Source organism: Pelobates fuscus, chromosome 11 (assembly GCF_036172605.1).
Source record: "Pelobates fuscus isolate aPelFus1 chromosome 11, aPelFus1.pri, whole genome shotgun sequence".
Taxonomy (NCBI): Eukaryota; Metazoa; Chordata; class Amphibia; order Anura; family Pelobatidae; genus Pelobates; species Pelobates fuscus.
Window position 1 is genome coordinate 20,941,450 of NC_086327.1, and position 120,801 is coordinate 21,062,250.

General features: G+C 40.5%; 3 protein-coding genes across 5 annotated transcripts; 1 reads left to right on the forward strand and 2 right to left on the reverse strand.

Annotated features, from left to right (window-relative positions):
* Positions 1-9,582: 9,582 nt before the first annotated feature.
* Positions 9,583-14,812, forward strand: LYPD3 (LY6/PLAUR domain containing 3). The gene is made up of 4 exons (XM_063435832.1): positions 9,583-9,713; positions 11,029-11,199; positions 13,239-13,385; positions 14,365-14,812. The coding sequence occupies exons 1-4, from the start codon at positions 9,617-9,619 to the stop codon at positions 14,787-14,789; spliced, it is 840 nt and encodes a 279-aa protein (XP_063291902.1). The 5' UTR covers positions 9,583-9,616; the 3' UTR covers positions 14,790-14,812.
* Positions 14,813-20,743: 5,931 nt separating this feature from the next.
* On the reverse strand, positions 20,744-69,113 carry PHLDB3 (pleckstrin homology like domain family B member 3). Of its 2 annotated transcripts, none has more exons than XM_063436881.1 (15): positions 68,879-69,113; positions 48,135-48,379; positions 42,807-42,935; positions 37,047-37,184; positions 36,529-36,657; positions 35,520-35,675; positions 35,186-35,296; positions 33,930-34,004; positions 33,649-33,739; positions 29,848-30,037; positions 27,965-28,043; positions 24,482-24,604; positions 23,920-24,133; positions 23,683-23,768; positions 20,744-23,145 (listed from the first exon to the last, which is right to left on the reverse strand). In XM_063436881.1, the coding sequence occupies exons 2-15, from the start codon at positions 48,357-48,359 to the stop codon at positions 23,011-23,013; spliced, it is 1,881 nt and encodes a 626-aa protein (XP_063292951.1). In that variant the 5' UTR covers positions 48,360-48,379; positions 68,879-69,113; the 3' UTR covers positions 20,744-23,010. The 2 variants fall into 2 exon arrangements, with proteins under 2 accessions (XP_063292951.1, XP_063292950.1); XM_063436880.1 differs by having other exon boundaries at positions 42,807-42,938.
* Positions 69,114-84,138: 15,025 nt separating this feature from the next.
* On the reverse strand, positions 84,139-103,306 carry ETHE1 (ETHE1 persulfide dioxygenase). Of its 2 annotated transcripts, XM_063437034.1 has the most exons (7): positions 103,173-103,305; positions 98,136-98,280; positions 93,655-93,803; positions 92,244-92,373; positions 90,665-90,754; positions 86,233-86,349; positions 84,139-84,290 (listed from the first exon to the last, which is right to left on the reverse strand). In XM_063437034.1, exons 1-7 carry the CDS (start codon positions 103,269-103,271, stop codon positions 84,247-84,249), a joined length of 774 nt encoding a protein of 257 aa, XP_063293104.1. In that variant the 5' UTR covers positions 103,272-103,305; the 3' UTR covers positions 84,139-84,246. The 2 variants fall into 2 exon arrangements, with proteins under 2 accessions (XP_063293104.1, XP_063293105.1); XM_063437035.1 differs by lacking the exons at positions 84,139-84,290; positions 86,233-86,349 and adding an exon at positions 90,468-90,497 and having other exon boundaries at positions 90,630-90,754; positions 103,173-103,306.
* Between the last annotated feature and the right edge of the window lie 17,495 nt (positions 103,307-120,801).

A 120,801-nucleotide genomic window follows, 5' to 3' on the forward strand; every position in this document is an offset into this window, starting at 1 on the left:
CTGCATCCATTACACAAACAAAGACAAAGCATCCACTATACACACTGCATCCACTACACAAACACATACTCTGCATCCACTGCACACACTGTATCCATTACACAAACACAGACACTGCACTAACTACACAGACACTCTGTCCATTGTACAAACACAGACACTGCATCCACCACAAACACCCTGCAATCACTTCACAGACACTGCATCAACTACACAGACACTGCATCCACTACACAGATACTGCATTCACTATGCACACTGAATCCACTACACATACTCTGCATCCACTACACAGATTCTGCATCCACTACACAAACACACACTATGCATACACTATATACACAATGCATCCACTACACACAATTCATCCTCTACACAAACACAGACAATGCATACACTACACACACTGCATACACTATACACACACACACACACTGCATACACTACACACACACACACTGCATGCATTATACGTACACACATACAATGCATTTACTACACACTCTTTATGCACTACAGCACAGGCACTACATCCACCACACAAACCCACACTCTGTATAGACTATACACACTAACTATGCATTCAATACACACACTGAATGCAATAAACACACTGTATCCCCTACAAAAACACAGAGACTACACACACTGCATACACTATACACACACACACTGCATACACTATACACACACACTGCATTCATTATACGTACACACATACAATGCATTTACTACACACTCTTTATGCATTACAGCACAGGCACTACATCCACCACACAAACACACACTCTGTATAGACTATACACACTAACTATGCATTCAATACACACACTGAATGCAATACACACACTGTATCCCTTACAAAAACACTACACACACTGCATAACATAATAAATGTGGACGTATTTTTGTGAGGGGGCAGCATTTAATCCGTGTACTCAGACAGCACAATGTTTTGGGCTGGCCCTGCCTATGTAACTATGTATTATATTATTGTGAGAAAAAAAATTATGGTGTCCTTTCTTGGAGATCTTCGAGGAAATTGATCAGTTCTAAAACTATGGGGAAAGGACAATTAAATGGTTAAAAGTAAGAGTCCTATGTCTGTGGGTTGAACCTCTGGAAGAGGAAAGGATGCTGCGGGGCAGATTTTGGTGTGAACCGCTCTTGTGAAGTTTGTGGCACCACCCTGAATTTCATCGAAGCTGATGATCAACAAGACAGGACCAGCAGATCACACCTTGAAGCTCACAGGGATAAGACTTGAATTATTCTCCTGGCATCCTGAAACGAGACTGTCTGAGGATGGAATACAAGTTGTACTGGAAATATTCATTATTGTCCATTATTTGTGCAGTCCTAATGCAAGGTGAGGAATTCTTTATTTTCACAGCCTGTTATAAATTATTATTTTCTATTATTAAGGGTTTTAATTCACCAAAATATTCTTCTCCACTAGACAACAAGTATCTGCAACAAAACAAGCTTTGCATAATCGGAGGGGAGTAGGGTCATGTTTAAATGAATAGCAGTGAATTGGAAACTACTTTGCAAAAATAAAATTGCCACGCTGATTCGATCTACAGTTGGAGAAAATGTCCATAATCGGCTATTTAAGTTGGTTTTCAATTCACAAAAAGTTAGTGTTTAGTAAAACCCACAGTCGAAAAGAACATAGTGGTGCAGTTTACCTAGAGAACTATTGAATCCAAAATCATGAATCATTAATGCCAAGAAGGCTCTGAGACGTAGGGAATATTTTTTTTAAATAGTTGCCTTGGACCAATTCTACAACTCCACTATCCTACCATCTCAGTTATCTGGTGTACATTTTTCTCTTTTACCAGTACGTAAACCCCATGCACGTGTTTTTTTCAGGGTCATTTAAGAAATATTGAGTTCTAGTAACCTAAAAATAAGTTTGCTTAAAAAAACTAACCTAAAAGAGTCACAATAGAATGTTCTCCAGATCAGGCTATGTGTTTTCTCCAAACTGACTGTTTTATTTGTTACAACCCACCACAACTCACTATTTAGTGGGGGGATTTAATTTGCGAATAATATGTAAATAATTGTATAAGTATGCATTAGAGTGATAAAATAAGACACGGTAATTTATGGAGTATTACTTTATTTATTTTTTTTAGAATGAAGGTAGTCTTTGATACGACGTGCATCTTAATATATTTCACGTCCAACAAAATATGTGGCTAGATGTGGTTTTAGTTAATTTTTGCTTTAAAAATAGGGCAGTCGGATAACACTTGGCTTCAAGATGGCGACTTTTACTACACGTCTTCCAAAGAACTGGAATTTTAAGGTTTTGACCCGGGGCAGTGATGACTACTAATGCGTCAGAAGAGTGGCTGTGCATTATGGGAAAAGTAGTTTGCAATCATCAGCAGAACCAATGCTGCTGCTACCTGCCAATACCGTCATGTATTCACATTCAGTATTCAGAGTTACTCCGTGACATCATTAGCCAGACATTGTTCACACCATTTAACAAGTTCCAGATTTTGCAGACAAGGCTTCCGAAGGAGCCTGAATTTGACCTGGACTTTGGCCGGACCAAAGGCTACCCAACAGCTGAAATTGGCATCTGGATTTTTAAAATCTGGGCCTGGATGTACCAAATCCAGCCCCGGCTTTTAAACATCCAAACTATTTGCAGGCATAGACCATGATAGCGTTATGATGTCATATTGATGCAAACCGAGGGTTTAATTCACTCAACAACTAATTGTAGTTGCAATATTGCCAAAATCCGCATGTTTGCCTAAATTAGCAATTTTGTCAATTAAATACAATTTGGTATTTGGTAAATAAACCCCTGAGACTTAAAGGATTGAGTTGTCTGCAAGGAAACATTTTTTTTTTTTTTTTGAAGCAGATAGATTTCATAGCCTGCCTTGCATTCCATAAAATGAGGAACTCTTCCTTCATAGAACTCACATTCAGAGAACCACGTTCGTTCATGATACGGTTCATACGACGGATCACAAAATAGTAGCCTGTTCCTTCCACATTCTTTACACAATTTAACCCAACAGGAACTGCAGAAAAACAGGCCACATGATGCAAAGAATGCTAGGAGTACTATATTTTTTATAGACTTTACTTCTTAGAGTCCAGTATCAAATTCAGTATCAAAATGAAATCTCCCAACTGTCTGGGTTTTGGCAAGATAGTAACAACACAAAACATTGTACATCCAACCCTGTACGTTCCCAGAAACCCCTGCTCCATACAAGTCTACAAGATGGTTAATTTCTGGTGAAGTCTAAGGACAATGCTGAACAATAAACCTCTGGGAACTCTCCATTAATTTGAAATAAGAAATAAACCAACACTTGAATATAGGAATACAAGTCCCATTTATATAACAATGGCAAGTGGACCATGTAGAGCAAGCATTTCAAACTCAAAGGCTAGCACGGGCCAAATAAACAAGGTTTATGTTAATGTGGGCCGAAAAAAGAAAAATGAAATTTTCATAGAAATTTAGGTTTGATTTGAAAAGTAAAGAATAAAAAAATAAAATACAGCATCCACTTCTACTAAACCCTAGCACCCTGCTCTCCTAAACCCCAGCCCCCCCCCTACTAAACCCCAGCCCCCCCACTACTAAACCCTAGTACCCTCCTCTACTAAACCCTGCCCCCTCTACTAAACCCTAGAACCCTCCACTACTAAGCCCCAGCCCCCCTCTACTAGACCTCAGTTCCCCTCTACTAAATCCCAGCCCCCCTTCTACAAAATCACAGTGCCCCTGTACTAAATCCCAGCCCCTCTTCTACTAAACCCCAGCCCCCCTCTACTAAACCCTAGCACCCTCCTCTACTAAACCCCAGCCCCCCCTCTACTAAATCCTAGCACCCTCCTCTACTAAACCCCAGCACCCCTCTACTAAACCCAAGCCCCCCTCTACTAAACCCTAGCACCCTCCTCTACTAAACCCAAGCCCCCCTCTACTAAACCCTAGCACCCCCTCTACTAAACCCTAGCACCCTCCACTACTAAACCCCAGCCCCCCTCTACTAAACCTCAGTTCCCCTCTACTAAACCCCAGCCCCCTTCTACACAATCCCAGTGCCCCCTGTACTAAATCCCAGCCACTCTTCTACTAAATCCCAGTCCTCCAACTATACTAAATCCCAGCCCCCCCTCTACTAAATCCCAGCAGGCCCCTCTATTAAACCCCTGCCCCTGTTTGAAAAATAAATAAAAACAATATTAGCCAACAAGCAGACTCCACTCACATTGCCGCTGCCAGTATATGACTCCGGAGTCCGGACTCTGGTATACTTACAATAGCGTCGTCCACACCCTGTGCCAAAGTGGATCCTCGCGCAACTCCTTGAAACCCTATGAAGGTGGAGCACGTTGACGTCACATCCGAATTGAATGTGGCCAGAGGCGTAACTAGAAACCATGGGTCCCCAGCATGAAAATTGCCCTGGGCCCACTCGTATGTCTCACCCCCCTAGCCCCTTAACCTCTCCATGTGTCTCATTCACACCACAGGGTTAGTGTGGCATGGTTGGGGGGTTGAGTATGACAGAATTGGAGCAGTTAATGAGATAGGGTAAGTGTGGCAGGGTGAAAGGGGATGAGTGTGGCAGGGTGAAAGGGGGCGAGGGTGACAGAGTGATGGAGAAAGAGTGTGACAGGACTCGGGGGTGAGTGGGACAGTGCGAGAGAAGGGGAGTGTAATGGGGTGAATATGACAGAGCGATGGGAGATGAGTATGGCATGGTTGAGTGACAGGATTGGTGGAGTTATTGTGAGTGTGGCAGAGTAAAGGCGGGTGACAGTGTATGTGGTGGGGTGACAGTTACACAGAGACACCCATGCATACACTGACACACATGCAGATATACAAACAAACACACACTGACATACATGCAGATACACACCAAATAACACATAAATATAAATACACGGACACACATGCTGATACACAGGCACACATACACCCACTGACACACATGCAAATGCAGACACACAAACTAACACAAAGATACATATGTACACATGCAGAAACACATGCAGATACACACACACTTAAGGACACACATTCAAATACACAGAATGACACTCATACAGATACAAACAGTGACACACATTCAGATACACAGGGCATACACAGATATACAGATACGCAGACATACAGATACACATGCAGACACACACACAGAGACACACATACATACATACAAACACACAAACACAGACACACACATACAGAGACATACATACATACAAAGACACACATACAGAGACATACACACATACATACAGAGACACACACATACATAGAGAGGCACACACACAATACATACAGAGACACACACACATACAGGGCCGCCATGACGGTTGTCCCGGGCCCCACGTGGCCTGCATGCTGTTGGGGCCTATCGGGTGGCCCACGCACTTAGGGCACCCCAATGGGGCCTATATCTTCAGGGGCCCAATCAGCGCTGCGGACGTGCAATAGTGCGACCGGGCCCCTTTAAAAAAATCTCAGCCTCAAAGTACTGTGACGGCCTCTTCCTCCTAGCTCCCTCCCCTCCATGCCACGCGGGAGGGAAGAAAGCCAGGCCGTGGGAGCCACGCTGACTCCCATCATCCACAGCCTTCCACCTGCAAACAAAGGTAAGCAAAATTAGCTGTATGTTAGTATGTATGTATGTTAGTATGTATGTATGTATGTGTGTGTATGTATGTGTGTGTATGTATGTATGTGTGTGTGTCAGTATGTATGTGTGTGTATGTATGTATGTGTGTCAGTATGTCAGTATGTATGTATGTGTGTGTATGTATGTATGTATGTCAGTATGTATATATGTATGTGTGTGTATGTATGTATGTATGTGTGTGTGTGTGTGTATGTATGTATATATGTGTGTCAGTATGTCAGTATGTCAGTATGTCAGTGTGTATGTGTGTATGTATGTGTCTGCAGGGCCGCCATCAGGGCATGACAACCGTGACAATTGTCACGGGCTCGGCGGCCCTGGGGGGACCGGCCGCCCGGGCCCCACGTGTATTAGCTTAACTGCCGCTGGTGCATCTGCACCGGGGCCCATACGCTGATGGGGCCCATCAGGTGGCCCAAGCATTTAGGGCCACCCAATGGGCCCTATTATCTTCAGGGGCCCGGTCAGCACTATAATAGCGCGACCGGGCCCCTTTAAAAAGAAAATGCAGCCGGAAAGCAAGTGCTGCTGGGAGGGAGTGACGTCCGGTCACTTCCTCCCTGTTTACTCCGTGCGGGGGAAGGAGAAGAGAAAGGCCGCAAGGAGAGGAAGCCGACGCACATCATCCCCAGCCACCCTCCTGCGACGAAATGGTAAGGAAGAGAGGAGGGTGGCTGAAAATGAGGTGTGTGTATGTATGCCAGTGTGCCAGTGTATATATGTGTGTATGCCAGTGTATGTATGCCAGTGTGTATGCCAGTGTATGTATGCCAGTTTGCCAGTGTATGTATGCCAGTGTGCCAGTGAATGCCAGTGTATGTATGTGTGTATGCCAGTGTATGCCAGTGTATGTATGCCAGTGTGCCAGTGTATGTATCTGTGTATGCCAGTGTATGTATGTGTGTATGCCAGTGTATGTATGTATGTATACCAGTGTATGTATGCCAGTGTGCCAGTGTATGTATGTGTGTATGCCAGTGTATGTATGCCAGTGTGACAGTGTATGTATGTGTGTATGCCAGTGTGCCAGTGTGCCAGTGTATGTATGTGTGTATGTATGCCAGTGTATGTATGCCAGTGTGCCAGTGTATGTATGCCAGTGTATGTATGCCAGTGTGCCAGTGTATGTATGCCAGTGTGCCAGTGTATGTATGTGTGTATGCCAGTGTATGTATGCCAGTGTGCCAGTGTATGTATGTGTGTATGCCAGTGTATGTATGTATGCCAGTGTGCCAGTGTATGTGTGTCAGTGAATGCCAGTGTATGTGTGCCAGTGTATGTATGTGTGTATGTCAGTGTGCCAGTGTAGGTATCTGCGTATGCCAGTGTATGTATGTGTGTATGCCAGTGTATGTATGTATGTATGCCAGCGTATGTATGTATGTATGCCAGTGTATGTATGTGTGTGTGCCAGTGTATGTATGTGTGTGTGCCAGTGTATGTATGTGTGTATGCCAGTGTATGTATGTGTGTATGCCAGTGTGCCAGTGTATGTATGTGTGTATGTCTGCATGTATATGTGTGTGTGTCTGTGTGTGTGTGTGTCAGTATCTCCCTATGCATGTGTGTATGTCTGTTTCAGTATTTGTATATGTTAGTGTGTGTGTATTCCTGTGGGCGGGATTTGGAGGCGGGCCCTGTGGGCGGGCTTGAAGGGGGGCCCAGACCTTGAGCTGTGTTAGGGGCCCCAAAATTTCTGATGGCGGCCCTGTGTGTCTGTATGTATGTAAGTATGTATGTCTGTGTGTGTAAGTCAGTATGTGTATGTATGCATGTTTGTCTGTCTGTGTGTATGTATCTCTATGTATTTCAAAATGTATGTATATGTTTGTGTCTGTCTGTTTATGTATGTATGTCAGTATGTGTGTGTGTGTGTGTGTATTTATGTCCTTATGCGTGTGTGTGCAGTGTGCATATAAATTCGTTCATATTGTTTCTTGTCCGGCCCCCAACAGTGTCTGAGGAACAGTGAACTGGCCCCCTGTTTAAAAAGTTCCCACTCTGACTCCCTTCTCTCCTTCCTCCCTTGCGGCGCTCTGTGTAAGCTGGGAGGAGTGACTGGGGCAGTCATTTTCTCCCAGCTCAGTCTGACATCATCACAGGGGGCCCGGTCATGCTATTAAAGCACTGCGCCGCTGACCGGGCCCCCTGGTAATACTTTGCCATCGGGTGGCCCTAACAGCATGGACCACCCGATGGGTCCCTGATCATGGTGGCGGGCAACCGGTTGCAGGGGTCCACAGGGCGGTAGGCACCTGCAAAGTGGGGAGAGCAGGTGCCAACTCTGCCTTAACAGTAAGCACTGTCCTGGGGACGCACCTAGGTGGGAAGCTGCCCATCATTTGGGCTCCCTGTTACACTCCATCTACTCGCGGCTCGCTGGGCTGCAAAGATATTTATTGTGGGCCGCGAGTTTGACATGCTTGGTGTAGAACATAAAAATAAACAGGATGTTCAGAACTGCCATTAGATCTATAGGGACCACCATGTGATGATTGCATTAAAAATAATGGACCCATTAGAGCTAAGGCTGTGTTTTAATATTACAAAAAAAAGTGCTTTAGGATTGTGAAGGTTATTTTTTACGTGATGATGACTATTTCACTGGCAATAGTTGAGGACACATAGACATCACCGTTTAGTAAATGAAAAATACTTATATATTGATATTTAAACCATGGAGACTGAATATGCCAATGGCATAGTAATAATTGGCGGATTTGCCATTTGCCCTATAGTGCCATCTCCTTGATAATATAGAGATTAATTTGGCACCAGTGAAGCTAAGCACCCTTCTGAAATATTTATTAAGGGGGGAATTGTTGCACATTAATTGCCCCCTCTGATTTATACTTTAATAGAGGGACAATTGCACAGGTCTACCCTGTTATAAACATAAAGTAGTAAGCAGTATGTTAGATTGGGGGGATCGATTCCCATGCCCCTTGATATATTATCCCCTCCTCAGTCTCCACCACATAAGGGGTATGAGAAAATAGGGAAAGCTATCTCATGCTGTATAGTCAAGAAACCAAACGATCCCTGGTTAAATTTATTTTGCGCTCACGTAAATGGCCATTGTACCAGTTTGTAGGGTAAAAACACCCACTAATTTTTATAGTTAATTTATATATTATTATTTAATTTTTTTTTAACTATTACCACTTTTTAATTTGTCTCTATTCAAGTCGCGACATCACATGTATCCGATCTGAGAGCTGGGTCGAAGTCAAGACTTCGTGGACCATATTTACGTTGACTTTCACACTGATAAAACGTTATGATTATTGTATTTATCGTGAAAAACTAGAGTAGTTTTGAGATAAAGAGCTAGTTTGAAAACTTAACGTCCATTTAGTGGACTTTAGTTTAAAAATATTTCATTTATAACGATGATAACGCTGATTGATTGCCATCCCTCCAGTGTGAGCTCCTTGGTGCCCTGAACATTGAACGGACAGTGGTTGGTCTGTTGGGAGTGTAGGCAGCACGCCACGCACATGTATATTTCTTTCAATCACATCATCAAGACAGGAAATAAAAACCCAAATATCTTTAAGACTAATACAGGGTGTCTTTACCATTATTTAAAGTAACCTGTACTAAAGTATCAATCAAAACTTGTTGTTTTTTTTTTTAAGTAGGCGGAAGGCTCACCATCCAATTGACCTATCACAAGTATACCAGAGTGCAGAAATTTGTCAGGCTTGTGTAGAAAAATAAAGAAATTAAAATCAAACAATATATATAACAAGACCTTCTGGGTCTCTGTATAGTTAATTACTGTGTAGTCTATGTGTTCTATGATTATATGAAAATGTGGGTGATGTCTGGAAGATCCTTGAAGTCTACTTTTACTTTTTTTTGTAGGGACGTGCGTTGTTGAGTCTTTGGAATGCTATTCCTGCCAGGGTATGGGTAATGGAAACTGCTCAGACGAAAACGTTGCAAAGGTCCTCTGCAGACCAGACCAGAATGTGTGCATCGAGACTGTCACGGCTTTGGAAACAAGTATGTGTGGGGTGGGGTGAAGGAGGTGAACAATGACACCTTCACGTTAATGGAGTGTGAACCTCGTGATTTGGCACTTACAGTGAGAAAATTTTTTAAAAAGTCTGTGGTATATCTTTATAGATCACCAGCCAGTGCATCAATACATAAAAGGGCAATACAATGCTTCTCGTAGAGGAGAACTGGGCACCTGATGGACATGCTCGCCAAAGAATGCTTTCCTATTGTGAGGGCTTCCGCTTGTGACCAAGTTTTTCTTGGTCCGTCCAGTGAAACCGCCTCTAGTGTCTTTAAGTGCAAAAGCCCCTGGAGGTGTGTCAATATCTGAAATACAGCAATGTTTTACCTTGATTGGTTAAATTGACAGGACAACTGCATCCAGACCATTTCATTGAGTAGTTGTATAATAGCTTAAAAGTATTTTAGGCATTATGTAAAGAATAAACATTGCCAAATAATATGGAGTCATGGGGTAAGCTAAATTACTCTTCGAAACACCATACTGCAGGAAAACATGCTTCATTCAGAAAATCGTTCGGTTTTTTTCGCTGGTGTATATGTAAAAACAGTTTGCAAAAGCTGCAGCTCTCTTGTCTACAGCCTTGGCTAGCCTTCCCCTTCTAGCTCCGCCCAGACTTTTGTGGCTCTCCAATCACAGGCTTCCCAATGCAGCTCCATGAGAATTCTTTTGTTCTGGGCGATTGTTGCCTTTTGAGTTTAGCTCCACTGAGCTAAACAACCATAAAGTAACAGGACTGTTTACCTGACTGACAGTCGGGGAGGTGGAGCAAGGCTAAAGTGTTTTAGGATGTGTGGTGTGTCTCTTTAAGCCCTGCTCTCAAACTCCAACAACTCTTTGGCAACAGTGGCTAGAGTATTCATCAGCCAAAATAAATATGAAAAAAAGCCACAACAAAAAAAAGTACCGTATCTGTGCACTATCAAAATCCCTATGCACATTTAAATAAGAGCAATCCACCTTGCTATTGTTAATGTAGAATTTACCTAAGTGGTTTGGCTTGATGGACCAGGTGTACTTGTCCCTTGACGGCCATTGCAGAGGTATTAAAAACATCCTGTTATTTTGATATAAAAAAGGGCTTAACAAGGAATTACCTTTTATAATTGTAATAGTCATTTACAATGAGCTTAAGTGGGTATGCCTAGAGTGTCCCATTAAGTGTAAAGAAAAACCCAACAACATATAGCCAGAGTTTGTTAAATAATTTAATTATAGTAAAAAAAGAAGAAACCATAAGAGATGGGCTTTAGATGCTGTTTGACACTATTTTCCAAACTTTCCCTTTTCCAACAGGTCACGACCAGTCCACGATGCTACAGAAAGGTTGTGGAACCGGCTTACCAGGAAGAGTAGATAAAGCCGAGTACTTCCATGGAGTGATAATGTACATAATGTTGATACAGTGTAACACCAGCCTCTGCAACACGGAACTGCACGCGAAGACCTATCTTCTATTACCCCCTGGTAATAACACATCCATAAACTCATGGAATTTCAATTCTAAGGCCAAAATAGCTGAAGTCAGCTTTCTTTCATGTTTGGCTACGTTGGTCTAATATTGAAATTCACTTTGGATTCTAACTTTAGTGAATAACCCTGAATATGTTGCCAAAAAAGCTAAGAGTTTGCAAACTCTACTCATACTAAACAGGTATTAGATACAAATATACTCTATGGACTAAAGTACTGGGACACCTGGCCATTACCCTAGCAGGGACTTTTATGATATTGCATTCTAAATTTGAAGCTATAGCAGCTTCCACTCTTCTGGTAAGACTTTCCACAAGATTTTGGAGTGCGCCTGTGCGAATCTTTGCCCATTCATCCAGTACAGCAGGGGTGGGGAAACTTCGGCTCTTCAGATGTTTTGGACTACATCTCCCTTGATGCTTTGCCAGCGTTATGGCTGTAAGAGCATTATGGGAGATGTAGTCCAAAACATCTGGAGGGCCGAAGTTTCCCGACCCCTGCAGCAGAGTATTTGTGAGATCAGGCACTGATGTTGGATGAGAAGGCATGGCTTGCAGTCTCCATTCCAGTTCATCCCAATGGTTTTCGATGGGGTTGAGGCCAGGGCTCTGTCAGGGCCAGTCAAGTTCTTCCACACCAAACCATGTCTTTATGGACCTTGTTTGTGTGCACTGGGGCACAGTCATGCTGGAATAGAAAAGGCTTTCCCAAAACTGTCCCCACAGCATTGTAAGTAAGGGGCCTAGCCAAACCCCTCAAAAACAGCCTCCTACCCTTATCCCTCCTCAACCAGTCTTTACAGTTGGTACAATGCAGTCAGGCAGGTAACGTTCTCTTGGCATCCAGTCAACTCAAACTGGCCCATCAGACTGCTAAACAGAGAAGTGGGATTCATCACTCCACAGAATACATTTCCATTGCTCCATAGTCCTGTAGCAGAGTGCTTTACACCACTCAACCCGACACTTGGCATTGTACTCGGTGATGTGAAGCTGGCATGCAAGTGCTTGGCTACAGAAACCCATTCCATGAAGCTTCTGAACTCCCATCACACAGTTTGTGTGCTGATATTAATGCTAGTGGAAGTTTGTAAATCTTCAGCTATGGAATCAGCAGAGTGTTGGCGACATTTATGCACCTCAGCACTTGGTGATCCCGATCTGTGACTTTACAAGATCTTCTACTTTGTGGCTGAGTTGCTGCTTTTCCTAAATGCTTCCACTTTCCAATAATACCACTTACATTTGTCCATGGAATATCTAGCAGGGATGAAATTTCACAAGCTGGCATCCTATCACAGTACCACGAATGAATTCACTGCTCTTCAGAACGACCCATTTCTTTCTCAAATGTTTGTTATTGCAGCCTGCATGGCTAGGTGCTTGATTTTATAAACCTATGGCAATAAGTCTGATTGAAACCTGCATTCAATAATTAGATATCCCAATAACTTTGTCCATATAGTGTATATCAAGAGCTCCTTCGGTGAGGAACAGGAAGTTATGTCCAAATATACAACCCCAAAGTTACAGGGGTTGAGGTTAGAGACAAATTGGTTTTAAGAAAGGATTTAAAAACTGAGAGAAGATAGATGATTAAATTAGTTAATGTGTGCTATGAGTCATAATTCCTTACTTCACCAAAATCTTTGAGGAAGTGTAGTTCCTTGACGTTATTAAAGAAATAATACGATTTTCTAGTTCATTATTGGTTATACAAAGCACGCTCTTCCAACCCACCCCTGACTCAATGACTCAACTCAATGATAATTGCCCATCACAGCCCACTTCCTACTGTTTTAGGGATTTAATTCTAAAGTCACAATGAGCCTAAACAAAAATAAACAAAAATAAACCCATTGTGAACTAGGAGTAGGTCATCCACTAATCTCTTTCTCTCATAATTAGTTGGAATACAGGGTAATCAATAAGGTAATCCATAAACTTCAGATCTATTGGTACCAGCTTACCAAGGGAGTACAGAATTTGCATTGTTACTTCTCTGATATATTTAATGTTATTATTCTGTTTCAGAAAATACAGGTCGTCAGCTTAACGAAATGGAATGTTACAGCTGTATTGGAAAAACTCCAGATCAATGTACGTCGTCCAATGCCCCTGTCAAACAATGCTTCCAGCCACTTCGTCACTGCTTCGATGGCAACGTCACAGTGACACAAGGTAAATATTGCTTTCCTCACTCCGAGCTATATCGAAGAATTCCAAATCAAGAATACAATGTTATTGTTTCCCAGCATTATATTAAATCTAATTTGTTTTATATCTAAAATATGCAGATTGGCAAAGAGGTGAATAAATTTAAAAAAAAATAACATATTTACTTTTAAACCAGTTTATACACAACTGGCAGAAATCTGTTGATAGATCCCAACCACATGTACAGTGTTATTTAATAAAGTGTAAATGGTTGGAAATTCAAATTGAACTGGAAGTGAACTTGACATTTTAGTCCAATGTAAGTCAGCTCATGTTATCATTTATCTAATGTGGCTTAAAATATGAATTAACCTTTAATTCCTGGCAGTTCACACTTTAGTTAATAGTCCTGATAAAGTTTGGTTTGTTTTTACCTTGACTTCTTATTGGGGTGCCGCTTCCTGCCTTTTTTCTGCAGTCAGTGGCAAGAGTTTAGGGTCTCTGCTGAGCCAAGCACTAGCTCGTTGGCTAAGAGCGTCAGCCAACGAGCTAAGTATTGCACTGTCATGCATAACTCAGACAGGGAGTTTCTGGAGCTCTGAAGATTGTAGTGGAGATGGGGAGCTGCTCCCGGGGACCCTAGGCAAGAAATCAAGCAGTTCTCAAGTAGCTTGACTACTTGTATGGGAGGAGAGGGCTGCATCAGTGCACTCCTGGTACCATAACCAATACAGCACTCTGTAAGATGCTAACAAGGTGCTAGGAGTGGGTGGGATAAATCTCTGTTACGGAGTTACTAAAGAAAATACTTCAAATATGAATAATAATAATGAAAAAATAAGTTGATCATTCACTTCCGCTAATGTTGCTACAAATGATAAAGTTTCACTTTTCAGTAGAAGTAGTTGCCACACCTTGACCTGGACACCTGCTGAGAAATTAACGTTGAGACAATCATCCTGCTATTCTTTGGAGATTAATTAATGTATCTCATTGTTTTTAGGAAATACCTCAGCTGTTATACCCATCAAGAGCTGCTCTGAAAGACATACCTGTGCCATGCGAACTCTAAAATTTGGTTCTTCAACGTTTGAGATTAAAGGTGCGTGCTGTATAGGAAACATTTGCAACAAGGACCTCTCAAACATGACCCAGTATGTGGAACTGCCACCTCTGGTACTGATACCTCCTTCTAATGAGCCACCAACTACTCCTGCCATACCTACCTGGGGGAGACCCACGAAGGAACAACCACACGCAAATGGAACCACTCAGACACTCAAAGAAGCTAACATTACGGTGGGCTCAGACACTACGTCTTTAAAAGCCGCCATTAAACATGAAGATGATCAACAACCAAGCAAAGCTTCCCAATCACAAATCTCTCTTTGGCTTGTCTTCTTAAACTTAGTTCTGTTCAAATTCTGATGTTTTGTCTAGCCCATGTACTTTTTATGAGGATAGGACATTTTGCTTTAAGGCATATGGAAAATATTGATCTTTTAAGATTTGATTTAGTCAATGACTACTTAAACAATATATAAATATTTTTTTGTTTCGGCAGACAGACGCAATTTTTGTACCAAGTACAGAAACCAGAATAAAAGTAATGACAAAAATAAATATTTAAGCATTTCTAAACTTTCCTCTATAATTTAATGTTCCCATAAAGTTGTTCCCTTTTCAATCTGTATTTTGTTTTTATTGCTTTATGATCTAAACCAAAATCTTGATGAAAATAACTTATCTTTTCCTTTGCTCCAGTGTTGCTATTCACTCAGCATGAAAAAAAAAAAATCTTTGCTTGCTTGGTCAATACTCAGTATCTTTGCATTCAGCTGAATGATTATAAAAAATCTGCTGTGTAATCCCCAAATGTTATATCGAAGCTCAAAATGCTCAAAATATAACGACCTGCATTTTAGCAACTTGGGGAGGGGGGTGAGGGAGAGAAGGTTCTGACCATTCAGAAGGGTATATTTTCACCCTGGAATACCATGCATAGTGCAGATGACTGATGTTAGCAAGGCAGCTGCACTGGGTTAAAATGTATAGCACTGCTGACTGGCGTTATTATGGCAACTGTACTTACTGCAGAGGCATTATGCTCGCATACAGACATGCTTTTAACATGTGATGCTTATTTCCCATAAAAAGTCACCAGATTTCTTACAAATTATTTGTATGCATAGTATTAGTTAATTTTATGTATTTCTGTTATATGCATCTACTGTCAAATATTCTCCTTGTATGCTATTATAGACATTGCAAAATAAGTGATACTATATACTATTTGAATAGTTTAACATCTTCAACTATTTCTGTAAATGCTAAACCAAAGAAAAATTTGTATTGTTTGGAATTACATTATTTAAATTTTTAAATTGTTAATGCTTCAGCATATATTTGATGGTCCATCTATTATGCCTAATATTGAAACAAAAAAAATATTTTTCAAACTTCACAACCAAAACTTAGAACCTTAAACCCCATGGCCTCCTCCATGATGTCCATTAGGTCTCCAGTGCTGTTTATAGAGCGTTCCATCTTTTTCATAGCAAATCATTGAATCGTTACTTTTCTCAAGTGGCCGCCGCGTCACGTGACCGGGTCTTACTTGAAAACGTTGCCGTTTTACACTACAAGATTAAGGGGACAGGACCACAGCACACAGACCTCTTCATTGAGAAAGTAGTAGCTAGTATTCCTTTAAGTAGCATTTAACTTATTCAAATCTCTCTGAAGAGAATACAATATAACACATATTTAGATGGGGACTGTAGAGTGACTCTATAAAGTATCATCAGTAAATTAAACTGCAATTTATTGAGCGTATCCCAGAGGTGACAATTGTTATGTGAAAGAATTTTGCTTTGGAATTTTACACTAATAAACAAATGCACACCTGAATCAAACATGAGCAAACTTAAAGCGCATTGTAGTGGTTATGGTGTCACAAGTGCCCTAGTGTTCCGCAACTGTAAGTAGTCGCTGTAGGAATGACTTATTACCTGGGGTCCACTGGGCTCCGTATTTCCCTCCACTAATACCAACAGAAAGCCTGAAGCTCTTAGTCTAAACTGGTGCAATGTAGTGGTTATGGTGCTTGGAGTGTAATTTAAATAGGTCAAACCATGCAGAAGCCTGTTATTTAAGCTATATGAAGTTATACATTTCCCATGTAGATTCATTTGTAGCAACACTAAGTTGAGATCCTACTAAAATTAGATCAGGATTCTCCAGGGAAAAGGATGCCAAGGCAGCAAGAAGCTGCTAGATTTAGCGACTCAAACGAAAAATGTGTAGCGTCCATGTATACTGTACCTTATTATATTGATTGGTTCCTTGTGCATTCTTTGAAATCAGACAATTGCCTCTCTGTTGACGTGAGTAAAGAACAATGCAAATGCCATTTCATCTTTGAATTTGCTTGCATAGCAAATAAATATTGAAACAGATGGGATATATCTGAAGAATGATGGGAGATGGACAGATAGGCAAACAGGTGATGTTGGGAGAGACAGATAGGTAAGCTAATCAATGGACAGACATGCAGGTGTAGTTATAAGTAGATAGATGATTGACAGATACTGTAAATAAAATTGAACTGTTACTGTTGAGTCTGAATAAAAGTTTCAAATTTCTTCACCATTTAATTGTCCTGTGATTGCTCTGCTTTTTAATCATATTGATTTGTGACTTTGTTCATGTATATTCGGTTTTGGCTTATTTGGATGTCTGTCATCTCCTTTAGTCTGGGTAACTAGGACTCTACCTTCCTGTATCTAGACGTATCTATTGGCTGCATCTCAATGAAGTGGGCTGAAACATTCTCAGCATCACATATTCAGAGAAGACCTACCTGGTATTTCTGTTCTGGACTGCCATTGTGGGATGGGATCTGCCAGATATGCAAATGATATAAGTTCCCATCATAACGGCTCACGAGATAAAATGTACAAATGATATACGTACACATATGTTGTGGTGATGGTCTCTATTCAATTGACCTCAGAGTAAAACAAACATAAAGAGTAATAGTGCAGCACAGTAGGTATGGTAGATGTGTGAATGATATCTTAAGTGAATGCACACTAACATTTACCAGAGCTAATTTAGCTGTTTTTTCCCCGTATTGGCGTCTTATCAGTCTCCAGTAGATGATATGTGGAGGAAATAAAAAGTGAATGCACACTAACATTTACCAGAGCTAACTTAGAGCTCAGCTGTTTTTTTTCCCGTTGACGGAACAATCCCCGTCTTAGGATATATATATTGGCGTCTTATCAGTCTCCAGTAGATGATATGTGGAGGAAATATAAAGAACCCAAATAGTCCAATATGTATTGATAAAAATATATAAAATAACAGTAAAAAATGGCTTACTCACATTTGCTAGAGCAAAACTTGCTCTTGTCAGTATGGCATAGGTGGTATAATCCCCACCAAGGAGTATGATGGCAACCAGGAGGTAAAGAAGTTGAGGACCAGAGTGATAGAAGTATTAAAATTATACTATTTAATAAACAAAAGAAATAAAATGCTGAATATAAATCTCCTTGGTGGAGATTATACCACCTATGCCATAATGACTAGATCAAGTTTTGCTCTAGCAAATGTGAGTAAGCCATTTTTTACTGTTATTTTATATATTTTTATCAATACATATTGCACTATTTGGGTTCTTTTTATTTCCTCCACATATCATCTACTGGAGACTGATAAGACGCCAATACGGGGAAAAAACAGCTAAATTAGCTCTGGTAAATGTTAGTGTGCATTCACTTAAGATATCATTCACACATCTACCATACCTACTGTGCTGCACTATTACTCTTTATGTTTGTTTTACTCTGAGGTCAATTGTATAGAGACCATCACCACAACATATGTGTACGCATATCATTTGTACTTATTATATCGCTTAGGGCACGGTTCCCTCTCCTTTTTTATTCACACTATTTTGTTACAAGGTTGGGAATCCTTGCATTGGTTACTGCTGCCCTTTTATTTTATTCACACAAATATAGTGAGCGCCTCATCTTCTTGTTTTTACACAAGATAAAATGCATTGCAGATCCAAATTTCTTTTACATTCTTTAATTTGATATCTCAAGCTGTGTCAGGCCCCCGTTCTGCCCCGCACTCACCTCTCGCTTCCAAAGTAGACTGCTCTCCCAGCTCAGTGTTACTGTTCTCCTGGTTAAGTCACGTTGTCCTTTTTGTTCCTGCTGATTACGTGTGGTCTTCCTGCTATCTGACCCTTGGCCTGCTATCCATTTATGAACCTGTGCTGCCCAACCTGACCTTTCTGTATCCTGAAAGGTCTCGTTTTCATCCTTGCCGGTTGCTTCTACTCAGCCTCCCACCGCATATCGGGCTCTGTCTACTAAACCCTTAGCAAGCTACCATTTATCCTCTCATAGTAGGGCCAAGATTAATGTGAAAGCCGCCCTTTCTTCTTTAATAGAAAAACAGCTAGACAGGACAGAACCAAGGGCGCTCCTTCTACCAGAACCCTTAATTAAAATAAGTGATGATGAAACAAAAAGAGAGAACAGGATGCGCTAAGACAACTGGCTCGTTTGGCCATTTTTTTTACGCTGTTCCATCCCCCCTTTTTTCTTCGTATTTACTACTGATGATGAAACACCTGCATTTCTGGTTTCATTTAGCTGAGCGTGCATTTCAGAGGCACTTTGCCAGTTTTGCCACCTTCAGAATAAAATTGAACTTGTTCTCTTGTTGTGAGATCGCACGTGGCATGGCTAGACTTGTTCGGTCCTGAGAAGTTACAAGTTCCTTCAAATCCTTTGAAGGTCTTGACCACATCAGTCACAGTCATTCCATTATTTGCGGTCACGCTAGTTAAAGGGACAATGCACTGCCCAAATGCAAAACAAAAATCGTTTTTTTAGCAGATATATAAAAAATGCTTGCATTTAGTTAGGCCTTTTTTTCCCTTTGAGATATATCTAAAACCAGCTTGTAAAATCTGCAGCCTTTCTATGGAGCCTTTGCAAGACCCTCCCTTTCTAACCCCACCCAGTCTTTCTGTGGCTGTCCAATCACAGACTTCCAAATGCAGCTCCATGAGAAGTCTTTGCAAGGCAGGTGCTCTGGGCAATTGCAGTCTCTCCAGTTTATCTCCACTGAGTTAAATAACCAGGAAGTAACAGGACTGGTTGTCTGACAGCTAGCCCCCAAGCTGATGTGATTTAGGGGTCTAGACTCTCCCTCTAATTCTGAGGACATATAACCTAGATATTTGTATTGAAGTCAAACTGGATGAGAAGGACATTTATAAATGATTTCATTAGTATTTTTTATTCAGCTTGGAGAGCAGCTGTAAACCCTTCCATAATGCTCTAGCAATCTCGGGGTTAATTTTTTTTTTGGTTTGCAAATGCTTCCTGTTCTCCTACCATGTGACAGACCACAGGACCCAACCAAATGTGTTAACTCAGCATGTAGAATATGTAAACGCTTGTAAGAGAGAGTGAACTGCAGAATTAAAACACATTGCACCCCTCACACTGCCTACAGAGAACATTGTAAATCATGTGGTGCATAACTAAACAGGGCAATCAACTTGGGCATCAGGCCTAGAGGCACCAGACTGGGATGATGGCAAAGTGTAATATATTTTGTCTCTACGGGATAAATAATATTTTTTTTCCCATTTAATGCAGAGCAGCTTAAAGTTCTAATATATTTATGTTTTCAATAAAAGTATTTGAATTGATTATGTTAAATCTGACTTAAAAAGAGGATTAATGTGGTGAAGATGGTGTAGGTACCCAACGTGGATTAGAGAAAGGCTACACAGTTTGGAAGATGACCAACAATTTACATTACAAAAAGGTTTGCTATGTACCTTTTCCACAAAATCTCTTCCACTCCAAGCTGAAACCCCTTCAGAAAATCAGCGTGCTATTGAGACTCTTGCTGACGACAGATGTCCATTAGGCATATAATTGATATTAGCCAGCCTAGAAATCTTGTCTTGAAATTGGCTAAAAGCGCCTCAGACCCCCAGCAGCAAAGGAGTTAAAGCAGCAGAGTTCAAATCTCATAGCAAAACATTGCACATACAGACTCCAGGCACCATAACCACTTCAAATCAGTGAAGTGGTCGTGGTGCTTGGAGTAACCCTTTAAATTTCTTAATTATCTACATCTTCTACATGTAGTTAACAGAGAAAGCAAAACAAAACAAGAAAACATTTAAGATTAGAACAAATACATTTATTTAAACTAAATAAATAAAATACAAAATTATTTTCACCCACCACCAATACAGATAAACATCCTCTCCCCCCCAAAAAAAATTACACATTTTACACACTTTTATAAATCAACATAAAATAAACATAAAATATGTACAAAATGGTTCTTATCTGTTCCTAAAACACAAGTCAACCACTTCTTTGCAAACGATGTTCTCTACCAAAAACAAGCAACTGTTAGCAATGCAGACCTTGAGGACCACAGATAGCATGATACTTTGCCCATAGACTACATCACCCGAGGATGCTCAGTTAGTGGACCACCGGTGCCAGGATTCTGTGATAATTAACCAGGATCCTTGACCCCTAGGGTAACTGGGAGGCGTGCTTCTACCCTTACACTCTAACCCTGGGATCTATTGGACGGAGCAGGGGGATTTTAGGCAGCGGACATATTGTATAAGAATGAAGACACAGGAGATTGTAGGTTTAAAGAATGTGTCACATACCTTTTCAATCAGAAACGGGTTACGAGTGAACTCACCGAAATTTATTAAAACTGAAATTATGGATAATTGTCAAATGCAAAGTTTAGGCCCAAGCAACTGAATTTAATTTTTTTTTTTTTCCCCAAAACAGATAATTTGCTAGCTCTGCCTACAAATTGACATTATTTTGATAATTCTACACAATACCCAGTTTACAGAATACGGTATATTAAACAAACCCAATAACCAGTGTATAAAGCTGTGAGATCAACATACAAATGGTATGTAAACAGACTGTTCGGAATATGAGGACTATAAACAAAAAAAATAAACATCATCAAGACTAGTAAACCAAATCGGAAATAGTCTGACTTTTATAAAATTCAAAAACTGGTTACACTTTAAAATAATTTAGTAATGGCTGCACAAATTCTATATTTACTTTAAGTGTTTAAGGCAGGGGTTCTGAATCCTGCATCGTTTGAGGTCCCTTGTCATGCAAGCAGGGTTATTCAATAAACTGGAATAATCAGGCATGCAAAGTGAATTTCAAATTCTAGGCCAAAGCAGCTGAACTGAAACATAATTGAACTGGAGAATGATTCGAGCTCAACTAGTCTACCCTAAAATTTGGAATCCCCTCTGAGTTCACTAATAACTTCTGACAAGTCTCACTTTAATATATAACCCCGTAAGAATACAAAACAATCCACATAAGCTTTGTCTAACGCATAGGCACATTTATTTAGGATGCATGTGTTAGGATGAATACACCCACCTTTATATAAGAGCACATAGAGGTTGGCCTAAAATTACACTTGAGGTTGAAAACAAGTCATACAGGTAACAGAAAACATTATGTAAATCATTAAATAGTCCTGCAGGCATAACACACTGTCAAAAGTTAAATTAAAAAGAAAATAAAGTATTGCACATAATATTTAACTTTCGTATAGGTTCCAAGAGATTCGTTTCTTCCATCAGTAAAGAGTCCAGGCCAATAATAAGCACATAATTGGATTTGTATATGATAAAAATCATGGCCGTTCTCTCAATACATCAGCAGTCTGACCTCTCGTTGATAACCCCAGGATTTCCCAAACTGCTGGTCACCGAAGTTATGATCCAAGTTTATTGCTCGACTGCCGGCATGTGCCATTACTGGGTACATATGTCTAGAATGTCCTTTTATCTTCAGGTTGCCAGACATTTAAAAAAAAAAAATTAGAACCAAATTCAACCTCTGCATAGTTATTAAAGTGTGATCCACACGTGATATATCTTGATCATGTAATAAGAAGAATGACTGTGGCCATGTCCACCCAGCCACGGTACCTTGCTGAAATCCTTTTATTAATTACAGTCTTGTAAATCCATGGCCTTTGCAAGTGTTCAAATAGCTATGTCAATGACCATTATCTACATTTATGGCCACTAAAAGATAGTATTCTACAATCCGGGCATCAGTAATTGATTTCTACACGTACATGTCGTACACCATTAACGCAATTCATGTTCCTTGTGGAGTACACAATTTGCACATAGAAGTAGGTTTTGGCATTAGCAGTCCAAAGCGATTTATAATCTTAATGACATTTTACACTTGTAAGTAGTATAATAGTGTATATTATTTAACCCTCTTTAAAACAAAAATTCCAGACCGAGAAAATGAGAATATGATGTAAATGTGGACGGTGTCTAAAAATATAAAAATATTTGCAATTACAAAATCTCACAGATCATCACATATTGTTGATAATGACGTAGCATCAATGTCCTTCGAGCACAACTTTTCTTCTCGATCTGCTCCATCACGAACGTAATCACTATTTGAAATCACAATTCTTTCTTGTCTTAAGTGATTTCATCCTTTCATTTCCTCTTCTTCTTGAAAACACCCTCTTGTCTCTAATTACATAATGAATTTGTCCATTAATATCGAGAGTTTTCCTCAGCCGCTGTTACCATAACATCCATCCAGATTCTCATGGCTTCTGGCGTTGGTGCAACCATGTAGAACAGACGTTCAAAGGTCTTCAAACAAAATGTCAGTTTCGGATGTGGGCTCTGGAAAAAACAAAGCATCACAAATTATTCTCTCTTAGGTAAACAACATAAGAGGTTTTGTTTCTAAAAATAAGCATTTCCATAAGTTCATATCCTTTCCCAGTAGACAAAGTTTGAAATGACAATCCACCGATTGTGAGAGATATGGTATGATGCATACAAACTTAAAATATAAATGAACATATTAGAGCAACTATATATATATATATATATATATATATATATATATATATATATATATATATGTGTGGGGTTTTATTTTCAATTTGAGAGATTTGTTAACTTAAAACACACTCTGTCGAAGAAAACTATAATAAGGCCGTAATCCTTGCAGCTCAGGTATGTCCTATTTTGGCCTATTTTGGCCCGCAGTTAAAGTTGTGCTACGTTTCTACATACACCTGCAATGTCACAAAGAAACTCCCTAAACCCTTAAAGCTTAAAATGCATTGGCACACTTCCATCATCACATATATGTCTCTATTCGTTTAAAACTTTAAAAAAAGTTTTTTAAAAGTTCTGGTAATTATTGTCTACCTTGAAAGCGCTCCTCAAGTGATCGTAATAAACTTCTTCAATAGCTTGGAAATATATCACCCCTTTTAGTTTCTGTTCTTCTTTATCTGTACAGAAAGATAAAAGAATATGATGGACTTAATACACATATATAACAGGATCCCACAACATACCAGTGGACATATCCTGCCTATATACAACATTGTGGAATTTAATATGGCTTAATAAAATAATCTTAATAATGATAAAGACAGATACCTGAATAATATGCCAAACGCCTCTTCTGTCTGTCAAATACAAACCAACGTTTCTTCCAGGTCTTTATGCGTCCTCCCATCTTCACCAGGTACCCTCGGCAGCACATGGCAGAGACCCTCACCTGTGGGCAGGTCTCTACGCTGTGACCCGAGGCTTCCAGATAAGCTCGGAGATCCAAAGGTGGCTTAGAACTAGAAGATGGGGGAACTTTAACCTGGGAATACATATAATAAATGTGATGAAATGATGGTGACGTTAGTTCAATAAATGTAAAGATACAAATGATATAACAGTAAACAGTATATTATGGTAAAATAATGCTTTGAAGGAGTTCAAGAGCTATTGTGATAATGAAACCTGTAATGAAATGGGTACAAATCCAACGTCTTATTTATTGCTATAACTATATGAATTAATGTTTGGTGTGTAATTAGCAAGCACTTCTAAATTCTGTATGAAAAGTGTGATAAACACCAATACTCCATATTTCATTATTTATCGCTACATAAAATCTTGGGTGGGTCCACGGCTGTAGTATAATGTATTACATATGTAAACGCACCTTGGTAGTCTCAGTCAGGACAGGTTGTACCACAGCTGGGGTAGCCACCGGCATTTCATCCTTCACAGTTTTTGGATTCATCTCCAAATGCTGTGTTATCTCTCTAGCGACCCTTTTCTCCTCCTAATATTATTGAAAAAAAATTTTTTAAAGCACAGAATTTATCAAATATATAAGCAAAGAAATAACCATGTCAGTAATATGTATTTATTCGGTGGTATCATACAAGGCCATACAATACCATTGTATATAAATAACCAAAAGTTTTTCAAATAGAAGTGTAAACTCCTGTGTGGGGGATAACCCCTTATAGTGGAATCACTAAATGAACCAGCAAAGTCAGGAGTTTGTTAGGGTTAGGTCAGGTCATCCCTAGCTTTAAGGAGTCCTTACAATAGATATCATTAAAAAAACTTAACGTTTAATACTAAATGCAAATAAAATAGTTTTTTTATTCAAGCACCCATCATACCAAAAATGTCACTGTGTGTAAATAATTAATCAATAAAAAAATAAAAAATAGAAAAAGTAGGCACTTCAATGCTCTATAAGTCTTGACAGTTGTGCCGGGTAGATGGAACAGAACGATGCTGTCCTCCACTGGTCAGACTGTATTGTGGTACCTTCTATTTGGCCTGTTGCAGCAAAAATAGTGAGCCCTTAGCTAAACAGTGAAATATGAGACAAGTGAAGTTAGAATGTACAAACAATTCACCTGTTATCACTTTTTGTGATGTTTCACTGTGAGTTGAGAGTTCCTAATGTTACCAATATTTCTCTTAGCACTTATGTCTGGGAGACTCTGGGTACTATATAGTTAATATGTATCAATGTTGAAAAAAGTTAAATGTTGTACTGGAACCATGTACACATGCTGTTGCAAAGTAGGACTCTTAGTTGGTGCTGTGAGAGTCAGCTGTTTCAGCAAGTACGTGGTATTTGCAGGGAAAGGGGGAATTGGGAGATCTGATTATATAGAGTCTAATAGCTTTCTGTAATCTAATTTCTTTTAGTGCCTTCGAGGGCACCCTTTATCCCCCCAAAAAACTGTTGATTGTAGTGTCTGAGCTAGAGTCTCTTATTTACCCCAATGCCAAATAATTTAATGTGCAATGAATGCCCGAGTAAATGTCCGAAGGCAATTGTAACTTAGAAGCCTCTGTTGTTCGTAAAGTGCCAGTGGAGACTCGGAATAGAGTGTAACAGGCTAAAAAGCGTAATAATCTGTAAAGTCTATCTGGAGTCAGTTTGCTAGAATAATTGATAGCTTCTATATTAGAGGAGTCTGATAGCTAACTCTGCGTTTTACAGGAACATTCAGCACCTAAAAGTTAGATAATCTGCAAAGTGTAGAAGAAGACAATTTTCTTAACTTCTATATTCGAGTAGTCTGGTTACTGACTCTGAGTGTTGCACAAAGACTGGAAGACTGACAGGATTATTTACTAAAATAGGAATTTAAAGTGAATTTAAACTGTTAGTCCAATATAACTCAACTGGAAGCATAACTGGCTTACAGAAGTTTTAAGTTCTCAATTTCCGGCCTCCCAACTGTCCCAATTTTGAAGAGACAGCCAAGATTTTTGGGTCTTGTCCCAACTTAGATTCTTAGTGTCCCGCTTTTGCAGACACCAGGGAACTGTTCCCAACAAATATAGGACAGTTAGATACGCGCGCGCTATGCTTAGGCCACTAGGACCCTGCAGGAAGTACTGAAACAGTGATTCACCATCATTTGCCCTCAGTGGGCCGGTCTGATTGATTGATTGACAGGCGGCCATTTATAGCCGTGCCCTGCTTATCTGGATGCTGGAATGGGAGGTATGCACTAAAGACGAGAGGAAGAGAAAGAGATAGTATCGAGACAGCAAACATGAGTGAAACAGAGACAGAAAGTAATAGAGATTGAAATAGAGATACAGACAGGGAGACACAGAGAGACAGTAATAGAGGGACACAAGAATGAGACAGAGATAAAGAGAGTGACACAAGGAGGAAAAAGAGAGAGACAGAGATAAAGGGTGAGAGAGAGAGAGACTGAAATAGAGACACAGGGGAGAGAGGCAGAGAGGGAGGGTTCTAGAGAGGCATGAGGCAGGGAGTTTGGGATACAGAGAACAGAAAGAGAGAGACACTGCGAGACAGATACAAAAACTGCAACACAAGGCGACAGAGACACAGAGAGAGACACAGAGACACAGAGAGAGAAGATAAATTACGACATATTAAAATAGATAAAAACTGAGTCAGGTATGGGATTGGTGGGGGACAGGGGATTTCGGGAAACGGACAAATAAATAGCCAAAATCAGTGAGATAGCTGTGAGGATAGGGTTCAACGTGAAAAGGAAAGTAGAAGAAAAGTAAATGTAAATTACCGGTTTAATTATTTGATTATCAATTGATTATCAATCCAAGTGTTGGGTACAGTGAAAGACCATAACTTGCTACCTTGTGGATCTTTTTTATCAAACTTTTCTATTCAGCCAGAAAGTTTCATTCCCCGTTCACATCGCCACAAGTCACAGTTTAGTAAATAAACCCTGATTGACAGCCCGACCAGCACATACAACAATGCAAACATGACCGATTCACACATCAAACACGCCATCACTGAGCAGTAACATGTACGGACAGGTGCTTCTCCCAACGCCAGACATGAACAGTGAGCTATTGTTTTACAATAATCCTTCCTATGTGAAATGCAATAAACAGAACATAGAGCCTGTCCAAACCTCCGCCTTCTGTTAGCAATCCCATCACAAGCTGGGAAACCTGTTCCTCCAGTCAGCAGGTTAGTGAATCATGCATGGGGACGGAGTCACAATGTATTCAGCAACTGTTACACCTGACAGTTACAGTATACAGAGAAAAATGTCCAGGAAACCCATGGCACAGTGTCCTGCTAAAGGACTGTATAAGGTCTGTATCTCCCCCGATAGATGGAGAGCTATAGCTGACCTGCAGATCCAGATTGTGGTCGGGCTCCCTGAGAAAATAAACTTCTTCCAGCCCTGGGTGACTTGTCAGAAGAAAGGAGAAGGGCTGGTGTGACGATCATGTGACACGCAGTGGGGAAGGCGGTGTGTTGGTTTAGCATTGCATATTGTATCAGCTGAGACAGCGTGGGGTGTATGTGTGTGACTAGCAGAGCTGCATATATAATGGGAGAGTCACTAGAGGAGTGTGTGTACCAGCAAAACTAGGTTTCATTTACTGTAATTCACAGCAGCTACGGATTATGGCTCCATGCATCAAGTGTCGAACACAAGGATAGTCAGAATCTCCTTTTGTTTTTTGCAAAACTGGCAGCCTGGCTCAACAGTTACTAAAATGTTATTTACTAAATTCATTGAAGCTTTATTTTTTTTTAAGATTTTTTGCAAGTATCATATCTTGAAAAAACTCAAGCAGAAATTACAACAGAAATGCATGTAAAAAAAAAAAAAAAGTTTAAATAAAACATTTGAATGCGTGTACTCACCCTGGCCTTTAGAAGGCGCTCTTTCTCTGCCATGGCCTCCCGCAACTGGCGTTCAATCTCAGCTATTTTAGGCATGGATCTTGGAAATATAAAACAAATTTGCAATTGAGTAATATTCCCATTGAAACTGTTCTAATTACTATAACAGTTCAGATATTTAATATAGTCTTAAGTAATATATATGCTATTCTACAACTACCTGACAAAGGTATTTTACTAAACTAACAAAAAAGTTTTTAAAAATGTTTAAAGGGACACGCTGGGCACCAATACAACTATAATGCATTTCATAGTTTTTGGCTGTATTTTATGCATGTACAAATCTTAATATTTTTTGCAAAAAAAAAATAATGTTTTGCAGAATGCTGCCCCTAAGGCCTGCCTTATTAGACATGCCCTCTCTCTCCAGAAAAACAAAACTTCCTTAATAGTGTACATACACCACTCAAGCCATTGACAGCACTGACTGGGCTAGAAACCAAACAGTCGGTCATTAACATGTTAATAATTATTTAAAAATGGATTAAAAACCAGCCCATTAGTCTGTAAACCAGTAATAGTCTATTAATTTAGTTGGCACGAACAGCTGACATTAATGTGTTAACAAACTCAAGGCACATGCACTTGTTAGTGGTTTATAATACAGTGGTACATGTAAGATATGCATCATTTCATTCTGTTCTCGTTCTAGCCACAAACGGAAGCCAGCAGATTGAAAGCAAAACACTAACAGCATGTGTGTCTCTTTAAAAAAAAAAAAATATAGACCATCTTTACGAAACTTAAATGAATGTGGGCACCCCTGTACCCTAGGAATTAAGAATTTTAGGACTTCGGTATTCCATAATACCGGCAATACCGTAGAAAATAACCAATATTTTGTGAGCAAAGAATTGTGCGCACACCTCTGGCACTCAATGGGTTACATATTTTAGCGCTATGGGTTCAACACAGAGCTGGAAGATATATTCAAAAAGTCCTGTACTACTTATTGTTTCCTTTTAACTCTTAAAATTGTGTTCTATTCCACCTCCCTCCTTATACTATCACTACTTAATTGCTAACTATTATCTCCAGGGTTTTTGTTTTTTTTGAAGTTGGTATGGTCATGTAATTTTATGACTTTTTGTTAATTGTTTGTTTAGCTAGTGTTACTACTTTCACTGATAATCTTGTAAATTTATGTTCATGGTTTATGACTTTCACCTATCTGATCCTTCATATCTTTTTATCCCAAATGTTCTCTCCTCTGGTTTGTCATCTCTAATTAATTACCTCAATATCCCCATGTCTCACCACCCACAATAGTGTGTTTATTTCCTTTTTTTTTTTTTCTTCTAACCCAAGACCTTATATTTCAGACTGGGCCCCTTAAAACAGCATTAACACCCAGCACTCCCAAGCAACCAAGTCCTGCAGAATCTTCTAAGCAGAGGTATTATCTACTAGACGACTACGAGAGGTTAATGGACAATCTGTTAACCAGCAAATAGGAAGGTTCTGGGATACCCAGTAGATAGCAACCCACAAGTCACTGGGAGGTAATAAAACCCATTCTGAGTATCCGCACAATTTGACAATTTCTTCCCTCTGAATTGTAAAGATTAGGGCAGGAGTAGGCAACCTTTGGCACACCAGATGTGCCCCTGATGCTTTGCCAGCATTGTGGCTGTACAAGCACTATGGAAGATGTAGTCCACAACACCTGAAATGCCAAAGGTTGCCTACCCCTGGATTAGAGCAGTTTGCTGGTTGAGTTAAACTCATATGATTCTCAGGTAACATCTGTCTTACAGTGATAGGAGTGGAGGGCGAACAGTCACAGGTCATCATGTTTTTCCAAATAATTTATTAAAGAAGCAGAGATCCTAATTTATAATTACCCATTGGTCAGTGAAGATTTGGGGGGACAATTTGGGGTTTTCGCTTCGTTTGATGTTCTCCTCTCTTCCCCTTGGATATTACGGCTGCGAGCGCTCTGAAGACTGGGGCTGAGAGACAGGCCGATTTTACCAGCCGTGCTTTGAGAGGACACGGCAAGATTTAACGCAAGACCAACGCTCTGCAAACATGCTGTGGAAAAAAAGAAAAGACCTATTTAAATATTTTCAAAATTTCTGCAGGTATTTTTTAGTTTTTTTGCTGCTATAGTTTCTTATAGGTATGGTAAGTGATGGCTTTTATAATTGGCACAGCAGGAGTGAATTTATACTGTAAGGTCAAAATCGTAAAACAAAAGAAAGAAAAATCCTTGCAGCCTTTCACATTTACCACTATCTGCAGAACTGAAATTTCGCACACTGCCAGGATATAAACCGATTTTAAGATTACGAATATTTTTTCTGCTCAAAAAAGCTACATCTGTTAGTGGCAAAATAATAAGCTGCTTAATCATTTACAGGGTTAATTCCTAAACTGAGTGAAGCATTAGGGGACTGGAATTTTTACAGTTTAACTATTTTGAACTTAACAACTTTAGCTTAATGAATCAGTTTTGGTATATAGATCAGACCCCTCCAGCCTCACTGCTCACTTATCTGCCATTTACTTTGTTCATTAACCCTAGTCACACCTCCCTGCATGTACCTTGCACAACCTTCCTAAACACTTCCTGTAAAGAGTCATCTAAAGTTTATCATTTCTTTATTGCAAATTCTGTTTAATTTAGATTTTCTTATCCCCTGCTATGTTAATAGCTTGGTAGACCCTGCAAGAGCCTCCTGTATGTGATTAATGTTCAATTTACAGACAAAGAGATAACATTGTTAAATTACATCTGATTGAAAGTGAAACCAGTTTTTTTCATGCAGGCTGTGTCAGTCATAGCCAGGGGAGGTGTGGCAAGGGCTGCATAAACAGAAACAAAGTGATTTAACTCCTAAATGACAGTGAATTGAGCAGTGAAACCTGAGAAGCATGATCTATACACTAAAACTGCTTCATTAAAGGAACACTATAGTCACCTAAATTACTTTAGCTAAATAAAGCAGTTTTAGTGTATAGATCATAGGAGTTAAATCACTTTGTTTCTGTTTATGCAGCCCTAGCCACACCTCCCCAGGCTATGATTGACAGAGCCTGCATGAAAAAATACAACTGGTTTCACTTTCAAACAGATGTAATTTACCTTAAATAATTGTATCTCAATCTCTAAATTGAACTTTAATCACATACAGGAGGCTCTTGCAGGGTCTAGCAAGCTATTAACATAGCAGGGGATAAGAAAATCTTAATTAAACAGAACTTGCAATTAAGAAAGCCTAAATAGGGCTCTCTTTACAGGAAGTGTTTATGGAAGGCTGTGCAAGTCACATGCAGGGAGGTGTGACTAGGGTTCATAAACAAAGGGATTTAACTCCTAAATGGCAGAGGATTGAGCAGTGAGGCTGCAGGGGCATGTTCTATACACCAAAACTGCTTCATTAAGCTAAAGTTGTTCAGGTGACTATAGTGTCCCTTTAAGCTAAAGTTGTTCAGGTGACTATAGTGTCCCTTTAAGCTAAAGTTGTTCAGGTGACTATAGTGTCCCTTTAAGCTAAAGTTGTTCAGGTGACTATAGTGTCCCTTTAAGCTAAAGTTGTTTAGGTGACTATAGTGTTCCTTTAAATTTAAAATTTTCTTTGAATTCCATCAATTTCCACTTCAGTGAATAACCCTGACAATATTTAAAATCTGAATAGTTAAACTAGTTCAGAAGTTTATAATTGTTTAGAGCTATATTTTAACCAAACTACTATCGAATTACTTATCAAAAGACTTAAGACCTTACAAAGATATAACACATCTTACAACTCATGGTGGCTAAATGCAGATTCTCGGATGTTATAGAGCTACATATCCCATGATGCTATGTCAACCTTGAGTGGTACAAAATCATTTTTCATTTTCTATATTTTCAACGGTACTACTCCCTGTTCAAAGTCTGTACAATTGTCAGTTTAGTGAATATACCCTTAAATCATTATTATTATTTTTTATTTGTTTTTTGATTAGAATCAGAAACTAAAAAAAAAAAGAATGCACAAGATCCCTAGTAAATCGATAGTCTCCCCACCCCCATAACAATTTTATGTATAAACAAGAGTCTTTATTTTACAAAAAGTGCAGATTTTTTTTTTTTATTTTTTTTTTTTAAATGTACTTTTATAAAGTAACCTGGTTATACCCCTCTGGCTGTCGATCACATGATAATTCCTGTTACTTGTTTGATTAACTCAAGAAGCAGCAATTGATCAGATCACCTGCCTTACAAAGGCTTCTCATTGAGCTGCATTGGGAAGTCTGTGATTGGACAGCCACAGAAAGTCTGGGCGGTGTTAGAAGGGGAGGGCTTGCAATGGCCACATACAAGAGAACTGCAGATTTGGTCAGTTTTTACATATACCCACAGTAAAAAAAAAAAGCATGTTTTCATTCTAACAGTGATTTTTATTTTTGAGGGATTTGGGCAGTGGAGTGTCTCTTTAACACTAACTTAGTCAGCTGTCACTAGTGATTGGCTGCGGTGACACAGATGTCAGAGAGTAAATGGAGGTCAGTGTAAAACGACATGCATCTGCAAAGCTACTAGTCATTTTTAGTAGAATCATTATTTCAAATAAAGAGAGAGTCCCAGTGAAACTGTCAGCCCTGTACTGAAATAATTACTGTGATAAGTGATGCATGTAGAAAGCACCAGGTGCTCCACAGTATTATAGAACAGGTCTGCCATAAACGGTGGGAAACCCCAGACCTTATGTTAGTAACTAAGATACTCATTGTGATGAAGCAGTATTTGTGTATCGATCATGACCTTTCAGTCTCACTGCTTAATTCACTTCCATTAAAGAGTTAAATCACTTTTGTTTCTGTTTATACACTCCTAGCTACACCTCCCCGGCTGCGACTGACAAAGCTTACATGAAAAAAAATGGTTTTATTTTCAATCAGATGTTAACTGGCTTTAGAAGTTCTTACTCTCCTGCTCTGCAAGTTGAACTTTAATCACACACAGGAGGTTCCTACACGCTCTAGTATGCTGCTGAAAGAGCAGGTGAGAAGAAATTCTAAATTAAACACACTGTGCAATAAGGGGAACATAAACATTTTTTTTTTTTTTAAAGGAGTTATTTAGGAAGGCAATGTTAGTCACACACAGGAATGTGTGCCTAGGGCTGCATAGACAAAGTGATTAAATATCAGAGAATTGAGCAGTAAGACTGCCGGGGCATGATCTATACACCAAAACTGCTTAATTAAGCTAAAGTTGTTTTGGTGCTTATAGTATCCCTTTAAAAAGATGACCATGGCACCATCTGCAAAATGTATCCAAAATACCAGAGATGGAAAATATCTCTTTAATAATAATAATATTATTATTTTAAGTTTTAGCTTTATAGACAATATGCATGGTGTATTCATGAATCTATCTGCTCATACCGTGCCAAGTACCGAGTTCCACTATTTTCCCAGTGTAGCCTTGGCCTATAAATTGTGGTAGCAGAAGGAGTCCATGGCAGAGATTTAGACCCAAGATTCAGGTAAGCAGATCTTTTAAATTTATAAATATAAACATATACATTTGTATGCAATTTGGAATCCCAAAGTATCGATTACTTTTTATAGTTTGCCAATTTATAATTAATATTTGTAGATGGCAGGTCCACCTTGAAAGGAAGTACTCTCTGAGCACATTGGTCACTTACTGCTGCTGTGAATAGAAACTGGACGGTCGGTAGGCCGGACAAACTGGGCATTTCCTCGTCTTCGTGGCAAGCTGGAGGTTCTCTGGAGTCCCTGGTGGATGGAAAAATATAAGACAAGTTGAGCATGGACCCCAAAACAAGACAACGGAAATAAATGGGAGACGTACAGTCTTAATGTAAAATATCCAATGTCTGAGGGCAGGGAAAGTGAGTGAAATTTGTTTAATCGACCACTAGGTGTCAGAAGATGACAGATGACTGAGGTCTAGTTTCAGTCTTACCTTTCTCAGAGGGCTTTCCACCTTTTCCTTTTGATCAGTGTCTTTGGTTCCAAGTGCCAGCAATCGATTCTTCTCCTAGTGTACAAAACACATGGTCACTGACATGATATATGAGAGCAATATTAACTAAAGTATTTAACATTATACAAGAGGGATAGATATTATACACATATAACCATATATAAGATTAGCCTATCTCTAAGCTGGTAAAGCTATCAACCACGGCCACTGGGCAGTCTTTTAGTTCGTCCCGGCATCAAAAAAATATTATTATATTTAAGTAAGTGCCCCTCATAACGTGTGTATAGACAGCGTTTCTGCCAATGATCTCTATGACCCCAATATTTTGTGCCAATCAAATTAAAGTGACTATAAAAGGCGAAACGCTAAGGATATTTCTAGGTAGTGTAAACCCATTAAACCCTGCGTTCGGTCCCTATGCCCGGTGGAGCCTGACGGGGCTCTGGATTTTTCTGTTTGTGTTTTACAGGTTTTGCTAAATATTTGTTGAATTGTGACGCAAAACATTTTCTACTTAAAACTGTTAGAGAGAGAATGTTCACATAGTTGTTTATAGGAAATTGCTTTCAGTACTTGGCTCCATAGCTCTCAAGTTCTAGTTCTGACTGTCTACATAACCAGGAGAAGAGATTATATACAGGTATGTCTTTCGGGAATACAGCACACCACGTAGCTCATCATGCCTCCATACAGCACACTGCATGGATCATCATCCCTCCATACAGCACACTGCATAGATCATCATCCCTCCATACAGCACACTGCATAGATCATCATCGCTCCATACAGCACACTGCATAGATCATCATCCCTCCATACAGCACACTGCATAGATCATCATCCCTCCATACAGCACACTACATAGATCATCCCTCCATACAGCACACTACATAGATCATGCTTCCATACAGCACACTGCACAGATCATCATCCCTCCATACAGCACAGTGCCCAGCTCTCCAGCTCTCTGCAATGAGCAGTGCCCAGCACACCATCTTTCCATATAGTATACGGCTTATCTCGCCATCAGACTAAGCCTTTGCCCAGTATAATGCCTAGCCCATCTGCTCATCTGGGCTGTAGCCATTATAGTGCCCAGCTCACTGTCAGATCAGGTCTGTACCCAGTACAGTGTCCACCTCACCGTCACATCCTGCCTGTACCCACTATAGTGCCTATCTCATTCTACCCATTATTTCCATACAGGATCATAAAAGACAAATCTAAACAAATACCTGATTTAGAGACTGAAAGACTTGGGCATTTTGCTCACGAAGCTTTTGTCTCTCTGCCACGGCTTGCTCCTCCGCGCCCTTTATCTGTTCTTCTAGGCGCAAAACTTTGTCCTAGGGGGGAAAAAAGGGGGTTAATTTAAAGGCTGATTTGGCACACAGTCCCTACTAGTTTAAATCAGCATTAAGTTCCAATTTATGGCTCATTTCTACATTGTTAAGATAAGACTTTTAAATAAACATCTGCACCAAGGGGCACAGAGATTTCTCCTGAGGCTGTAGAATGCACAATAAATACATACAATGTACACAAATGTCTGGTGGTGATACCACTTACCTTCCTTCGGTTAAGCTCATTTTGTTGCTTGGATATGTTTTGTGAGATCTGTCTGTATGCAGCTTCGTGTTCCTCCTCTCGGCCACTCTCTGTCTCCAGCTGCTGGAACTCCAGGTCCTCAAAAGATTTCACAGCTAATTCCGTAGACTCAGTCATCTGCAATTAACACAGACGCTTTCATCTAAGAATCAACGACCAGTAAACAAAACATAACATGCACTGCCTATCAACAGTGTGAGAGTTACAAACATAAGAACCCAATGTGGTAGCACACTTCACCACCGCAATAACTATCAAAGAATATACCACAGTGACAGTGTCTGGGTTACACACCATTCTAACCATCTATCAAAAAAATGGTAGCAAAGGTAACTGGGCACTCTCCACCACCTTGGAGAGAATGAAGCATCTAAACATGATAGCTGAACAACCTCCAAACACCACGCAGGATAATGGACACAATATAATGTCACCCTCCATTATCTACTGGAAAATCTGATTGATTGACCCAATACATATGTTTCACCAAATATGGAAAAGACATAGATGGAAAAGTGACACCTGGGTCTCCTCATTCTTCTTCTACAAGACAACCGAGCAGTGAACCAAACACCTGGGCACCCTTCCAAGCACGGAGTATATTCAATGCCTAAAAATCTAACTTTGTTCACAGAAGGATCACAGGCATGTAGACCTAAGACCTTCAGGAATCACATGATCTATGTGAGAATCAAAGTTCAACAACCGAGCATCAACTACCTTATAAATAGTAAGCACTTTAATCGGGCAAGTAAGAGACATTCCTAAAAGTAAAACCCTTCTATAAAAGGTCATAACTTAGTATCGTATCCTTTAATTAATAATGAAAAGTATAATAAAATTAATCACACAGTCTTAAACATCTATAAACTCTAATGGAAGTAGAAGCTGTCATCTCCTGAGTCAACAGAAGGACCACAAGTTATCCATTGGTATAAAATCCTAATCAGCCCACCCTACTTCTGCTCACCTCCTGTATCTGCTTCCGTAGTTGTTCCCGTAAACTCTCTGGTTGTTTGTCCAGCTGCGCACGACACTCTGCGATCTTCTTCTCAAGATCCCGCACTTTCTTCTTCTCATCATGCAACCGTAGCTTATCCTGTGGTGTAACAAAACGCAAGTAAGCCGCTGCTCTCACAGCAATGAGCGAAGACTCTAATCTGTGGCTCAGTCTGTATTTTCAACAAAGCAGTTTAATAAGAGATGTTTGTCCAGCAAAACAAAAGCCGGCAACCCATAGATGTGAAGTTCAAGAATTCCTAAAAGGTGAATCCACTGTGCTGAGACTACCAAACAGAACTAATGAGCAAAAGGTATCGTTCTTTACAGCTGTGAATCGAGTATTAAATAAGGGACCAATATCTGTACTCAAATAACACAGGACAGGTCTTTGAGATGATAATTATTCTGATAAGCAGATATAAAAGATGCATTCATTCAGGTGATGACAGAAGATGTTCTGTGTAAATAGGTGTGCCCAAATATTACCTTTTCTTTTTCTTCCTGCCACCTCCCCTCCGTCTGTCTCAATTGCTCATGTAAAGACTGTATCAGTGCCTCATCCTGTTCCATCTTCTTCCTTTCGGTCCTCAGCTCTCCTTCCAGCAAAGCCACCTCCATTTCCACCTGCAATAAACAGAAAGAGAGACTTTGTGAGAAATAAGCACCTCCCACGAGGAACTCTCCTATCCCCAGGGATAATATCCCTCCTAAATGGGAAAAACTGGGAGGAGCAGAAATGAAAGGGAAAAAGCTAACTTTGAAAAAATGTTTCTGGCTTTCCAATACATTTCTGTCCTGAAAATAAAAACAATTATAATAGTGAATACCGATACAGATCATACCTCTAAGACTGTCTTAGCCTAATGGGAGTAGTAGTCTACGTGACGTGAAATGCTTGCCCTTAAATCAAAGGGACAAGGACTATTTTTTAACATATTACTGCTATTTGTGATATATTTTGGTGTTTGGTCAGAAAATCCCTACAAATAAATAAATAAATAAATAAATAAATACATCATTGAAAACGCACACTAAAAATCCCCAAAATGAGAGAAATGCCTCCAAACTTCTACGGAAATCCAATTACACTATGAAGACAGCTTACAAGCAGAGCCCAAAATTGCAATAAAGGTTTGGGTTTTTTTTCTTGCTTCCTGTCAAAAAACAGCAAAATAGAGATCACAATTTCTATGCTTGGCGTGATCATAAGGAAAAATAACTTTGAATAGTTGAAAAACAAGTCAGGAGTTTCACAATGTGCAGACTAGATGTGTAAATTACATTCTATGTACTGTCAGACTACGTAGATTCTCAGCAATCAGGAGCGGCGAGGTAATTAGTCTTCCAGACGACAAAGATGGACCAGCAAAGAAAGCCAGTGCCGTTTCTAAAGGATGTGACGAGCGATGTAAAAAAGGGATTTGGCCAAACGACAGACCTTGCACTGACCTCTAGTGCACCATTCTTCTGCTTTTGACCGTGGTTGCTTTGTGCCTGTGAATGTTCCTCAGACACCGTGCTTCTAAACTTGACATTGCTCAAGAAAACAAGTGTCCTGTTGTATCAGTTAATCTATTGTTTCAGTGTCAATACTCCCAGACTGCGGTGCACACCTGTTCAGCCACAGAATATAAACAGTGGACAAGTTCTGTACGGGCTGGCGGAGCAAATAGTGACATTGACAGACGGGTTCTTTTAAGGAATAAGGAAATATCTCTGCGGTTCTTTTCAAATATTTTTTATTAAAGGTTTTATATTTTTACATCAATATATGCAGTCCTTTTATATTGAATACACACAAGACAACATTGTATATGAAGATCTATACAAAAAGAGTACAAACTAAACAAAAAAAATTGTTTATACTAACAGAACAGCATTCAATAGAATACATTTTGTTCTGCAACATATTATGAAAGTTTGATTTGGAAAACCGGAACATCTATTTTTATTTTTTGAGCAACAAAAGTTATATTTGAACTAATTTGAATAAGTCCTAGGGGTGCGATCTCTATACCTGCTTCTATAATTCTGCTGATAAGCCTCAGGCAAGTAATTGGTATGTATATCGAGAGCAAGATTGTTTGACTTTTTGTACACAAACAAAAATATAAACAAACCACATGAATTTGTTGGTTTAATTCAGGGGGGGAAATAAGGGGGGTTTAAGCATTAGCAAACCCACTAAACATTTTTCTGGTTGCTGCGCCCGTGTGCGGCATAGTAGCATTTCCATTGGTGATTAAGAAGACAAGCAGACTTACCTTTAAAGGTTGGGGGGCAGGGGGGAGTGCAGAATTCCTGGACATTTTATTCGTGACCATAAATGAACATAGGATTTAGAACACCATAGCATCTGAGTTACACAAACTAGTTCCTAAACGCATTTATTGTGATTTAAAGACACATTACTGTGAGAGTTTTATTGCTGTGATGCTCCACGATAAACTCAGAAACCCCAAAAATGTCAGGGACCTTAAGATATAAAGACAGGAAAGTGAGATATTTGGGCTCAAAATACAACTAAACAGGAAAAAACTGGGAGGTATGGGCATAATGTGTATATAGGGCAGAATTTCATACATGCTCAAGTATGACACCGTTGTTTATTGGGGTGCAGGTTTGTTTTTGGGTTCTGAATTCTAGAAATATGGCCTGCTAAAAAATTATAGCCCAACCTAAAATATGAGCTGTTTTTGCTTACTTTCACCACCATTTCTTTAACCCCTTAAGGACACATGACATGTGTGACATGTCATGATTCCCTTTTATTCCAGAAGTTTGGTCCTTAAGGGGTTAAACTTCTTCCAAATTGCCTTTACCAATTGTGAGGTGTTCACGCAGTTTCTACCATTGTGGCTGTGAACTACAATTCTTATCACATGCATGTAATCAGTTGGGTAGCATGGGAGTTGTAGTCCGCAGCACCTGTAAGGCCATAAAAGTGTCATCTCATGTTCTCTTCTACATTCCATAAATGGAAAAGTTTACGTTTTCTTAGCAGGGGTGGCTGAGGATATAAGCCCCTTGGCCATTTTTATGAATCGTAAAAATCCCAACTCCTGTTTTGAATTAGATATATATTCCCAGACTACACTGTGCCATCCCAACCCCCCCTGTCAGGTTTCGGTTCCTCCTATAAATGAGAATAGTCTGGAAATACTGGTTTGTCAGGGTGCGGGGGAGTCAAGGATAGTGACGCTACCGCAGTTTGTTGGGGGAGGGGTTTTGAAGTATGATGGATGGTTTGGGAATGAAACCAAAAGAGCAGACGTTCTGGGGAAAACTGTACATATTGAACAAGATTAACAATCAGGTGGTTAGCGCTAAACACTGGCAAAGGTGTGACACGCAGAAAATATAGGGTAGAAAAAGATCCTACTGTGGTCGTTTTGGTAACCTCTACTTAATATGTATCAAGCAGTTAGCATTGGGTTTTCTCAGAAAATATGAGAAATGATTTTAGTAAAATTCTGGTGGTCTACAGCTCACAAAGAATTAGAATTCTGCAGCCCACTCAGGAAAGGGATTTGGTGATCACTTGGAAAATGAAATCCAGCCAGAAAAGCATAGGTACAGAGAGCACTATCCGAAATTAAATGCTAAAGTTAGCTAGATATTTTTATTGTGCTTTTAATAAAATTTTATTTAAAAAATATAAATGAATAAAAAATTGTAAAACGTGCGTATTTATTCAGTGCATATTTCGTTTTTCAATAAAAAAGTTACAGGCAGTGCTACAAGACGTTTTATATACACTATCTGATGACAATGATAATTTAATAGGAGGTGAGTGAGCTTTCCTGAAAGGTAGTGTGTGTTACGAGAGGTGTGGCGGGTCCAAGAACGCAGAGTGCTCAGGGAATGTGGTTTAAAGAGGTATTCAGAGGTGGAGCGAATATAAAAGTAATTTATTTTGTTTTTGTTTTTCTTCAGAGAAGTGGTTAAAAACTTGGCAAAGTAAAACACAGACATTAACATACCCCCAACACTGGCGTTAAAAGCAGCAGCGTCCTGAGCAGGGGGGGATGTGACTGCATCCGAGGGACCCAGAGTATAGAGCGAGCACATCTTGCACTGCGCTTTTTGAAAACAGTTCCCGGGTGTCCCCAAAAGCAGAACACCAGTGAACAAAGTTGGGATGGTGGAACAGGACACGAAAATTGGGACTGTTCCCGAACTCTGGAAGGTTGAGAGGCATGCATTAGCAAGTTTAGCTGAATTAACGTATCACAAATTAATAAAAAAGTAAAAAGCTTTTCCATTTTTTGAAATTTTTGTATTGCATTGCAACGATATCACAAGCAGGTAAAGACATGTCATGGTAAAATAGAAGATTAGTGTCAACAAGATTATGCCATACATGTCAAGATTTTTGCACAATTTTTAATTATCTCATGTTAAACGAACAGCTTAAATATATCAGAAGAAAACAAGCAAAACCACTGGAGCTGGAGTTAAGGGCAGCATGATAAAATGCCTAGAATCACTCAAGAAAGCATATCCTTCACGGTGCACAATGAGTCCTCTCATTGGGCCATTATTATGTAAAAGTCATCCGACTTCTAGGATCGCAAACCACTACTTCTAATTACGGAGTCAGCATTGAAGAGGGTGACACAAGAGACAACGTAAGGATTGGCGGAGGCCTGTGGCCCAGGTAAGTTCCCGTAACACATGATCGATGCGCATAAAGCCTAACTGGTGGCCCGGAATTAGGGAAGTCCATTGGTCCAGCATTGCCCCAAAATCTCGAGCAGATGTCAAAGCCACTGAGCAGAGAGTCCACATGTAAAAGTCTCTGGCCCACTTTTGGCGAGGTAACAGTCACCACCTTGGATCAGTTTGTAGCAGTTAGCAGGCCAGCCGATCAACCTGTGACAGAAACTATTGAAGCTGCTCCGGACAGGGAAACCAGAATTATCCCCACCGGTCCACAGGGGTGGAAAACCAGCTCTAGTTGAAGTCACAAGACAATTCAGGAGGGTAACAGCCTCTCCAGCTCCTTCAGATCAAAACAATAAGCATAAGGGAAACTTACAAAAAACACTGCCAATCCAAGCCAAAAATAAAAAAAATAAAAAATAAAAATGTATAACAAGTAGCGTTTTGTGGAAATTGTATAGAATGTAGATCGAATAATTCCTCAGTAGCTTTTTCTTTGCTGCCCCATGACCCACCCGAAGAAGATGGTTGCATCCGCAGTGGACAGGTTTAGTTGGGTAAAACTCACTTCCTGCTGGTGGGAGACACTCCCCCTACTCCCGGCCACGGGACCTCCAGCGGTGACGTCACCATTGGGGGTCTTTACGAATTCTGCAAGTCCACAGACATTGACAGTGCTGTTTTGAGGGAAATGCTGAGTCAACTCGAGTATAGCCTAACTTAATTTAATGAGGGTGATCTCTTTAGCTGACGTCTCTAGGTAGGAACTGACTTGTCTTGTGCAGAACTTGTCCAAACAAGAGAACATGTAAAGATCTCACCACAGTCAGCATCATTCCAGCTACACCAAGGGGCGTATTCACTAAATACCAATTTGTAGTCAATTGAAAGCTCTTTTGCAACAATTGGGACAAAATTGTTTTTCTAGTTTAGCTCTATTCACTTCCTAGATTCTGCAGTTTGGTTTCCAATGCAGTAAAATATGATGTTTAGTAAATAACCCCCTTCGTAACTAACCAGAGACTCACTTTCTGAGTTCACTCATTGGGAACGAATTCTAAAAATATTCATAAACAACCCTCTGATTGTTATTGCCTGTATTTCCTCAATAAACACAATATTTTGTCGGATTTGTTTAGTAAGATTATCAGAATGACAATCGTTACAATCTATCCAAACATACACAATTAAGTCATGCACTCAAACTCCCACTACTCCTGGGCGGCAGCAATGACCATAATACACATCAGCCCCAATACATACAATAAAAAAACAAAGAAAAAAAAGATTATATTGTATCCTTTCAGTGCCAGAGGAATGAGCTATGCCTTCCTTCCAGTAAACGTTTTGTGTGTGTGTATGTGGGGGGAGGGGGGGGGGGGGGGGGGGGGGAGTTCTGCTAATTCAAAAAATAAGAAAAAGTTACCTTTCCCTAGTTAATATCTTTAAGAAAGGTGGCACAAGCAACTTAATTAAATTAAAAAAAAAAAAAAAGGTTTTAAAAAATGATTTAGATTACTGTACAATCCTCTGGCACTTACAAGGTTAACGGTGTTAGCGTGACCAAAAGGTGCAGGTTACCTCAATAGTGAGCTCACGCCGCTGTAGCTGCAGCTCTCTGATTTCCTGCTCCAGCTGTGAAATCCGACCTATAACTTTCATCTGCTCAATTTCGAGCTGCATCTGGACCGGAATCCTGACCACATCTTCCTGCTGGTGGGAGACAGAGAATGTAAACGCCATCCGTTAAACACAACATCGAATTCATCATAAGAACCCCGAACGGTCGTGAATTGAAAAATCTATATAGTCATAGTTTGGCCATCGCTGCCCACTTTGACCAATTTGTTTTTCAATCAACTACAATTCAGAGTTTAGCGAATAAACCCCTGCTATTATTATTATATCAAAGTTGACAGTAATAATTTCATTCCAAATCAGGCAGAGGGTCTAATCGGCTCACCGGATATGTAAAACATGAAGCGTGCCAACTAAATGTAGAACCAAAAATGTATAGGAAGCGGTCTAAGCAGAAGAGAGAGCAATGCAGTCTATTCAAGTGCACTGACAATTAAAGCAATTGCACTTTTTTAACAAGATGTTTAAAGGACATAAAGATACACTGTATGTTAGTCACATTGTGTAGGTTCGGTCACAGACATTTGAACGGGTAAGCCCTTTAAATTAATTTCTTTAATTTCTTGCCTCCATAAACCTACCCCGTACCCCCCATCTTGCAGTTTCTTTAATAACATCAATTAATTAACAGCAAGTATTTAAAGGGAAATTCAGTCTAGCGGTAGCGTTCGACTGTACGAATACTAAACTACATTTACAAAAGCTCAGTTGTGCGCATATAGTCCTTCGGCAGAGTAATTTAAAGGTAGGTACGTCTGGCTTTTAACCCTGCAAGTGAAAACATTGGCATTCTGCAGGATTTAAATGCCTCCAGTGGCGGTCTATCAGGCACATTAGACCATGCGCACTAGCCTCCTTAATGCTTTCCTATAGATCAGCATTACTAGCAGAGATCACTGATCTCCATCTCAGCCAAGAAGGCTTGACGGCAGCTTCTATTCCAACACTACGACAAGTCCTCCCTATAGGTGGGGGTCAGGGACCTAAACGACCAAGAGGGCACAACAGCATTCGGAACACACATTTTTATTCCTACCCCTATAATGTTCCATTTATAGATATCCCCCCAAACTGCGTTAGAAAGATACTTTAAAAAAGTATCATGATTAGCTGTGTAACCTCGTCTGAACACAGTTCACTGCAAAAGCCACAAAAATTAGGGATTTTCTGAAAATTTAGGAACCTCACGTGCAAGTATTATTTTTTACTTTTTTTAAGTAAAGGATGCATGAGCTACACAATGTACTTAAAAAAAATCTGATGGGTCATCTGAAGGCTGGAAGTGACAATTTCTTTCTGGTATACCATTTAAACCAAAATAAAGGATTGCAAAAAATAAATCAAAGACTGCAAAAATATAAAAACGTGTATCTTTAGTAAGATGTATTCGTTATGCTCAGCTGTGACAAGTTATTCCCAATATTAGTTTAATGTCCCAGGTCACAAGACACGTGTTTCCTTTTTAGAATTTATGATTGCAATACATAGTTTATTAAACATTTCACAAGAATCAGGAACTCCACTGATTCAGGGCTAAGGAACTGAAAATGACCTGTAAAATGTTTTATCATGTGGCGCGGCCATTTCTTTAAAAGTCATCTTAAAGACCTAACGAACGATATCACAATCTAGTTCAATCCTGGCACAGACAAGGCATATTTTGCAAATGAGTAAAAGAAAAAGAAACCTTGTTTGATCTCTTCTATTCTCGGTATCTATTCTCTATGCCGATTGCTGGGTGCAAAGACAGAGCTCATAGCAATGACAGACAGAACAAAGATGGAGAGGTGTGGATTGATATATTTAACCCCTTAAGGACCAAACTTCTGGAATAAAAGGGAATCATGACATGTCACACATGTCGTGTGTCCTTAAGGGGTTAAAGGAACACTATAGTCACCTAAATTACTTTAGCTAAATAAAGAAGTTTTAGTGTATAGATCATTCCCCTGCAATTTCACTGCTCAATTCACTGTCATTTAGGAGTTAAATCACTTTGTTTCTGTTTATGCAGCCCTAGCCACACCTCCCCTGGCTATGATTGACAGAGCCTGCATGGAAAAAAAAAAACTGGTTCCACATTCAAACAGATGTAATTTACCTTAAATAATTGTATCTCAATCTCTAAATTGAACTTTAATCACATACAGGAGGGTCTAGCAAGCTATTAACATAGCAGGGGATAAGAAAATCTTAATTAAACAGAACTTGCAATAAAGAAAGCCTAAATAGGGCTCTCTTTACAGGAAGTGTTTATGGAAGGCTGTGCAAGTCACATGCAGGGAGGTGTGACTAGGGTTCATAAACAAAGGGATTTAACTCCTAAATGGCAGAGGATTGAGCAGTGAGGCTGCAGGGGCATGTTCTATACACCACAACTGCTTCATTAAGCTAAAGTTGTTCAGGTGACTATCGTGTCCCTTTAATTATTACACACCTCCCAAATACATATTGTTTTAAATATAGGGAATAATTAAATGTAATATTAAAAATCCTAAGAAGTAACAGTCTGCCCCCCTTTATGTGTAAATTGTTTGGTAAAAGTGCTAATTTTAAAATATCGTATCCCTAGAAAACAGTGTATCTGACAAACCTGCTCCCAGCAGCCATGATGGGAAATAAACAAGGAGAATGTGTTGGTATACGCATTTACTTTAATCTATACATTTCTCCAGCACAATATATAGATTTAAAGTTATACACACCCACACTTCCCAATATTTCAAATGGACAAATATAGACACTTTAATTGTATGGGTGTAGGTGAGGGTGTGGCCAGGGCCAGGGCTCTTATGAGACATTTTAGGTGACAATGTATGCAACTGATTTAAACAGACTAATTTCTAAACACATTTATTGTAGTTTAAAGACACATTACTGGGAGTATTATTGCTGTGGAGCTCTGTTATACACGCAGACACATTACTGGGAGTATTATTGCTGTGGAGCTCTGTTATACACGCAGACACATTACTGGGAGTATTATTGCTGTGGAGCTCTGTTATACACTCAGACACATTACTGGGAGTATTATTGCTGTGGGGCTCTGTTACACACTCAGACACATTACTGGGAGTATTATTGCTGTGGGGCTCTGTTATACACAGACACATTACTGGGAGTATTATTACTGTGGGGCTCTGTTATACACGCAGACACATTACTGGGAGTATTATTGCTGTGGAGCTCTGTTATACACTCAGACCAATTACTGGGAGTATTATTGCTGGGGAGCTCCGTGTTATACACGCAGACACATTACTGTAAGTATTATTGCTGTGGAGCTCTGTTATACACTCAGACCCATTACTGGGAGTATTATTGCTGTGGAGCTCTGTTATACACTCAGACCCATTACTGGGAGTATTATTGCTGTGGAGCTCTGTTATACACGCAGACACATTACTGTAAGTATTATTGCTGGGGAGCTCCGTTATACACGCAGACACACCAACAAAATTAAACTTCTAGAAAAGAGGGATATTGGGGTAGAAAAGAGGGACCTGGGGATTCAGATCCAAAATAGGGACTGTCGCTCCTAAGTAGGGACACTTGAGAGGTATGCCTACCTGAATATGATAATTTATAGATGGCACGTTTAACTTTAATATAATGCTTCATGAACAGCTTACAGAAGAAGATCAAAATAATAAATGTCATACATAAAACAGACTTTATTAGCTCTACCAACTATGCCCATTGCATGTTCCCTGTCCCATTTAATAATTATTTGTTCATAATTAATATGTTGGAAAATAAAGTCTATGCTGAATACAATGTACTCTGTAAAACCTTACACCTTCCCCCCTTCCCCCCCCACCCCAAGGCCTCAGATTATCGAAAAGTGACTCACTGACACTTTGTCATATGTCACACGGGAATGTAAGATTAAATTTATGGTGACAACATTTTTTCCAGTTGCTTCCCTTGCTCATCATGTAACAAATAATTACTGGTCTTTTTTAATCAGAACAATAGAAAAACATTTTAAGGATCTATACACTAAGAAGTAATTTTTTTGGAATCCCAATATATATTTTTCATTTTGATTTATTTATTTATTTAAAATAAAAAGTTAATGTGTCAGCAACTCACCACAAATCATGTTTTGAAATCTGGCGTTTCAATTCTTATTAAAACAGTAACACTTTTATCAAATGTATTTGTCAGAAAATTAGAATCAATGTATTCTGCGTAAACAAATAATAACCTGGAGCTAACTGGGTTCGGCAATACAAAATATATCCCATATCTTTTTATCTCTCTCGCTATCCCCCATATTGTAACGCTCTCTCACTAGCCCAGAGACAAACTGGCCAGTATCCAGTAGTGTGACTACAAGTCCTAATATATCCAGAACGATCCATTCCAGTCACTTCTGTCCACGTAGAAACCTCTCTGTGTCGCCAGTCACCATCACCAGGAGTTTCAGACGAACACTCTATGTAGGAACCAGAAAGTATAGGCGCTCACTATATGGTGAAACAGGCTGCGGTATTTTAAGGCGCAGTATACGCTATTTTTTATCTACTCTATGTAGGACCCTGTACTACTCCTATGTCCAAGTCACCCTGTGCCCATTGTAGGTGCAGGGTGTGTGTAATGTATGTTCTTATTGTTATATGTTTTGTCTGCCCTCGTGCCCTGCTGATGCTTGCTACCAACTAGGTGGATTTGGCTGTGGAGCATCTATGGCGCCATCTGTTGTTAGCAACTGTTGTGTGCACTACCTGAATAGCAAGACTTCGCAATTCACATATTTAGGTAGATTTGCATATTGCTAATTCTGCAGGCAGGAGAGATATGTTGTGTTAAAGGATCACTATCAGCTTTATGTAACAACATATGGGCTACTCCCAAGTAAAATAAAAAATATTGTATGTTAGTTCATTTTGGAACGTGTGTCCTGCGTGGATATTTAGGGTTCCCAGTAACAGAGTCTTCTGACCCGTTGGCTGGCTACACAATGCCTCTAGCCCTAGAACAAATCAAAGTACCTTTGTAATTGTAAAGGCAATAGAAATCACATTACAGGCAGAGGTAGATACCTGCCCGGAAGGAGAGCTGCAGCCTGGTCGGGTGGAAAAGCTCCAGAAGGACCCCAATCAAGCTGCCGCGACTAGGGCAGAAGCGCTTCAGGTTTCCCGGTTCCCAACCCAAATGAGGTACCCAGCCGGGTCACATTCTCCTATGGCTTATCAGTATACTAAGGAAAGTTTACATCATTTTGTGAAAAACTTAAGACAAACACTGACACACAGAAGGACTTACCTGAGCGCGGGCACTCTCTGTGCTGCTGGTCTCTTCTTCATCTGTGCTATCTGTGGTCCTTCCACCCTCTGAGGATAAGGAATCCCCCTCTAGCTCCTCACATGGGGGCTCCCACCCACTATCCTCTTCTATTTTCTTCTCAGGAGACATTGACCTAGTAGATGGGTCCAGGCAAACACGAAGTTCTAACTGACCCAAAAGGGATCCTGGGCGAGCGACAACCATGGGTTACCACGTCATGCAGTCTGTGGAGACACAGGAGAGAAATTTCATTATTAATATTTGAATATCAGTACCAGAGCATCAACATGTTCAAAAGCGCTTTGCAGTCGGTATACTACACACATAAATAGAAACAAAAAAGCGAGAAGAATAAATAACCGGGACTAATACATGCTATATGTTGCATTAATATAGAGGCAGAGCAATACTATACATCGAATTATTAAAATGGGCTAAACCATGCTACACAATGCTTTAATACAATGGGCTGATCAATGCTGTATAGTCGGAAAACCAATAAAAGTTTAATGCATTCATTAGGTTTTGGCCTCATACAAATGCCATATTTTTTTTGAATTTGCAAATCGTTTTTACGTAAAATAAATAAATTTTTTGCATAATGCTGCCCCCTCAGTCTGCCTCCTTAGCCACGCCCCCTCATTCCATAAAAAACATTTCCTTATCAGTGTACGTACACAGCTCAGCCACTGACAGCGCTGAATGGTCTGAACTACAAAGCAACCTACATAAGGAGGGGACACCCAGGAAAGGCATATTGTAAGGATATCAGCTTCTCTGACTGTCTGCAGCCAGGTTGTAAATTAAAAGCAGCTCACTCAGTGCCGTTAGATGTATGGATCTAGTTTTTGCACAGTGATTTAAATAAAATGTATGCACACAGCTCAAACTCTAATTTGTTGGGTTTTGTTTTTTTTAGAAAAGGCAGTGTTTACATTGGTGACCAACACCACCTCTATTGGCTGTCACTCTGCCACTAGAGGTACTAGAGCGTTTGCATGCTCTGCACAGAAATGCTTGACGCTCCCCATAGAAATCCATTGGCTCAATGCATCTCTGCGAGGATTTGCTGATTGGTCTCAGTGTGGCAAATGACATGCATGCACACTAGCCCCTCAATTCATCTCCGTAGGGAAACCTGGATTGGCCCCAATCATCAGTAATGGTGATCTCGTGGCCGCAGCGAGACAGACACAGCGGTGAAATAAAGGTAAACAAATAATTTTGCATACTTCTGTGGGAGCCTGACATTTGAATAGGTGTTTGCATTCCTGACCCTGTAGTGTCCTTTAATATAGGTATCTGGCTAAGTCAGAAAGCATGTCGGAGAGAGGGAGAGAGAGAAAACGCGTGTCGGAGAGAGGGAGAAAGCGACTGGGAGAGGGAGAGAGAGAACACGTGTGGGAGAGGGAGAGAGAGTGTGTGTGTGCGCGCGAAATACAAAGAACATGATATGGGTATCATTACCTTTTCAAGCTTTGCCAATCCACAACTTGTTAACACTCAAACAACACACAGAAACACCCAGCACTAGCAGCAGCCATACACTCATACATTTGGTGGTATTTTTGCTTTCTTGGCACATTTATGCATGAAATGGTTTATTTGTGTTCTCTTGGGTAACGACAGCAGTGATTCAGCAGTCTGCAACAAAATTCCCACGGATGCAAACGGGATTTTCTGTCTTGGCTGGTATCATCACACGTAACTCAAGAAATCCCTCTAGAAAGAAAGGAGGGGAGTCCAGAGTGTGTGTGTGTGTCTGTCTGTGTGTGTCTGTGGTTCCCTCGCACTGCCGCAAAAGCTTGGGACTTCCCATTGAGTCGGGCCTTTGCTTTCTCTGGAACTCTGTCTGAACCTATCTGTTCCTCTTTTGGGCTCCATTTCATCAGACATGAATAAATTATATATAGAAAAAAAACACGCAATAGCAGAGTATCAGGTTAATGAAATGTAGTGTAGAGCAGGTGTACTTTTAACATAAAGCGGCACTGTCACCGTCTGGGGACTTTGCAGAATTCACCAAAACACCCAACATTTCTAGTGCTGGGGGACAAGTTAAGAGGAGTTCTACCTACCGGTTACCTACCTACGTCTACACACTAAGCAAGCACCAGGTCTTAGTTTTACCACTAACTAGCCTAGCCATACATTCTAAACCGTTGTAATCAATGAAAGGCAGCAACAGTCTTTGTAAATTCTAGAGTTCCAATACATCGGACTAGAATGGCCAGTTGGTGTCAGTTCTTTCAGACAAGGGAGGTTTCACTGTTGTTCTCCATGAACACATAAGTTACAGTCAACTAAAAACTCATACTTCTAGCATGTTCACAGCAAGGTCCTTTAGGTTTACACATTGAAGGGACAATGAAGCCACCCAAAGTTCTTTATCTCAGTGAAGTAGTCTTGGTGCCGTGGTCCTGTTATTTTTACCCCATAATGACAAACTCTGCCGTTTTTAGGGTTAAACACACCTTTAGTGTCTGTCTTCCAGACAACCACTAGTTTGTCAATGAGACGAGGAAGCCATCCTCCTCATTGATGTAGTGGGAGGCGAAGAGATGCTTCTCTTCTCTGAAAAAAGGGAATTAAAAAGTTATGAGGTTTTTTTTATCATTTTCTTTTTGGTGGTTTTACCCGGGAGGTCCTGAATCTAAGGGACAGGGGCATTATAACACTAGGAATACAGGTTTGTATTCAAAATTTGACTCTACAGGTTTGAATTTCAAACAGTGACACACTGAAATCCAAAACTGCAAAACAGAGTCTAAAATATCGAGTTGCACCTGTAGTGGATTTGGAATTTTTGTTTTGTTTCAGTTTTGCAATATATATTTTAATCTGCTAGAATTCAAAGTTTAGTGAATAATCAACAACGCGTTTTATCACTACGATGGAAAAAGAACAATGTGTGTTTACGGAGACATTGTGTCAGACTAAACAATGCATTGCATACAATACGCTAACAAGCTTCATCATGAAATATTTAGAATTTATACCCCCCGTGGCTTCGCCTGTGTTTACAGTGGCACAACAGCTGCATAATGAGTACAATTTCACCATCAATGTCAGCATTAAATAAAATTACAATGAGATTAGGTAAACGACTCTGTTGATATTGCCTGGAGACGTTTTGTTCGCAAGTCACAAAACAGTTCGAGGGTTTTTTTACTAAAAAACTCTTAATAGCTGACAAATAAGATACAAATGGTTAATTTTAGGGCAAAAACTGTTGATCTGGAACATTCCCATTTTAATCGATTAGCAATTCACTATTTAGTGAATAGACTTCAAATGGGGGACAGCTTACCTCCTGCCGTTAATTTCAGGTTATTCGCTAACTAAAATTGTAGCAAATGTGGTCATTGAAATTTTACATTTGCTACAATTGTTTAGTGAATAATCTCAAACGTGTGTGAAAACTTTGTACACATTTTAATAATTAAAAAATTGATCAGAGCCTAAGGATTTGCATTAAAAGTAGAAAGTTTTAAGACGTTGGGTCACTGCAGAAAATGTGATGGAGACATTCACTCATTTGCATATACAACACAGCATTCTGGGAGACCTATGGAAATGCTGACTTTCCAAGCTGGTGTATAAGAGGCAGATAATTCAGGAAGTGGTAATGGGTCTGAAAATGATTTAATTCTAACCTAGGGGATGTCACCAGGGGACTCGTGGCACTTATAAGTAGAATGCTGTAGCATTTATGGTGCTTAGATAGCCCCTTTAAAGACTCAAAATATGGGAGTAATCTGGAGATTTACAACTCTCTGTAGTGGTTATGGTTCCAGGACTGCCATATTGAACAGTCTGACTTCTTACCTAGGGTCCGCCACTACCATTGCCAGTGAGCCAAAAGTTCCTAGATTGAAAGACTAAAAGAAGTAACTGCATAGGGATTTCTGGCTCTTTTATAAATTGCTTTTTGTGAGAAGGAATAGTTTTCTCATTGTGCTCTGTGCTGACTCCAGTGCTGTAATGCAATAAGCCAGTAAATCTCTCCATAGGATCCCAGCCGCGCAGTCATAAAAACAGCATTATTTATTTTAAACCTTACTGCTCCAGTAAACGCCTGTGTATGCTGCCTGTTTAATGAGCACTTAATGATGCGTTGCCTTTGCTTTAAAGAAATGTTATACATCATTATTACTAAATGGCATTGGAGATGGGGGTAGCATAAGGGGGTAGGGGAAGATAGTAAATGGCTCATTGCCAGAGCAGACAGTATTTTTTAATTGCTTGTGTCATTCAATATGCAAGCTGTAGGAGCACAAGGCCATTACATCCAAGGGAGCTCTAACTACTAATTTTACAAGCACTCTGAACACCTTATAAAATATAAAGAATGATGTCTGTCACGCTCCAAGCACTCGCCACTGGTTGGCTAATCTACTATATATAAGTGGGGCATTTGGAAATTTGAGACAGAAAAAAAAAAAAAAAGCTTGGCAATGGGTAGCATAAATGTTATTTCAAATATCGCTGTTAAAAAGCAGCAGTGTTTTAATTATGCTCCATTCATATGATCTCAGAGTCAGTAAACCACCAAAAAAAAACAAAAAAAAACTTCTAATGTAATGTTATGATTAAGGGGTTGTAGGGTTGTTGTAACTTAGGGTGCTTGGCGTCAGTGTTAAGGGGGACATGACTGACATAGCAAGTTCTCAGCCATCTACGTGGAGATACCAGAGCATGGAGGGCACGACTCAAATCTCGCGCTCTGAATCCTGAGGATGAGATTAAAAAGTTATCCTCTACTTTTGTGGACAAATATATAACATTTTCTAATTTAATGGCATTGCATGAAAAGTGCTGGTCTGTAGTATGTAGCAGTCAGATGCTGTGCAAATAAAAACAAACGTATCAAGACAAGTTCCTGTCTGGCAATACTTTTCATGGAAGTGTTGTGTGACCCGGAGAACATGATCACACTGGCAACCCCAGGAAATGCAAGGGTTTCGGTATTTTTTTAAATTTATTTTTTATGAAATGGTACATTAGAAACATGCTTTTTAGACAGAATTCCTCTTTAAGAGCATTCTACACAGCAATAAAGATTTTATTGGCTGAAAGCGTTGACAGCGATAAGAAGCTTGTTCAGCAAGATGGAATCAAGTTAACTTGTGCACTGCCAGAGTTACACAAAAACAACCACACGTTGATTTACTTCCAGAACCATTGAGACTTCAATAGTGCAAATTCACTGTCAGCAATGACGGAATAAAAAATGAGCTGGAAACTAATAAACGTCTCCCGTGTCTGAGGCTGGGAGTGAGAGGCATTGTTTGTTCTCACTTTGGGTGGAACAGGTATACATTTTCTGGGTCAAACAATGCCATTATTTAATTCTGCGCCTGCCCCAACCTGTGCCTGTCCTCACAGCTGCATGTTTGCTATAGAAAAGTACAAACAATCTAGAATGTAAGCTCCTTTGAGCAGGGCCCTCAACACAATCTGTTCCAGTGCATGTAGCTTGCCTTGTTGCAAACACATGTCTGTTAGTCCACCTATTGTACAGCGCTATGGAATTTGTTGGCTCCTTATACATAATAAAATGCATGCACTTACAGTCAAACAGCTTCTTGCAAGAATGGCACAGGTATGATTACTTTATTCTAGGGCAGAAACCTCCGAGATTGACCATTCCAGCTCTGGTTGACGGTTTCCCATAATGCTCAGCTGGTGTAATGGCCAACGTTAGCCAGCACTGATCTAGCGTGGCCACATGTCACAGGATGCTCAGTCAGTCTCATGGTCACAGTCATGCAGCACTGATTTGGAGTAGTCACGTGTCCTCAATGAAATTTAGGGAGAGTTAGTAAAATTTAACAAGGGGATGATATAGCGGCAGGAGACATCTGGATTTTTAGCACTTGTAAACTAACCATATCCTTAAAGAAACACTGTCACTTTTCAAGTGCCGGCATTTTTTTTGCAACGACCTCGTAACAGGTGCTAGATAATCTCCAGTTCCTGGCCCATGAAGCTTGTAGGAGACATCTCAACGTTCTACTCTCACGCATGCAGAAGAACGTGAAACGTAGGACGTGTGGAAGTCTACCACTGATGTACACACGCAGTGAGATGCCATACTGTCAGAGATGGGACATGGAAAAGCAAGTGAGAAATCACCAAAGCTCAGCCCTTTTCCATATTTTTGCCATTAACCCAATGTAAATATAAAAACAAATAAGGCACTCAAGCACCCACACTGATCATGTCTGGCCAGTGGAGGAGGAGAGAAGAAGTCCGGAAGCACACTGGAAGGATTTATCAAACAGGTGCTATTCTGGGGTAAAGCGATAAATAAGTGGCCCTCTTGTGCCAATGACTTTTTTGCTTTCTAGGTTTCTGTATAACTGGATAAAATGGAGACTGCGCTTTATGTTCTACAGACTATGGCCCTGGCACTTACAGTTTTCAGAGGCTTTTCCAATAATACGGAAAAAGAGAACAAAGTACAACCTGATAAAAAAAAAATATATAACATTTAATCAATTACACTGAGAGAGTGAAAGTAGACGTACGGACATGAAATACAAAACCAGTTTTAAAAAAAAAATAAACCTCACGTGCAGACAAATGGTTTTGCCCTCCCTTCTGAAATTACAGCCCCATCATGTGGAATGCACCAAATGAATACAACAATATAATTTTATTCAAATTCCTAAATAAAGAGCAAATCTTTATTTTATCTGGTTAGACTTTAAGGTGTCACAATCCTTTGCACCAGGCCTAGATCACGTACCAGCACTGGCAGTAAATATTGTTCTGCTTGTGTCTCTTAATCACTTTATGCAGGTTATTACATATTGTTAAATAAACAAGGTTTATTATTATTATTACATTGTTCTGGTGAGTATAATAGCTCCCTTCAGGCATTTTCATTTAAACACTGCCTTTTCAGAGAAAAGGCATAGTTAACATTGCCCCTAGGGACACCTCCAAGTGGCTACTCCTTAGATGGCCACTGGAGGTGCATCCTGGCTCAGTGCTGCACAGTAAGCAGCCCTGCCGTTCAGCGTCCCCACGCTCTGCATGGAGACGCTGAATTTTCCTCATAGAGATGCATTGATTCAATGCATCTCTATGAGAAGGTGCTGATTGGCTAAAACGGTGTTTGGCCCTGCCCTCTTGCCGATTTTAGCTAATCCAATGCTTTCCCTATGCACTGCAGGTAACCAATTCGGCTTTCTGTGAGATGCACTGGATTAGACTAGGATCATAAGCAGTGCTGATCTTTAAAGAGGGGGAGCAGCTACTTCAAGGAGACTGTCCACGCACTAAATTACAGGTAAGTTTATCTAGTTGAGGTGGCGGGAGACAGTAATATAGAGGAAAACAGGACTTCAAACTCCCCCCCCAAAAAAAACTTCAGTTTCCATCTGTTAGAGACAAAAATGTCATGTTCTAACAGATTTTGCCTAACCCCTTGACATAAAGGGTTAATAGTGAACATTGTAAATAATAACAAATTAAAAATAATGGGTTTTTTTGTATTGTTTTTAAACTCAATGGATGCACAGAAATGCTGAGGAGGGGAGGGGGGCTAACTTGAAATGATTTGAAGACCCCCAGCTAATATTAACAGAGGCCCAAATGGGGGCAGAAGCACTAACCCTAATAGATTCCAGGTTCCAGACAGAAAGCTATTCAGTAAACATGTCCGTCTCACTTACCATCAAGACCTGTCTAGCCCCCACAATGGTGCCTTATAAATTAAAGGTCAACCACTATAATCAAGGATTTAAACAGAAACACAAACACAGAGACATTTATATGTATTTATTTAATTTACTTTTTTTTTTCTACCTTGGGTTTCACCAGATGTTTTCTGTTAATCAACAGCATTTTATGAACATAAAAAGGACTAGACCCCCCAGCCATCTGGGATATAGGTTTTAATGTCGCCTTGTAGATCTGTAAAGTGATAGTCATGTCCCCTAAAGCTTCAGCCCGCCATCTTAGACCATGCTAGGTCTATCGATCAGGCACAAAGCATGTAGTGTTAAAGGACCACTCTAGGCACCCAGACCACTTCAGCTTAATGAAGTGGTCTGGGTGCCAGGTCCAGCTAGCTTTTACCCTTTTTTTTATAAACATAGCAGTTTCAGAGAAACTGTTATGTTTATACTGAGGGTTAAGCCAGCCTCCAGAGCCTCTAGTGGCTGTCTCATTGACAGCCGCTAGAGGCGCTTGCGTGCTTCTCACTGTGAAAATCACAGTGAGAGCACGCAAGCGTCCATAGGAAAGCATTATGAATGCTTTCCTATGCGACTGGCTGAATGCGAGCGCGGCTCCTGCCGCGCATGCGCATTCAGCCGATGACGTCGTGAGGAAGAAGAGGAGGAGGAGGAAAGCTCCTCGCCCGGCGCTGGAGAAAGAGGTAAGTTTAACCCCTTCCTCCCCCCAGAGCCCGGCGGGAGTGGGTCCCTGAGGGTGGGGGCACCCTCAGGGCACTCTAGTGCCAGGAAAACGAGTATGTTTTCCTGGCACTAGAGTGGTCCTTTAACCCCTTAAGGACACATGACATGTGTGACATGTCATGATTCCCTTTTATTCCAGAAGTTTGGTCCTTAAGGGGTTAAGGATGTTTTAGGATTAGAAGAGGGTGAAAGTGGGCACCTGTCTGATGTATGAGGAGTCAAGGGGCAATGCATTCCTTATTGTATTTACCCGCTTGTGAATACCAGGTAAGTGACCCTAATAAGTGCAGCATTAGACTCTGGATCTGTGCCACCTGTAAGGAATTAAATTCTTATGAGAACACTCGTATGCAGGAGAACCCCAAGAGGATCTGGCCAGCATTGCGGCCTGTCCGTCAGGTGAACATTCACATCAACCCACCTCTTACAGGTGAGACTGTCTACATTCACATCTTTAAAAACATCCCCATCTGGTCTGCTCATCTCCCAGTCTTGCTGTCATCTCTGCATGTTATACTAATATCTAAAATAATGAAAATCCAACATCTCAGAAAAGAGGAACGTTACGAAACAAAAGAAGGACTGATCATATTGGGTTCCAGCGAGGGACACTTGGGTGGTATGTCCTTAGCACTAGCACACAACGAGTGAAGCCACAGATATGGAAAGCCAAAAAAAAAGTGTGTTTATTTTTAAACGCTTGGTTCCTGCTCCTGTCAAACGCTGATAAAAGGATGATGTATTTAAAAATAAATAAACCATTACTTCTTCTTTCTATCCCCCCCTTCCCTATTTAGGCCAGTAACTATGGTTCTGTTAGTAAATATCCCTGGGAAATCCACAGAACTTTCAATTCTTTCTATTAAAAAAAAAAAAAAAAAAAAAAATTCCCCTTAACTGGAAAAACTGGAAGCTATAAACAGATATATGATTATATTTCAAACATTAACACATTGTTATTATTTTAAATCACCAACATATTCCATAGCGCTGTGCACTGGGTTTGGTCAGTAAGCCTCACTATGAGAAGTCAATACGATATTTCTTTAGTAACTATTTGCACATTTAAATGAATGTTTTGTCCCTGATACAAACATGCCAAGCATCACCTGTCTGCATTACCTGTTTGTTTTATGTTAACATAGTTACACAACATTTGGGTACTGCTAGCGCTCCCTTGCAAGCCTTCACCTGTCAGTGCAGAATATCGTATTTTTACAGGCTTATGGCACACATGCGGGGCTAATCAGGAGCTGTGCCAATCTGGGAGAGATTGGTTGTTGCTCAGGTGTGAACTAGCCCGATTGTGTGGTAAAAAACTGAATTATATAATTATTGTAAGAATCAAAAGTTTCCACTCACCACAACCCATTGGCATGTTAAAATTCAGCCATGGAGAGTAGATATTCAGACATGGTGAGTGTGCTATGGACTCTCCAGGCTTGCAATGGCTAGTATGTTTTAGGGACTGGCTAGTATCGCAAGACTTGAATTTTTTAATCGAAAATAGTTTATTATTTATTTAATCATAAGTATCACTGTCAGTTTGTATACATTGCTTGAGAAGACTTCCATTTCCAGTGCCCCTCTAAAGTCACACTCAATAACAGACATACCCAACATCAAGTTGATAAATTATGTTTTGCTATTTTGCTTTACAGTATCCAGTCAGGGATCCAAAATGGACGAGCAGAGGTCACGCCCTCCAAGTAGCTGCCATGTTTGGCACTGGAATCATGTCATAGACCTCAACTGATCTGCAACGATTGTCCATTAGACAATCACACGTTGACCAACACAGCTATAAAACCATGTGTTTTATGGGAAGTGACAGCTTGACACATGCAATTAAATCCATCCAGCTCCGACAATCCTTTCAACCTCAATGTGTCACTAAAGGCTGGGCATGGGTTAGCCCCATCACACACTGCCCTCCCTGAATATAAAAGGCAGAGGTGTGATAATATTACATAAAGACACGGGTGTGATACCACTGCTGTCATGCATCCCTATTACACCACCCAGACATGAAGATCAAATTTATAAATAGCAACCGATCAACAATATTAAGGCAAAAATAGCGGGTTTGAAGAAATTCTGCAATTCTTGTCTATTTTAGCCTGAGTTTTTCAATTTGGTTTTCAATCCACTACAAATTTGATGTTCAGTGATTAAATCCCTAATTGTACATTTAATGGTTGAATTCTGTAATTTTATTAAATCGCCCCTTTTCCAGTGAAGTGTTTTTGTTTTTTTGTCTGTGCTCTATAATGTACTCTAAAATGGAGGCTCTGTGTGAACGTGAGGGACAGTCTGTGTGCGCTGTGATATCTCTCCTTTATACACACAAAGCGATCATTTCAAGGTCCTTTTAAACTTCTATGAATAGCCGAGGTCAACTTTGCTGAAGTTTACTCTCTGCTTTCTGTAAACTCACCATACTGTAAACAGTTCTGACTGCTCACATTTCATTTTAAGGCACGATGAACTATGAAAATTGTCCGTGGCAGGAAGAAATTTATTTTTATAAAAATAGACAACTTAATTACAGTAGTGATTTATTTCCAGAGTTCTTGATTGTGATGGTTTTATGAGGAGAAACCTGTCAAATATTTGCTCGGTTTAATGAGCAACGCTGTAATGGTGGTGCATTTAGCTGAGTGCGGTGTTCTCGCTGAGACATTTAGAACGGTGCCATTTTAAGTTTTGCTTTTAGGGGTAGAGGGTGCTTAGAACTGGTCTAACATGTGAATTTGTTAAGGAAATACCAGCACTAAAAAATGTTGTAGGCCAGGTGTAGGCAACATTTGGCATTGCATATCTTGTGGACTAGATCTCCCATGATGCTTTGCCAGCTGTGAGCATTATGGTAGTGCAGACTGTGACCTACAACTGCTGTAGACTGTCAGTTCCCTTATTCTCAAGCTATCTATGCTTGGTTGAGGGTGCAGTGAGTTACAGTGTGTTAAAGGGTCTACGAAGGTCAGGGGTACACAATGTATCACCCAATGATCTAAGGATGCATACAGGCGCATGTTTGAGGTTGTGTGAAAATCCCATTGAGTGGTTTATGTGATATGCAGAAAGCCCTTCGCTAATTTTTACAGTTGGATACATTATACACACACACACACACACACACACGTTTCCCAAACACAAGCTGGCAAGAGAATCATGGGGATTCCACAACAAAGACAGTAATATGAAACTGAAAGGGGTACCATGGAGGGGAATTCAGTCACTGGCTAACGTCGGCTAGCAGTTCGGGCCATTATGGAGCTGGGATTCTGAGGTTCAAAGGCAGGCAATATCATTAATTAAAGATGGGGACAGTTTCAACTCAAATCCTGGCCTTATAATTATTGTATTTTTGTTCAAAGGCAGGGGAAGATTTTAATTACAAAGAGAGGGTTTTCAGATGAGCTTTATTTATTCTGGAAAGCGGCACCATGTGATGGAATATGCTGGTTTCCATATAACCATAAACTGAAAGTCAAAGGAAAGTCCTTACAGTGGTTTCTGTATTAATAGAACTTCACAGAATGCACAGGGACATGTATGGTAAAGGGACATTCTGAGCGCTGTTCATAATCACTGCTACTTATTGTTAAATGACTGGTACAAGTACAGAGAAATCATATGACATAATATGCTGTGGATTGCTTTATTCACGAAAAAAAAGCGCCCGATACTATTAACTTTTAAGGTAGTTATTAAATTATATAACTACCTTAATTATTAAATTAAGGTAGTTTCATTCACAGTTTTTCATGAATGAAGCTACTCAAGACATCCAAACTACATATCCTAAAAACAACACCTGCTATGTAGGATATGCATATTGACCCCCTAGAATAAAATGTGATAACCAGGATTGGCTGAGAAAATTCAGCCACTTCCTAATCTTTGCAGACCATTGAATTTACATAAAACACACTGAATTTTCTGAAGCAAGAATCTTTTTATTAGATATATTGTATCTACATTATGTTTATGGGATATTGCATAAATGGACAAGGGGGGAAAACAACATATTATGTTAGCAAAGAAGGGTTATTTCTTAACATTCAGCCTCTTATGCATGTCATATGCTTAATGTATTTTCTATTCCTCCAGAGATCCTTTTAAATAATGTATCATTAAGGGTGATTTGTGAGACAAATGGCTATACTACACTATTTTATTTTAATTGTTTCCAAACCTCTGGAAGTATCAATCATTTCATTTTTAAAATGTAAACTTCCCCGAGGAATTTGATTCCAGGGAACATACTATAAACAACCAGTGAATTTAGCGTCTAGCAAAGCATCATGGGTGTTTGGGGGGATCTACATTTGGCTTCCTGCGGTGATAGCAAAACCATTTGTAAAAGCCAAGGTTTTCACCAAAAAGTTTTAACCCATCTCATCTGCTTGGAGTGATGGTGATTGAATTGTGTGGATCCACATACAGATACACAACAGCGATATATCTGGAATAACCGCTGTCTGCACGCCCTTTGCCCTGCAGTAACTTCCTGATTGCCACAATACTTCACATTCCAGAACAATAATAACATTTCCCATAAACATGAAAATCCCCAAACATCTTGATACTTTATCATGCTACGACAGCAGATTATCCCAGGTGTCACATTTGGTTACATTTATTCTAAGGGTAATCTCTCTGTCATGTTCACCTGTATAGGAAGTTTTTCCGAACCTTGCTTTAGCCAGCCGTAAATCTTCTATTTTTATTACACTATGTGAAGTGTAAAATAAGCACAGAAAAGGGGGATGGCAGCACCATTTCGATATCAGCATATTTCTAGCTCACTAAAGGGTTACTCCAAGTACCATGACCACTTCAGTGATTTCAATTGGTCACGGTGCCCGAAGTCTGTATTTGCCGGGTTTCTCTGTTAAACCCTGCACATAATGGGTTTAACCCATTGGCTGCCGGAGGTGTGCACAATGTGCCGTTTATTGGCTGACGCTCTCAACCAGTGAGTGGTGGCTGGATCAGCTGGATCAGAGAGAGCATCGGAGGAAGGGACCCCATAAGCTGGCAATTACTAAACAGTTTGACACATTACTGAGGTACCAGGCCACATTACCCCGGGCATCGGAGTCACTTCAGCGGGCTTTACTGGTTCTGATACTTGGAGTAAACATTTTGGATTGACAAAACGTGGGTTTCACTGATCCCTAAGGTGTCTGGAGTTTACCCTGAAATCATACGTTTAAGACCAAAATAGCAGAACTGGAAACACTTGCACTGGAGACATTTTCCATTTAGACTGTTTTGGCTTGAAATTTGCAATTCTGTGGTAATTATCAACTAATCACAGTTTTGTTAATAATGGCAAATGTCTCATGTCCCAGTTTAAACAGAGGTTATACAAAGTCATTTACTAAAGTAAGAATTCCAAGTTCATAACAGTCAAACTGTAAAAAATCTCCAGGTCATTTATTTACTCTTCCAGTTTGAATACTTGGAACTAAATTACATTTACTTTGAATTCTTACTTTTGTGAATAACCCAGCTAATTAACTCGCATTAGGAAGCATCCTGTCTGTAGCTGATGGAGCAGCATAGCTTAGTGGAATAGGGCCTTGACCGAGCTAGGAGGCGGGCATTCATAGTTAGTGTGTTTGGATTGGCTAGTTATCTGGGATGGGCAGTGACAGAGATAGGAGGCGGGCATTCATAGTTAGTGTGTTTGGATTGGCTAGTTATCTGGGATGGGCAGTGACAGAGATAGGAGGCGGGCATTCATAGTTAGTGTGTTTGGATTGGCTAGTTATCTGGGATGGGCAGTGACTGAGCTAGGAGGCGGGCATTCACAGTTAGTGTGTTTGGATTGGCTAGTTATCTGGGATGGGCAGTGACAGAGATAGGAGGCGGGCATTCATAGTTAGTGTGTTTGGATTGGCTAGTTATCTGGGATGGGCCTTGGCAGAGCTAGGAGGCGGGCATACAGAGTTAGTGTGTTTGGATTGGCTAGTTATCTGGGATGGGCCGTGACAGAGCTAGGAGGCGGGCATTCACAGTTAGTGTGTTTGGATTGGCTAGTTATCTGGGATGGGCCATGACAGAACTAGGAGGCGGGCATTCAGTGTTAGTGTGTTTGGATTGGCTATTTATCTGGGATGGGCCATGACAGAGCTAGGAGGCGGGCATTCAGAGTTAGTGTGTTTGGATTGGCTAGTTATCTGGGATGGGCAGGCTGATACATATAGGGCAGCCATCTTAAAATGTTCCCATTCTAATGTTTACTCAGATAAATTGTTGTTGTCCCTCCCACTCTCCCTGATTTTGTGTTAGGTTTGATGTTATTTTCTGTCTGGTCACAGCGGCGGGGGGCTGCATAGGTAAATTGGGGGGTGGAATGGGTTGTTAATATGAATTGAATTAATGTGTTTTAAAAGTTGATATGTGGTTTAAAAGTTGGTATGGTAGGTTTCCAGCTGGCCTGTGGCTTAGTACCTGGGGATGTAGGGGTATCTCGATATACCCATACATTGGATCATTCGGACAAGTTGGTGTGGTAGGTTTTGAGCTGGCCTGTGGCTCAGTACCTGGGGGTGTAGGGGTATCTCGGTATACCCCTACATTGGATCATTCGGACAAGTTGGTGTGGTAGGTTTTGAGCTGGCCTGTGGCTCAGTACCTGGGGGTGTAGGGATATCTCGATATACCCCTACATTGGATCATTTGGGCAAATTTTTGCACTTTTATGTTTCATGATGTTATTTATGTTGTTATATTGTTATGGTGTAATGTTGTCAATATTGGGGTCATTGTAATGTTGTGGGGGGTTAGGTATATACTGTGTCATAGTGTTTGTTTGACAATGACTTTTTGTATTAAAATTGATATTATATTATATTAAATTAAAAGCTGTGGACAGAATTTTACCCAACATATTATGTCTGTGCATTATTGGGTATGTTTGGGATTTTTTTATGCTTAATGTCCAAGGGTATGACTATGTACCTGTCATGTCTCTTGCTTGTCCCTGGCCAAAATGGCCGTGGGTGCCTGGTATGACTTGATTTGTTTTCTTGCCCCTCATTTCTTGCGGTTTTATGAGCAGGGGAACGTATAATGGTCAGTTCTGCTATTACGCTGTGTATAACAGAAAGGTTAAAATGTATATCATACTCCACTGAACTAGAGTTTAAAGCCCCTTTAATGTGTACTCTCCAGGTCTTGCTGTGTGTACAGGGCCTGACGTACACAAGCAGGTAGAGGACTATCAGGAGTATGATTAGTAGATTATTTTTTTTAGAACAGGTTTTGCATGTATTTATATTGCAAAACATGTGCAAGCAGATAAGGCAAGCTCTTTCCCATCACTGATTTGAATATTTCGAAAATAATGTAAAAAGAAGCAGTGTCACATGGCTGCATCAATTGCAAATGATTTAGATATGTTTTCTTTTTTACTTACTATTTTTGCAAATGAGGCGGGTAAGAGAGCAGTCACCTGCTTTCATCATTTACGGGAACCAAATAATACTCAGAGGGTCTACAGCAGGCTTCCCCAAACTCCAGCCCTCCAGATGTTGCTGAACTACAACTCCCATGATTCTATGAATGAAATAGATGGGCTGAGAATCATGGGAGTTGTAGTTCAGCAACATCTGGAGGGCCGGAGTTTGGGGAAGCCTGGTCTACAGGGTGATACACATATGTCGTGTCTTAAAGAGGAATTTTAAGTTCAAAAGGACATTCTTACACGTCATACATTAGCGTTTAGTTGTGCTATACATACTGCTCTCCGGTTGTCATAGGACTACCCCACTTACAATGCTCAGCCAGCCACAGACACAGTGCTTTTATTTTCTAAACTTTCCTTAGCATCATGGGACTTGAAGTTCAACTGCAGCTGAAGATCTCCCTGCACATTACTCCAGATACTCAGACAATTGGATTATGTGATTAACGAAAACCTGACATTCTAGTTCTATACGAACAGCATCTTGACAGCCATCTATTAACTACCAGCCGGCTGCACCTACTGGGTAGCATGACAATGTCTTAACGCAAAAAAATCCATCCTTGTTCTCTCCACCATCACTTGGCAACACACAGCATTCATACTGTATGATGTCATGTTAACCATTTCATGTCCCTCTTCAAGGTCAACTGGATCAAATTCCAGAAACCAGACTGTAGACAACGCTCGGTCCATACACACCGTGTGAACAATAGATTATCTCCGGGCTCCCCCGAATGGGACTGGAAACAGCTAGCGTGTGGGAAACCTGCTCCCCATGTCGGAAGGGCCTTGTCAGCCAGTTTTGGCAATAAAGAAACAGGATCTCAGTCCAGGAGTTGGGTTACCCATTCACTACTGGAGGTGACACTTGAATGTCCATTGTGAACCAACTATCTATAGACTGCAGGCGTAATTTCCACACACCGTATGTCTGCTGCTCAACAGATGCCAGGAGAGTAAAACTGCCATCTGGAGAACTGCAGCTGTTGAGGACTACATGTCCCATGATTCTTCACCTTTCCAGGGTACCAGACCACCATTTGAATGAGGGACAGAGAAGATATACAGGGTTATTTACTGAAATGAGAATTGTCAGGATTTCAAAACAAAAAACGGAAAGTGAATTCAACTTTTAGACCAAAATAGCTGAAATGGAAGCATAGTGGACTTAGCAATGCAGCTACTTTGGCCTTAAACGCTCAAATTCTCTCTATTGTAAATAACCCTGATAGGTTATCTAGTGCCAAGACCTACTTTCTTATAAAAGGGCAGTATTTTCTACAGCTCAGAAATTAGTTCCCGCCAGGGTTCTGTTTGGAGTAATTTATTTATACTGCTACATTCTGGTTGACCCAATTGTACATCGCCACGGATTATGTTGGCATTTTGTAGATTTCAGCTAATGCACTTGCGAAGGCCGCCTTTTGTTAATGTTATCCCTGTACAAATCAAGATACAAAGAGCTGCTAACGTTGCTTTGCCTGGGAGAGGATTAGAGTAGAACGTTAGCAGCTGTCATTGCAAAGGTAGGTCATTACTGGACCTGCAATCATCTACCTGCGTATAACTATATACAGATATATGGAAGCAGTTTGAAAATCAGCTAATAATGCACGGCAGCTGATCTACAATCCCATGTCAGAGGCAGTGTCTATTTAAACCGATATAAGACATGCAGACAATATGAGCGTAGAATTGTAAAAAAAAATATTACAGCATCATCCAGCAATAGAACACAGGAGGAATCTGTACACACCTATATCACACAGCTAACAGCTGTCCTCCCAACACTTCAAATCGGTGATGAAATAGAGTTTCATGCCAATGTGACATGGATCTATCAAACAGGTACACAGACACCACACAGGTAACATGTATACACCAGCCATGCACAGGTTGGTTATGTATGCAAATGTATTACATCACATCTGAATACTCCTTCACCGTATATGTCAGATCATACGTCTTCTTATAGCAACAACTGGAGAAAGCATTGTACACAGGTCAGTCTGTACGCAAATAAAGTACAGACACACAAATAACAAATCTGCATACATTCCACCTGGGACATCTGTTTGTATCAAACTGCTTCACACTAGTGCTAACCACACACACCTACAGCACTTTCACAGTTATTAAAAGTGAGAATTCTGACCTACAAGAGGTCCAGGCAGAGGTGGTGATAGTCCACAACAAGGTCAGAGCTATAGAGGCAAAAGAAGCAAACAGAGAAAGCCAAATGCAGGAGGCTAGAACGCAGATGGAGGGACTGACCTCGCAAGTGCAGAAGCTGAACCGCACGGTAACAATGCTGGAAACGCGCCATAGACGTAGAAACATACGTCTCAGGGGAATCCCAGAGATGATTGACACAGAGAAGCTGCTGCAATATACACAGAGCCTCATAGACACACTAGGAATCAGGGGAGGGACTGCTCCGCCACTGATCACCTCGGTGTTCAGGGTCCGAAAGTCCCCAGCAGCACCTGAGGGCTCCGCCAGAGATGTGATAGCGGTAACACGTGATGTTGCTGTCAAGAATGCGATCATGACCTACTCTAGAACGCAGGGGAACATAACCTTTGAAGGCAGTACAGTGGCTGTATACGGCGACATCCCGTTCCCTGTGCTCATGGAAAAACGCAAATTGGCACCGGTGGCAAAGAAACTAAGAGACTGCTCTATAAAATACCGCTGGGGAGTGGAGGGATCCCTGGAAGTGACAACTGGTGACAAAGCCCATACCCTGACATCAGCAGACGACCCCGAGGAGCTATATAAGCACCTGGACATGCGCCCACAAACTCTGACAGACACATCCTCCGAACAGCACCGAATCGGAAGAAAAGAGACCGGCACCAACACAGCTCAGAGGCGGGCCAGACCACTAGGGGGAACTACCTCTTGGCGCTGAGTCAGAGACTTCACCTCATACCCCCATCCCCAGGCAGTGACCCATCCAATCCAATCCAGGAGCCCAGAGCCCAATATGAACCGAGACCTAGCTCACACTAGACAGTAGTCCAATTATAAATTGTGTAACATCAGGGACTGAAGATTAAAGGCAGACCATAGCTGTTAATTGTGGTATATAAGCCGCAAAAGTTATGCCTGCTTTACTCATGTCAAATATACATAAAATGAAAAGTTATGTTTTATTCACGATAACTCAATAAAATATAAATTGAAAAAAAAAAAAAAAAAGTGAGAATTCTTGGGAATTCAAAATTAACTTATTGTGAATTTCAAATTTAAGGCCAAAATGACCAAACTGAAAAAAAAAATCTCCAAGTCAGCTGTGCTCCCAGCTCAGCTACTCTGGCCTTAAATTTCAAATTCACTTTAAATTCTAACTTTATCGAATAACCTTGACTGTGTATGACGTAGGTACCTTGTATATATATATACACACACACACACACAGCTACATTACAGATGTACAAAAACATACTGCATATAATACAGGCAACAACTGCACATATCAGACATAGGGAATAAAAGTATTTAGATAGAAAACACAAGAAACATGTGTTTATACCTACCTAACTAAGGTAACATTCCAACACGCCTGTATCTCACAGGAAATACATATACATTGACAAAACATAAGTAACATTTTACACACCTACAATCCCCAGGAGAAAAAAAAAACTCTTTAGACACCTGCATCACACTTGTCATATATCTACTTACAACTAAATCACACAGGTAACATCTCGGTACATAGATAATATATGTATACAGCAATACTACAAGCCAATATGCGCATATACCTACATCACACAGGTAACATCTCTGTACAGATCTCACACAGATACTACAAGCCAATATGCGCATATACCTACATCACACAGGTAACATCTCTGTACAGATCTCACACAGATACTACAAGCCAATATGCGCATATACCTACATCACACAGGTAACATCTCTGTACAGATCTCACACAGATACTACAAGCCAATATGCGCATATACCTACATCACACAGGTAACATCTCTGTACAGATCTTACACATATAATATATGTATACACCAATACTACAAGCCAATATGCGCATATACCTACATCACACAGGTAACATCTCTGTACAGATCTTACACATATAATATATGTATACACCAATACTACAAGCCAATATGTGCATATACCTACATCACACAGGTAACATCTCTGTACAGATCTTACACATATAATATTTGTATACCACAATACTACAAGACAATATAATACCTACATCACACAGGTAACATCTCTGTACAACTACATCAGACACGTAACACCTGAATATTATACAGGTAAACATCTCCATAAACCTATCCCTCATACATAATATATGTAAACCAGATAATATATGTATACCAATTCTACAAGACAATAGGAATATATACATATTCCGCACAGATGATATATGTATAACCCTGTATTACATAGTATATATATATATACACCAGAAAAGGTGACCTCTGCATGAATCTGGTAACATCTGTATATACACACCTGTAGCACACAGATATAATCATGGATATACATTGATGGTATGTGAAATAGCTGTATCTTCTGGTAATATCTAATAGTACATTACAGCACATGTATAAGAGGCAACAGGTGTATAAGATCTAAATAGAAGGTGTGAGACGGTATGTGTGAAATGCATAGTATACTTCATGCACTGATGGATAGAGCAGTAATAAAATCCTATGTGATACATCCAGATGGTGCCAGATGTAAACATGGGGAGCAGACTGTCAGACAGTGAGAACTGGGGGTTAATGGAATCAGAATTCTGTTAATTTGTATCTTACCTTCACAGTTCCTGTTTTAATTCTCTGGATTCTGTTCCAGGGGCAAAGTCTTCCTTACACAGCACAGCCTGGGATTCTCACTGAGTCAGTAATCCTGAGATCCTCACTCAATGAGCAGAGACTGAGATCCTCAGTCAGTAATCCTGGGAGTCTCACTCAGTCAGTAATCCCAGGGAGTCTCACTCAGTCAGTAATCCCTGGGAGCCTCACTCAGTCAGTAATCCCTGGATCCTCACTCAGTAATCCTGAGACCCTCACTCAGTCAATAATCCCTAGATCCTCACTCAGTCAGTAATCCCTGGGAGTCTCACTCAGTCAGTAATCCCTGGGAGTCTCACTCAGTCAGTAATCCTGGGAGCCTCACTCAGTCAGTAATCCTGGGAGCCTCACTCAGTCAGTAATCCCTGGATCCTCACTCAGTAATCCTGAGACCCTCACTCAGTCAATAATCCCTGGATCCTCACTCATTCAGTAATCCTGAGATCCTCACTCAGTCAGTAATCCTGAGATCCTCACTCAGTCAGTAATCCTGGGAGCCTCACTCAGTCAGTAATCCTGGGAGCCTCACTCAGTCAGTAATCCTGGGAGCCTCACTCAATCAGTAATCCTGGGAGCCTCACTCAGTCAGTAATCCTGGGAGCCTCACTCAGTCAGTAATCCTGGGAGCCTCACTCAGTCAGTAATCCTGGGAGCCTCACTCAGTCAGTAATCCTGGGAGCCTCACTCAGTCAGTAATCCTGGGAGCCTCAATCAGTAATCCCTGGAGCCTCACTCAGTCAGTAATCCTGGGAACCTCACTCAATGAACAGAGACTGAGAATCTCGCTCAGTCAGTAAACCTGACCTGGAGTATTACTCAATCAGCCAACCTGAGAGGTTTCACTCAGGTTCCACAATGTATCCTCGCTATGAATCGGCCAATAAGCAGTGTTTTCAGCCAGCATAGCTCCAGTGAGTGACTGAGTGAATGATTCAGTTGTGCTGAGTAAACCCAGCCTCCAGCTCACACTCCTCCCTCTGGCTCTGTTTGTCCCGCACTCTGTCACCTTCGCTTTCAGTAGCCGGATAAAAAGGGGACTTTCTCTGGACTCCCACTCTCATGAGCCTCAGCCAGACTCACAGGTCACAGCAGCTGGATCCTGGAATGAGTGAAACTGCTGCTCCCTGCCCCCTTCTCGTGGCTTATTAAATGAACAATAGTTGTTATTTACCTCCCCCCCCCCTCTCCTTTATTCTATGACAATAGGTGGTCTGACTGATTTTCAGAAAGTTTGTACACCTCCCCCCTCGGCCTGCAGAGTGGGCTGGGAGTAGGAAACACATTAATTCAACACATCTGGCACCTTTCTGCAAACACTCCTTGCCATTCATTGCTGGATACCTTGTAAAACATACCAGTACCATATGGAGTACAATGATACAAGCTAACATTAGAAGTGTGGCTAGGGTGACAATGCCTTACTGCACTCAAAAAGTTAAGAAAACGATTTTATAAATTTTCATCATTTTTTTCCCGTCAGGATAAGTTAACACCACATTTATCATGCTTTAGAAAAAAAAATGAACCCATGGGCACTCTGTCACTTTGAAGTCACATCTAAGCATTTATTGCAGGCGTTCCTGATGCTTTTTGGCATGTTATATGCATTGCATTTGTTTCCAAAATGAGCTGAATTGCCCATTCTTTGCTCGGTTGGTATAGAAGAATATACATTTAAATTATTTAACTACATCAAAGCACGTTCAATAGGGACTCCAGCGCTGCGGCAGGCCGTGCGCCTACAGTAAGCGGCGCAGCTATTGCTGAAATAGTACAATGAAATAGCTAAAGGAATGATTTGGGGCCTAAACTGGCATATGGAATCACTTATTTAGGGGTGATTTCGCTGCACCCTGAGTTTTAAGGTCGAATAGAGTTATTCGAGAACGTGAAAATTCTAAGTGAATTCCAAAGGCCAGAGTAGCTGAAATGGAAATATTTGCTAATTAACCTATCATTTCAGTGTGGTTACGCTGGCCTTAAAAGGTTACTACAAGCGACATAACCACTAGCCCACTGTAGAGCCCACTGTAACCCCTACAGCCAAAAATACCCTGGGCCAGTTCCTTGGTAATTGGGCAAGCTGATTAGCAAAGGGTTCACACCGGGCTCGGATGCTCCTTAAGGGTCCAGTGACGCGGCTCTGGCTTCTGCAGGTGCTGCGCTGTGACAAAAGTTGAGCAAAATTGACATTAGGCATTCTTTGCGATAACTGGTGTCTATTATGCGAGAAACTCCACCTAACTTAAATCATCTCTGCGCACCTTTCTACGTTCGTTTGTTTTTTTTCTTCTTTATTTTTCTTTGATTATGATTTTGTTTGCTTTTCTCAAAATTTCAAATAACCCACGGGATAAAAAATGTAATTAAAATAAACATCTAGCAATGCGTACAAACATATTATAACAAATGTAATTTAAATATAAGCTCTCAATAATATATTAGTGTAGACCTACAAAAAAATAATGAATTTAAATAGATAGCAATAAAAAGACAAGACAGGTTTTTTTTTTTTGTTTTGTTATAAAAACATTCTGTTAATGAAGTTGATGTTCACCAGTGGTGGTCAAGTGGTAGATCTTTAACTGTTTTCTAGCCACAGTTCCCATGATGCTTTGCCAGCCTAAACATTGAGATGTAGTTCAGCAACAAGTGGTGCTACCTCTCTGCCAAACCTGATATAAACAGTTTCTCGCAGTGCCCCAAATTTTAAAAACTTGCTTTACAAGAAAAAAAAAACACGTATTTGTGCGTAGAGATAATTACCGCTCATTACTGTGAAAATTCATGCTTATGTTCTCCTGGTTTTGTTTTTCTGATCTTCTACCTCTGGGCTATCTCAGTCCTACTCCGTAATTTGTTTCAGTCTGTCTCCAGTTTATGGAAATGACCTTTGCTGGTTTAACCAATACAGTTGCCCCCGGGGCTGCCCCTTCTGTACATTTACCCTGTAATTATTTAAATGGTGAGCAGTACCGGCCTAGTTCTTCGCTCACACTCAGAGAGCAGACAGGGATGTCCACCCAAAGTGCATACAGTGTCAGATTCCTGTCTAGGTCATAGAGGCACCAAAATACTCAGGTCAGCTGTATTTTTAAACCTTCACACAAGTGACACATACACTCACACTAAATTATTTTTAGATAAAATGTAAGTATAATCTGCAGAGCCGAACAGTAGGAAGCTGGTAGAGTTTTGCTTTCGCCTGACTTTACTTCGTCCATCTCGAAGGACAACATTTACAAAGAAGGACCTCTGAAACTCTTCCTTCTTGTAATTAGTGGGTTACAGTATCCGTTCTGCCCACCACTTCCTACCACTATCCCCTGGGCTCTGGGATGTGGGATGACAAATTAGGTTGATCCTCTGAAATGTTTTACTAGATAGAAGAAGAAAATCGTACTTGACCGTACTTCACCATTTTTTATTTTGCCCAGCAGAACGTGGAATAAATGCCTGTAGCGGGAAATCAATTATCTAATTATTGTTGGATTCCAAAGGAGCCACCATGATTAGTTAAGTGATTTCACAGAGGCAGCATATCAATTCCACTGTCTATCGAGGAGAGCTTTGAAGCTTTGCTCGACAGAATTAAGAATTTGCTACAGTGTCCCAACTGAAGATGATTGGGATAACACAAACGTTAATAGCAGTTTGACCAATGTCAGCCACGAGGACCACATCTAGAACAGTAATACCTACAGTCATTTAAAAGGATTGTCTGAAGCAAGATTCCCCATGCAACCTCCCTACCTTCCACCACTCACCTAGGCTGAGAGCTGGGCCCGACTTTGAAAAAATTTTGGCTTGGGGATTTTTTAATCACAGCGGGGCCGCAGAGGTGGTGTTTTGTCAGAACCGATGATAAGCATGCTCCCTCTCAAAGTGAGCATGTTGGTTTCATCTCTTGCATGACAAAAATGCCATGTATTTGTTTTGTGCAGCGTAAGCAAATTTATAAACATGCTTGCACTGTGTTTGCTTGTGACTGGTCTCTGGTGACTCCATAAGTGGGATAAGTGAGAGTGAGTGAGCGTGTATGTGTGTGTGTGTGTGTGCGTGCATAGGGAACATAGTGTTTATAGGGGATGTACTGAGTGTGTGAATAGGGACTGTAGTGTATAATGTACTGTAGGTGATCGTGTGTGTGGAGGACCAAGAATGTGAATGGGAGATCTAGTGTGTGTATGTGTAGGGGTGCACTGTGTGGGGGGTGCAATATGTGTGTGTGAGCGGTTCAAGTGTGTGTGTTTGAGGGGTGCAGTGTGTATGTTGGGAGGTATTGTGTGTGTGTGTGTGGGGGGGGGGGGGTTAGATTAAGGCAAATATTATATATGTTTGGTTTAATAAAAAAAAAATATATAAATAAATTGTATCCTTCCTCCCTTCTTGAAGCCCTGGTGGTCCTATTAGGAGTGAATTCTAGTCTGCAGTTTAAGTTTACTCTCGCAAGATTGGAGCATTGCCATGGTAATGCTCCAACCTCACAAGAGGAACCCGGTGGAGCTGCAGGCCAGGGCCCGCCGAATCCTCTCCACTCGCCCTAAAATTTGGTGATATGCAAAAAATGCACAATTAAATTTGAATGATAACTCCAATGAGTGAATGATAAATTCCCAAATACCATTCTTAAAGGACTACTTTAGGTATCATAAAACTACATCCCCATGTAAGTGGTTATAATGGTAGTAATACCCTGGCCATGCACTTGGTCTCTTCTCAAGTAGGTCTAGTGCCAATCCTGCCACTCATTCATTGGCTGAGAGTGTCAGCTGATCGCTTTCATGCAAAGAATGCTCTTTGCAGAGTATTGACATTAGCCTGAAAGTCCTGTTCTGTGTTGGCTAATGACACCCCATTGATGATGCTGCAGGTGGAGATACACCTCCTGCAGCAAAACACTGCACATACCCACTGCAGGCACCAGGGCCACTTAAAATGCCTGCAGTGGCCGTGGTGCGTGGAATAACCCTTTATGGGTAATTGTATTGTGTGACATTCAAAAACACTTGTTTCAGGAGGGCATCAAAGAAGATCACCTTCTAGGAGAGCTCCAGGTGCATTCGAAGAGCATTTTATGTAATGCCTATCTTTAACGCCTTAAGGACCAAACTTCTGGAATAAAAGGGAATCATGACATGTCACACATGTCATGTGTCCTTAGCCCCTTAAGGACACATGCCATGTGTGACATGTCATGATTCCCTTTTATTCCAGAAGTTTGATCCTTAAGGGGTTAAGCGGTTTAAAGACTTTTGTCGAGAATTCACCTTTCTCTCCTTGCATCCAAAATGAACTATACACACAGATAATTAGTATCAATGCTACTCTGCAGGATCTCTTGATCCATCGCAATTAACAAGACAAATAAAGTTCCACATGAAAAACTAACTGGTTCTGTAGGGTAATCAGACACTTGCAGCTGGTTAACTCAGACTCTAATTTGGAACAATCCCCAAGGGTTCAGAAGGAGGAGTCTGCTAATGTTTTAATTGTGCTAGTCCCCAGATCAATTAACCATCTCATCCACTGGGACTGCACAGACAACATTTGGGCTTTCTTAGATTAGCCCTTTTGTGTTACTGATAAATGCTGGCTTCAAGGTGGGATCTCAATAATGTTAGCTTATCAATACTTTACGAGAGCCTCCCCTTCTAAATTACATTTAACCCCTTAAGTACCAAACTTCTGGAATAAAAGGGAATCATGACATGTCACACTTGTCATGTGTCCTTAAGGGGTTAAAAGAGTTTATTTTATTAACAAAGAAAGAAAGAAATACAGCACTATGTAGGGTAAAGACATGCTTATTGAGAAGCCCATATCATGACGAAAATCTCTTATACAAGACCATTCTGACCACACAAATACTTACTGAGAGGTGGTGAGGTGATCGTTTTTCACATCTCAACAGGAACCTTTTCATCCCCTTCAATATTCTTATCAGATTACAACTACAGACCACAGCATCCTCCTACTGTGCATTCCAGGAGAAACTTCTACATTGGTAAGATCCACCCATAGACAGTGAATCATATAGTGCACTATATTTTGGACTGCAATATATCAGGACTGTATCATCAAATTTTTTGTTCTTTATTTTTTTTTTCTTTTTCCTTTTTTCTGTTTCTCCTTTTTGGATTTTTTCAATTTTTTTTTTTCTCATTTTTCAATTTTTCCAATTTTTTTCTGATTCTGTGGACCATTACCAATTGTATACACATATATTATGAACTTTACTTCACATGAGGGAGGATTCTGTATATATAGATTTTTGTAAATAGCTCCTGTATATAGGATGAAATGTATGTCACCACTTTGTAAAACCATATATACCTTTTTATAAGCTTATTTAATAATAATAATAATAATTATAATTAAAACTATGAATTAATTGCATGATTAGCAATAAGTTTTATTGCAATTTGTTGCATATTTGAGTGCGGTATTCATATTTATTTATCAAAGACCCTCTAAAGCTACAGAAATCCTAAACCGTACCTTAGTGACACCCCCTGTATGCCAATATTCTGTATAAGCATTGAGTTTACGATGCTGCTATCACAGAAGCCCAGTGTCTTTTGCAATGTCTCGAGGACATTTAGAATGTTCCTCTTTAAATAACAGATTTATTAAATGTATCAGTTCCAAAATAGAACGCAGGCCTTGATGCAGATTTCTGGATACTGTGGGCAAGATTCTTAGACCCTTGACAGCCTTTTATTTGCAGATGTACGTCCCTTTTTCATATTAGCAATTATCTTCTGCCATTTTAAATGTAAGGCTTAAGTAGCAGAACTGGGAGATAAGCAGTCTTGGAGAGTTTTTCAGAATCAGCTACTTTTGCCTTAAATGTTAGATTCACTTTGAGTTGCTAACAAGTCTCACTTTAGTAAATAGCCCACTTACGGTAATCTGATTTAATCAAACAACAGAAACAAATCTTATCTTCTTGGTTTATAAGATTTATATACACTTGTGGAAAGATTTGGGGATAGACCAGGGTGTGGCGGCTGAAGTGGGATCCACCACAACTGTTATACATTAAGCTATGAGATTTTTACCTGCCAACATCGGTTAATTAAAAAAGGGCAGAGTCTGGGATGCTTCATAAAATCATATGCGAGTCATTCATTATTGTGACAGGATCATTTATTTAACTTTCTACTCTTAATTAGGTTTATTTGCTCGAACTAATTATTGCCCTGGGGCCAAACCACAATCACAAACCGATAAATTATTGTTTTCTGGATTAATACCTTCTGTTTGGGGTTCACACACCCCCAAACCACTAAAAAAAATGAAAATCATGCTTCATTGATTTCTGCCATTCCATACAGTGCTCAGATACTCAAAGCACCATAACCACTGCAGAGGATCCCTAGTCCTGACCGTAACCTTCCTCCGCTGGATCATCAATATGGGAACAAGAAACTGCCAAGTGAATAGCCACCTCCTACCCAGTTACTGGACGACACACAGTTCTGGGAGTACAACTGAACTTTATTCTGCCACACACGGCTTTTATGCACTGTCCCCTATCATGGGATTTACACATCAAGAACACAGTGGTTTCTTCCCAGGAGCCTTTGTGTTTGAGAGATAATTGAGCTCAAATTAGGATAACAGCAACTACAAATTACAATACCCCAAAAATACATGAAAACAGTACAGGAACCCCACAAAAATCATATCCCCGAATAGCTCTGATGTGAGCGCCCAACATATTCAAAAAGACCTCAGATCAGTTTGGTAGAACGGAATTGCTATTCGAGTAAAGTTTTGACCGACCAGCCACGAGGGAATAGCTCAGAACAGTTCCAGAGAATTGGTCAGGATGACCGGTTGGCTTTTCGGGGGTTCCTGTGCTAACACTGACAAACACTCCCCCTGGCTCTTAGGGAGCAAATGCTCTCTGTCGGTAGATCATATCTCCTGAACGTCGTTTGTCTAGATGGTCGGGAAGTTGAACAGGCAGCGGTACAATTTCAGCCTGGGTTCGCGGACTCACATGGCCGAAAATAGTTCCAGGTGTTCGACCATGGACCGCTGCTTGTGTTCGGGAGACAAAATGGCTTCCACGCACTGGACTACATGCATTCAGTTATACAAATGGCCAGAACGCGAGCTAATCTCTCCAGCGGGTGTTGACTTGTTCTTGTGCATGGGTGGAAGGCCTGACGATGCCTCTTCTACGGGATTAATGGAGGCATCCTCAGAAGAGTAAGGGGAACCTTCATCCCCCAGCGCCATCTTCTCCCATGTGGCCCTGTGCAAGCTCCGCAGGAGGTCGCCTATGTTGCGACTGGTTAGGTCCTTTTCAGTCCGTGAGTTTTAGTTTTCTGGCGCATGGTGTCTACTCGGGTGTAAAGCAGGGTGAGTGCCCAAATTCCGAAAAAAAAAAAAAATTTACATTGGGTAGATTGCAGGACTTTGCTTAGAGCTCAACAAGATGTGTCCACTGTGATCTGCAGCCGGCTCCGCTCCAATAAAAGGCTTTTTTTATTTTGGTCTTCTAGCACCGTTTGCCCGTCTTCTTATAGTTACATTTAAAAACTCTTACTAAATACTGGACTGTATCCTTGCCACTGTACCTCTTGCGATTTGTAGGCCATAATCACTGTTATTTGCCTGGTCATGAACAAATCTCAAAAAACAAAATCTAATCCACAGCTGGATATGGAGTAAAAATAAACCTGCATTGCAAAAAGGCAGTAATGTGCTTTTATGTTAAAGGGACGCTCTAAGCACCTAAACAACTTTGCAAGTCACAGCCAAGGAAGGTGTGGCTAGGGCTGCATCAACAGGATCTAAAGTCATTTAACCTTTTAATCTGCTGCTCACGATACAATGACAACCCTGCATATGATTGCACTAATGTGCTGGCACCACTCAACTAATCAATACCTGACTCGCAATTGTTTAACCTACATCTGATTTTCTTCAGGTTTGTTACACTGGCAATGTTTTATCATGATGTACAGTAAAACACCACCAAAAAACTTTGAATAAATAATAAAATTTAATTCATAAATGGCAGAGAATTGGGCAGTGAGACTGTAGTGGTATGATCTTAACAGGGACACTCCACCACTCAAATACAAAATAAATTGAAATCACTGTTTAGTAGATGTACCCCTAATGAAACCTGCATGCATTTAACTCAATGCTGCTCAATGAGAAGTTTTTGCAAGGAAGGTGCTCTGAGCTATTGCTGCCTATTGAGTTCAGTGCAAATGTGCTAACCAAACCAGTAAGTGACAAGACCCATTGTCTGCTTAAAAAGTGTATAACCAGTATATTTTATAAAAGTGTTATTCTATTGAAATCTGCTCTTTTTCCAAAATGAAAATAAATGGAGTACACCCCCTTCACACAAAGCTTTGCAGCAACCTAAAGTGCTTTATGGGCTTGGAGTGTCCCTTTAAAAGTTCTTAATTAACCCCTTCACGACGGGTGACGGACGAGGTCCGTCATCCTGGGGATGCCCTTAACGACGGGTGACGCACCTCGTCCGTCACGCGGTAAAATTAACCCCAGATCGCCGCAACCGCGGCGATCGTGGGGTTAATGGTGCTCCGGTCTGCCTCTGCATTAGAGGCAGACCGGGAGCACCGGATCGGGCTGTCCCAGCTCATGTGCCCGCTCTGACAGCATGTCAGAGTGGGCACATGTGCTCTGTATACTCACCTCCGCCTCCCTGCACTTCCGGGTTCAGTGTGAAGTGCAGGGAGACGGATCTTCAGTGATCCTGCCCCCTGGTGTTAAAAAAAAAAAGTTAAATTAAAATCCCACCCCCCTTTACCCATATTAATAAAAAATTAACCCCTTCCCTGCCAATTGATCACTGACTACAGTGATCAATTGGCAGGGATTACATTTTAATATGATCTGATTTTTTTTTTAACCCCTGAGGGTTAATTCTTTTTTTTTTAACCCTCAGGGGTTAAATTTATTTTATTAATTAATTTAAATATTTTAAATTTATAAATTTAGCTAGCTGGGGAGGGTGGAAGTTAGTGGGGAATTGGGGGATTTAGTGTTATGCTAACTAGGGGTTAACGTTAAAAAAAGTTTAAAAATACGCTTTAAAAAGTTAAAAAATTAAGTTAAAAAAAAAAGTTTTAATAACATTTAAGTAAAAAAATGTAAAAAAATAAACCCTTTACCCAGTCCAAATAAAAATTAACCCCTTCCCTGCCAGTCGATCACTGCCTACAGTGATCAAAATACAGATCACAGTATTATACTGTTCTAATTTTTTTTTTAACCCCTGACGATTAACTTTTATTTATTTTTTAACCCTCAGGGGTTAAATTTATTTAATTAACTAATTTAAATATTGTATAATTAAATATTTTGCTAGCTGGGGTGGGTGGGAGTTATGGGAAAATGGGGAATTTACTGTTAGTGCTGCTTACTGCTAGTTAGGGGTTAACGTAAAAAAAAAAGCTTAGAAAAATGTTAAATCTGTAAAAAAAAGTTTTACGAAAGTTTAGGAAACTTTAAAAAAATGAATAATCAAAACAAAAGTTTAAAAAATAGTTTTAAAAAGTAAAAAAAGTTTTAAAAAGTAAAAAAATACATTTAATAACGCTCATTACCACTACACCTGGTACAAGCTAGCGGAAAAATGATCCCACGCTAAGGTTCAAAATATGCCTTTTGAAATACCCTGGGATGTCTTCTTTAAGAAATGGTATGGCTTTATGGGGTATTTGGATTATATAGCCTGGTAAAATACTCTAAAATGGGACATGGGCACAGCGTAAAAATTTAAAGTTTGAAAAAAAATGGAATGGCTGTGTCCCAAATGTGCCCCTCCGATGTCCACATATACCTGGCAAAGGTACATACGGGGGTATTTTTGTACTCAGCCGACATAGCTGAGCAACATATAAAGTATTATAGAGTGGTGGTACACATACGGTTTGCAAAATATACTGTGCAAACTCACTTTGTGTGTCAAAAAGGCAGAAAAAACGCTTATTACCACTACACCGGGTACAAGCTAGCGGAAAAATTATCCCACGCTAAGGTTCAAAATATGCCTTTTGAAATACCCTGGGGTGTCTACTTTAAGAAATGGTAGGCCTTTGTGGGGTAGTTTGAATTTAAAACTTACGAAGATGCTTGGAAATTGCACATAGGTCCAGCGTCAAAATTCAAAGTTCTGTAAAAACTGATATGGCTTGGTCTCCAATATGCCACTGTAGCTTCACAAAATAGTGCCAAAGACATTCATTGGGGATGTCTTTTTACTCAGAAGACTTAGCTGAGCATAATTTGAAGGTTTTGAACTTAGTGGCACATATGAAATATACAAAATGCCCAGCAAAAATGCAATCCGTATGTCAAAAAATGCACAAAATTATTTTTTACCACATACTTTGGCATATATTGGTGAAAAAATAGGGGCATGCTAAGGCACAAATATGCACCTTATGATATACCCTGGAGTGTCTACTTTTACAAATGGTAGGCCTTTGTGGTTTTTTTTTGAACAGTCAAACTGTTATAATACCCCAAATGGAAGCATAGGCTCTTTAAATCCGTCTCTCAAAATTCAACTGTGAATACTGAAAAGGACAGGTCTCCTGTATGGCACTGTAGCTTCACGAAATAGTGCCATAGACATACAATGGGGGTGTCCTTTTACTCAGAAGACTTAGCTGAGCATAATTTGGGGGGTTTGAACTTAGTGGCACATATGAAATATACAAAATGCCCAGCAAAAATGCAATCCGTATGTAAAAAATGCACAAAATTATTTTTTACCACATACTTTGGCATGTAATGGTAAAAAAATGGGGGCATGTTAAGGCACAATATGCACCTTATGAGATACCCTGGAGTGTCTACTTTTACAAATGGTAGGCCTTTGTGGGGGTTTTTGAACAGTCAAACTGTTATAATACCCCAAATGGAAGCATAGGCTCATTATATCAGTCTCTCAAAATTCTACTGTGAATACTGAAAAGGACAGGTCTCCTATATGGCACTGTAGCTTCACAAAATAGTGCCAAAGACATACAATGGGGGTACCGTTGTACTCAGCAGAAGTAACTGAACACATAATAAAACTTTGTACAGGAATAGCACACAACAACTTTACAAAATACACATGAGAAGTTCTTTGTTATACGTTTGTGTGCGAAAACCCCCCCAAAACACAATTTTACTCCAATATTTAGCAGAGGTTGGCGGTAAAATGGCTACGTAGAAAGTGTCAAAACAACCTTAGGTAAATAGCCTGTGATGTCTACTTTATATAAATATATACTTTTGTGTGGCAATTTTGATTTATTTTATGGCTATTAGGCTTACAAGACAAACATACCAAATTCTAAAATCGCTCCATATTAAAATTTTATTTTACTCCTTGTGCTTTGTGACCTGTAACTACCAAAAAAAACTTAAAATCCCAGACACATTATATATTCTGTAAATCAGAACAAATAAATGAATTTATTTTTAATTACTTTCCTTAACCTGCACTAATTATGCACACATTATGATTGCAAAAACTGTAAAAAAAAAAACAATATTTTTCATTTTTTTTGCATTTTTCTGTATTTTTTTTATAATAAGTAAGCATTTATATATTTATATGTTATATCAAATTAAAGCCCTTTCTGTCCTTTAAAAAACAGTATATAATATGTGTCGGTGCAATAAATGAGAGAGATGCAAATTGCAGTTGAACGCAAACAGCAAGAAAATGCAAAAATTGCTTGTGTCATTAAGCGTAAGTCAAGCTTCTGAAGCTCTGTCCTTAAGGGGTTAAGCTAAAGTTGTTTTGGTGCTTAGTGTATCCTTTTCAAGGCAGCAGAGGGGTAAAAAAAAAAAAGTGCTTTTCATGCTAACAGAGGTGCTTAATCACAAGTTTTTTCACTGGTGTGATTTTATTTTGGAACAATAAAGTTTTCAAGGTTAAAGTTTAAAGATTATTCTACAAATGTCCTGGTTGCGTGAAAAGAAAACAAACATGTTCCAATATTTTTGTTATTATGCTTTCTTATTGCCTATTATTAACATGTTTTATGAGGTCTGAAAAATAAAATAAAGAAATCTACACATCTCTGTATGTGTTTTGCTACATTTTAGGCCGATTTCTGGTGGGCACCAAAATATTCCTTCTGCAGCTATACAGCTTTCATATTCTTCTTCTTGTTTAAAAAAGACAAAAAAAAAAAAAAAAAAAAATTGTTGGAGGGTGGATCGCTCTATAGTGGGGGTCATACAGCGGTCACTACACCCTTTATACAGTGGTGAATCAAAGCCCAGAGGCTACTAGACCTTAAAATGCATGTTTCCAGAACAGGAACCAGTCCCCATCACAGCAGGAGATATACAACAAGTATCCCACATAAAGATCTGGTCATCACTCGGACCAGAAATGTACAACACTGAATGTACCAGGTTACTAGCAAGAGGCTCCCAATCTGACTGATTAACACAAGGTGTAACAATACTGGTCATGAAGGACCAACACAAGGGAACACCACCATCAAGTCCTCCAACTAATAACCTACCTTCCCAAAACATGGGAGGTTCGGTCAGGCATCACAGCCTCCAAGATCGATGGGCAATGCTCAGGAGGTGATTGGAACCACCAGAGGATCAAAACACCAGCTGTTGGTAGACCATGCAATCACACGATTCGAAGACCAGACAAACCAATATGTGCACAACCTGTATTGACTACAAGAAAGCCTATTACATAATGCCACCGACATGGGTACTGGAATGCTTGGCTCTATACATGGTCAGCAAAACACAAATAGCCTTCATGAACAAGTGAAAAACAACTCTAGAAGCAAATTCCAGGACAATAACACAAGTGAACATCAAACGTGGCATAAACTAAGGTGATGTGCTAACCCCAGTGCTGTTCTGCCTATGTCTCAACCCGCTCTCCCAGATCATCATGAAGAGTGGATACAGGTACAGGAGAAGATCGACAAATACCAAGAACTAAAAGAGGAACGAGAGAGGATGTGGAAAGTAAAGGCAGTAGTAGTCTGGAGGTTCTGCTCAGTATATTAGCTGTTACCAGAGATCACTGTCCAGAAGAGTGCAGTTCTCGTAACAGCTAATATACTGAGAAAAAACCCTCAGACTCCCAGGCCTCTGGTAGAGAACCTGAAAATGAGGAATACACAATATATATATTACACATAATATATATATATAATAAACAATACACAAGATCCAGCGCACTCTCCTATCTACTAAACAGCAACTTCAATGTTGACAGATTTTATTAGTTTTTAAAAGGTTTTGTTTAAAAACACCTTATCCAGGCAAAAAATAATGGGGATTTAGTTACATTATATGATCATACATTGCATAAGCCTGCCACAACGTCAATGTACCCCATCTTTGGCAGGTCCTACTCTCACAGTCTAATGTCTGCTCTTATGAGATTAACCCACTTACTTGGGGAACAAATTCCATCTGAGGCTCTCTGCAGTACAAGGCTAAATAGGGACCTGAGATGAGGCACCTGTGACAGGGAGGGGTGCAAAACCAAGGAGTTGGCTAGACTCCCAAATATATATATATAGCTATTTAGTGAATGATCGAGTGCGCTGGATCTTGTATGTTGTATGAGTTGGCCCCAGCAGCATTCTCATAAGTATACATGTTCAGCTGCGTGCAGCCTTCTTGGTTTCACATACAGACACACACAGACACACGTACGTACATACATACCTCTATACACACACACACACACAGACACACGTACGTACATACATACCTCTATACACACACACACACACAGACACACGTACGTACATACATACCTCTATACACACACACACACACAGACACACGTACGTACATACATACCTCTACACACACACACACACACACACACACACACACACACACACACACACACACACACACACACACACACACACACACACACACACACGTCAGACAGTTGTTCAATCAGCAATTTTACTGGTAAAAATAATTTTACATATATACATCAATGTATCCCAATAGCTACAGTTCTCCCAGTTACAGAGGTCAAAGGCTATTAGAAAAATGTGAATCTTTAACAAAAGCAGTAATGAGGTAATCATGATGTATTTAAAATACAAATTTCCTGAACTGTACTGTAAGTGCATTAAGTTCCAGATTTATTAACAGGTGGTCCAACCTCCCCCCCCCCCCCCCCCCAACTAAAGACATAAAAAAAAATAAAAGAAACAATTACAAATGCTTCATATTTTCAAGATGCGTCAGAAGGCCAAAGGAATGGATTTAACAGACAGAATTTCAGTGAGGTCATCCTTGAAGTAGTGACGTCATTACTAGTCCTGAATGCCACATTTCAAGTTGGCTGGCACAGCAATATCTGGTTAAAGAAAAAAAAAATACTTGCTATAAATAATGCAGAAAAAAACACCGCAAAACACGAACTCTTTTTTTTTTATCAGAACTGTAAACCACGAAAATGATAAACAATGAAGACAATGAATTGTGTCCAGACATCTCTCCCCCATAGTATTCATTCAAATGGAAGTTATCAGCATCACGCTTGCTGCGTCTAGTGTGTAAATTATTTGCAACCCCAGTGTTTGGATTAAATAATGAAATCTAAAACAAACCGTTAATTACCTCTCGTATATCATGTCACAGTTTATGGGCTATCCCTATGGGAGTTGTAGATGGTAAATAGAATGAGAATTATAGATCAACAGGTGGGAATCCCTACCACAGGTGTGCAAGGCGGGAAAAAGGTGCAGCTGGATAAAATTGCTTTTCACTTACAAGCCGTGTGGGTTAGTTGGTATAATGCATGGATACAGTGGGAGTTATGTATAAACATTGTCGCATTACATTTCATGTGGGCACGCTAGTTTTGTGCGCTTGCACCATTTTCTTTATGTAAAACGGTTACTTCACCATTAACTGGTGATTTAAAGGGACACTATAGTCACCTGAACAACTTTTAGCTTAATGAAGCAGTTTTGGTGTATAGGACATGCCCCTGCAGCCTCACTGCTCAATCCTCTGCCATTTAGGAGTTAAATCCCTTTGTTTATGATCCCTAGTCACACCTCCCTGCATGTGACTTGCACAGCCTTCCATAAACACTTCCTGTAAAGAGAGCCCTATTTAGGCTTTCTTTATTGCAAGTTCTGTTTAATTAAGATTTTCTTATCCCCTGCTATGTTAATAGCTTGCTAGACCCTGCAAGAGCCTCCTGTATGTGATTAAAGTTCAATTTAGAGATTGAGATACAATTATTTAAGGTAAATTACATCTGTTTGAAAGGGAAACCAGTTTTTATTTCATGCAGGCTCTGTCAATCATAACCAGGGGAGGTGTGGCTAGGGCTGCATAAACAGAAACAAAGTGATTTAACTACTAAATGACAGTGAATTGAGCAGTGAAATTGCAGGGGAATGATCTATACACTAAAACTGCTTTATTTAGCTAAAGTCATTTAGGTGACTATAGTGTTCCTTTAAGTAATGCGCCAAAATAAACAAACAGTCTTCAGTATGCCAATTACAATCGTAATTTAGAAAATTTGTATTTTTTTTAAGGAAAAGACAATGAAAGTCCCTTACTAGTCTCGGAAAAGTCACCACTCTGGCAGGGCAGAAAAATATTTTTTGGAAAAAAAATAAATAAAAATAAAAGCATTCTTGCACTTTTATTTTACACACTGGGAATGACTCATTTGTGAAAAAAGAAACAGAAGACTAAAGTACCAGAATTTGCACTGTAAGGAATATTTTTATATTTTGGTGCAAATAAGGGAGTAAAATAGGTGCACATGAAATACAAATGCTTTTTATATATAATCACGAGTATTTCGGTTATTGAAAACATTCAATTGTTTTAATTCCCACACATCATAATGAACTGTGACAAAGTAACCACCAAAATAACATTGTAATAGAGCGACATCTTGTGGTCATAGTACATATTACATGGGTTCCATTCATGTAGCGAGGTCCGCTAGATAGACTGACAGGAAACCGCATAATACATTAATGTTATATACAATTTATGCAGGGGCTTTTGAAATATGCTCAGAAATTGTGTGCGGTGTGTATTGTTGTGTTTGAGAACTAACTGCATTAACTACGAAACAAGTGGAATTTCAGACAACCACAGGAAATTCAAAGTGAATTTCGGGTCCCCCACACATTACATGAGGAACACAAAAATATGCACAATTGAAATTCTGATATTCTTTTTCAGTTCAAAGAAACCTATAATTCTAATGACACATACGGTGTTTGTGTGCCTTCTGTACAGTAGGGGGCAGTATATAACCTTACCTATCTGAGCAGGCTTCTTCAAATTCAGATTATTCATAATATTCACAAACTCTGCCTCACTCTTGGTCAGTCTGGGGTTGTGTTTCTTCTCCTCCTCCACAGTTGTCACAGTTTGACCTGTAAAGGTGCATACACAGAAAACAATCAACTTCAAGTTTATAACTGCAGATGTTTCAGGCATACAATTAACATAAAATTAAATGAACACATATTCCTGAACATGTTTTCCTGACACTATAGTGTTAAAAACACGATCTAGCTCCTCTGCCCCCCTTCCCCCACCCCTAACTATAGTAAAATCTTACCTTTACTCCAGTCTGCTGCTGCTGGCTATGACCCTGATCTGCCTGCTTAACTGACATCAGAAGCGGTGATCTGATCCAATCACAATGCTTTCCCATAGGAAAGCATTGGATTGGCTGATCTTGTCAAGGAGGCAGATTAGGGGCAGAGTGTCAGGGTCTTACCTGAGTTCGGAGTCTGTAGCGCAGATATGTTGCTCACCCTTGCAGATAGCCACAGGCCAAGGTGGTCAGGTAAGAATTCACCCGGCCTGTGGGTCTGTGCACGGGGGCTGTGCAGGATGAAATACCAAGTCGCAGGACAGGCAAGGACTGAACCAGCAGGATGGTCAAAGGATAGCCGAGGTCAAAGGATGCCAGAGGACAGGAACAACGAGGAGTAGCCAAAGTCAAGGGATGCCAGAGGTCAGAGTAAACGTAGTCAGAAGCCAGGGTCAATAATAAGAAGCAGATCAAACGACAGGAACACTTGTACGAAACACACAACAGGATCAAAGACTTGACACTGAGCACAGGGCGAGGCTGAGTTTAAATACCCTGCTGATGTCTGATCAGGGTCAGGTGAAGCACAGCCAAGTCAAGGACAGCCCCCAGTGTAGTAGACATGCCAGGATGAACAGGACCGGAATCAGTAGTCGCTGTATAAAGCTGCTGTGGCTCAGAGGTAGGAAGCAGGACCAGGAATGAGAAGTTCCCCAGTTCAAGTCCCCACATCTGGCCGTCTGTCTGCCACGGTGAGAACCTTGACACAGAGTCAGTACAAGCCATACACAGCCCTGGTCAATCAGCATCTCCTCACAGAGATGCCCGGAATCAATGAGGAAGTTGGAGACACTGAATGTCAGTCACACTGCCACAGAAAGCATCTATAGCAACAATCTAAGGAGTGGCCATTGGAGGTATCCCTAGGCTGTAATGTATACACTACCTTTTCTCTGAAGCACCAAAAATGTGTAGTTTCACCAATAACCTGATCGTGTTAAAATGTATTACATTGGTTTCCATGGCAAATTCTCCACTTTTAAGATCATGCCTTATTTTAAATGCCTCTTACATTAACCTTGAATTCGGATTGACATTAATGGACCATGGTATATGGTTCCAAATTCTAGATCACTTTGTATTTCTTTTAGCAATTCATACCGCTGTACCAGAACTGCATCATCCTGACGAGTCTCAAAAGGACAAAACTGAGCAGTCAATAGTTTATAGTTGTTTGTCCCTACTTTGTCTTGTGTTTTAAAGAAAACTAAATTACATTTTATTTTTTTTAAAGATTCCGAGAGAGAAGAGCATACAATAGGAGAAAGATAAATTTGGCATGACGGTGCCGCTTAAAGGAACATGTAGTGCATAAACATTTGTTATTTGGTCCTAAAAGTCTTGATTAACCAGAAGGCAACCTAAGAGATGATCTGAATGGCGCAGTGCTGCATTCTGACGCGCATGTGTACTAGCCGCTTATTGCTTTCCTATGAGCTAGGAACATGAATAGAATTTGGATTACAAAGAGGTTAAATGGATTTTTTTTTTATCTTTGCGCAAGGAGACAAGCGGGTCTACATTTGGAGTTCGATGTGTCCTACTTCGAAGGTTATTTTTGTGTGTGTGCTGTAACAATGATGCCTGCACTAGAGCAGCTCTAACATTATTGCTACTGTTCAGAAACATCTTTAACATCATTGTTCCTGAATAACTGCTTCAATAATAGTGCAAAGGCTAGAGGGCGCTAGTGAGTAAGAGCAATTATTGAGATTTTCTATTGACAAATGGAAGTAGAAGTAATCATAATTGTGAATAATATATGATTTCAGTCTATTCTAACTAATATTGCAGAACTTTATTATTATTAACCTATTAAGAAAATTTTTTGTGCCCTCATGCGATTAACATACCAGAGTAATTGTAACATTTATATCATGGTTTCTAAGTATCCTCTTTATTATTGTTAATGAATAGGTTTTAAATATAATTCTACAGCTAGAGGGCGCTAGCAAGTAACGGTAACTACTGACAATGCCAACTTTTAACAAATTAAAGTAGGAGTAATTATTATTGTGGGGGGAAATGTTGCAGAGCCCACGTCATCCTCAGGCAACAGCACCCCAAGCAAGTCACCCACCTCAGACAAAAGGTAAGCTAAAAGAAGGGTGGCTGCAAATATACAAATTACTGACACGTGTATGTTCCAGTGTGTGTATGTGCTAGTATATCTGTGTGCCAGTGTGTATATCGGAGTGTTTGTTTATGCCAGTTTGAGTTATGTCTTTGTGTCTATTTGTGTGTGTGTGTGTCAGTGTGTTTATATGTGTCTATCAAGGTGAAAATGTGTGTGTATATTTATGCAAATATGCATGTATGTAGATACATCACAGCAATCAAACATCAACACAACATGCAAAAACAAACAATACATACAAACCCCCAACTCCATACAAACGCACCCCTACATGCAAATGCAAACATTACATACTAACACACCCCAGTATTAAAACACTTAAATTATATACAAACACCAACTCTATACACAAAAGCACATCTGCATTTAAAAGCTAAACAAACTACTTACAAACACACCATTGCATTCAAACGCAAACACAACACACGAGTACACCACTGCATTCCAATGGCAACAGTACATACAGATATACCCCTATACAAAATCGTTTCGCTACGCTTGCGCTAGAGAGGGGACCAAAAAAGTTCCAGCGTGACCACGCTACACCAGGTTTGGGGAAGAAAGATGGTGGTTATAGAGGTGTAGTATACAGACACAAAATTAGGAATGCAGAGAGAAACATAGAAACATAGAATGTGACGGCAGATAAGAACCATTCGGCCCATCTAGTCTGCCCAAAAGAAAGAGGAGGAAAGGAAAAGCATTAGAAGGAATTAAATAAAAATAAAAAAAAAAGGGTGGGCAGGTTCCAAAAACAAATCTATGTTTTCTGGACACACCTCCATATTAAAAGGGCAGCACATACAAATCAAGCGATTACTGTTATATGGTGAAAAGGAAAAAAATGTGGGTTGCAGTTAGAAGTTGCCATGGAGAAACCAGAAATTTTAAAATAAAATACAAAACACTGCACTGTACCAATCAGCATTTCCTCATAGAGTTTTATTGAATCAATGCATTTCTATGGGGAACATTCACAGCGTGAAGACGCTGAACATGGGTTCTACACACTGTGCAGCAGTGACCTAGCACCCTCTGGTGGCTGCCTGAGTGACTGTCACTAGAGGGGTCACTAAGCAGCAATGCAGGGGTAGGCTATAGACACCAGAATAACTACATTAAGATGTAGATGTAGTGGTTCTGGTGACTATAGTGTCCCTTTAAGAATTGCATTTTTCATGTTGAAAAGTTAAACATTTTTAAAAACTGGCTCCTAACTTTTTTAGCTGGCTCCTAAGACTTCAAACAAATGTGTAAATTCCTGCATAAACAAGTACCTACACTCACAATACACACAGCCAAACATGTTTTCATACACATTCCCTTTACACTATATACATAATACACACAAACACACGGTTTATTCAGTAAACTGTAAAACTGACACAAAAAAAAAAAAATATTGCACATTGTGGGCCAAATTAGAACGATTGTACAACTCGGATATTTTTTAGCCCATTTATTTTGGCCTAAAATTTTAGTTCCATCATCAGTTCTCCAATATTACGTGCTTAGTGAAAAAGCAACTTTTTATACTTGTACGTGTGTATATTGGACAAGAGGGCCCTAAGAACTACGTTTTTCTGGGGGCCCTGATTGTCAGCCTGTCCCTGCAGCCATGTAAGATTGGAGTGCAGGTTTATCCATAGAGTTGAGGAGTGTGGCTGCATTACGTGGAGTTAGCAAAGCTCCATAGATAGTCACTTGCTGCAACAGTATTGCACTATATATTTAAACAGGCAAAACAAATAGAGGAAATTCTGTGTACTTTAATAATATACTAACTGAAATCAGCCACGTCACATCTTAATTTCTGGTTTCCTGATTTGAGCCTGACCTGTATTTAGTTTGGAACTTCAATAATTAAAGAAACATTATAGTCACCCAGACCACGTCATTGTTCAGATAAACCTTACATAGTGTAAGCACCAACAGAGTATCGCATACTGACCTGTATAGTCATGAGCAGGGTAGAGAAGGCACTCGCTAGGCAGGGAGAAGATCTGGGTGTGCACAGAATGGTACAGCCTACTGGGGCAGCCTGCAAACAGACAGGGACACTTGTTAACCACATTCACATTGTGATTACATGAGTCACAGTGCTTTATTGGCATTTCAATTATAGCAACTGCGTATGAGTAATACAGAGCTCCGCTGCTATAAAACTCACAGTAATGTACAGTGTGTATGAGTGTAATACAGAGCTCCACTGCTATAAAACTCACAGTAATGTATAGTGTGTATGAGTGTAATACAGAGCTCCGCTGCTATAAAACTCACAGTAATGTATAGTGTGTATGAGTGTAATACAGAGCTCCGCTGCTATAAAACTCACAGTAATGTATAGTGTGTATGAGTGTAATACAGAGCTCCGCTGCTATAAAACTCACAGTAATGTATAGTGTGTATGAGTGTAATACAGAGCTCCGCTGCTATAAAACTCACAGTAATGTACAGTGTGTATGAGTGTAATACAGAGCTCCACTGCTATAAAACTCACAGTAATGTATAGTGTGTATGAGTGTAATACAGAGCTCCGCTGCTATAAAACTCACAGTAATGTATAGTGTGTATGAGTGTAATACAGAGCTCCGCTGCTATAAAACTCACAGTAATGTACAGTGTGTATGAGTGTAATACAGAGCTCCACTGCTATAAAACTCACAGTAATGTATAGTGTGTATGAGTGTAATACAGAGCTTTGCTGCTATAAAACTCACAGTAATGTATAGTGTGTATGAGTGTAATACAGAGCTCCGCTGCTATAAAACTCACAGTAATGTATAGTGTGTATGAGTGTAATACAGAGCTCCGCTGCTATAAAACTCACAGTAATGTATAGTGTGTATGAGTGTAATACAGAGCTCCGCTGCTATAAAACTCACAGTAATGTACAGTGTGTATGAGTGTAATACAGAGCTCCACTGCTATAAAACTCACAGTAATGTATAGTGTGTATGAGTGTAATACAGAGCTCCGCTGCTATAAAACTCACAGTAATGTATAGTGTGTGAGTGTAATACAGAGCTCCGCTGCTATAAAACTCACAGTAATGTATAGTGTGTATGAGTGTAATACAGAGCTCCGCTGCTATAAACCCCCAAAGTAAGGTGCAGTGTGTGAGTGTTTCACAGAGCTCCACTGCAAAACAATTTTTACAGAAATTTCTTGTGAGTGTTTGACGGAGCTCTGCAGCAATAAGACTCAGTAACAGTAATGTGTGCTGTGTACAAGTATCTCACAGAGCTCCACAATAACAAAACTCACAGTGAAGTAAATTTAAAATAGCAGTCCAAGGAGCTCTAAGCACCATAAATACCCCAAATAGACACACACGCGGTCAGCTGTGTACAATACGCTTTTTAGAACTTTCTCCACTGAAAGGTGACACCTGTAATGTCAATCCACACACCTGCAAACATAACACTTACAAGAAAATATAGGAGGCTCTGTAACAGTACATCCCAAAGCAATGTGCTCTAAATAACGGACCGTGTTCCTCAATATGTCTTGTACCTGTGTGTACATACCTTGCTGGAAATCGGTGCGTCCGCAGCCTCTAATCAGCAGCGCGTCTCCGGTGAAAGCCATACTCTTATCATTCAACACGTAAGTGAGGCAGCCGTCTGTGTGCCCAGGGGTGGACCGGGCTTCCAGAGCCTGAGAGAGAAAAGGCAGGGTATTGTTTAGATATTTAGGACTTTAATTCTCCTGTCAATTTAATATGTCCGTTTCCATAACGACAAGAGCATTAGATAACTATTATACTTCTTTCCACCTATCCTGAGCAGAGATTCCTCTTTTAACTTTTCTTCCTTCTTCACTCCATCACCCTCTGTTCAAAGCAATGTCTTACAGATATTGTTGACATACAATTTGCATATTGGTTATTTGAAAAATTGATGCTCTCTATTGTGATGTATTTGATATGCTTGTAACTTGTAATATGCTCAACAGAAAATAAATCAGATAGAAAAAAAAGGCGGTCCAGGGATCTTAGTTCTATTATTTGTTTACTTACATTGATTTTTAACTTGCTGACCACTTGTGATTAAATGTTTCATTCAGGCTAATTCTAGAATTGCTCTGGGTTTCATTCAGGATAACATTTGGAGGGGACACTAAATTGGAATACATTCAGATCAGTTTGTAAATTAATATATTTTTGGGGGTATAATATAATATATATGAATGATCTAATTTTCTCCTAAGAAGCACGAAACGAAAGTTTTTTTAGTGCAAAAATACAGATCTCTGAGTAGATGGTCCTACAGGTGAGATGAATATGAGCACCTCCACAGATATCATACAACCCCCCCACCACCACCTAAGAAAATATCCCAATGGGTCAGTCTAAGGCTGGAGAGCAGCAAGATTGTAATCACCCAGATTGCATGTGTGTCAGTTTGAAATGCAAAGGCTGGCTGAGGTTGAGAATAGTTGAAGAAGAGCATGAAGGGGTGGGTTGACAAGCTCTGCTCTAACATAAGTAATCATGAGCTTCTTCTGTAGCATTATAAAGTACAGGCTTGACAAAGACCACTGTTTAGGTTGCATTTTGATCCAATAAAAACTGCTTTGTATTGAGTGCCTGAAGCTTCTTCTTGGATATAACGTAAAGGGGGATGGGACACGTCAAGCCTGTCTGCTCACTTAAAGCGGTGTCATGCTGACAAGCAAAACACTTAGTGCCCAGGGAAGATGCCTTGCAGGACAACAAAGGAATGGTTAGCAAAGGCTCATGGGAGTTTTAGTCAGCGAACAGCTGGGGGACCAGCCAAAAACCAAAGCAGTTGGGTAGTAAATGTTCATGGGAGTTGTAGTCAGTTGATGGCACAGTTTTCACGTATCCCTGTGATATAGGTACGAGAGGGAAACCAAAATTACTGCAATCAAACCTTTCCCAGAAGAAAGTGGCCCACACAGTGGGCAAATACTTACAAAATTCCCAAACTTGATTTCGTCGCCCGCCTCGATCTGGATGTCCGCTTTAGCCCCACTGTGCTTAGAAATAACGCTTTTACTCCCTGGGAGCAGCTTCTTCAGAACCCCGGTCCCCGTGATGTGATCAGCATGACAATGCGTATTAGCTGGAAACGAATAAGAAGAGAATTGTTACATCGATAACACGGAACAGTTACGAGCTGTACACAACCCCGTATTCACAGAATTCTCCACCAGACATTCAGTCACAAGATATTCATGCAGCTCTGTTACCCCGTTACACAAGAAGGGCTAGTGACGGGTTTCAAATATACATTTACATAGAACAATGGGTCGTCTTAGGAGCACTTTTTCAATAGGTTTGTTCAACATTCTCTATTTTGGGACTGATCAAAAGACTACTGAAGAAAATAAACAGCAGTGACCAAAGAACGAGAAAACTTACGGTCTGCCGGACATATTTTGTTATTACTACCTTAACTGTCGACATTATCAGGGTAATTAGTAAAGTGATAATTCAAAGTGAGAATTTCAAATTTAAGGTCAAAATAGCGAAATTCGAAATATTCTGTAACGGAGTTATGCTTTCAGTTTGGCTTCTCTGGCCTTAGGTAGTAACCCTGTATATAGGTTGAAACATGGAGGTCACTTGGACCAGACAAACCATTTTCTGCGTGTGGCTATATTAGAGAGGGTTAAAAGGGACACTAGAGTCACCAGAACAACTACAGCTTATTGAATTTGTTCTGGTGAGTAGAATCATTACTGATAGGGATTAATGAGCACCTTTCCCCTTGATTCCTGTGTCACACCACACAATTGATTAAGTAATGTCAGGATGCTCTACTATAACAGCTGGCCTTTGATCCTGATTTGTATCTTCTTGTCGTCGTCCCCCCCCCCCCCCCCCTGCACTGCATATCCTGTTAACACCTTGTCTTTGTGACTATTGAAAAGTGTTTGTTTAATCAAGTAACACCTTTTGACCAGCTAATGCCAAATGTGCTTTAAGTTCTTTGAATATGCAATTGACAGGACATGACTGTATTATGTAAAGACAACCCCTTATGGATGTGTACAGAATATTGTTATAAGATCTGTGTTTTCCCCATTAAATTTAGGAGCAGTATTTTGTCATACACTTGTGTGACTGAGTACTGCCCTCCGAGCTCGTATTTCTGCTGTGTCCATTCCTTGTCTTCATACCTGAAAGAAAACATTGCTGTCTGCTGAATTTAAACCACAACAATTACCTTCAGGCTTTTTGCTGTAAGAGAAAATGCAGTGTTTACATTACACTAGTGATAACTTCACTGGCCACTCCTCAGGTAGCTGTTAAAGATCATTCCTGGGTTATGGCTGCCTAAAATGCATCCTAAAATTCAGTGTCTCCTCCCTCTGCATGCAGACACTGAACTTTCCTCATAGAGATTCATTGATTCAATTCATCTGAGGAGGAGATGCTGATTGGCCAGGGCTGTGTTTGAATCATGCTGGCTCTGCCCCTGATCTGCCTCCTTGTCAGTCTCAGCCAATCCTATGGGGAAGCATTGTGATTGGATCAGGCCACCACTTCTGAAGAGGTCAGCAGACAGCTTGTTTTTCTGAGGCAAACAGCATGCAGATCTACAGCTTCAGGCTTGAATACAGTAAGATTTTTACTATATTTATGGAGGCATGAGGGGCCCAGGGGAGCTAGATGGTGGTTTTAGCATTATAGGGTCAGGAATACATGTTTGTGTTCCTGGCCCTATAGTGATACTTTAATTGTGCTTTATACACTTTCGCTTTTCTTATTTTTCCTCCCATTTCTGACATTTAGTATGTTGTTAGTTTAAAGAGTGATTTCTACTGAGCCATGTTTACTGTCATGCCTCATGTGAGCGCACTTCAATGACAGGGAACACAAAAATGCAAAGATACTTGTCCCCTTCAACGGCCAAGTAGCTAGTACTGCAGGTTTAAAGTTTACTAGCAGTCGTCAATTTCACTGAGCATAAATCTAAATAGATTACAACATTTTTATGACTAATTAAAACGACGAAGGACAAAGTCTGACTATTTTATTGTCAATTATAGTTGCCCCACCACTTGGCGTTGTTACCACCTAATGGCTAGATTTGATTCAGCACACGCACACTAGTCTCTGATTACAGGTTATGAAACATGCAAGTAGACCCTCTGTACTTTTAGAAGCATTTGATTTGGAGTGTGAAATGCCCCAACATTCTGCTTCTGTAGGGGAAAGGACCTTGTATATTTCAAACACTTCAGCTTACCAAAAAACATTGAGAGCAATAAAATAAAAAATCATCAGGGTTATTTACTTAAGTGAGAATTCCAAGTGCAATTCAAATTTAAGGCCAAAATAGCCAAACCGGAATCATTCTCCATGTTAACTATGCTTTTAGTTTCGACTGTTTTGGCCTTAAACTTGAAATTCATTTTGAATTCTCACTTTAGAATAAACCCTTAAATGTTCAGGTGCCCAAGTGGTGCACAAGGCGCTCTGAATCATACTTGCAAGAGTGAAACTGTGCCAAAAAAAATAAAAAATACAAATGAAGTTATAATATTCTTTTAACCCTTGCGCCTAATATCTGGCAATGACGGAGTCCATTACTCTTGTTTTTACCGGCTACACGAAGATTTAACATAATTTAGTCTGAAAAGTGGGTAACGGTTTGTCTGTTAATATGCAAACTGTAAATATTCTATTTGAACTCGTGTTCGGTTTGATTACATTATAAAAAAAAAATGTGCATTTGCCAGATAACCTATAATCTCACTACGGAGTCAGAACTTTTAATATTAACTTCAGTCGAATGACGAGTCTCGGATTCAACCAGAGACGACAGCAGTGGCGACAGCCAAAGGATTACTACAGGAGCTTGTTAAATGAATGCTTTGATTACGGCTCTAGAATTGTCCCGTATATGTGGCTTTTATAGTTTATGAACCCATACTTTGTACCCAGTAAAAAAACTGCAGTGCAGTTCATACAAAGCTGGAATTAGCGACAGACAGAGAGATTGTCTTCCCATATTCCACATCCCTGTGTTCTGTTTGTCAGCTTTAACATATTTTATATTATCATTGTATCAAACAGTCATGGTTACAGATTATTTGTATAGGGTTTTATCCTTGTAGGAAAAAAAAGTTATTCAGGAATTATATTAAAAAAAAAAAAAAAAAAATATGGGCTTGAGGTAGCGAACCTTGGAAACTCAGATGTTTTATTTATTTATTTTTTATTTAAAACTTTGGTGGAAGCCAATGAGAGGCATCATTGCTGAGCTGATGCACTGATAGCCTAAAGCAGGCATAAGCAACCTTCAGCACTCCAGATGTTTTGGACTACAACTCTCATGATGCTTTGCCATCATCATTATGGGTGCAAGAGCATTATGGGGGATGTAGTTCACAACATCTGGAGGGCCGAAGGTTGCCTATCCCTGGCCTGAAGTGACACATTTGCTCACAGTCTCCTCATTGTGATCTAGTTTGGATGCAGAAGTGTAAATTCTCAATTATCAAGTCAGCTAGAGAGGAGGCAGGCATGGGGTTTGTCAAATTGCCCCTAAATGGTTTAAGGGAAACCCTTCCTTCAGAAAAAAAAAAATTGAACATAAGACAGCGTCACAGCCACTACAGTGCTTGTGTAACTTAGCGTTCCTCCTTTAACCGCAAGTTCTTTCTACGCCTGTAAAGCAGCTCAGCTTCTAAAACTGGCCAGGATAGTGGACTATGGTGGAGGACCAACAATGGTCTGTAGAATTGTCCCCAAACTCTTTCTGACCTTCTTACAGTGGTTTGGTTGTACAGAACGACCGTTTTAAGCTGACACTCCAGAGAATATCGAATTCACATTTTAATGGTGTTCCAACCTTCCGTGTCTACAGCCTCTGTTGGTAAAACATTTGCTTGCACTACTACATGCATTGTCAGTTGGACAACTGTAAAATCATGTAGGAGATTATATTTTGGAATAAAAACAAACAAACAAAAAAAAAAACTTATTTTTTTATGATAAATATTTATAGTCAATTTTAAGTTTCAATAACAACCTAAAAGATGTTTAAATTATGTATCGGTTCTTTTTAAAAAGCAGAAACTCAGAACCACAAGTCCTACAGATTTTCATCCCCTCCATCCTGTTCAAATAAGACTTTTAGACTAAACTTTGAATTATAAAATATTTAGTGTTTGATGCTGGCTATGATCAATATAGTTTTTATCAAAGCATACATAGATCTAGATATCCAGATACCAGACCTCTAAATGTTAGCGAACTACAACTACCATCAATCTTTGCTAGCCATTTAATGTGCTTTTGCTGGCAAAGGTTTGTGAGATGGACAATAGACAAAGAGCAGTATGTATGGCATTTGATTAAAACCGATTTAGGACATGGGGTATTTTGTGGTTATCATATACAGCGTCACAGAGTTAAAGTCAATGCTCAGTAGAGCTCATACCTGCATAGATCATTTTCAGACCTAGATCTTTGATTAGCCTGGCATCTCGCTCAGCCGTTTCCAGCACTGGATCAATCAGAACGGCCTCTTTAGTCTTTTCATCGGCAAGAAGATAAGTGTATGTACAACTGACGGGTTCAAACAACTGCGGGAAAGAGCGAAGCGTTAGGTGACGATAATTTTAAATATGCACACAACTTAACACACAGTCGAGAGAAGCTGTATAAAGTGATATCTGGATTGAATTTAAAGCAGCAATTAGTTGTTTTTTTTTTTTTTTAAATGCTAATAATGGAAAAGCAGTCATTAACCTTTTCAATACCACACTGCAATATTGCTGAAACTGGCAATCTAATGGAAAAGTGAAATAATTCACATAAAAATTATAATAATAATAATAATAATAATATTGGAAAGAAGATATCCAATTATTGATCAACCTTATCCTGGATTACGGATTTAAATGTAAAAGTCAAAATGAGATTGTGTTTGGAAAACATTGAAGGACAAAAATAAATCTTTCTTATATAGTCATACCTAATCTGTTGGAATTCCATTAAATTCCAATACAATCAAAAAGACATCATAGAAAAAAGTAGACAAAACCTGAGTTGCCAAAACTTGAGAAAAGGCAGCGTGCCCACCGTCAGATTTTGGACATTCCCATTGGTGTTGCTAGCAGGGGTAAACCCAGCGTTGAGCATGACATGTTTTGGTCTATGAAGGATTCTAGGGGAGTCTGTAGTTTTCCCTCTATAAACATCTGTTGTACTGTCAGGCATGAGCTAGAGTAGACTATGACACCGACGTGGCTCCTAACGTGTTTGGCGCAGTGAAGACAACAGAACCTTCAAGGAAGAACTACAGGTAAATACCTTCAGCCTCACCTCCCAGCCATCTCAATACATCCGGGGGGTGGGTCTTTAAAATAAAAAAAAGTGTATATTATATATATATATATATAAATAATAATAATAGTAATAATAATAATAATAATAATAATAATGTAAAACCCCTAAGTGATAGGACTGTTTTTTTTTTTTTTTTTTTTTTTTTTTTTAAGTGCATGACATGCTTTCAGATTTAACAAGTGTTACTCTACGTAGTGATACTTCTACTGTATCACTGATCTTGGAAGCCTCAAAGGATTGGATACATTTCTCAGCAGCTTAACAGGACCAGCATATGGTGAGCAGCTCTGTACTGGCGCTCTGCAGGCATATTTGAGTTAAGTTTTGAAAATGTAAACAATGAGGATTTTAATTACATTTCAAGATCAATACGCTGGGTGTTATAATGCCATCTCATGCCAGTTTATCCCTGTGATTGATGACACAATAGATTTGTTGTCGTAAAATAACTCATGCTCTCTTCTTCTTTACGTTTCCCAGAATCCTCTGCAAAGTTTGTCACCCCCCCAACTGTTAAGATGTCAGCTGCTGGAGAATGTGTACCCTCTGGAGCTACAAGTTAATCCTGGGAGGGATCACTCAATACAGCTCCATGGAAACAACACATACAAGGTTATACATTAATGTGAGAATTACAGAAAATTCTAAGTGAATATCTTATTGAATAAAACAGTATTGTAAATAGTATAGTGAGAGCAAGTATTTATACACCAAAATATAAAATAGATAAAATGTATTAAACAGGCAATATTACCATCTGTCTTGGATGTCCTAAAAATATAAAATAAAGGACATAGTATAGCCTGTATAAAATAATTAAGATAAAATAAGTGTAAAATTGTCCACTCACGTGGTGCTGAGCCTTTGAATAGCGGCTCAGACTTTAAGCGCCTTATAATAATTTCCTGGAGACTGCAATGCTGGAGAAGCAGGTTAAGTTGATCTCTGTCAGAATTCCCTTGTTTCAATTGATAAAAACCAAGTCAGGAAGTACAGGAACAAACTTTATTGCATAGCATATAGTGGTATCTCCCAAATATTGCACGCGTTTCGACCGTGTAGGTCTTTATCAAAGTGCTCAAAGAGCAATCTTCTCCAGCATTGCGGTCTCCAGGAAATTATTATAAGGCGCTTAAAGTCTGAGCCGCTATTCAAAGGCTCAGCACCACGTGAGTGGACAATTTTACACTTATTTTATCTTAATTATTTTATACAGGCTATACTATGTCCTTTATTTTATATTTTTAGGACATCCAAGACAGATGGTAATATTGCCTGTTTAATACATTTTATCTATTTTATATTTTGGTGTATAAATACTTGCTCTCACTATACTATTTACAATACTGTTTTATACACTTTTTGTGTGATTTGGAGTGATTCACACTTGGTGATCTGAGCACTTTTTTATCAATATTCCTCCTTTTTTACTGTGTTTTATTAATATCTTATTGAAGGCCAAGGCAGCCGAATTGAAAGCGTAAATGAATTTTTCGAGTTTGCCTATTTTGACCTTGATTTTTAAATACAGTTTGATTTCACTTTAAAGTCCCTTTAATTCTCACTTTGGTGAATAACCGGGATATTGCCACATTTTTACACTCAAATCCCCATAATTAGCTCACTTCCTCTGCAAAACCACACAAACGTAAAAGAGCTTTCACAATAAAAAAAATAAAAAAAAAATACAGAGATCTGTAAGGGTAGCTAAAAGGTGTATCACCAGCTCTCGCAAAACTACAACTCCCATTAAGCTCTGCAGGCGCAATGGTCATCAAAGCATCATGGGAGCTGTGATTTTAAATCAGCTGTGACCTAACCCTTCGGCTGTTCCTGTTATTTATTTTCTCAAAGCTGTCAAAATAGTTGTGAGTTTTAGGCCAAGGAAGCGGTGTAGGAGGAAAACCAAATGTCCATCTCGGTAATCTTTACTGTTTGGTTACTTTGGCCTACCTTTTCAATTCTCCCCAATTCTCACTTTTTGTAAATAAGCCCCAGAAACAGCTCTTCAAACAGGTTTAGGTTGTTAAGGTGACTGCGGCAGACCTGAGAACATGTCCCCATGTACAGTGACAACATGCATTAGGTTTGTATTTTTTTTTTTTTATATCTTAAACAATAATATACACAGACATATTAAGTTAACTTATTTAAATGCCCCAGATGCATGGTTCATACAGGATTTCTGGTCCTGCAGAAGCCCAACTCCCATCACGTCTAGGCACAACATTAGCTGTCACATATACTATCAATGATCTGCAGTTTGACATCTGTGTGACATTCAGATGTTCACTCGCCATATCCTATGCAAACATCTTTTTCCAGCTACAGAGCTGTAGAAGTCAACAGACAATATTTTTAGGGAGCTTTTCCAGACACTCACCTCCTTTCATGGACATGACTGGATCAAAGAGTTAACCCAATACAGATCCTATCACAGAGGAGTAAACAGGAGAAGGATATATGGATGGGGCTCCTGGAGGTGTTAAGGGATTGCAGGGCAGGGAAGCCAATGCATATGGTGTGGACTGCAGCCCCTCATCATTCCCAGACAGCCATTACAAGGCATTGATAACCCTATATCAGTATCAATAGTTACCCAGTCTGTACATTAGAAAAAACAAAAACTCTGCCAATCTGTTGGCCCTTGTAGATCTTGTCTTTGTGTGGCTGTGCATTATAGGAGTGGGAGTCTGTATACACACAAATACATCATAATGCACCCCTACCCCATCTGGATAAAGAGTCTTCAAGCATTGCTACATGAAGATAAACAGATTAAATTAAATGTATTGTGGCCTGCAAGTCCCACTGTGGGCTGGCTGAGGGTGATAGGTCTGCCAGGCTGGCTGTGGGTGATAGCCCTGCCATGCAGGCTGTGGCTGAGGGAGATAGCCCTGCCATGCAGGCTGTGGCTGAGGGAGATAGCCCTGCCATGCTGGCTGTGGCTGAGGGAGATAGCCCTGCCATGCTGGCTGTGGCTGAGGGAGATAGCCCTGCCATGCTGGCTGTGGCTGAGAGGCCTGCCATGCTGGCTGAGGGTGACAGGTCTGACATGCTGGCTGTGGTTGATAGGTTTGCCATGCTGGCTGTAGCTGAGGGTGATAGGTCTGCCTTGCTGGCTGAGGGTGATAGGTCTGCCTTGCTGGCTGAGGGTGATAGGTCTGCCTTGCTGGCTGAGGGTGATAGGTCTGCCTTGCTGGCTGAGGGTGACAAGTCTGCCATGCTGGCTGAGGGTGACAAGTCTGCCATGCTGGCTGAGGGTGACAAGTCTGCCATGCTGGCTGAGGGTGACAAGTCTGCCATGCTGGCTGAGGGTGACAAGTCTGCCATGCTGGCTGAGGGTGACAAGTCTGCCATGCTGGCTGAGGGTGACAAGTCTGCCATGCTGGCTGAGGGTGACAAGTCTGCCATGCTGGCTGAGGGTGACAAGTCTGCCATGCTGGCTGAGGGTGACAAGTCTGCCATGCTGGCTGAGGGTGACAAGTCTGCCATGCTGGCTGAGGGTGACAAGTCTGCCATGCTGGCTGAGGGTGACAAGTCTGCCATGCTGGCTGAGGGTGACAAGTCTGCCATGCTGGCTGAGGGTGACAAGTCTGCCATGCTGGCTGAGGGTGACAAGTCTGCCATGCTGGCTGAGGGTGACAAGTCTGCCATGCTGGCTGAGGGTGACAAGTCTGCCATGCTGGCTGAGGGTGACAAGTCTGCCATGCTGGCTGAGGGTGACAAGTCTGCCATGCTGGCTGAGGGTGACAAGTCTGCCATGCTGGCTGAGGGTGACAAGTCTGCCATGCTGGCTGAGGGTGACAAGTCTGCCATGCTGGCTGAGGGTGACAAGTCTGCCTTGCTGGCTGAGGATGATAAGTCTGCCATGCTGGCTGAGGATGATAAGTCTGCCATGTTGGCTGAGGATGATAAGTCTGCCATGCTGGCTGAGGGTGACAGGTCTGCCATGCTGGCTGAGGGTGACAGGTCTGCCATGCTGGCTGAGGGTGACAGGTCTGCCATGCTGGCTGAGGGTGACAAGTCTGCCATGCTGGCTGAGGGTGACAAGTCTGCCATGCTGGCTGAGGGTGATAGGTCTGCCATGCTGGCTGAGGGTGATAAGTCTGCCAGTGTCACTCACCTGTCTGAAGATGAGTCCTTTCCCTGCAGAAGCCATGGCACAGTACGCCCTGACCTGTCCCAGCCCGTGTCCCAGTCTGCTCAGTCCGACTCCCAGCATGTCCTCAGTGAGTCACCGCAGCGAATCCACCACCTCCTCCAGGCGGTAGAATGTCCCCAAGGGTCGGCCACGCCCACACACGGCTCCTCCAATCAGCGAGTCCCTCATTGCCCTGGCTAGCTAGAATGTCCTCAACGGAGGCCGCGCCCACACACGGCTCCTCCAATCAGCACTCAGAGGGGCGGGGCCCAGAGTAACCCCTTTACTGCCGCAGCCCCAGCGGCAGTCACGTAGCGCAGTCAGAGCTATTCACGAAGGATGGCGCAGATTCCGCCAGATACACAGTTTATATCGCCCTGTTGTGAATTCCTATCTCTGGCCACATTACAAGACCTGGAAACATCTCCGAGTGAAATAATCAGTGTTAAATCAGCAGTGCCCCCTGCCATGAATAATGACTATTTAATAAATATACCATCTTTATAATTATTATTATTTTATTATTTATATAGCGCCATCAGATTCCGTAGCGCTGTACAATGATATACTCATACTGACTGTGTTGGAATTTCACTGCCATTAAGACCCAGTCAGCAGATATACTGAGACAAAGTCAGGGCGACTTTCCTGAAATCTGAGGGCTAGTGTCAATCTCCACAACCATCAGCACTGACGGCTGCAGGGGACTGGCTGTGTCCATGGAGGATCCAGCCGTCTCTCAGGACCCTCCATAGTGCTGAGAGGCGGCGGCTCCGGACGTTGAAGGGCGCTTATTGCTTGAAGAGGAGCAGCGCAACAAAGATGGCGGTGCCCGCGAGGGTCAGGTTAAAGTACATAATGTCATCTTTACCTGCCGCACCGGACCACCAGCGCCGATGTCACCATCGGGGGTCTTGCGAATTCTGGCTGTGTGGGGCTAAAATGTAAAATTCACTTTGAATTCCAAACAATTCTCACTTTAGTAAATATCACTGTGTAACCGTATACAGGGCTCACAGTATACAGAGCTCATAATATAAAGACATTGCAGTGTATATACAGGGCTGACAGTATACAGACATTGCAGTGTGTATACAGGGCTGACAGTATATAGAGATTGCAGTGTGTACACAGGGCTCACAGTATATAGACATTGCAGTGTGTACACAGGGCTCACAGTATATAGACATTGCAGTGTGTATACAGGACTCACAGTATACAGACATTGCAGTGTGTACACAGGGCTCACAGTATACAGACATTGCAGTGTGTATACAGGACTCACAGTATACAGACATTGCAGTGTGTACACAGGGCTCACAGTATACAGACATTGCAGTGTGTACACAGGGCTCACAGTATATAGACATTGCAGTGTGTACACAGGGCTCACAGTATATAGACATTGCAGTGTGTACACAGGGCTCACAGTATATAGACATTGCAGTGTGTATACAGGACTCACAGTATACAGACATTGCAGTGTGTACACAGGGCTCACAGTATACAGACATTGCAGTGTGTACACAGGGCTCACAGTATACAGACATTGCAGTGTGTACACAGGGCTCACAGTATAATGGAAAATTTATTCATACTTACCGTAATTTTCTTTTCCTGGCTATTATTCATGGCAGCATATACACATGGGTTAGCTCCTCCCCTTACAGCCGATAGGACAGGAAAACCACCAAGGTTTTAAAAGGAGGCTCCATCCCTAAGGTCCTCAGTCAGTTTACAAGCTCTACAGTACATAAATAGAGACATTAATGGGTGGGAAGTATATGCTGCCATGAATAATAGCCAGGAAAAGAAAATTACGGTAAGTATGAATAAATTTTCCATTTTCCAGGCTAATCATGGCAGCATATACACATGGGGAATACCCACGCTTACAAAGGGAGGGACAGAATAGCCAATCAAATAATCAGAATAATTCAACATAGATAGAAGAATTAACTGAGTTAAGTACTTGAGTACCAAATTGTGCATCATAGACTGTTTTAACGAACAGTATGAAATGCCAGACAAACGTGTCTAAAGAGGTTCAAATGCTAGCTAACAAAAAGTGTCAGCGGAAACCATTACCATGGCAACCCATGATGCTGCAACAGCATGAGAGGAGAGTGCCCTGATACCCTCCAGCACAGGTAGAGAACGGACGTGACGTCCAAATTGTGCCTCACGAATTACTTCAATGTCCAATATGTAATGCAGGACAAACTAGTTCAAAGAGGTCCAAATGCCAACTTTACAAAGTTTCAGCAGAGACCATTGCCATGGAAGCCCACGAGATGCTGTAACAGTACTAGTGGAGAATGCCCCAAATCCTTTGGTACAGGTAGAGAATGGCATTGAAAGGCTCTCACTTTAGGCAGGATCTCTGGTGCTACCAGCAAGACAACCATATCCTGTTGAAATTCAGTGAATGGGGGTACACAGGATCAAGCCTGGAGTTCACCCATTTTCCTTGCTGGGGTACTAGCCACGAGCACTTTCTGTGCTACCACCATGAAAGCACCTTCTAGAGGTTTGAATAATGGTTCAGTCAGGGCCCATGAGAGCAGTGGTACGTCACACATTGGCTTCACCACACTCCGTGGAGGCATGATTTCATTCAATGCCTATATGAAGCAAAGTGCAGCTAAGTGCACACATTCACCTTGCCGAGGTACAAGTCACCAGCAACAGCAACGTCTGGGCTAAAATCATGGAAGCTCCTGCTAGAAGTTCAGTCAGAGTCTGTGAGACCAGTGGTACGTCACATATTGGTTTCAACACCCTCAGCGGAGGCTTGAGTTCAATTGTTGCTTACATGAAGCAAAGCACAAGGTGATATCAACGCTCAATCGGTACCCTTCAGTACAGGTAGAGAATGACCTAGATAAGCATTCACCATAGGCAGGATCTTCAGATGCCAAATGCAAGATGACCATATCTGTTGAAAAGTAGTGAAAGGGGGTTCACAGGATCAAGCCTGGAGTTCACCCATTTTCCTTGCTGGGGTACCAGCCACCAGCACTTTCTGTGCTACCACCATGGAAGCTCATTCTAGAGGTTCGAATAATGGTTCAGTCAGGGCCCGTGAGACCAGTGGTACGTCACATATTGGCTTCACCACACTCAGTGGAGGCATGATTTCAATCAATGCCTATATGAAGCAAAGTGCAGCTAATTGCTCCTCTAGAGTGTTATAACACAGAACCTTTCAAGGCCTGAACGAGGAGTAATTCCAACAGACAAAAGCATGTCAAGCTTAGTAAAGCCTGTATAGGATTGTAAGAGGATCTCAATGACCGTCTCAGGGATGCCTATACTAATATGGACCCCTGCATCAACACCAGAACTTGAGGATCCTGGTGTGTCATGGGGCCTTGTAATAGGTCTGGACATACAGGAATTTCCCTTGGAGGTTCCAGAATCATCTTATTCATCATAGGAATTTGAGTCGACACAGTCTTCCACTGTCACCTTTTGCATTGCCTTCTTAAGAAAGTCGAAAACAGGAAAATATGTACATCAGACTAAAATTCTAAATTTGAGTCAGTGTATCCTGAACCTGAGCATTCTGGTCCTAGCATGTAAAAAATACTTCTGGACCTGGTAGGTCCAAGAAATGGCCATCAGATCTATGTAGGGTATCAGACAATCTGCGTCAACCCTGAGGATACGTCAGGACCTGGTTGCCAATCCACCTTGTCCACAGTTATTCAGCTCTAGCAAACAGCCATTGTATTCTGAGCCACTGGTTGTTCTTCTGTGCCCTGATTATGGGCTGGAATTCCATCAATATGTATCTGTGAGATCCATCTTGGTAAATATAGGATACAGTTGCATTGATTTTTGAGCAAATTTGGACCCACTCATTCTTCAGCAAGCATCTGAAGTGAAGAAGAACCTTGAAAATGACTCTTAGTTCCATACAAATGAATGGAAATATTGTGCAACATGTTGCAAACACTGTGCAACCAATCTTATAAAAACTGGAATTCGAGCTAATAATCGACCAATGAGGTTCTGTTCACAGGAAACTCAGAGATCTAATCCCTCTTTCAGCTGCCAGGGAAGGTGTAACTCCACTGATGGGGGACATAGTAAGTGGCTGACTCCAATAATCTTTCTCTTGTTGGATCAAGATAGGAAGGATCTGTAAGGAATCCAGAGATGCCATTGGGCCCATCTGACAAGTCTGCTGGTGGAAGCCAGGATTCCTAGTAGTTGTATCTATTTTCTTGCTGTTACCAAGCAGAAATGAAGAAACTGGGAGAGAAAACCTTTACAATCTGTGGAACTGTTCCCGAGATAGGGAAAAGCAGAGCATAGAATTTTCCACTCGGGAATGTCAACCACTGAGCTGGTCTGAAACTGCTTTTCTTGATATTCATCAAGCAGCCAAACTTTAGGAGTTATGAAAGAACTATATATCTCTGTGTGCCTGCCTTCTGAGGGTCTAAGGCTATCAGAAGTAGATCCTCCAGCTAATGGAACCAGGTGGAGTTCTGGACTCTCAATAACACTATAAGCACATATAAAGATTCTTGGGGCCACATTGAGGCCAAATGGTAGGTTCTCTTCTGAGCTAATGCCGAAGATCTCTGCAGATTGGACTGAAAATAAGCATCCTTGAGATATATAGAGGTAAGGAAATTATCCTTCCAGATTGCTTGAGATATGGATCTGCTTGACTCCATCCCGAAGACTCTGACATTCAGCCTCTTGTTGGCCCCTCTTATGTCCAATGTAGGCTTTCCTGTGCTTTTCCTCTAAGCACCAGAAGAGAGGCGAAACTTGTCCCTGGAACTGCTCTTGTTCTGGGACCTAAAAAAAAATATCACCTCTTCGTCCAGAAGGCTTCTTCCTTCAGTGCTTTACCTTTTGATTCATTGGTCTTAATACTCCTGTTGGTATGGGGACTCCTGTGCCCATTAAGAAAAAACTCCAGTCTATATCAATCTGGACCATGGATACCACACAAGCCTCCAGAGTATGATGAGCCCAGGTATGTGTGATCAGAAAAATGAGGCTCCTAGTACCGGAGGAGATATGTTCATTGCTGAAGAGCAAAACTACTGCGTTATAGCTCCATTAGAACCTTGAAAGGCAGGTTTACCAACTGCCATGAGTCACCTCTGGAGTATTCCCTGCAGGGCCAGTAGCTCCATGTATCTCAGAAATACTGGTCACTGGAGGTTCTCCGGTCTGACTATGACTATGAGGAGCTGGGATCCTTGGAACTTCCATCCTAAGGTACCAATATCTTGCAGCCCTCATTCGCCTTTTCAATGGAATTATCCAAAGTTTCCCCAAACAGCACCACCCCTTCAAATAGAATGGTGTAGAGGGCAGACTTGGAGGATGAGTCATCATCCCAGAAATAGAACCATAATGCTTTCCTAGCTGCTATAGACAAAGCCATTTGATCCAGAGAATATCCTAGTTACATCTAGGGAAGTTTCTGTGAAGAAGTCAGTTGTAACCTGAAGACTTCAGACTGCCTCTTCAATCTTGGCTTTTAATATCTCTCTCCATAGTAGCCTTGAGATCTTTAATCGCATATTTCATGTTTGTAGAAACAGCAGCGGAAGTCACAGCTGGCTGGCCTCCTGCAATGGTAGGCGTAAAATTGGATAGGTCTGCGTCCACCTATGATCCATAAGTGTGCAACTTAGGTGGTGTAGTTCTGGGGTTGGAAATAACTTCCTCCACAGGGTAAAGCCTGGCCTCTTTTCTTACCCCTAAGGCCTCTGGAACTTACTTTGTAAGCCCTGCCTGCATGTCATGTGGCTGCACAGTGATAGGTCATGCTGAAGCGACAACCTTCTGGAGGAAGTCAGTGCATAAACGATTCCTTCAACTGTTTTCACCTCATAACCAGATCCTGGTGAAGAATCAGACACCTGACAAATAATAATAACTAAATATTACCTGTGGTAAGTATTAAGAAAAAATGTGCACTGTTAAATTCTATAAGAAACCAGCGAAACAGCTTTAAAACAGGCTGAAGACAGCACTTATCCATGTCTGGAGACACTGCAAATACTTACCAAATAAGTGTGGTAGGTTTACTGTACTTTTCCCTTTATTTTAGGCACTTTCTGGCAATTGCCCTTATCCAAGATGGCTGCCACAACTTGTATTCCCACAATGCAAGTCATCTGTATTAGGCCCAATAAGGCACAAACTGCACACATGTGGGCCTATTCCGAGTGTGTTTGCTGTTTAGAGACCAGGGAGAGGACTCTGTCTGAAGCCTACATGGCCCCTAAACACCCAGGGTACCGGGAATAAATCACTGGGACAGAGGGGAAGCAAAATAGATAACAAAAGTGCCTGCAAGGGAGTTGAAAAGGCAACCACGTGCAAAAAGTCAAAGTTTAAAGGCACCACAGTCTAAAGGCCTCAAGATATAAAAGGTAACACAGTTTTCAAAATGTATCACAGTTTTAAATATATCAGTCTTCAAATGCACTGCAGTTTTCCAAATGTACTGCAGTTTCAATACATGCAAAAGTATTAAATGCAAATTTAAATGAAACAGTTTTAAATGCCACACAGCTGAAATGCAACACAGCTTAACCCCTTAAGGACATATGACATGTGGGACATGTCATGATTCCCTTTTATTCCAGAAGTTTGGTCCTTAAGGGGTTAAATGCTTGCTAGCAAAAGCACAACCGCATAATGTACCACAATATTAAAAATAAGGTACAGCTGTATAATGCACTAGTTTAAAGATATCAAAGCTTAAATGCATCACAGCATAAAAGCACAACTGCATAATGTACTACAGTAAAACAGGCAAATAAAGTAATGAAGATTAAAAAACATACATGTCCGTAAGTTAAGGGAGCAAATTGCTCACGTCCTAAGGGCTGTAGGACAGGAAAAAGACTGAGGACCTTAGGGATGGAGCCTCCTTTTAAAACCTTGGTGGTTTTCCTGTCCTATCGGCTGTAAGGGGAGGAGCTAACCCATGTGTATATGCTGCCATGATTAGCCTGGAAATAGACATTGCAGTGTGTACACAGGGCTCACAGTATATAGACATTGCAGTGTGTATACAGGACTCACAGTATACAGACATTGCAGTGTGTACACAGGGCTCACAGTATACAGACATTGCAGTGTGTACACAGGGCTCACAGTATACAGACATTGCAGTGTGTATACAGGACTCACAGTATATAGACATTGCAGTGTGTATACAGGACTCACAGTATAGAGAGATTGCAGTGTGTATACAGGACTCACAGTATACAGACATTGCAGTGTGTATACAGGACTCACAGTATAGAGAGATTGCAGTGTGTATACAGGACTCACAGTATAGAGAGATTGCAGTGTGTATACAGGACTCACAGTATACAGACATTGCAGTGTGTACACAGGACTGACAGTATAGAGAGATTGCAGTGTGTATACAGGACTCACAGTATACAGACATTGCAGTGTGTATACAGGGCTGACAGTATAGAGAGATTGCAGTGTGTATACAGGGCTGACAGTATAGAGAGATTGCAGTGTGTATAGAGAGCTCACAGTATACAGACATCGCAGTGTATAGAGAGAGCTCACAGTATACAGACATTGCAGTGTGTACACAGGGCTGACAGTATAGAGAGATTGCAGTGTGTATAGAGAGCTCACAATATACAGACATCGCAGTGTATAGAGAGAGCTCACAGTATACAGACATTCTGCTTTTTAGGAACGGTGAGCTTGGCATGCATCAAGGCATGCATGCCAAGCGTGTCAGGTCAACACACTTAATCTTCGAGTAGGCCTGTTCCGTCATGTCCAGATCCATTCCCTTTGGGTAGCACCAGTGACTGTCTCATTCCCTTTTAGCCCACCCATGTCTCTCTTCACGGGACGCCATAGTTAATTGGTTTGTGTACAGTAAGTGCAGTAGATATACAGTGTATGCATATTGTATTTATTTATATATATACATATATATATATATAGCGCTAACAGGTGTACTCAGTGCTTTACAAGTTAGATTGCAGTAGAGGGAGGTATAGTAAGTGCAGTGTGCATACAGTGTATGTATATTTTATTTATATAGTGCTTTACAGGTTAGATTGAAGTAGAGGGAGGTATAGTAAGTGCAGTAGGTATAGTGCATGTTCATTAATATAGTGCTTTACAAGTTAGATTGCAGTAGAGGGAGGTATAGTAAGTGCAGTGTGCATACAGTGTATGTATATTTTTTTATATAGTGCTTTACAGGTTAGATTGCAGTAGAGGGAGGTATAGTAAGTGCAGTAGGTATAGTGCATGTTCATTAATATAGTACTTTACTAGTTAGATTGCAGTAGAGGGAGGTATAGTAAGTGCAGTGTGCATACAGTGTATGTATATTTTTTTATATAGTGCTTTACAGGTTACATTACAGAAAACAGGTTACATGCATGAAAAAGGGCATTCATTCTCGGGACGAGAATATCATTTTGCCTCTTTATAAATCACTGGTAAGACCACGTATTGAATATGCTGTGCAATTTTGGGCACCTGTTCTAAAGAAGGATATTATGGCACTAGAATAAGTGCAGAGGCGGGCTACAAAATTAATAAAAGGAATGGAACATATCAGCCATGAAGAAAGGTTAACACATTTAGTTTAGAAAAACGTCGCCTGAGAGGGGATATGATAACATTATACAAATATATTCGGGCCCCTCCCCCCCCCACCCTATTAGTCCCACTCCCTCAGGGCTGAAGGGGGAGGAAGGGGATAAATTCTTACCTTTCTCCAGTGCCGGGCTCCCTCGGCGCTGGAGAACTCTCCTCCCTCTTCTGACGTCATCCGACGAATGCGCATGAGCGGCAAGAGCCGCGTGCGCATTCAATCAGTCCATAGCATTTCTCAATGCTTTCCTATGGACGTTGGCGTCTTCTCACTGTGAAAATCAGACAGCCACTAGAGGCCGGATTAACTCTAACGTAAACATAGCAGTTTCTCTGAAACTGCTATGTTTACAGCTGCAGGGTTAACCCTAGATGGACCTGGCACCCAGACCACTTCATTGAGCTGAAGTGGTCTGGGTGCCTATAGTGGTCCTTTAACTGTGTCCTTAATCACTACAAAACAATGTGAAGGAGGTAAACAGATACTCATAGGGAACCTCACACTGTGTTTACGTGTCATTTATACTACATTGCAGAATATGTTGTTACATCACACAGAACTCAAACTGCATAGTAAATATGACTCTGGCAATGTTATTATTAGACAGTGCATTGTGACTATTGAACAGTCAGAATGTTGGAAAGAATCCAGTAATGACTCTCCAGGGTTTTAGCTACCATGTTATGGAATGCTATGAAACAGTAAATAAACTCACTGGGACCTATTAGACATCTACGATAAAACATGATCTATACCCATAGGTATACCAGTAAGCTGCTGTATATAAACAATTATAAATAAAAAAAAAATCAAACAAGGCTTGATGATTTAATTACGAAAAACATGTATTAATCCTAAATGGAAGCTAAAGTTACCGGACAACTTCATCTCAGTAAGTGTCCTACGTGCAGTGGTCCTGTCCATTCAGTTGTTTTGTTTTTTTTAGAAACTGCAATGTTTATATTACTTTTTAAATCCACCTGTGATGACGATCTTCCTGAAAGCCACCAGTGGAACTTCACGTCTCGTGATCCGAGAATACAACATATATTGTTCCAAATATATTGTCTAACTAAAAGAATGGAAATGAAAACTTTGCTTCCTAGAGACTGCTTGAGACTTTACTTGTGCAATTTTATAGGGGGAAGCTTGTTTGCACGCATGCATCAGGTCTCCAATGAAGATATACACACAACTGGTTAACTTGCCCATCCTGCGCTACTAGCCAGGTCTTAAAAGTTACTTGCCACTGCAAGCCTAGAGTGCTCATGGCACACTTACAAGGGTTGAATGTTTGCTTCCCAGGATATAATTTCCACTAGCCAAATTCTAGTAGTGAGTGGAAATTGTGAGCCCTGCAACACACACATGCACACAAATTGACAAACATGAACAGATAAAATGACACACAATGATACACATGTACTGTTGCACACAGTGATCCACATGCACACATACACAAACACTGACCCCTATGTACACAATACACTCAAGTTCTCTCAGAGTCCAGCTCTCTTTCCTGCTGGGCACCCTTCACATGTCTTCCCCTGGCTCTGGTGACCTTCCGTCAGTGTTAGTGTGGTCCCCATGGTAGAAATGGACTTTGGTGAGCCTCCTGACTTGCTGGGCCTTGGTGTGGTTGCACCAGCAGCATTGTTCGTAGTTCTGCACCCCAGTAACCCCTTATTTTTTAAGCAGACGTATATCATCTGACTTTAAAAGATGTTGGGGGTTATGGTTGAGCACAAACATGGCGTGACTCCTGGCAGAGAGTTTGCCAGACCTGGAAGTAGACGCAGGGCACACAGAAGACCGAGAGCAACACATAATCATAACAATCCTTCTCTCCCCATGCAAGTGAACATGACACCTCAGGGGGTCTTTTACGATAACGCAAAGACCCCCAAAAGTAACGGTTTTACTTTAAGGCAGCCATATCTTCATTTTGCAGTTGGCTGTATTCAGAGCTGACATTACAGATAGATATATAGAGATAGAGAGCGAGAGATATATAGAATGAGAGTTAAAACAGTCAGGCTCTATTATTTTCTATGTATTTAAACTAACTGAAGTCATCAATATCCCAGTTTTCCGTCACGTAAATTCTTGAGATAAGAATAGGATTAGATGAATTGCGTCCATGTTAAGATGGGCGAATGCGGGTTATATTTTTTGTACCTCTGTAAAGTAACTGCAAGTCATCGTGATCAATTCCATTCTCCAGTCACCTGTCACCGGGATTCCTGAGATATCTGGAGATATCCCTGACACCGAGTCCTAATCCTTCATGCTGATGGAGGCCAAAACACAGATCTTCTACTGAAGATAGATTTAGTGTCAGGTGTATACACCAAAACGTGAATTATCAGGAGTTTAATATTAATTTTACATTTTAGACATATGTTTCGGCAACTGTGGATAAAATGCTAAAAGATCCTCACACTTTATTTACCTGGTTAGTGAAAAGAAGAGATGAAAGCAGAAAGATCTGCAATTGAAAGGCAGGTAGATATTCATTTTTGTAGGTCCATCTTTTTATTTTCTTATAAGTATATATGTATAATAGTAACTCGCTGTAGAATAAATTCTTTCTATATAAATGTTAATAATAATAATAATGCATTCCTCCCTATAGGGAATGTCCCGATTTCGGGGGTTCTGTCCTACTGTCCCAAATCTGGGGACACAAGGGAACTGTATCTAGCAAGCACAACTTGAGTGCATTATTAGATCCCGGGCTTGTGCTTAGACGAGGGCACTAGCACCATGCAGAGAGCGTTCAGTTCTGTGCGCAATCTGCCCTGTGCAGGGGTGGTCAGAGAGGCTGTCAGTCACTTGGCACTTCCCTTCTTTGCGTGATTTTTGCCCCACTGTTGTTTGGAGCTGTCAGCATGGGGTGACCCAATCACACAGAGAATAGCTAGTAAGTATGTTGTAACAGAAAGAGCGAGATTATGTATACCAAACCTTAGTGGGCCGAGCTTAACGTGTGCCAAAGATAGGCAAAAATACAGTGGATGATAAATGGTAGAATGGATGAGCACATAGAATGACCAATTGATAACAATAAAATACGCAATACGGCCATATTTTACCTACTGCATTACAGGATTTACAGGGTTATTTTTTGCAAAGATCCCTAGGACAACATATCCTCTTGCATAGTCTCTCACACAGTCAACATGTCTTTGTTGCATGCATTTAATTATGCATTTTTTCATTAAGGGTTTATCTAAAATCAGCTTGCAAAAGCTGCAGGTTTCTAGTCTGCACCCTTTGCAAGCCCTCCCTTTCTAGCCCGGCCCAGACTTTCTGTGGCTGTCCAATCACAGAGTTCCCAATGCAGCTCAATGAGAAGTCTTTGCAAGGCAGCTGCTCTGAGCAATTGCTGCCTCTTGAGTTTAGCTCCACTGAGCTAACCTAAACAGGAAGTAACAGGACCGGTTGCCCAATTGACAGCCAGAGGGATGAAACAAAGTTAATTTATTAAAGTGACAATTTCTACTGAAATTAATTTTTTGTAACATGAAAAAAGCTCTAGCGTTTTAGATGTTTGGAATGTTCCTTTAACCCCTTAAGGACCAAACTTCTGGAATAAAAGGGAATCATGACATGTCACACATGTCATGTGTCCTTAAGGGGTTAACTGGTTTGACCACTTAATCTGGGAGAGCACCAGGGATTTCCTGGCCCCATAAGTACTACAGCGTTTTTAGCAACTTACCAGCGTCCATCAGGCTCCAAACCTACTTGAGGAAACTCTGCATTGAGCTAAGCCAGTAGTTTAGGACTTTAACTCACTTAGAGCTCATCTATCAATGGGCCTGCTCTGCTCGGCTTAACTTGAAAGATCAAACGGACACTCTGTGTAGAAGCTTCCACCTCTCTTGGAAGCTGTGACTTGTGCCTATTGGACCCAAGGTCGATTGTCAAACTTGCAAATGGTTTGACTTCTTATCCCGGGAGGAAGTAGTGTTTTTATTTTTTGCATTGAGTTTTCTTTAAAATTAATAATAACAAATACACCGTCTGAAGACTGCACATCAATAATAGGGTATTGTTTAATTTCTCCAGGTATTGAACGGTAATCTCACAGGAAATACTGACAAAGTCTGTGGATAAAATACTGAGCTGAAGGATTATATCAGCTAATATATAATTAAGTTGCAGGGTGGACTCCATGTTGTGCCGTGCATCGGTATGTCTCCACACCGGGAAATAATTAGTAAATATATGTACTGTCCCCCCGAGCATACAATATGAGTATTAGAACATAGACAGAACAGAAACAGGAAGTCAAACACACGACTAATGTGCTGAGACACACGTACACTGCTCACACCCATCGCATTTCAAACACATTCCTGTGTTTGTTACTGTTACATTAGCAGAATGCAGTATTCTATGGTTAACACTTACAATTCCACGCTGGGCCAGACAAATACATCCCAACATTTCTAATTGACAAAGAGGATCACTCTAATTTTAGGGGTGTGGGTAGGGGTGTAGCTGGGTAAAGTCACCAGAAATGTATGCAACTAAAATGTAATTTAGAACACAATGTATCTTATTCACACATACTGAATTCTGAATGTACATACTGTAGTTTAAATACACATTACTGTGAGTATTATTGCTGTGGAGCTCTGTTATACACTGATCAGCCACACCATTAAACACCACTGACAGGTGAAGTGAGTAACATTGATTATATAGTCACAATGGCACCTGTCAAGGGTTGGGACATATTAGATAGCAAGTGAAAAGTCAATCCTTGAATTTCATGTGTTGTAAGAAGGAAAATGGGCAAGTAAAAAGAGTGACTTTGACAAAAGCCAAATAGTGACGGCTAGTTTAATGAGTCAGAGTATCTCCAAAACGGCAAGTCTTGTGGGGTTGTTCCTGTATGCAGTGGTTAGTACTTACTAAAAGTGATGCAAGGAAGGACAACCGATGAAACGTGTCAGGTCATGGGTGCCCAAGACTCATAAATGCATGTGGGGAACAAAGGGTGTCAGAACTAGGGATGTGCTGAAATTTTGGGCGGAAAATGGGCTTATCCCGTTTTGCCCGAAAACGGGTCAAGTTTGCCGGTTTTTTTTTAATATATATTTTTTAAATATTTTTTATTTTTGTAGTGCATAGTTTAACAGACATGCTTGCATTAACAATTCAGATGATTATACAGTGGGACCTCGGTTTACAAACTCCTCGGTTAAGATAATTTTCGGTTTACAAATGAAAATCCATTGAAAATAATGCCTCGGTTTACAAATTTGTTTCACAATACAAAACACGTTTCCCCAGGATGCATTGCACCTGGGAGGTTTATAGCACCGCCCCCTGCATGCTGGAGCCTATGGGTAGCACGTGGCATCGAGTGTGGAGGTGTTGGAGCGGCTTTTGCATCGAGTTTTGAAGCCATTCTGTGAATTGTTTGCAGTTGTTTTGGGACTTTTTGGTGCATTTCTCAAGCTGTGGAAAGGTAGGGAGCTGAGCTTCATCGTTTGCATGCCTTTTATTGAGTGTTCTGCATTGTGGGTTGGTTTCCATGCCAGCTCATTTTGACTTTTTCCTGACCTCCAGAACGGATTAACTGGTTTTCGATGCATTCCTATGGGACACAGCTTTTCATTAAATTCGTAAACCGAGGTCCCACTGTATATCACAATGAAAGATAGTAATGATAAAATGAAAAGTCAAGAATACTGCACTTGGTATGGGGGGGGGGGGGGGGGGGGAGAACACTATGGGACAGAGGAGGGGGGCGAAAACTATGGGACAGTGGAGGTGGGAAGAACACTAGGGGACAGGGGAAGGGGGGGGAGAACACTGTGGGACAGGGAGGGGGGAAGGAGCTCTATGGGGCAGGGAAGGGGGATAGGAACTATATGGGATGGGGGGAGAACAGTATGGAACAGGGGGGGGAGAACCCTATGGGACAGGGCAGGGGAGAAAAGAACACTATGGGACTGGGGGGGAGGGTGGAAAGAACACTATGGGACTGGGGAGGAGGGTGGAAAGAACACTAAAAAAGAGGGAGGGGAGAGGAATACTAGAGGGGGAGAGGGGAACATTAAGCCGGGGTGGGGGGACCACTAATAGGGAAGGGAGAAGGAAAGTTTTTCATATTAAATTCATTAAAAAGTCTAATATTAATAAAATTATAGCACTTTTTTAAAATCATTTGGGGAAAAAAAATCATTTTCCGTTTCGGTTTTTGGCCAAGGGCATCTTGAATTTTCGGCCCAGAATTTTCATTTCGATGCATCCCTAGTCAGAACACATGTTTACTGTGTATGGGGCTCTGTAGCTGCAGACCGGTCAGAGTGCCCATGATGACCCCTGTCCACTACCAAAAGTGCCTTCAATGGGGACATAAGCATCAAATTTGGACCATGGAGCAATGGAAAAAGGTTGCCTGGTCAATTACAATTTAATTTAGATCAGGTGGAGACCAGATGCGTGTGCGATGTTTACCTGGGGAAAAAGGTAGAAGCAAGATGCACTATGGAAAGAAGGCAGGCCGGCAGAGACAGTGTTACGCTCTGGACAATGTTCTGCTGGGAAACCTTGGGTCCTGGCATTCATTTGGATGTTACATTGACACGTGCCACCTACCTAGAGATTGTTGCAGATCACCTACACTCATTGATGACAGTGGTGTTCCCTGATGGCAGTGGTCACTTTTAGCAGGATAATGCACCTTGCCCAGGGCCGGACGGGGAATTAAAAGCAGCCCTGGAAAAAAATTATTTACCAGCCCCATAATGCTATGCGCCAGCATAGTGTGCAGATACAGAGTTAGAAAAGATAACTTAAAATTAAAAATTATTACTCCAACGTGAAATAAAGCACATATAGGCTTCAAAAAAAAAACCAAGAGTGCAGATTTATTTTCAGCAGACGTGCCTTTGCATATAACCAATGTTTCAGTCCAACTACCATGATATATTAAGGAAAGCTTGGTAATGGGACTGAAATGGTGAATGTATGTAGGGCACAACTGTAAAAAATGACGGTATCTTGTTTATTTTGAAGTCCTGTGGGTGCGCTCTTCACTTTAAATATGTTATTGTGCTGGAGTATGCACCTAGCAACAAGACTGGGCCAATATCTGCTTATTACATATTGTACATATCAATGACATTTCTCTGTGTATTACGTATATATATGTGCATTAATATATGTGTAAATATAATAGGCATAATTATATAAATATAACTAATACACACATTAATATACATGATATATATATATATATATATATATACACACACACACGAGTGGCGGATCCAGAGCCTGATCTCAGGAGGGGCACTTATAGATTATTTAAAGAAATAATTCATGCACAATAACCACTACTGCTCTGTGTAGTGGTTATGGTGCCAGGAGTGCCGGGACCCGCTCCCAGAGTAAGTAGTCAAACCGTTTAAGAACAGTTTGACAACTTACCTGGGGTCTTCTGGGATATGGGGCTGTGGTAGGGTATAGGAGCAGTGGTGCAATGTGTGTGGGGTGCAGTTTGTGTGAAAGGTACAGCCCCTCTGTGTGCCTTTTTGTCTCCCCCCAGTCCCTCTGTATGTTTCTTTCTCCCCCTCACTGCTCCTCTGTGTCCATGTCTCCCCTCTCCTTCCCAGTCTCTCTCTTCCCCCTCTGCCTCTTTCTCCCCCTCCCCTTGTGTATCTCTCTCTTCCCCTCTGTCTCTCTTTCACCCTTTTCCCTGTCTCTCTCTCCCTCTCTACCATCTCTCTATTCCCCCTCTTTCTCCCCTTGTGTCTCACTCTCCCCCCTCTGTCTCTTTCTCCCTCCTTTCCCTGTGGCACTCTCCCTCCCCCTCTGTCTCTCTCTATTCTCCCACTGTCTCTTTCTTCCCTATCTCTGTTTTATTTCCCCCCCTCTCCTTGTGTCTCTATATTACCCCCCCCCCTCCATTTACCTGAGAGGATTTAGAGGGGGCCGGCCGCGTTCCAACACACCGCAGACGTGGAATATGCAAAGTGTTAAAACAGAGTATCGTAGGCTATGGAATAGCGGTCTGTTGGCTGGGAATCATGAGAATTAGAATGTGGAGGGAGATATAGAAAAGCAATTTAGGGGAAAAGTCCTTAAAGTGAGACAATAAGCAGGACATTTCCATTTCATCCATTGGTTTTAACTACCACCCTCCCCTTCTGAATTGCTAAAAGGTTTCCTATGCCCATTGCACACAATTCATGAAATTCAGCTCTCCCCTGCTTTAACAGGAATATATAAAGATATATTGTTTGTAATAATGTATAGTTTTCTGCCTGGCACGCAGTGGGTTACCTATAGAAAACTCCCTGCAAAACATTCCGAAGCTGTCTGTCCCTAGCAGGAATTGCTGCAAGTCATATATAGCACTGTGTGTTCTTGGAACGCGGAAAGCTTGCACGCATTCTGTATTTTATGTCCATGTAACATGATTCAGCATTTTCCCTCTGCTACAATGATGCAGACGTGACCAATTAACTCCTTGACTACCGTGTTCTTTAAAATGAAATTTGTTTCGAGTTACAATAAAGAAAGCTAGGACAAGTAAAGAGCATATGATCAGGGTCACCATCGGCATTGCGGCAGTGTGGGCCATGCTCATCTAGAGTAACCTGCAAGCGTACTCTACAGTGGATCTGTCATATTCAGGGGTTTTTGACCCCCGAATATGACATCTTGGTTAGAATCCGGTGGTCCTGCTCGCAGTGGAAGGTCCGTTTCCTTACCATATTGCCACATGGTGTAACTGAATACTGATTTTAAGTATCCAGTATTTTTTTTTTTTTTTTTTTTTAAATTCTTTATTTTGTTCGGGTGTTTCAAGGCAGTTAAGCAGAGTTAAAAGACATTCGCGTTAACAAAAACATTGCAAATATATATGATCGGTTACGTCCTTTTGTGAGTTGGCCCGTTTTTACATTATATACATCTAGGAGTTTGCTAGTAGTTCCCAGGAGTGGGGGA

Excerpts from the sequence above, each read along its gene's own strand:
- LYPD3 (XM_063435832.1), top strand. The coding sequence starts at position 9,617 with ATGGGTAATGGAAACTGCTCAGACGAAAACGTTGCAAAGGTCCTCTGC. Across the intron at positions 9,714-11,028 it reads TGTCACGGCTTTGGAAACAA|GTCACGACCAGTCCACGATG; the intron begins GTATGTGTGGGG and ends CTTTTCCAACAG. Across the intron at positions 13,386-14,364 it reads CAACGTCACAGTGACACAAG|GAAATACCTCAGCTGTTATA; the intron begins GTAAATATTGCT and ends CATTGTTTTTAG.
- PHLDB3 (XM_063436880.1), bottom strand. The coding sequence starts at position 48,359 with ATGGTTGTCGCTCGCCCAGGATCCCTTTTGGGTCAGTTAGAACTTCGT. Across the intron at positions 34,005-35,185 it reads TCTTTCAGTCTCTAAATCAG|GAGAAGAATCGATTGCTGGC; the intron begins GTATTTGTTTAG and ends TTTGTACACTAG. Across the intron at positions 23,146-23,682 it reads ACTTGAGGAGCGCTTTCAAG|AGCCCACATCCGAAACTGAC; the intron begins GTAGACAATAAT and ends TGTTTTTTCCAG.
- ETHE1 (XM_063437034.1), bottom strand. The coding sequence starts at position 103,271 with ATGCTGGGAGTCGGACTGAGCAGACTGGGACACGGGCTGGGACAGGTC. Across the intron at positions 92,374-93,654 it reads AAATCAAGTTTGGGAATTTT|GCTCTGGAAGCCCGGTCCAC; the intron begins GTAAGTATTTGC and ends TTTCTCTCTCAG. Across the intron at positions 90,755-92,243 it reads ACGCACCGATTTCCAGCAAG|GCTGCCCCAGTAGGCTGTAC; the intron begins GTATGTACACAC and ends GTCTGTTTGCAG.